The sequence below is a fragment of the Phascolarctos cinereus genome, unplaced genomic scaffold (genome assembly GCF_003287225.1).
Source record: "Phascolarctos cinereus isolate Bilbo 61053 unplaced genomic scaffold, phaCin_HiC Scaffold_5;HRSCAF=322, whole genome shotgun sequence".
In the NCBI taxonomy this organism is placed as follows: domain Eukaryota; kingdom Metazoa; phylum Chordata; class Mammalia; order Diprotodontia; family Phascolarctidae; genus Phascolarctos; species Phascolarctos cinereus.
Window position 1 is genome coordinate 252739716 of NW_027555958.1, and position 106278 is coordinate 252845993.

At 43.4% G+C, this 106278-nt stretch overlaps 6 protein-coding genes across 7 annotated transcripts; 5 read left to right on the plus strand and 1 right to left on the minus strand.

Annotated features, from left to right (window-relative positions):
- The first annotated feature begins 7320 nt into the window (after window positions 1-7320).
- On the plus strand, window positions 7321-9985 carry TMEM102 (transmembrane protein 102). The gene is given in 4 exon segments (XM_020966696.2): window positions 7321-7690; window positions 8096-8322; window positions 8429-9315; window positions 9317-9985. Coding segments are annotated over 3 exon segments (1521 nt in total). The 5' UTR covers window positions 7321-7690; window positions 8096-8108; the 3' UTR covers window positions 9737-9985.
- A 709-nt stretch (window positions 9986-10694) lies between these two features.
- FGF11 (fibroblast growth factor 11) lies at window positions 10695-20287 on the plus strand. Of its 2 annotated transcripts, none has more exons than XM_020966703.2 (5): window positions 10695-12551; window positions 14565-14675; window positions 15079-15182; window positions 17044-17242; window positions 17937-20287. In XM_020966703.2, the coding sequence occupies exons 1-5, from the start codon at window positions 12359-12361 to the stop codon at window positions 18026-18028; spliced, it is 699 nt and encodes a 232-aa protein (XP_020822362.1). In that variant the 5' UTR covers window positions 10695-12358; the 3' UTR covers window positions 18029-20287. The 2 variants fall into 2 exon arrangements, with proteins under 2 accessions (XP_020822362.1, XP_020822363.1); XM_020966704.2 differs by having other exon boundaries at window positions 17128-17242.
- A 99-nt stretch (window positions 20288-20386) lies between these two features.
- On the plus strand, window positions 20387-26326 carry CHRNB1 (cholinergic receptor nicotinic beta 1 subunit). The gene is made up of 11 exons (XM_020966697.2): window positions 20387-20624; window positions 20729-20868; window positions 21234-21278; window positions 22031-22140; window positions 22308-22416; window positions 22761-22908; window positions 23145-23354; window positions 23848-24071; window positions 24895-25070; window positions 25402-25552; window positions 25982-26326. The coding sequence occupies exons 1-11, from the start codon at window positions 20570-20572 to the stop codon at window positions 26120-26122; spliced, it is 1509 nt and encodes a 502-aa protein (XP_020822356.1). The 5' UTR covers window positions 20387-20569; the 3' UTR covers window positions 26123-26326.
- A 946-nt stretch (window positions 26327-27272) lies between these two features.
- ZBTB4 (zinc finger and BTB domain containing 4) lies at window positions 27273-46951 on the minus strand. The gene is given in 8 exon segments (XM_020966695.2): window positions 27273-30014; window positions 30017-30934; window positions 30936-31908; window positions 32412-32497; window positions 32500-32673; window positions 32675-33523; window positions 34496-34554; window positions 46821-46951. Coding segments are annotated over 6 exon segments (3048 nt in total). The 5' UTR covers window positions 33515-33523; window positions 34496-34554; window positions 46821-46951; the 3' UTR covers window positions 27273-29957.
- A 1071-nt stretch (window positions 46952-48022) lies between these two features.
- Window positions 48023-50256, plus strand: SLC35G6 (solute carrier family 35 member G6). Its single transcript, XM_020966599.2, has 2 exons — window positions 48023-48593; window positions 49220-50256. Exons 1-2 carry the CDS (start codon window positions 48591-48593, stop codon window positions 50249-50251), a joined length of 1035 nt encoding a protein of 344 aa, XP_020822258.1. The 5' UTR covers window positions 48023-48590; the 3' UTR covers window positions 50252-50256.
- A 1507-nt stretch (window positions 50257-51763) lies between these two features.
- POLR2A (RNA polymerase II subunit A) lies at window positions 51764-82324 on the plus strand. The gene is given in 32 exon segments (XM_020966503.2): window positions 51764-52253; window positions 65359-65491; window positions 65651-65787; window positions 65875-66048; window positions 66306-66587; window positions 66691-66852; window positions 67084-67304; window positions 67601-67733; window positions 68027-68151; window positions 68272-68482; window positions 68738-68947; window positions 69032-69200; window positions 69408-69502; window positions 69704-69907; window positions 70089-70311; window positions 70714-70897; window positions 71986-72157; window positions 72299-72404; window positions 72534-72739; window positions 76971-77195; window positions 77450-77696; window positions 78212-78312; window positions 78443-78547; window positions 78627-78809; window positions 79330-79533; window positions 79760-79946; window positions 80075-80188; window positions 80475-80624; window positions 80725-80853; window positions 80856-81020; window positions 81023-81187; window positions 81190-82324. Coding segments are annotated over 32 exon segments (5904 nt in total). The 5' UTR covers window positions 51764-52160; the 3' UTR covers window positions 81879-82324.
- The last annotated feature ends 23954 nt before the right edge of the window (window positions 82325-106278 follow it).

Consider the following 106278-nt stretch of genomic DNA (forward strand, 5'->3'; position numbering starts at 1 on the left):
GGACCTCAATTCTCCTCACCTGTAAAATGAAGGAGTTGAACTAAATAGGGCCTCAAATCCCTTCCACCTTTGACATTCTATGTTCTGTAGTTCTATAATTGCTTATTTGAATGAATGAGTCAGCCCAGAAGCCCTGGTAGGAGCTGCTGCTTTTGGAACTAACTGCCAAGAAACAGGAGGCCCTAGGAGCCTAAAACTAAGGGAGGCCTGACGTGGGCTCCCTTTATTCATCTCCCACCCTCATTGTGACCCTTCCCATTGTGACCTGGTGCTGCCCCATCTCCTGCCACAGGAACCTCAGTTCCCAGGGTATGAGGGCAGGGCTGGGGGCTGGGGTGCCCCAGGAGGCTCTGGGACCCCCAACATGGGCAAGCAAGTCCTGCAAGTGGGCCCATGTATATCAAGACCCAACCCCAGGAAGTGCCAGGACCTGGGGGAGTCGATCCTGTTACTTCTGGGGAGCGTGATCCTGCTGAATGTTGGAATGAATGCGGTGATGCTGGTCAGGGAGGGCACAAGCCCAGCGTCTCAACCCTGTAGATATAGCAGGGGCTGAGGGGAGGTAGGGGTCAGGGAGGGGGAAGACAAGGAAATTGGGTACTGAGGGAGGCAGGATACCTGGGGTCCCTTGAGGGGAGTAGGGGGTAGAGGTGTGGATAACAAAAATGGGAACTGGAAGGCATATAGCTATTTGAGCCTGGAGGTTCAGTCACCTGGATTTACTCTTGTTCAATCTATCCTCTATCCTCTTCCTCCCTAAACCCCCAGCTCTGGTGCCATTTGAAAGCCTCCCTCCGAATATTGTTCCATCACTTTTGGAAAAAATGTGAGTGTGGGGCCTAGGGAGGCACCCTGAATTTATTCCCCTTGTCCTCTATCCTTCCCCTCCTCCCCTTTCCTACAATGACCCAAATTCCCCTTTAAAACTAAGGCTTCTCCTTCCCCACCTCCAACTTCTCCCTTCTCCCCTCTCTCAGACCAGAAACAATGCCACTCAACATGCATCTGCTGTACCATGGACCCCAAGAGCCTAACTCCCCGGGGCTCTCCCCACACCCATCAGCATCAAACCTGCCTGATGGGTCCTTCTCACAGCCCGGAATGGGCCCCAGACACAGATGATGACAAGGTCTCACAGTGCCGAAGGCTGCCGCCCCAGTGTGGCCACTCTCGAGACCCAGTGATCTCCCATGGACCATGGAGGCAGGGGAAAGGATTGATGCCCAAAGCAGGAAAGTTTTCCCATTCTCAGTCTTCTGGAGCTAGTACCACCCCACTGCTTCACCATGAGACCTTTTTCTACCTTGGCCAAAAGCCTCAAAGCTCAAGGAACAGTGAGGATGCAGAGTCCCAATCTGCCAGAGATATTCAGAAGCCAAGCCAGGTTTTCCTCTCTCCCCTCCCTATTCTTCATCCCCAAGATGCCCATGTGGTATATGATGCCAGGAAGATGAAAGGCCCAAATTGCCAGGTGGGAGGATTTGTGGAAGCTTTGTCCCTTTCCACACGGAAAGGCTCCCTACAAGAGCTCAGTGAAAGGGGCCAAAATCTCATCTCCCAGACCCTGGAGAGGCCCTCCAATCTGCCCACTTTCCCTGTTGACCACTCTGTGGAGTATATAGAGTATAAGAAGCAGACAGTCAGCTTTCCTGAAGGAAGGAACCAGGGCACGCTCTCCTGCAAATCCAAGTCCCACACTGATAAAGGTCATTCTGAAAGGAAGATGCTACTTCCCCCAAATTCTGTCTGTTTACAGCCATCTGACTACCCCACTTGTCCCAGCAGTAGTTCTACCCCTTCCCAGTCACCCTGTCCTTCTGAAATCCCGTTACCTGACCAGATTGCATTGCACCAACAGCAGCCTTCAAAGGTTCTTATAGAACCTCTCGAAGTTTCAAAGGGTGAGATGGCTTGTGGTATACAGAAACTACCAGAGGTCTCCACTTTCACTCAGACCCATTACCCCCAAGGATGGAATCAAAATTGGGTGTACAAGTCTCTGGAAATGTCCACGCAGAATCGGCCATCCTTCCATCAGATGCCTCCAAGCAAGGGATCTGGTTTGGAGACAGGTCATGTGGTCTTTGATGCCAGGCAGCTCAGACTAAACAAGGAATATGCCAGAGACTATGCCCTCAGGACCTCCTGTGGCCCTAAAACCCTCTCTGACTGTCCCAGGGAAAGGCAGAGGGAAGACTTGGAATACTGGTCCATGACAAAGACTTGGGGGAAAGCTCGGCAATAAAGGGACAGGTATAAAAAGGAAAAAGAATTGCATGGTGGTATTCAGGGTCCAGTCCAGTCCCAAACCTGATTAGTCTCTATGGTCACAGGGAAGAGTCCAGACCAGATCTCCGAGGTAACTTACCCTTTCTTACCGCCATTATATTTAGATCCTCTTAGGCAGCCAAAAGGCCTCTAGAACCTCTAGAACTCTATGGGGGGGGGAGGTGGCAGAGAGATGGAAGACACAGGATTGACAGGATTTGCAGCTGGAAGAGACTTATTGATCAATTTGGTCCAACTTTCTGATTTTAATGAAGAAACTGCGGCTCAATGACTGCCCAAGGTCACCCATGTAAGTAAGTGGCAGAGCCAAGATTTCAAAGTGGTTCTTACTAATCTTAAATCCAGATCAATTGGGTTGGACTACAAAGCCACTGAGGTCCCTTCCAGCTCTCAAATTCTGTGATTGTATGAAATGCAATGCTCTTTCAACTGCATAGATTATCCTCCGAGAAGGCCCCGTGAATCTTGAGGTCTGAGGATTGCTCTACCATAACAATACAGCCCACAGACCACCATAAATCTGGATACTATCAGTCTTCAGTTCTAGCCCCCTCACTTGCCAAGACTTCCTCTCCTCTTTCCCAATTCTGGGCTTGGTAGCTTTGTCTGAGGCAGGATCCTTCAGCTGCCATCCACGTTTCCCTTAGGGGCTCCAGCTTAGCTGTGAGGCTGAGACAGGAGAAAGGTGCTTCCCCAGAAATGATACTGGGCCTTGTTCGAGGTCAGCTAGGTGGTTCAGTGGGTTGGGAGTCAGTAAGACCTAAGTGCAAATCTGGCCTCAGATATTTATTAGCTGTGTGGCCATGGGCAAGTCACTTGACCTCTGTCTCAGTTTCCTCAATTTGTAAAATGGGGATAATAACCTACCTCACAGGGCTGTTGGGAGAGTCAAATGAGCTACTGTTTGTAAAGCACTCAGCACAGTACCTGGCCCTTAGTAGGTACTTAATAAGTGATTGTTCCCTTCCCCCTTCCTCTAGAACAGCAGAGTGTGTACCTGGATACTTAGACCCACAACATAAGCCTTTTTAACTCTGACTGAAGTGCCTATTTAATCTTCAGCAGCAGCCTCTTCCCCCATAAAACATAGTGCAAAAATCCCCGGATCCTGGAATCAGAAGGACCTGAGTCAAAATCCAACCTCTTTGTTCAACTTTGGGCAAGTCACTTTCCCTACTTGTAAAAGGAGAGGTAGATTATGGTCTCCTTTGTCTTTTCTAATTATAAATCCTATGATCCATATTATAGAACCAAATCTGGCCTTAGCCGGAGGGTTCGCTCTAAGCTGGCAATGTCTGGCTCAGAATCTGGAGTCCCTGCAGTCTGAAAGGAGAGGCGAATCAAGTGCTGCTCCTTGTCAATCAGTCATTTATTAAGTACCAGGCACTCCGCTAAGTGCTAGGAATGCAAAGAAAGGCAAAACAGTCCTTACCATCCAGAAGCATGCATTCTAGTGGGGAGAAAACACAAAAATAACTAAGTACATACAAGATAGGTTTACAGAGGGGTTCTGAAAGCACCAACAGCTGGGGCACCCCCACCCCCACCACAGAAGTGAGGTGAGATTTGAGTGGTCTTGAAAATGACAGTGATTTTCCTTTGTTGGGATTCCCTTCATCTTGTCCTTGTTCTCCCATTTGCTGAGTCCTGCCATCATCCTCCTATTTCCTCAGTGCCTGGGAGCTTACCCCTTACAAGCCTTGCCTCTTAAATGTGATGCTAATTTGAACTGTTCATTTAGACTTCTGCTCATCTGTGGTGAACATCGATTCCCGCTTCAATAATATAGTGCCCGGTTCCCCCCCCCCCCCCCGCCCCATTAATGTCCTAGTCTTGGAGCCCTGAACTCTGGCTGACCTCATCCTCTCCTCTGGGCATATTATGGTCCTGACCTTTCCTATCTGGTCTAATACAGCCTCTAACCCAAGCCCTGGTTATTTTAACAAACACTTGCCTTTTTGTCAAAGCACTTGGAGTTTAAAGGGACCCATTTTGGGGGATTTCTAGTGTGGCAATTTTCTCTTATCAATACAGAAAGGCAACTTTCTGTAACTTAAACTCTTGGAAAATTGCTTGGGGCACTCAGAAGTTAAGAGACCATGACCACACAGTTCAAGAAGGACTTGAACCTGACTCTAGGTTTGGCCCTCTAGATCCACTAAGCTCGGCTGTTGCTATAATAAGGTTTAGAGATTCATTCAGATCCTTCATTTTACAGACAGGGAAACTAAGGCTCAGAGTAGTTAAGAGATTTGCCCAGGTTTGTAATGCAGAATATTATTTTACCATTTAGGTAGTAGGGCCCTTTAAGTCATGGAAAGCAGAAATTACTGCTTAATCTTGCCCCAGACCTCTTTCCTCCTAAATCTAAACAATAGTGAAATGTACTCTTGCATAGCTCAGCATAGCCGTACCTCCAACGCAAATGGATAAGAAAGCTTGCAATATAATTGCTTTAGATAATTATGTTTATACCAGAGACCAGGACACCTGGTCTGGTTTGTGTGATCTCTGATCCATAATAATGGGGTGCTCGGGTGCTTGTGCTTGTACTTGTGCCCCAACTTCTCTCAGAAACACTGTCTCTAACAACCACTCCCCAGCCCAAGGACACTGTGCCTAGCGGTTATTCATGCACGGCCTCAGCATGACCCTTATCTCTCTCCCTGGTACAGCTACACAGAGCTGGGCTGCTCAGGCCCCAGCCCTCAGATCATGTCTCTGGAAGCCTTCCAATTCCTTAGTAAGTTCCTGGGTTGTAAGAAAGCTTTCCCTTGTTGCAGAGCATTCTTTCATCAAGACAGAGAGAGAGGGGTGTCCTTAGCCAGCCCAAGGACTCTTCCTCTTGCCAGACTCCAAAGATCCATCCCCCTCCCTGTCCGGTATACTCCCTGTACTTTCCCATCCATAGCCCCCAAAGACACCTGCACCTTTGGATTACCTCATCGGTGTTCCTGGCATTTCTTTCCCATGCTCTTTTCCATATAAACCCTAGCTCGACCCCTGATCGGGGCTGCTTGATTTGGGTGTGCATACCCCTCGCAGCCGCGCACTAATAAATCCACATTTTAAATTACGTCTGCATCTTGCTCACTGATTTCTCGGTACAACAGGTTCACTTAGTCTTCCTAGATCTGACCATGATTATAATGGAGAAACCAGGGGCTCAGCTGTCAGTAACATCTTAAAAACTGTAAAAAATGGGAGAGGTGCAGGAATAGAGAAGGGCACATGTCCTGATGGAGAGATCTGACCTAGGTAGTTCTACACAACTAGATAGATTCAATGCTGGTTCAAGGACCAGACTCTGTCATTAATAGTTTCTATATCATTTTAGCAGCAAGTTCTCAGTGGAGTACTCCAGAGAACCATGCTTGGCCATGTTCTGTTTTATATTTTTTTCAGTGCCTTTGATACGTGCTTGTTCACCAGATTTGTAGAAGACATAGATCTGAGAGGGTTATACACTGAATGATAGTCAAGGCTCTTGATAGGCTTGAGCCTTGGGTTCAGTCTAATAATGATAAATATAAAGTCTTACATTTGAATTCAAACCCTAACCAACTTCATAAGAACAAGCAGTTTGTCAGAAAAAATTTGGACATAAGATTTAGTGAATTCTAAGATCCCTCATTATGGGATGTGCGGACCCTAGTGGATTGTAAGATATGAGTATGATAAATTAGCCCAAAACAATCCTGTAGTCTTTGGGTTCATTAAGACATAGCTTTCAGGAATAAAGAAAGGATAGCTCCTCTGTATTCTGCCCTGGTCAGGCCTTCAAATGGCCTATTGTGTTCAGTTCAGGTTGCCCTAGTTCAGGAAAGACACTGATGAGCTAGAGGGAATTAGGGGCAACTGGGTGGCACAGTGGATAGAACACAAGATTTGTGGATAAACATGATTTGAAATATCGCTGAAGACACTTACTAGCTGTGTGTGACCCAGGCCAAATCACTTAACCTCCTGTCTTCCTCAGTTTTCTCACCTGCATAATGAGGATACAAATAGCTACCTCTCAAATTGTTAAAATAACCTACCTCCCAGGATTGTTGTGAGGACAAAATGTAAAAGTGTAAAGTGCTTTGCAGAACTTAAAGCATTATGTGAATGATATTGTTGTAATAAGCTTATTATTATAATGGTCCAAAAGAGGGCGACCAAGAGGGTGAAGGATACTTTGAGCTCATGACCAGCCAAAGGAATTGGGGATGTTTCGACTTAGCAAGGACTTGACAGCTTTCTTCAAGTATTTTAAGATTATCATGTCGAAGACAGATTAGACTTGTTTTATTTGGCCCTAGAAGGCAGAATCAAGATCAGTGGACGGAAGTTTCAAAGGTACTTTTTAGGCTTGAAGTCAGAAAATAAAACTTTCCTAATTGTTAAATCATTTCAGATCTTTGTGACCCCTTTTTGTTTGTTTTCGATTTTGGTGAGGCAATCAGGGTTAAGTGACTTGCCCCAAATTTGAACTCAGGTCCTCCTGACTCCAAGACCAGAACTTTATCCACTGCTCCACAAGCTGCCCCTTGTGACCCCTTTTAGGCCTGTTTTGTTTTGTTTTGGCAGAGATACTAGAGTGGTTTGCCATTTCCTTCTCCAGCTCATTTTACAGATGAGGAAACTGAGGCAAACAGGTTTAAGTAACTTGCCCACGGTTACACAAGTGTCTGAGGTCGAATTTGAACTGGAGTCTTCCTGACACCAGCCTGGAATTCTATCCACTGCCATACTTAGCTGCCCCTCCTAATTAATTAGAGCAGTCTAAAAGTGAAATGGACTACCTGGACTACTTCCTCATAAGCAGAATCTTTAAGATTACCACTTGTCCAGTAGTTTTACAGTGAGAATTCCTTTGGAGGTTAGAGTGGGTCTTGATGGCTGCTGAAGTCCCTCGAATGTCTATAAAATTCAGTTTATCAGTCTGGTATGCTCCACCCCTACCCTGACCAGACAGTAGGGCGCAGCAGAGTACCAGCTAGCCTGTAAAGACAACTCCCAGACAAGGCTTGGATACACAGAAACTAAACTATATTTTCTTGCATGCCCCCTTTCCTCCCTACCAAGTGAATCCTGAACACCGTATTTACTGGAAAGGGCTGGAAGAGTGGGAGGGAGAGACGACGAGAGAGACTTCAATTTCCAGCCCGATTCAGAAGCCTCTCTGGAGCCTGGAGCTAGGGAAAAGGAACCAAGGCAAAGGGGTGGGGCCAGAACTTTCCGAGTTTAGAGTCTAGGCAGAGAGGGGTGTTTCCTCAGGTAAAAGGGGCGTGCCCTGGTGGAGAGAAGGAAGTTACCCGCAGGATTTTCTCCGAAGCTTTCTCCCGTTTTCTTTCCCCTCCCTGCGGTCGCCTGAGGTCCTTTGCCATCATCCCCCCACCACACCCCCAAATAGCAGGTAAGGGAAGGGAACACTAGGGGCTGATAAAGAGATGTTTCTGGCACCCAGAACTAGACAGTAGGGATAGGACTGGACTGCTATTGAGTCCAGGGCTGAACTTGGGCGGGGGGGGGGGAGGAAGGTAGGAGAGACAGCTCTTTTTTTTTTTAACCACCTGTCAGGTCTAACTGGTACTAATTGGTAGGGAGCTCGCATGTTTGGGGTGGGGGGGAGGATGTGGGAACACACCTTGAGGGAAGAGGTGGAAACTGAAGAATATTTGGGCATTTTCCATTTAAACAAACAAGACCTCCTTAGCCGCCCTAGAATACAGGGTAGCCTGGGGAAGGAATGGATGGTCCTAGCCCGAGTCAGAAGAATGAATTGAGCCCCATTTTCCCTTTCTCCCCGCCGTGTCCATAGCCTCAGCCCCGACATGGCTTCCGCAGTCTGGAGGGGTACCCCCTGGTGGGGTCCGCCACCCCCAGCCCCTGCCCGTCCCCTCACGGACCTCGACTTCTGCTCCGGAGCGCAGCTGCAGGAGCTGACTCAACTGATCCAAGAGCTGGGGGTTCAAGAGAGCTGGCACGGCGGGCCAAAGCCCGGGGCCGACCTCCTCCGGGCTAAGGACTTTGTCTTCTCTCTGCTCAGTAAGTGTGTCACCTTTGGTCCCTCCTGTCCTCTCTGCAGTGCCCCCATGCGAGTTCTCAACTGCCCCATAGAGAGTCTCGACTGACCCCCTCCCCTTATCCTCAGGTCTCATCCACCGACGGGACCCCCGTGTCCCTGGGCAAACCGAGCTTCTGCTCCTGCGCGGTGGAGTCCGCGAGGGCTCTCTAGATCTGGGGCCTGGACCCCTGGGTCCCTACGTCCGGGGGCCCCACTACGACGCCGGCTTCACGCTCCTGGTGCCCTTGCTCTGGCTGGACTGTGAGGGGGTAAGGCCCGACTTCGAGCTGGAGTCTGGCAGCGCATGGCTCCGCCTCCAAGAGCGAGTGGGCGGGGCCTCGGCCCTGGAGGCTTGGTGCGACTGCCTAGGGCCCTCCGCCCGGGCAGGGCCGGATGGGAAGGAGGCAGTAAAAGAGGCGTGCCCATTGGAGAAGCCTCCGTGTGACGTCACGGGGCCCGAGTCTGCGGAGACGTCCCGGCGCGAGCTGGTCGAGTCCGACCCCAAGTCGCCATCGCCCGCGGAAGAGCGGCGCGGCTTGAGGGATTCGGAAGAGCGAGGCTTATTGAAGGAACCGCACAGTGACGTCACAGAGCAACTGCCTGGACAGCCAGTCCCAGAGCCTGAGGGGCGGGGCCCTCAGGAAAACTGGCCCGTTTTGTGCCCCACCCAAGTGGCTGCCTGGTTTTTTTCCTCGCTATCTGCTGTAGCTGTCTCCTTGACCCCGGACCCCGGCGCCGTGCGCCTGGTCCATGCTGCCCGCCATGCCGGAGTCACTACCATCCTTCTATCCACCCCAGGCCCTCCCCCCCGCCTCCTGCTCTTTGACTTGGTGCCAGGGGTCTCCGTTGCCGGCTGGCCCGAGGGAACCCGGACCCACGCCTGGATGGGTCCCGTGGCCGCCGGGCCTACCGCCTGCTATCTCGTGCCGGGCTACCGAGCCAAAAAGGAGGATGGGCTGTGCTGGCGGATTTGCTTTTGCCCGCCAGGAGCTGGCGCTCAAGGCCCGCATCCCCCAACCTCTGCTCCAGGCCCACGCCGCCGCCCAGGCCTTACTACGCCCCCTGGTGGCCGGGGCCGGCTGCGCGGCTCCCTACCTCCTGCGGACCCTGCTCTACTGGGCCTGCGAGCGACTCCCAGCCCTCTATTTGGGGCGGCCCGAGAACGCCGGGGCTTGTTGCCTCGGGCTGCTGGACGAGTTAAGCCGCGGCCTCGAGGCTGGGGGTCTGCCTGACTACTTCCTGGAAGGGCGGGAGCTGGCGGCCGGGGAGGGGGCTACGGAGCTGGCCGGGGCTCTCGCCCGACTCCGGGGGGACCCTGTAGGGGCTCTCAGAACTGCAGTGGAGGAGGCCAAGACTGCGCGGAAGGGGGGCGGGGTCATAGGCGGGGGTCATTAAAATTTGTGCCTGGAAGGAGACAGAAGAATTTTAATTCTTTTTTTCCCCCCCAACCTCCTTTATTCCCGCCTCTCCCCAACCGGTGACATAACTCGTTCTGGGAGACCTAGCCCTCGAACTTTCTGATGCTGCTGGTTGTCTTGGTCCTGACCCTGAAAAAAAAAAATGTTTATCTTGTCCTCACCACCGCCACCCTCTCCCCAAAATGCACACATCTCTCATCAAGACCCTGACCCAGAGACTCCTCATTTCTTCCTTTTCTATTCTTGCCCCTCTCACAACCCCTCTTGGAATTCCTCCTGTGTGTGACCCTAGGTGGGAGCCAAGTAAAGGGGTGAAGGGGATATGCTGACACAGCATGAGAGGATGATAAGATGGAGCCTGGCCAATTTGGTCAGATTGGAAATATTAGAAAACAGCTACCTCCTCCTGGCAATGGATCCCTTCCCCATCTCTCTCTCTCTCTCTCTCTCTCTCTCTCTCTCTCTCTCTCTCTCTCTCTCTCTCTCTCTCTCTCTTCTCTCTTCTCTCTTCTCTCTTCTCTCTTCTCTCTCTCTCTCTCTCTCTCTCTCTCTCTCTCTCTCTCTCTCTCTCTCTCTCTCTCTCTCTCTCTCTCTCTCTCTCTCTCTCTCTCTCACACACACACACACACACACACACACCCACCCACCCCAGTACCTAAAAACCTCCTCTATCTTCAGCCACAGTTCAATTTCTTCTCCAGCACTCAGCTAGCCCCTCCCCCTTTTCTCATGCATTTTCTAGACTTTTGTCGCCCAGAGTTAAGCTGTGCACCTTGTTCCCCCTCCTGGGAGTCATGACTCGCCTACCACCACCGGCTTGTGTGTTCCCTCCCTATATCCCCAGCCACTTCCATTTCCAGGTTCTCTAACAGATCCAGGAGTCCCTTTCCACCGTCCTCTTTTTGATGCTGTCTCCGCCCCCTGCCCCGCCCTCGGATTGGGTTCTTGGGCTGAGGTGGGGGAGCAGGACGCGAGTTTGCGGCTGCTGCGACGGCTGCCGTTACTGCTTCTGCTGCCTGGGCTTGCTTTCCAGTCAGTCCTGCTGCTGAGGCCTGGAGCGCCGCCATCGGGGGACTGGGGACGCCCTGTGAACCCACCCCTATTTCCCTGGGCGGGGAGGGATAGAGAGCGCCAAGGTGGACCGCGCGGGGAACCCTCTGCTGACAGGGGGACAGTGAGGGAGGAGAATATGAGAGCCTGAGCCATCCATCACTGCCGGCAGCAGGATCAACAGGACAGGTTTGGGGGGTCTCAGGAAAGAAATTGGGGTGCAAGCAATCGCTAAGGAACGTTGGACGGGGACCCTGGGGAGCGCAGAAACGCATGGGGAAAGTACAGGAGGCAGGCTAATTTGGGGAGTACCAGGGAGAAAGTGGGGTGCAACACTTTGGAGTAGCTAGCTGGAGGTCAAATAGCTAGAAGACTGCACCGAGACTCCCCGATAACATTTTGTGGGATACCTAGAGTGAAGTTAAAGATTCATTGTTTTGGGGTGACAGGATGTAAGAAGGGATCTTCCATACCCACTGCACCTTGATAACCCCTAAGTTGCTGGAGCTAGAAGGGCATATATGGAAGCGCCAGGGAAGAAGTAGAGGTAAGGATAAGTTTAGAGGATACCTGGTCACTAGAAACTAGGGCCTCTAGGGATTTGAGGAGGTAGAGTGTTGACTTGCTGAAAAGAGGAGGCATAAGCCAAGTTTATGGTTGATTTGGAAAGAAGTTCAGGACCCTGGCAAATGGAACGTCCCAGGAGTTCTGGGATATAGGTTTTGAGAAGGATGGAAAGAGGTAGGAGATACATTCCAATCTGGGGACTAAAGGGTGGCAAAGAAGACCCCAATTCCCTTTAACCTTCTCACAGCTGCTGCACCAAGTGTTGCTGCGGTGGGTGATTTGGAGATGTAGCCCTGTTTCCTTCTCACCCTTTTAGATTTCTTGAGCTGACAGGGAGGAGTTGTGAGATTCATTTCTGTCATCTCCCACAGCCAGTTAGGGTCTACAAAGTCTGGTCAGCCGAGATTATATGGAGAGGTGCAGAAAAACGGGAGCCTTGGAGTTACATCGATTTAGGGCCAGGACAGTGAAGGAAAGGAGAGAAAATTTGGGGCTACGAGGAAGGGAAACCCAGAGAATTGGCGGCAAGAGCTGGGGATTCACAAAGCTTGAACCAAGTAAGAGTTGAAGGATTCCCATCAAGTTTAGGGGTGACAGGGGGAGAGGGCAGTTGAAGGGACCCTTTTGAAGTACTTAGGGGGGAGGGTTTAATTGGGATACTACTTCACGGTGAAGAATCCAGGAACACAAAGGAGAGTATCTGGGATAAATTTGGGGGTACCACCCTATTTGAGAGATTGGAGGGTGCCTTCCTGGATGAAGGGAAGGATTTAGCTTTCATCCTTGAACTATCTGCCAGTTTGCAGTGTTTTTCAATTGGGGGTGGGGGGCATTCTGGGAGCCAGATTGAGATTGAGGATTGTGTCCTATTGAGGTGCCTCCATACAACTTGGGTTGTATACCTCCGTTGTGAGAGTGGCGGAGTTAGGGGACGTCGTAGGGAAATTCGACTGTCCCCTAAAGGGAGGGAAGGTGGTTGGAGATGGCGGCGCTGGCCAGCAGCCTGATCAGGCAGAAGAGAGAGGTTCGAGACCCTGGGACGAGCCGACCGGTGTCAGCCCAACGGCGAGTGTGCCCGAGGGGTACTAAGTCCTTGTGTCAGAAGCAGATACTGATTCTGCTCTCCAAGGTCCGCCTGTGTGGGGGGCGACGGACACGGCCGGACAGGGCCCCCGGTGAGTGATAACAGTTGGGGTTCTGGGCTCCTGAGTAGGTTGAAGTGGGAGCTAGATTAAAGGAGAAATCTCAGGGATGGAAAAAAGAATACCTGGGTCCCCCAAGGAGAGTAGCGGGAGAGAAGAGCCAGAGAAGGCTGGACGAAAATACTTTAGAGGGCTGAGCTGAGGGTTGGATAAGATAGATGAAAACTCCTTAATGAGAGTTGGGCAATGGGGAGACTAGAAGTTCAGCTACTCTCCCTTTCTGCTGCTCCTCAGTTTCCTTTCTCCGTTCCCGCATAATCCTGAGCCTCTTTCTCTTCTAAAGCTAGGGGAAATGTCAGGGGTTTTAACGGAGTTTAACTAACACCCGCCCCTCTCAGGAACCCAAGCATCCTGTTTCCCCACCCACCCCCTCCCAGCATTGCCAGGCTACGTGCATTTCTTCCTGTCCTTTTGCTGCTCTGCTTCAAGCCCGAACTGAGACTACCGAGGATTCGGAATGCCTGGGTCACACAACCTAGTTTCTTCGATTCTGCGAAGTCCTTTTCTCTTTCCTCCCAGTTAAGCTGGTTACCCCATCCCCATTCCTCTGCTCTTCTGTTACCCCAATCTCTAGCTTGGGGGGTTTCTTGTTTAACCTCACCTGGCTCTGAGACAACCTTCCCTAACTCTCCCTAGGGTGTCCTTGCAGATCAGCTCCTCCCCCACCCCTACCTCCCTGCTTCCTCCCCCCGCACCCCACTCTGCTCTCCCTGCCCGATCCCAGAACTCTACTGTGTCCTCCCTCTTTCCCCTCCTTCACTCCCAGGGAACCGAACAAGGAATGTCCTCTGGATTCTCCTCCCCAATTTTTTTCACACCCCCCTCCAAGTCCTGCTTCCTCCAAGAACACAAAGCCCTGGCACCCGCTGGACTGGCTTCCCCTCCCCACAGGAACCCAGGCGTTCAGAAAAGATTCTGGGGGACTAGGGGAATGAAGAGGCGGGGGGGGGGAGAGAGTGGTAGGGGGGACGGGGACAGGAAAGACTGATTGGGACTGTACCACCCGCAGAAGGGCAGGAGGTAATACACGAAATTCCCCTTGGGGAATTATACTGTGAAAAGGGAGAGGAAGAGACGACCATCTCGAAAAAAGGGGCGCTGTCCCTGTCCTCCCTTCCCCACTTTTCCCAAATTGATTAGGAAGTGAGAGTCTCAATAACCCCTACCCCAAGTTCTCGTTGAATGATTCCTCTACCCACCCACTCTGTCTTTTTCTGTGGTACAGTCCAGAGCCCACCCTTTGGAAATGTCCCTTTGCCCTTCTGTTCCACACCCCTCTAGCCCTTACACACGTACACACAATTACACTCGGCCCTTCACTTACACTCATCTTTTGTATGCGCCACTACAATCCTCCCTCCCCAGCTTGGAAGTCCGGGGTCCCTAATGCTAATGAGGACTGGAGAAGAGGAATCGGCTGGAGCCCCCAGATTCCTGGTTTCTCAGGAAGACAGGCTTGTGGCAGTCTGATTAGTGGCACAGATGACCAGGCAGACGGCAGAGGCCCAAGCCAGGCTGGGCAGCATCAGGTGCTGAGTCAGCAAGCTTGATTCCAGCAGAGTCAGCTCCCTCCCCCCATAGCTTGAGTAGCCCCCTTCCCCCAACGTCCAACCTGAGATTACCCACCACAAAAACTATAGTGTTTCTGACTGCCTTTGTCACTGTCTTTTCCCCTTATCATAACTCCTTCCCTTCCCCCTCCAACTCAGCTATTGAGCAGGAACTAAACTATTTAAATAAATTTCAACAAATTAAACTGAGAGCTAATGGTGGGGGCAGGGACAGGGTGCAGACTTCCCCAGGAGACAGAAAGGCCAAAGCTAGAGGGTTTCAAGCAGTGAGTCAGTGAAAGAGCAGTAGATCTTAGTTCTCCCTAACTACTTTCCCCACTTCCCTCACCCCCTCCTATTTCTAGGATCAAACTTGGAAAGATAAATCTTCACCAAAGATTAATGTCAAGTTCTTCCTGTCTCTCTCTCCCCTTAGAGCCCCAGCTCAAAGGCATCATCACAAAGCTTTTCTGCCGTCAGGGTTTCTATCTCCAGGCCAATCCAGATGGGAGCATCAATGGCACACAAGAGGATACCAGCTCCTTCAGTGAGAGAAGGGAATTTTTGGGGTGTGGGGAGTTAGAGAGGAGAGAAGAAGTGGATATCAGATGCTTAGGGCTTCTTTTCTCTTACTGTACCCTTATGCCTAAGGCAACTGAAGGAATAGCTTATCTATTTCCTATCCACCCTGTTACTTTCCCATCCTATTTTAGTCTCTGTTTCTATCTGTCATTGACATCCAGGAGTGGGGATGGGCCAGAGTCAGAGTGGCTGTCCCTGGAGTGGAGCTGATGGTAGGGTGAACTGATGGTAGGCTCAGAGTTTTGTTGGGTTGTTTTGGGTTTTTTTTTTTTGAGGGGATGGGCATGAGGCATCTGAATTCTATATACTTAAGGATTAAGGCCAGGGGTTGGATCCCTTGCATCTCTAACTCTCACTCTACCCTCCAGCTCAGTTTAACTTGATCCCTGTGGGTCTCCGTGTGGTCACTATCCAGAGCACCAAGCTGGGGCACTATGTAGCCATGAATGCAGAGGGGCTACTCTACAGCTCGGTGAGACTCCTCTCCTCATTTTCCTCTGTCCTGGGACCCTCCTTCCTCCCACCCCACTCCCTGGCACTTTCCCTGTTGATCCCACATTTGACCCTCTTCTCAATCCTGTTACACACACTCTACAACAGAGTCATCAATCTCAAAATAATTTCCCTCTCTGAATTCCTTAAATTTTTTCTACAATTTCTCTCTCCTCAGTAACCTTTCAATACCCTCATCATATCCCCTCACTACACAAGAGACTATTGAGGGAGATTCCTTCCAAATCCCTTTATAGCCTCTGCAAGGGATACCCTCACAACCTCACAACCACATGCCTAGAACCCCTTATGGCTTCTCTCTTTTGAGTACCCCCCTATATCCCCAGATTTAATAATGACCAGGAGAGCCAGGCAGGGCATGTGGAAAGAAAGACCTGAGTTCTTCCATAGCTCTGCCAGTTATGCATTCTTTGACCAAATCATTTTCACACTCTGAGACTGAAGAGTGAGGAGGGAAGAGATTGAGGACTAGGGAAATTAATTGATTTGCCCAAGGATATCTGAGTCTGTTTACTTCCTGTCCCCTCCCTCTAGCTTAGAGCCCAAATCCACTGGAGTAAGGAGTTGTCAAACTTTTTGCTTCCACTTTATACTCTTAAAAAGTACTGAATAATCGAAAGTTTTTGTTTATGTGGGTTATGTCAATCAATATTTAACATATTAGAAATTAAAACATAAGTTTTAAAAAATATGTATTAGTTCAGTTAAAATAACAATACTAAACTCAGTACGTGTTATACCATGTCAGGGCAGCTAGGTGGTTCTTCGGATAGAGCACTGGGCCTGGCGTCAGGAGGACTGAATTAAAATCTGGCCTCAGATACTTACTAGCTGTGTCACCCTGGGCAAGTCACTTCACCCTGTTTGCTTCAGTTTTCTCATCTGTAAAATGAGCTGGAGAAAGAAATGGCAAACCACTTCAATATCTTTGCCAAGAAAACCCCAAATGGGGTCACAAAGAGTCAGATATGACTGAATAACAACAAAAACATGTTAACCAACATAAATAAGATATTTTATGAAAATAACTATTTTCCAAAATATAAAAATTTTAGTGAGAAAAGTGGCATTATTTTGCATGTTTTTGTGCTTTTTTTCCTTTTTGGTCTTGGCAGTGGAGTTAAGTGACTTGCCCAGGGTCACATAGCTAGTAAGTGTTATATGTCTGAGGCTGGATTTGAACTCATGTCCTCCTGACTCCGGGGCCAGTGCTCTATCCACTAGGCCATCTAGCTGCCCCCTACTTTGCATGTTTTTGCAAATTTCTTTAATGTCTGGCTTAATAGACCAGCTAGATTTTCACATATACTTCTGTATTCAATCTACTGTGATATGTTTTTTGGTTAAAGTATATAAAAACAGTATGATCTCACACAGATATGTAGTTGAAAAATCAGGGAGTATTTTAATAGGCAAATAATTTATTATTATTATTATTACAAAAATAGTTTGGACTTTGAGGTCCCTTTCCCCATTGGGGTACTCTCAAGGATCTACTGACCACACTTTGAGAACTGCTAGACTGGAAGAAAAGGAAGGGAGGGAGAGAGAGGGAGATGGGAGGCAGGTTGGAGAATTAGATACAGGAATACACAGAAATCCAGCCCCAAACCCATAGGCATCTGGGCTCCCAGAACTCATCTTTATTTCCTTCCCTCACCACTCAGAGGATTTTGGTCCCAAACTGTAGATTTTATGTATCATTTCGTAAGGAAGGGTGGGGCCCAAGACTGAGAAACATCAGCCTCCTGGCCATTAATATCAATTTCTCTTTCTTCCTCCCTGCCTTTGTTTTCTCTTTATGTGACCTCATCCTCAAGCCACACTTTACAGCAGAGTGTCGCTTTAAGGAGTGCGTCTTTGAGAATTATTATGTCCTTTACGCCTCTGCCCTCTACCGCCAGCGTCGTTCAGGCCGAGCCTGGTATTTGGGTTTGGACAAGGAGGGCCATGTCATGAAGGGAAATAGAGTCAAGAAGACGAAAGCAGCTGCCCATTTTGTGCCTAAGCTCCTCGAAGGTGTGAACATCCTCAGGGATGGGAGGGTCTGTCATGTCAAGTACATTTCCGTCACCACAGAAAGGATTCTATCTACCTTCAGATCCTATGAGGGTCATATATCAAATATCTCAAACTAGGTCATAACAAAGGGAAGTCTTATAACAGGGAGGAATGAGGAGTGGGGAGATTTCTGCCCTTAGTCGCTGTGTATGGCAACACTTCTGCTTTTGTTTGTTTCTTCCAGTGAAGACATTTTGTATTGTGACAGAAAAGTTGTATAGTGATAAGAGAGAGACAGACAGAGACAGAGACAGAGACAGAGACAGACCCTGTTGGAGCTGGAGGTTTTGGTCTTGAAATACTGAATGTTTGTAAAATAGGGTATGTGAGGTGAGGGGGGGAGGGGTTGAACTAGATTATCTCAGAATTCGAAATGCTCTGTCCAGGGCCCACCTGGAGGGAGGAGGGGAGGTAGTATTTCAGGTCAACAGTAGCAACACCGAAAGAAGGCAACCAAGCATTAACACAGTGACAGCTCCTTTATAGAACCATAAAATTATAGGTTTTAGAACTACAAGGGTCCTTAAAGATCATTTAGTCCATCATTTTGGCCAAGAAAGGCTATGGTCATATCTTCATATTGCTCCACTGCTTATTTCTGTGTTTCTTGATCCCTGACTGTTTCCCTTTCTCTGTTCCATCCTCCTCACAGTGGCCATGTACCGGGAGCCTTCCCTGCACAACGTACCTGAAACATCTCCTACGAATGACAAGCCTCCAGCCTCTTTGCCCCCTAAAACATAATCCTGTTGTCTGGGAGTGTCCTTCAAGTCTTTCATCAAGACAGCCATACAGATCCCAGACTGAGCCAGTCATTCTGGTCTCTCATCTTGTTCCATTCCTTCCTTGCCACTCCCCTGCCACAAGCCATAAATTCCTGACTTAGAATATTTCTTTTGACCTTCCTTGGGCAATTTAGGAGGACTACAAAAGTGGTAGCCATTACAACAATTACCCAAAAGATTAAGGGTGGTCTGTGACTCTTGGGCTATTGCTGCAAAACCTAAATCCTAGTAAGATCTGCTCTTTGGTAATTTTCTATATTAAAGGACCCTTACAGGGGATCTGGAAACATTGCTATATACCATTAAGGGGGCTGTCTAATCACTGTATTTTTTCCTTTTCTGCACAAGCTCTCAGAAAATTTCCTGAGAGACAAAGCTGTAGGTTCTAAATAAGGATAGACAAAGCCTGGTTTCTAGGTTCCTTTGCCATTCTTCTACCTAACCACAAAGCCATGGTCAACTAGAGAACAGCCCCTTCTCTTTTGCTTAAACCCCTCAGCCTTCTGACTGTTCTGTTCTGTTCTGTCCTGTCCTGTTCTGAAATCTGGATCCTACCCAGAGTCAATTTGGCATCAAAATCTTCTGTATTATAGTAGAGTCATATTGCTAACTTCTGTTCTGGGTCATTGAAGACTAATGTTGATCAAGATGGATTCTTGATCTAGATATGGAAAAAAACCACATCTAGAGCACAGCACAGACATTGTCTTGGTCTACACTGAGCCCAATTGTAGACTACCACTGTCCTAACCTCTGCCCTGGAAGGACCCGGGTTCTAGAATCTGTTATAATGGCTTGTGGTTCTACCTGTAGTTGAAATCATTCCCTCTCCCTGGATGGAGCTGGAGTCTGAATAACCACATGCTTTCGCTAGAAGATGTTCTAAACAATGGATCACACTTCTTCCATGAATGCTATTTGTGGTCCAGAGAGAGAATTACATTATATATGGACCAAAACCCACCTCCTATTTTGTCTGTAGAAAGTTTTCTAAAAAATCTTATTCTTCCATATAGAAAAAAAATCCATCTTCTTTTTAAATGGACTTTCTAAAGCTTAGAATTCAATCTCTCCCTAAACATGGGTACTTGCAGGGCAATAGGCGGGGGAGTCTAGGGGTAGGGGGAAGGAAAGAAAAATCATGTTTAATGAAATTTCAGGGTGAAGGCACTGAGACCCAGAGTACTGTGGGTGGAGGAGGGAGGAAAACATCTGCGGTTGGGGTGGGGAGGTGGGGGCTATGGGAATAATTCCTGAATTATATGGAAATATGAATACTTAGCTACCTCACCAGGGACTCCTTAAGGGTCCTCCATAAATAACATGAAGTCCTCAATATCTGGGATGGAAAGAGGATAATGAGACACTGCTAGAAGCTGTCAATAGGAGAACAAATAAGGAATCCTCTGAATCAGCAATAACATTCTCATATTGGTCAGGTAATGATGGGGAAAATCAGAGAACTTTGATTCTCCATCTCACTATCCCCAGATTTTTGACCAAAATATAATAACCCTGGGTTTCCTAAGAATTTTTCCAGGGGATCAAAATCTCTGGAAGGCCTTAACCTAGAAAGGCTTCAAGTATGCCCCAGAGACAGGCTTTCTGCCTATTGTCCAAAGATTTCTCTAGCTGAACTCAGAGAGGCTCATCACCAGGTTGCATTTAAGGTGATGAACTTTTTGGCTAAGGCAAATTTCGAAGCCTACTTGCTAAATTGCAGCGAGGTCTGTAATCCATGTTTGTGGAGATACTGATGAGATCACAAATCCTTGAATTACTGAAAAGAGAATGTAAGTCATAATTCAACTAGGGTGAAAGAAAGAAAGGGATACTTGGCAGATGGAATAAATAGGACTAAAATGAGATTAGAAACTGTGAGATTAGAATTGTGAGTTGAGGAGGAGTATGGGGGGGGATTGTACTGTGACTCAATGGGAACACTTAAGGTCACGGGAGAGAAAGATTCAGGAACCACTAGGAGGAATTAGAGAGAACTGGAAACTACTGGGAAAGAATTTAGAAGAACTGGGGTCAGGATGAGGGATTATCTTTCAGAACCTATTTCAGCTTCCTGAGATTGTCGCATGATTGGTAGAGCCCCAATCCCACCCCACTCCTTACCATCACAGACACCTGCTGCCTGTAAATCCTCCCTCTCCGGGGAACAAGAGTCCTTCCCCTGCTCATTTCCTCGATTAAAGGTGATTTGTACAAACTCTGTGTCTGTTCTGGAATTGGGAAGATTGAGTACCTGGAGTTTTGAGCGGGAGAGGGTAGCTGAGCAGGAGGTAAAATTATTTTAAATTTTTAGAGCAGTGGGCAAAGACAAGGCAGAAAAGGGGAAGGGACACTTGGGTTTTAGAACTAGGGTCCCAGCAGCTGCTGGCCGACGAACAGGTGCACATTCCTAAACGCCTAGTCATTTCCTCTGCCACTCGATCCCAGCTCACTTGTGCTGTGGAACCAGCCTAGGGAGAGCAGAGAGGCAGTGGCAAGCATGACCCCAGGAGTGTTGCTGCTGGGGACCCTAGGGGTCCTGTTCTCCATGGACGGTAGATAATGGGACATTTGGGGCGAGTTCCTTGGGTCACTGAGAGGGGAAATTGGCATGGGTGTGTGTGATATGACTGGGGGACCTTCATGGTGCAATTTTTAGGGGCAAGCAGCACGTTGGCCGAGGGTCAGCTCTTGGAAAAGCTTTTCTCGGGTTACGATAGCTCCGTGAGGCCCGCCCGAGACCCTGGGGACCGCGTGCCCGTCAGCATCGGCCTAACCCTAGCGCAGATCATCAGCCTGGTGAGTTAGAGGTGTCTGTCGGGCTAGGGTTGGAAGTGGGGAGTAAGGGCAGAAGGTATGGGGCCTAAGGAGTGACGGATTAGGATTCAGAGACAAAGCTCCCGAGCTCATGGGGGAGGGGCCCTCAGGAGGAGGGGCTTAAAGATAATTTCTAAGTATACGTAGAAGAGGCGGAGCCTGGAACTGGCGAGACCAGTGGGAAGGGGCGGGGCTAGTATGAAATGGGCGGGGCCGGCGAGGCATCTGGGGAGTGGCAAAGCTGAGTGGACCCGTGGAAAGTAAAAGAGGGAATTCTAAGAGGTGGAAGGTTCCCCTTTATTGGTTCTCTACTTTAGCCCCTTTAACTCCTGTTCCTTCCCTTACAGAACGAGAAGGACGAGGAGTTAATCACCAAAGTGTATGTGGACCTGGTACGGAGGAGACTGTATGGGAAGGTTTCGGGGGTGGGGATGGCAGGATAGGAGATCCTATCCCTTGTGCCTTCTTACCCTAGAGATGGGTCTCTTAACCTAGGGTCCACAAACTTGGAGGTTCGTGGAGAGATCTCAGGAGATCAATAAGAAAAAAAAAGTCACATCTTCATTTTCATTAACCTTTGACTGAAATTGAGCATCTCCTCCCACTACTAATGTAGGCAACAAACATTAATCTGTGAATGAGTCCGTAGGCTTTACCATACTACCAAAGGAGTACATAAGACCAAAAAAAAAGATTAAGAACTTCTGTGCTAGAAGGACCCAAGCATCCGACAGTTCCCTCCACCACCACCCCCGCCCCAGGCCATTCATTCAACAAACATTTAGTAAGAGTCTAGTAGGCACTGGACTTGGGGTCAGGAAACCTGCATCCAAATACTGGCTCTGACATTAGCTGTGTCACTACATACGTAGTGACATGCGTCACTTCATTCCTCTGGACCTGTTTTCTTTTCTTTAAAATGGGGACAATAATTGCACTCCCTAATTCGAAAAATTGTGAGGAACGGGCTTCACGAACCTTAAAGCTGGATATAAATGCGAGTTGTTAAAAATTGCTGTGTGCAGAGCACTATACCTGAAGTTAGAGGAGACACAAAGTGTAGGTCCCTGTCTTCAGGAACCTTACAGTCTGGGATAAATTGGTTGCCCAGCGCTCGCTAAACCATCACCTCCCGCGTCTCTAGGTATGGACGGATTACAGACTAAGCTGGAACCCGGCGGAACACGAGGGGATAGACTCATTAAGGATTGCATCGGATTCCGTGTGGCTCCCGGATGTAGTGCTCATGAACAAGTAGAGGATGGGAGTGGGGATGGGGGGGGTGGGGATAATGGTGGGGGTGCGACGCGGTCACTGGGAGGGAGGGGGGTGGGACAGGGACTCAGGTGGCAGGGTAGGTGGGAGGCTTTCAGGGCGAAGCCTGCAAAAATATGCTTGGTTGATTCGGCCCCACCCTTCAGCAATGATGGAAACTTCGACGTCGCTCTAAATATTCATGTGTTGGTGACCTCTGACGGCTCCGTGCACTGGCTGCCCCCTGCCATTTACCGCAGCAGCTGTAGTATCCAGGTCCCTGACTACTGGCCCCTTCTTCACAGGGATAAGCAATGATTCTGCAATAAATCCCCAGTCCCTTCCAGTCATTCTCCCCAGCCACCACTAGTCTCCTCCAACTAACTTCAAGTCATTCCCAAAGACCATCCCCAGTGATTTTCAGTCCTTCAGTAACTCCTCCTCCAAGCTCCCTGTCCCTCCCAATGACCTTCCCTAGTGCTTATTCCTCTCCTTCCAAGTGACCCTTCCCAGTGGCTCCTAATCCCAGAGACCCAACCACCTCTCTTAGTAACTCCTACTCCTCATCCTGACCAATAGCTGGGGAATATCGCTCTGATGCTTCTTCCCTCACCCTTCAGGTCACTTACTTCCCCTTTGACTGGCAGAATTGCACTATGGTCTTCAGTTCTTACAGTTATGACAGCTCTCAGGTCAGCCTGAGCCCAGGGCTTGATCCGGATGGACAAGAGAGGCGTGAAATCTACATCCATGAGGGAAACTTCATCGGTTTGTGCTTGACACAGATAATTATTGAGGGATTCAGTGGTACATACAGTGGGTACATATACCACATATGAATGTGCATAGCTCATATGAAAGAGCAGATATGATTTTTCCTACTTAAATGAAGCAGCTAGTACACATATGTTAATGGGAGATATCTAGCACACATGTTATGTAGTTGTCACACAGTAAACCCAAACTTCTTTCACTTCTACAACTTTGCCTACCACCTCCTCCAGAGAATGGCCAGTGGGAAATAATCCATAAATCCTCAAGACTGAATGACCCTTCAGGAGAGGGACAAGGAGGGAAGGAAGGAGAACGCCAGGATGTCACCTTCTATCTGATCATCCGACGGAAGCCACTCTTCTACCTAGTCAATGTCATAATTCCCTGTGTACTCATCACTCTCCTTGCCATTTTTGTCTTCTACCTACCCCCAGATGCTGGTAAGGAAAATCTTGGAGTTGGGTGAAAGAGATGAGGTAGAAGAGAGTATTTGTGGTCACCTTTTCAGCTACCACACTTCAGATTCTCCCTTTTCCCAAATTCAGCCTTTTTCAAGCCTGTTCAAGGATTCTCCTTCTATAATCCAAACAACTAAATCCAGCCCACAGCCAATTACTGAGTTTTCCCTCCCACTGGACCAGCTCTCCCTGCTTTGAATGTCCCAATGTCCCTCCACCACCCCACCATCATCATCATGGCTTCACAACAGGACTCCACAACTTTCATATTCCCTGTGAGACCAAGGTCTCTTACTTTCTTCCAGTAACTCCCTTCATTAGCATCCTCAGCTTAAAAAAAAGAAGGGAGAGCTGAAACTTTGAGTTCTTTTACATGGAAAACTGCCTTCTCCCCCTGGATTACCACATAACTTCCTTGGGATGGGGTGGCCTAATTCAATTTGTTCATTTCATCTCTCACTCACTCACAAACAAGGGGAGAAGATGACACTCTCAATCTTTGCCCTGCTGACCCTGACCGTGTTCCTACTGTTGCTGGCCAGTAAGGTTCCTGAGACATCCCTGGCTGTCCCCATCATTGTCAAGTACCTCATGTTCACCATGATTCTGGTCACCTTCTCAGTCATACTCAGTGTCGTTGTCCTCAACTTGCATCACCGGTCCCCTCACACCCACCAAATGCCCCGCTGGGTTCATCAGGTAAAAGGGACTATTCCTCAGAAACATAAATCTGCATGCTTGGGACTTATCCACTCCCCTTCTCAATTTTTGTGAAACTGTGCAAGAGTGTGGGAGGGAATAGATTTTAAGATGTGAGTCCAGCATCCAATTAATTTCAACAAATAATAATTTCTTATGTCTTCTGTTAGGCAACAGGGGGGCTAAAAGTTTTAAAATGACACAATCTCTGCTCCCAAGGAGTTTATATTCAAGACTCCATTTATTAAGCAACTCTGTGCCAGGCATTATGCTAGGTGCTGAGAATGCAAAAACAAAAATAAAACAACTCCTGTTTTTAAGTAGCTTACATTCTATACCCTGTTAGTATAATTAAGTGGATGGGGAGGGGTTAAATCATGTGGCATAAGAAATTTAAGGAGGAACAGCTGGATATGGTGAAAAAAGCATCGACCTGGGTTCAGATTTCACCTCTGCCACTAACTACCCATGTAACTATTATACAAACTCCATTTCCTCATCTGCCGAGTGAGGGGTTGGATTAAAAAAACCTTTGAGGCTCCTTCCAGCTCTAAATATAAGATCTGATGGTAAGAAAAGATGTGGAACTAGGCCTTAGAGGAGTAAATTCCGAAAGACAAGAGATGGGAAGAGGGAGCTCTTTCAGCCATGGTGATGGAGGTAGGATGAGATTGCAGAGCTGTTTGGCCAGAACATGGCCTCTCTGTGTGGTCAGGATCTTACTCCTATCCGCCCCTCCCCCCTCCATCCTCATCTTCAAAGTGCAGAAAATAGCTTGGAATGGGTGCACTGGAGCTGATTCTCAGCCTCTACCCCTCTCTAGATCTTCATCCACAAACTCCCGCGGTACTTGGGTCTGAAGAGGCCCAAGGTAGAGAGAACACTGAAGCCTGAACCTCCAGTCTTGGCACTCAGGGACTCCCCTGGCAGTGGCTGGGGTCGAGCCACCGATGAATATTTCATCCGGAAGCCGCCAGGGGATTTCTCTAAAACCAACAGGTGAGTCCTGACCCTACCCCGATTTTACAAAAGATGCGAAAAGTACAGAATTAGAGGCTGTCTTAAGAACCAACGCCACTGCCGCAGGGAATCATGGGTGTTGTAGTTTTTCGTGTAGGAGGGGGTTGGCAAAGAACCTGGACCCTTGTATTTCCTTCGAGCTTTTGGGAAGGTCCAAAGCTTCTCGGGGGATAGAGTGGAAGGTCTTTATAGGGAGCATGTGACCTGCCGGAATAGATGCCCAAAGAAGCGGGACAAGGAGGCAGAAGCAGGGAAACTTCAAGGGGAGCTGGGCTTTGGGCAGCTGCCCAAAATTAGCCACGCCCCACAGGTTTCAACCTGAGCTCTCCCCGCCGGACCTTCGTCGTTTTATCAACGGGGGTCCGAGCGGGAGTCGGAGGCTGCCCCCAGAACTGCGGGAAGCGGTGACCTCCATAAGCTACATCGCTCGTCAGTTGCAGGAGCAAGAGGACTACGAAGACGTACGTCTGAAAACGGGTGTTGGGAGGGTGGAAACTCCTTGGTCTTGGCTCCTTACAGTTTGATGGAGGGGACTTGGAGCAAGATGCTGCGCTTAGTTTTACTAGCTGTGTGATCCTTTAACTTCTCTGTTCCTCGGTGTCTTTATCCGTAAAAAGAGAGGTTTGGCTTCATTGGCTTCCAACGTCGCAGCGAGCTCTCAGTCAAAGATCCCAGCCCCTCTCCTAGCTTGGTCTCGCTCCCGGCTTCTGATTCGTACTGGGCTTGGGCCGAGGTCCCGCCCCTCCCGGGGGCTAGACTGTAATCGTAGGGGATGGGGGAAGAGATTGCTGCCTTTTGGATATCCGGGGTTGGTAATCAAGGTCCAGGAGGTTGGAGTCAAAGCTGATTTTTCTCGTTCCCCGCCTTCTCTCTCCTCCCGCCACCCCCAGCTGAAGGAGGATTGGCAATATGTGGCTATGGTGGTGGACCGACTCTTCTTGTGGACCTTCATCATTTTCACCAGCGTGGGGACACTCATTATCTTTCTGGATGCCTCCTACCACCTGCCGCCTTCCGACCCCTTCCCCTAAAGTGACGCCTGAGCCCAAAGAATGGCTGGTGTGGAATATCTTCCTTCTGCTGTTTCCTCTGTCTCCACCCAGACCCCCAATTTAAAACTCCTTACTGGGAAGTGCCCCAACTTACGTTTTCTCTAAATCCTGTATCCTCTCCAGCTTGCCCTCAGCCTCTCTGCAAACAGGATGTGCTTAATAAACGTTTGTTGTATGACAAAACTAATCTTTTCTTTTTAATTTTCTGAGATAGGTTGCTTTAAGAATGGGTGGTTAAGGGGGTACCTACTCGTTGGATGAGTTTTTGGGTAGCACACAAAACAATCTTATAACACCCAGCTACGCCTGAAAATCCATCATCATCGTCTTTTTGTTCTTGAAAGCTTTGCTAGGTTCGATTTCTCTATTCATATGGGCTCAGGTTAGGTGACCACTAGATTGTACAAAGCTAGTCATAAGAAATGGTAGAAGGGAGTCCTAAGACTTCTCAGTAGGGGAGAGGAGGACAAAATCAATGAGGGAGGCGCAAGGGAGACAATAAGGTGGATCCTCAGGCTAAGGAAGGTTGACCTGACCTATTTCTGTGGTCTTCAAAGGTGAGAGGATGATCCAAATACCAAGGTTAAACAACAGAGGGATAAGGGAAGCCCAGAGAATTGGAAGAGGGGTGGTTTTTTTGTTGGGGGGGAGGGTAGGCAGTGGTGTTAAGTGACTTGCCCAGGGTCACACTGCTAGTGAGTGTTATGTGTCTGATGCCAAATTTGAACTCAGGTCCTCCTGACTCCTGGTCTGGTGCTCTATCCACTGTGCCATCTAGCTGCCCTGAAGAGGGGTGTTTTTATCCTATTCCAGACCACTCTTCAGACTTAGCTAGGATTTTCTAGTTCCCAACAGTTCTAGAGACTAAAATGCTGAACAGTATTTTGTCAAGGGCCACTGGGAGTTGGCTGCAGTCATCTTAACCAATTCGCTCAAGGTCAAAGAGTGCAAGGACCTGCATGGGGATAGGCCCCATAAACTCTGAGGAAAGGAATGGTGTGGGAAGGCATCCTCACAGAGCAATCAGTTTTCAGTTCCCTGGGGCTTTCCCTGTGACCCTCTGGAACCACCTTAAGACCCAGTCCCCCTCACCCCTTCATAAGGAAATAAGTGCAGATGGCATCCCTAATGCAGAGCACAGTCCATTTGTCTCAGTTTATTGACCTAGAAGGTAGAGAGCTGGACACACACAGATGTGGAAAGATAAATATAATCAGTTTTTCTAAGTCTGTTTCCTTAAAAATATAAAGCTAAAAAGTTTGTATTATCTTAAATCTTTCCTTTCTCTTCGCAGCACTGATCCAGAAGCCTTTCCCCTCTTCACTATGATGGCTTCCCTCTCAGTGAGGGAGTGTGAAAGGACTTGGCACAACAGGGATCACAATCATTTTCAATCTAAAATTTCCAATATCTGGTATTTCCACAATTGCAAGATGCCCTATTCTAAAGAGAGCCCTTCCAATTTCCTGCAATCTTAATTTAGCCAAAGCTTCCAAATCCTGGAATCTGGATTCTCCCAAATATCAACATTGCCAAACCTTCAAATTCCTGGACTCTTAATTCTTCCAGAATCTCTATGTGTTTGGAATGTCAATCTAGTTTGAAATAAAAATTATCTGATCATTTCTCAAGAGTTCCTAACTCTCCTCTTCTTTCTCCCCTACTCTCTCTGGAGAAGGGTAAAGGTAAAGGTTAAGAGGGGAGGGAGGCCCTTAGTGCATCTACTCCCTGCCTCCAGGCATTCTTCAGTCTCTTTTGTGGTTCCGCTATACAGCTATATATACACACATATGTATATATACATATACATATATGTAATATATGTATATTTGTGTGTAGATATATATTTCTTTTTTTCTATTATGTATTTTCCCACAGTTTTTCTCTAAAGTGCCAGAAACAATATCTTTTTTGGGGAAAGGGGGGAATGTTTTCTTGTATTTTTAGTTTTTTCTTTAAACATTGGGACTTGGTACATTCAGTAGGAAACTCTTTACTTGGGTTTTGGCCAAGACCAAAAAAAGTGCAAAGAGAGAGGGAGGACAGAGAGAGAGGAATGATACTCCTTCAAGTATAGGGAGTGAGGCAGGCCTTCTCTCCCACCTCAATGCCCCTGATTGTTTTGCTTGTGGGGGAATAGCAGTTTGGAATCTGGGGGAATAATCCCTATACTCCAAATCCACCTGCCTCCAGGAGTCACTGCCTTGACTTCAGCAGCACAGTTCGCTGAGAGTTGTTATCTTGACCCCTGACCAGTTGTTGGTGGCTGGAACAAAGTCTGCCATTTTAAGCAGAAAGCAGCTTTTGCTCTTTTCAAATTATTTCCCACCCATCAAATTTACTCCCCTACCTGACTCTCTTTGTTTTGTATTTTCATTCAGACATGGGTAAGGGAAGTTGTCTTTCATTTAATCTTAGACAGCGGGAGGCCCAATTTGAGAGGTAAATAGAAATAGGGTTTTAGCTCCAATTCCCCAGCACAAGGCTGAGATCAGGAGCAGATTATTTTTCATGGGCTCAAGGGATTGGGAAATAGTACCCATTTTCCCTACTAGGAGGGAATGGGGTACCCCTTAATGGGGTATCACTAGTGCAAATTAGAGGCTTGGGGGCTACTTGGGAGTCCCTTGTTCCCCATCCGTTATGTAGGATTTTGGGGAATGGGGAATTGGGTAAGGTGCTCTTTTGGATGGAAAGGAACCTCCTGAATAAAGGAGTTAGGGATTACTCTAATACTCAACCTGGGGAATAAGACAGTTCCACTTGGATCCATACCAGAGTATTTGTGGATATGATATTTGGAGAAATGGGAGTTGTAGAAAGGGTGGGAGGGCATGTGCAAATTTTAGTACCTCCCATACCCAGACACTACTCCAATGATTTTCCTGGCTATTTAATCTGGTCTGGGTGAAACCATCACCAAAAAAAAAAAATGGAGGTGATTTTTATTATCCCCCACATCTGGCTGAGCAGAGAAAGAGCCTCCTATATGGCCCAACCAGCAACCATTTCTTTTCACTTGAAAGAGTCTAGGAATGACCAACATTGAATTTGGGGGACAGAAGAACATGACTATTGCTCTGGACAGGGAGAGAATATTCCCCAGCAGCACAGGAAGAACTGTTTCAGAAGGTCCCTGGGTGTGCAGGTGGTAGGTATTACAATGGTTCTGGCACTGGGCCATACTACCCTGTCAGCTGTACTGGGGGTGGGGGAAGGGGAGGGGAGAGAAGAGGTGCTATGGAATGTGCTGGGAAAAAGTTTTTTTTGGAGTGGTAGGAAGGAAACAGTAGAGGGAAAGTAGGTTACAAGGTGAGAGGTGGTATCCCCCTAGATCTAGAAACCACAAGTGGCATTTCTGAGGGGGAATATACACACACATACATATATATGTATATGAATATATATACACATATATGCATGTGTCTAAACCCACATGTATCTATGTTGCTCCGAGAGCTGGGGATCTGGGTAACTACGTTGATACAGCAAGATACCCTTCCCATAGGTACCACCCTGGGCTGATCACGGTGAAGCAGGAGAAAGGATTTGGGGAACAGGAAAAGAGATGGTGAGACCCACCAACTATCACTTCCCATGAAATGGGAAAATTGCTATAAACCCCAAATCAGCCTCAACCCCAGAGATCTCAGGAATTTTCTCCCCTGTATTCCTCTCATACTAGCAGTCATAGCTCAGAAGCTACTTGAGATCTCCAGGGGAGTTGGGGGACAGGCTAGGGACAGTGGGGCAGGAAAGGGTGGATAGAAAGCAAGGGTGGCTTCTGGTGGAAGGGGCTAACCAAGTAATGAGTTCACCCCACATCTCCCTTCTGGGCCCTTTCGATTCCTTCCCCACCCCCATCCCCCTTGTGGGGGGGACTGGTGAAGGCATCGACTGAGGGAGAGGGGGTGTAGGGGGTGCTGCCCGAGGGTTCACAGCATAGCTAAAGACCCCAGGCAAGAAGGGTAGGGCACCACCACCCTTCTCATCAGGCAGGACCATGTTGAGGGCAACTGGAAGTGCAGCCAGATTACTAAAGTTGTACGGGTAGGCAGCAAGGAGCTGAGGACCATACACCAGTGGGTAGGGCTCAGGGTAGAAAGTGACTTTGGCAGGGGCAGTCCCCTCCACAACCCCCCCAATCAATCCCTCAGCTCCAGCCTTCTCCACACCTGAAACCTCCTGCTTGTCTTCAACCAAGGCCAGGGGGAACTCTTGCATTGGAGGATAGTTCCCACCTCCCGCTGCTAGGGGTTCCTCCCCTCCTGAGATAACAGGATCCTGGAGAGAGGCAGCCTCGGGGCCTCCCCCACCTCCCACCCCTCCCCCACCAGCCTCACCACTGGATGATGACACCTGCATTTCCTGGGGGGCCTCTTCCTTTACCCCACTGTCACCTAAGCCCAGTCCTGACCCAGCCCCACTTCCTCCGAGGCTCTTGGAATAGGCAATAACAGGTGTGGGGGTACCCCCCGGCTGTTCCCCAGTGTGCCTCTGCCCATGGCGGCTCAGGGCAGCTGCTGTCTTACACACCTTTGAACAATGGGAACAGGCAAAGCGGGTCAAAGGCTTCCGGCCAGCCCGAGGTCCCTGGATCCCCCCACCGCCATGGGCTTCCTGGTGTTTGTGCAGCTTCCTCAGGGCTGAGAAAGCTTTGCCACAGTCTCCACATTGATGTTTCCACTCACTACTGGCCTGTCCAGAGGGGCTCTCAGTGGATCTGGACTCCTCCCAGGATCGTCTTTCAAACTTCCTTCTCCAGCGAGGGCGGCGGCACTTGGAGGTCCCCACCACCGGTGCTGGTCCCGCTACTCCCCCCACCAGTGCCAACCAATTTTCGTTTAGGTTTATAGGAATAGTACGGCCGCCAGAGTTGGTCCTCACTCCCTGCCTCAGTCTCCTCTTCCTCCTCTTCTTCCTCCTCCTCCTCTTCCTCATCTTCACTGTCCTCTCCTTCTTCAAGGCCACTGGCCTCTCCAGGGTGGAGGTCAGTCTCAGAAATTCTTCGAGTGACAATAGCCTCCTCACCTATTCGAACTGTGATCTGGCATAGTGGTGGGGGGGCCTGGGGTTGAGAAGAGTCTCCACCCCAGCTGAGCCCCCCAGAAGGGCCCATTCCCCCCCCACCAGCTGGCTTGGCTGTATATGTTAGAGTCTTTCCTGCCCGGAGATTCCTACCCTTGGTCTCTTCTGCAGTGGCCCCCATTGTGGTTGTGGCTGGTGTGGATGGTGTTGCTGTGACCACTGCTACTGCTGGCTGGGGGGGAGGGGGTGGGTATTCACGTTTCTTGGGAGGCCTTGGCGGAGCTGTGTAGGCAATCACTGAGGCAGCCTGAGCTCCAGTAGCGCCAGTCATACTACTTCCTGTGCTGCTGCCCCCATGTACAATAACTGAAGGGGCTGGGTGGGCAAAGGCAATGACAGAAGGTGGGGGGGCAGGGTTGGGGGGTGGAGGAGGAAGAGGTGGTGGTGGTGTTGTGGGGGAGGGGGGAGGGGTAGATGCAGATGGAGTGGGTTCTGGTGACAAAGGGGCAGGAGCAGGAGTGGAGGGCGCCCCTTGGCTATAAGTCTTATAGGGTCGCTTGGCAGACCGCATGGGGAGAAGGCGGTATAGCTTGAGGGTATTCAGCTTGGGTTTGTAGCCACCATTGGGGGTCTTCTCACTAGCCAAGAGGCCTGGGCTGATACCATGGAAGGCTCGCTGGTGAGTCTTCAAGTTGTAATAGGTGACAAATGTCTCCCAGCAGAAGATGCACTGGTACCTGGACAGAGGCAACAGGTCAACAGGAAACAAGTGTTACATGGGAAACAAGTCTAGGTCATTTAAGGCTGTTTCCCCAGGGGTCAGGATTTCAGATTCCTTCCTCATTTTTGTCTGAGCATGCTTCCAGCTATGTGGAACATTGTTTCATAGGGGTATCAGATTCTAAAGTTAGAAGGGACCCTGGAGACCCTTTATGTCCAACCCTTTCATTTTTTAAAATATATACCACACACACACACACACACACACACACACACACACACACCCACACCCACTAAGGCTTTGAAATCAAGTCTTCTAACTCCAAACAAGGCTCTCTTGGAAATACAGAATCTTAAAAAGACAGAACACCCCCTAAGATCTCAGAATTCCTGATGTATTGGAAGGGAATCTCAGGATTATGTAGGCCAAGCCTTTATCCTGGACGCAGAAGTACAGACCCAGCTTCAGATTCTCTTCCCCCCACCACACCCAACAAGGTCTGAGGTCCCAGGTACTCACCTCCGCTCCCCTGTGTGCCACACCTCATGCTTGGTCCGGTACTCAGCCAGGGCAAACACCTTTTCACAGTAGCGGCAGGGATATTTCCCCTCCGCCATGAGTGTACATTACTATGCCGCTTTAGACTCGAGAGTGTCACATAGGAGCGTTCACAAGCCCCACACACATATAGCACATGACCCCCCACCACCTTCACCACATGCTCTGGACCCCCTCGAAAGCTTGTGCTGGGGGAAGCAGATGAATTTTGGATCCCTTCTGGGATCTCTTCCTGGGAGCCCCCCAGCCCCTTGCCCAGCTGCTGTTCCCCGGGGCCCTGTCCCTCGCCTACACTGTGCCTCATGTGTCTGCAGTCGTTTAGCATGGATAAAACTTTTCCCACATCGAGGGCAGGGAAGAGACCGCCGGGAAAGGGAAGTCTGAGATGTAGGGACTTCACTTCCACTTCCCTGCCACTCCTTCGAAGGCCCAGTGGTAAAGCTATCGACCTTGGGTGGAACTGGGGGTGGTGGAACAGGAGGAACCCAAGCATCCCCACTTTCACTGAGACCCTGAAGACGTGAGATACCTAGACGCCGTCCCAAAGCCCCGATTTCTGCCATAGCTGCCCCGTCCCCACCACCTCCAGGCAGCGCCAGTCGGGCGCTGTAGATGAAATTGAGGACGTCAGAGAAGGCAGCTGCTGGGACTCCTGGCAACTCTAGAACCCGGGGTGGGTGTGAAGTGGTAGGGGAGGAGGATGGTGGAGGTGGAGAGGAGGAAGAGGAGGAAGAAGAGGAAAAGGAAGAGGAGGAAGAGGAGGAAGAAGAAGAGGAAGAGGAAGAGGAGGAAGAGGAGGAAGAGGAGGAGGAAGAAGCAGAAGAAGCAGAAGGGTTTGGGGCAGGGTCCCTCGTCACAGGCAGCAGTGGTGATGGGGCTTGGGCCAGCAAGGCCTCTCTGAAGAAGGGGCTGGAGGCAGCCAGGACGCTTCGATGAGCAGGGAATTTGGTGTCTCCAGCAATGAGGGTGACGTCACAGAAGAGGCCACGGAGACGCTGTTCATTGAGTTGGTGCAGCACAGCTGGGGCATGGGACGGGTCTGTCACCTCTGCAGGGGGGGGCATGGCGCCAGCCTGCAGAGGGAAGAGGGAAGGGCAAAGAAGATTCAATCTGGGGTTGAAGGAAGCTGTCCAGGAGGTTTGGGAACAATGGGTGAGAAGGATGAGTTAAACCAGAGGGGGATCAGGGATGGAGTCAGGGGTAAAAACAGGAAGGGGATTATAGGAAGCACCAAGGAAAACAGAAATCAATCGTCAGAAACTGGGGAGAACAAATGTCAAAAAGGGAGAAAGGTAAAGGGAGTCAAAATTAATGGAGAGAGAAATTGGGAAGGGTCAACTGTTATGCATCGAAGGACAAATAAGGAGGAAAAAAAGTTCCCTTGAAGCATCTGGTCAAAGGTGAAAAATCAAGTGCCCAACATTGGGGATTCTGAGAAACCAAAGTAGAAAGGCTGATGGTCAGATGAAAGTCAAAGGTCAAAATGCAGGAGAAATACAGATTTTAGGATTTGGAGCTGGAATGGGGCCTTAGACATCTAGTCCAACCTCCTTATCTTACAGAAAAGGCTCAGAGAGGTTAAATAGCTCGCCCATGATCACACAGGTAGCAAGTAGCAAAACCAGGATTTGAACTCAGGTCTTCTGACTACAAATCCAGTGTTCTTTAAATCAGACAACAACCTGATCTACTCAGAGGCCAGTTACTAGGAGGCTGGTCAGAAAGAGAGGGGTTAGAGAGGTTGAGTAGTTAAAGTAGTCAGAGTTTACAAGGTCACAAGGGATAAGAGTCTTGGACAATGACAATCAAAAGCCACGGAGGTCAGAGAGCAAGGGAAAATCAGAATACCTGAGAATCACATTTATTTCGGGGCAGGAAGAGGAAGCTTCAATGACCCCCATTTTGTATAACTCTAATTCCTAGACAAAATGTCCATTTGGCACACTATTCCTCACCTACCCCACTTCCCTATCCAAATTCTAGATCTTATACCAGGACTATCTGCCCACCTCCTTCTTTTCAAACTCCTCTATCACAGCCTTTACCTGAGGGAGAGGTCAACATGGAGTGAAGGGGGTAGTTCCTTCAGCCTGGTCTCAATTTTCTGTGGAGAAATAAAAGATAAGAAATCAGTGGAATCTTATGGAAGATGGCAGGGGAGCAGAGAAGGAAAGTATAGAAGCAGGAAGCTACAGAATGGGTGAGGGGTAGTGGGGGTCAAAGTAGCCAGGCTGGTTTGTCTGCACACTTTCATCTCTACAAAGATAGCCCCAGTCAGGTTATTTACATAGCATGGTTTTATTGGCTCCAAGAAATAAGACATTTTATTTGCAGAATCCCATTATTGGTCCAAAGAAGACAGTTAATTTGTATTCTGCAAAATTACTGGCCTAAAGATGTCTACTCAGTTAATTTGCATATTACCATCTCATTGCCCCATACTGATTCACCTACACAGCCCAAATTTGTTAATAAGCCTTTCAACAGCCTTACTGGATTGGTTATTTGATTTACATAGTGCTAATCAAGTATTAAAGAAAACTTGAGATTTGTATGTTGCCTTTCATATAATAGGTTTCTTTATACACTGAAGATAATTTGCATAATATTTTCCACAGGTCCCTTCCAGTTCTAGAATTCTAGGGTCCCAGGTTTCAGTTGGCTAGTGTTTATCAATACCTAGTTATGGGGAGATTTAAATTTGTGTCCACAAAGCTAGAGATTTGTTCCATCACAGAGACTTTAATAATAGGCAAACCAGGAAATTTCAGTTTGGGTCACTAGTCATTCTCTACTCTTCCCAAAGAAACAGTTCCAAGATTGATATCAGCCATCATCAAGAACTCTGACAGATCTCATACACATGCATGCACATATACTCTCTATTTCCTAGTGATTTAGGGGAAGAACATCAAAGTAGAAGTTAAGAGACTTTGGGCTCTAGACTTGGATCTGTCACTTATTATAATATTAGTATGTTAATACAGTGCTATAAGTTTTACAAAATATTTGCTAAAAACAACCCTGAGAGGTGGGTAGTACAAAACATATTCCTATGTTATGAATGACAATCCTGGGACCCAAAGTGGTGAAGTGACCTCCCCAAGTCCACACTTAAGGCTGAACCAAGGTCTTCTGACAGTAATTTCAGTTTTCTTTTTGATAACTAGCTATGTAACCTTGACTATACAAAATGAGAGAATACCTGCCTTTAATACATTAAGATTCTATGAAATGATATATGTCAAAGGACTCTGTGAAACTTATGGCACCATGTAAACTTGAAGTATAATGATCCCTTCTATATGCTACAGCACGTAGTATGAGAAGTGCTTTCATACAAATTATCTCATTTGATCCTCACAAGGATTTTGTAAGGTGGACTGTGCAAGGGTTACTATCTCCATTTTACAGATAATCAAAATGAGGCTCAGGATCAAATACCTACTAAGTGGCAAAACTCAGTGTTGTAAGTCAGTCCAGAGCGCTATTGCTCTCACTTATACACATCCTCTTTATAAAAATATCTTTTGGGAGCAGCTAGGTGGCCCACTGGATAGCGCACCGGCCCTGAAGTCAGGAGGATCTGAGTTCAAATCCAGCCTCAGACCAAACACTTGACACTTACTAGCTGTGTGACCCTGGGCAAGTCAATTGACCCCGGGCAAGTCAATTGACCCCAATTGCCTAAAAAAAATTTTTTAAAAGGTCAAAAAAAAATCTTTTGGGAGGTCTTTTAGACATCCTGAAATACAGTTTCCCACAGTCTTCTCTCATGTACATACCATCTTACATACTTAAACACTCCCTGAATATGGTGGCTTTCAGTTTCTTTGCACATCTGTTGAATTAAATATTAAAAATTAGAAACTCCTCACAAACTATATGAACACATCTTTATACACACACACACACACACACACACACACACACATATCACACAGGCTCTTCTCATGGACAGCCTAGCCTTTCCTGCAAAAAGATACAACTTTCCAGAGATATACCACTCTTTGATGGGAAGGGAGAGAGACAGAGATGCAATGAAAAAACAAAACAGCCATATACTAGTAGAGGAGCAGCTAGAGACAGAGGTACTTAGGTATGCCAATATTAGATTACAAGATCCTTGCAGGCAAAGATAATATTTTATATACCTTTATATCTCCCTTAGTGCCTAGGACAGTTTAGGCCTGAAGGCCACATGTGGCTCTCTAGGTCCTCAAGTGCAACCCTTTAACTGAATCCAAACTTCACAGAACAAATCCCCTTAATAAAGGGATTTGTTCTGCAAAACTTGGATTCAGTCAAAAGGCCACACCCAAGGACCTAGAAGGCCACATGTGGCCTCAAGGCCATAGGTTCCCCACCAGCTGTACACATTACTTGCTTCAAAACTATTCACTGAATAAATGTTATATTAAAGTGGCGATTTTGCAGTTACTAAGTGCTTTTCTATGTTACAAAATGTTCCTTCACTAACAACTCTGTGTTCATTATTATCCCCATTTTACAGATTAGGAAACTAATGGCCAGATAAGTTAAGTGACTTGGCCAAGGTCACAGATCTGGTACATGGTAGAACCATGACTAAAACCCAAGTCCCATTCTAAATCCAGTGTCTTTTCCATCCTCTCACTCACACACAAAAAGAATGTGTATGTGTGAGCTTATTCAAGTGTATCTTCGTCTATACTACTTCGGAAGTGGAGATATTACCCAAATGTCCACATTATTATGTATAGCCATCATCATTTCCACATATTTATAGAGAGCTTGTTAAATGGAAGGCCTTGTGGTAAATGGTAGGCACGGAATGTGTTGATGGGACAGGTATACCGCTCCTGTTTTGGGGCAAATTGAACCTAATTTTTTCCACCTGTAAAATACTTGCACAACCTATCAGGCAGAGTTGTCATGAAGAAAGCAATTTAGAAGTCTTAAATTCTTCAGTGGATCTGGACCTCATCAAGGTGGATACGTCCTCCAGTGGCATAGAATACAACTCATCTATGTCTTCTCATTCTGTTTGATTCTTGTCCATGTAGTACACATAAATCTACCACAAAAGACCTACCCAACATATTGGAAGTAACAAAGTCTTTCAGCCTTCTATAGTGTAGCATTAGGCTGCCTATTTATTATTCCTCAGTCATTACATGATTGTCCCACCTCTTTTTTTTCCCATCACACATTTCTTTAATACTTTTGCACCATTTCTTGTGCATAAGTCATTGTTGATAACATGCTGTAGCCTACTCATATCTATCACGCATCCCTTCATTGACCTTAGAGTCATTCAAATTTTGATTCTTCAGAGATTTCCCATTATATATAGTCACATATTATCACAGGAAAACATTGGTGTTAAAAGATGTGATTTTTGTGTTAATGAGAAATTTGGAAGTATTAAAAAATTGCAGCTTTCCAGCTTATTCACATCTTTCAGTGCCCCCATTAGAATGTGATCTCTCTAAAAGCAAAGGCTGTTTTTTGCTTTTCTTTGTATCCCTAGTACTCAGCACAGGGCCTGTGAAATAGTAGTTGCTTAATAAATACTAGTTTACTAGTGACTATTCAATAGTTGGACGTGTTGCACTGTTTCTCTGAGATATATGAACTGATGGACTAACTCAATGTAATTCAGTTACACATCATAGATATTTTTCATCCACTTGGCTTTTCCTATGTGGATTGTTAGGCAAAACTCTTGAATCTTTGAATCTCAATGGGAAACTAGTATTTTGGGACATGATGCAATCAGTACAATATCACTTGTAAACAGGAACATTTGGAGAACCTTACCATCTATATATAAGGAATCCACCTTCTTCTATATGAACTCTTCCCAGGACATCCTCCACAATTGGTAAACAACTCTGGAAAACTCACACGTTTTCCTACTTTTATCCTTTGATTGACTGTATGATCAATATAATCAAAGGAACATTAGTCTCTGTTTCAATTATCTTGTGATCTTGTATCATCTTAACATACATGAAAGACAATTTGTTGGAGTATCAAGGATGCAATTTGCTTTGCCATGTAAAATGTATTCTCATAATAAAAAAACAATAAATGCAATGGGATGTTGTATTCTGTCTTTCAATGTGATTATGAAAATGTGGTCTTAAACCTAAAGCTCTGCATATTTTTTGCTTTTAAAATGGTTTATTATTTTCATTTTTGCAGTAAATGAAAATTTTATAACTTTAATCTCTCCCTCTTACTATCTCTAACTGAACATTTAAAAAAAAAAACACTCCCAGAATAAAGAACCTAATAAAAACCTAAAGAACTTAACAAAAAGCTGCAGAGTTTGGCAAAACAAAGTCTCACATTAGCCATGTCTGAAAACATATGCTTCTTTCTACATTTAAATTCATTACCTTTCTGTCAAGTGAGTGTTCTGTTTTATCTTCATTCTTTCAGCCTCATGGTTTATCACTTCATTTATCAGAGTTCTAAATTCTTTCCAAGTTGTTTACTACAATGTTATCATCGTATAAATTGTTCACCTACTTTTGCTTACTTCATTCTGCATTAGTTCATGGAGTTTTTCTCACTTTTCTCTGAAATTGTCCATTTCATCCTTTCTTATGGCACAATAATATTCTATTACATTCATATTCAATTCAATACAATTGTTTAGGCATTCCCCAACAGAACAACACTCTTAATTTCCAACTTGAAAAGAGCTGCTATAAATATTTTTGGACATTTATTTTTCCTCTTTTATTTCTTTGTGGTAGTGGTATAGATAGTTCAAAGGATATCTACAGTTTAATAATTTGGGAGGCTTCCCAATTGTTAAAGCTCTATACAAATGTATTTGCCTTAGTCCTTGCTCTGCTGCTAACTTGCTATGTGACCTTGGGCAATTCACCTCCTCTCTCTGGGGCTCAACTTCTTCATTTGTAAAAAGAGAGAGAGAGAGAGAGAGAGAGAGAGAGAGAGAGAAATTAGACTAATGATCTGCAAATTCTCTTCCAGCTCTAAATCCATGATATTACAACTTTTGAGTTTCTTCAAGCTCATTTATCATATGGATCTGTGATTAATCATATCCTACTTGGGATTTCCCTGTCTATCTTCTGATATACATGCTTACTACCCTGTTTCTCGATCTTTCACGAGAGGAAATTGCGTGAGGAAGAGAAATTTTAACTGGTCTCTCATCAGCTCCAGGTAAAAAGCTAGGAGGGACAGGCATGGAGAGGGAGGGAAGTGGTAGCAGAATGAAATATATGGGATGATATTGGCTTAAAAGTGGCTTTGTATTATCTTTAGCTTTCAATATTTCAAGTTCTTCTAGACCTCTCCCTCTCTTTCCATCCCCACTTTTCCCAAGTAAGGTATATGAGAGAAGTAATTGTCACACAGGATAGATTAAAATAATTGTGCTTGTCATTTGGGGGAGGGGGGGCAGAGGGGAACCCAGTAAGAATAAAAACAATTGCATTCAAATGCTGAGTACCCATGTGACCTTGAGCTAAGTCATTATGTCTCTCTGGGCCTTAGTGTCCTCATCTATAAAATGAGAGTGATAGACTGGATGACGTCTAAGTGCCACGATATAGTACTTTACAAATAACTTTCTCCTTGCAATAGGCAGTTTAAGTATTATGCCCATTTTGTGAAGGAGAAAACAAGTTCTGAAAGGTTTTCACTTCTTGAATTCAATCTGATAAACATTAACCGCCTAATAGGCACTGTGCTAGGCACTGAGGACAAGAAGGAAACAGTACCTGCCTTGAAAAAGCTTATATACTCTTGGGCTCTTGTCCAAGATCATACAGATATTATATCCGAGGACTTAAAGCCAAGTCTTTTAGTGTTCTTTTCACTGTATGATGCCATTTTGCTAGTTTCACTAGAATTTAGCTGTGATCTTATAAGGCATAGAGTGAAGTGCTCTGAAGGGAAAACCAAAACTAGTAAATTTCAAAGGAGGCAGAGGTGAAAACCCTGGAAAGCTAGAAGAGTACTCATCATGGAGCCACAAGGGAAGAATTGGTGCAGAATCTTTGTGGGGCTCCAACTTTCAAGAACGGTCCAACTTGGGTTCTATTTACCCCTTTTCCTCATAATGGCAGTTGTTTGGTTCCTACTTATCTTCCTTATCATCAACAAATATCTATTGAGCACCAACTGTGCTCAGGGTACCACATAACATCCTGAAAATACAAATATGAGGACTGGGAGTAGTCAAAGTTTTGTGGAAGAGATGGTACTAAAACTAGATCTTGAAGTAACACTCAGACTAAGAAAAGATGAGGAGAGTGGACCATATAGCAAGTAGAGGCTCCAAAGCTCTTCCAAACTTGGCCCTGTTCTACTTTTCAAGCAAGCCTTATTACTCCCCTCCATGCACTCTACAATCCAGCTAAACCTGCTCTTTCTGTTTCTCACACTTGAGTCACCATTTCCCATCTCTATGCTTTTTCACTGGCTGTCCCCCATACCTGGAATGCATTCTTCCTCCACCTGTCTCAGAATCCCTAGCTTCCTTCAAAGTTCAGCTCAAACACCACCTCCTGAGTCCTTTCTTGATTTTCCCAGCTAAAATTTTCCCAGCAATTTGCCTCCCCACCAAATTACCTTTGTACCTCTGGTTTAAATAGTTACAGACACTTTGGATGTTATTACCATAGGGAATAGAATTTTGGTGGGGAGCTACACTTTAAGGGTCATTTAAGAGTTAACTGTCATGTCTGAAAGAGACTGTGTGAGTTACTAAGAGAAAACTATGAGAACATCTTTCCTGAGAGACTGAGTTAACTGATAGCTTTGAGGAATATTAAAGAAATATTTTGAGAGAATTTTGTTTAACTCATCCTGTAAAGATGACATCCTGAGAAGGGATTTTAACTTCCCTTCTGGGGGTGCTGCATAATGGGACTATGTTTCTAGTGTCAGTGGAGAAGTCAGCACTTGCAGCTGATGGCTAAAGGGGACTCTATCATATCTTCTGAGAGCAGATACATTGTTGAAAAATCTAAATATGTTTTTCCATTGTTTGTTGATCTCTTAATAAAACGTATAGGCAGTAGCACTAGTTTAAGCAAGCCTATGAGAGAGGGAAAAAGAGAGAAGGGGAAAGGAAAGGAAAAGAAGTTTATCCAGTTTATAAAGTGTGGTAGCGATTCAGATAGAATTAATGAGATTGTGTATTTCTATTAATTTATGAGCAAATATCAGAAAATACTCTTTGATTGTCTTAGAATCTTGGTAGAGAGTAAGGAAATGAGCCCGCAGTTAGTGAGGGGGTGATGACTGGTACAGTAGTTGACAATCCACCAGGCTACACAAGAATTGTTACACCTAAACCTTGTTACATATTTTATTTATATTGTATATATTTTGTTCATATTTATATGCATACATGTTTTATCTCCTCACAGAATGTATGTTCCCTAAAGGAAGGAAATGATTCATTTTGGTCTCTGTATACCCATAGCACTTCATGTGTTGATTTACTCATCTATAGCATGCTTTGTAGAAGATGTGGGACAATTTTAAAAATTAGTCCTTAAAGGACAGATAGTACTTAAACTGGGAGAGAGGGTGATGGTGGTAAAAAAGCAAAGGTTTTGAGGGAATCCTGACATTTTCTTCCTGGGACAGAGATGCCTGAATGGTCATAAGGACCATTGCTGGCAATGCAAGAATAGAGACACATCCAAACAAAGGCACATAACATTCACGTGCAGGTTAGTCAAACCTTAAAATTTATATAACACTTCAAACTTTACAAAACTTTTTCATATATTTTATCTCACTTCATCCTCAAAACAACCATTTGATAAGCAAGGTTTTATTATCCCTGTTTTACAAATGGGGAAATTGGAACACAGGGTAAGTGGCTTATCCATAGTTAAATAGCTATCTAGTAAGAGCTAGGTTTTCTGAGTCAGTCCAAGTCCTGTGCTTTTCCCCTTCTACACTACACTGATTCACAACACAGCCGTTCACACTCAAGATACTACTGTCCTACATAAATAGGCACACCAAGTACACATTCATACTCACAATACAGATTTGCCCCCAACATATTCTCTCCAACACTCATTCCATGATGTATGTACACCATTACCCACAGAGACAAGTTTGTCTACACCCAGAGACCACCATATATATATATATATATATATATACACATGCCTCTTATGAGCCATCATTCACACACGCACACTCTCTCTCTCTCTCTCTCTCTCTCTCTCTCTCTCTCTCTCTCTCTCTCTCTCTCTCTCTCTGTCATGTATATAAACCACTCCCACACTACATGTATACCTATATAAGGAAGACCAATCCAAAGACCTGAAATACAGACTATAATCAGTAAGTGAATTCCCCTTCCCATCCCCAAAGGCTCAAGATTCTGGTTGGTTATTATTCAGAAGAGACTAGATAGACACAAGGAGAGAGATAGTCACAGAGCTAAAGGGAAATAGACCAAAAACTTCAATTTTGTGTTTTCCACTTTGATGACAAACCACGTATGCACATGAACCCAGAGGCCTACAAATGCTAACATACACCCCACCCATCCCCCTCACCCTAACCCCAAACTTCCTGTCCAACTTTCTTTCTCCAAAGTCCCCTGCTCTTCACCAGCTAAGAGGCCTGAACAGACATAACACAATCCCAATAGTATGTACACAGGTAAGTTCAGGAGCACATTGTATACAAAGGTGATACTAGTCACATGAATAATATCTAGCTCTAGCTGTTTCACTGTTTTTCTTATACATACATCTACGTTTGGACAGCATTCTTTTTTTTTTTCCTTGGTTAGGCAATGGGTTAAGTGACTTGCCCAGGGTCACACAGCTAGTAAATTTTATGTGTCAGAGACTGGATTTGAACTCAAGTCCTCCTGAATCCAGGGCCACTGCTCTATCCATGGTGCCACCTAGCTGCCCCCTGGACAGCATTCTTTAAACACACACACACACACACACACACACACACACACACACACACCCACAAAAGTAAAGAATAACACAACAGAGAGATATACACAAAACTTAACACAAAAAGCACTTTCATCCCAGAAGCACACACCCAAACCAACCTAATCACTTTCCTTCTCCAACGAATATCCATCAACCAACAAGCACTTATTAAGATCCTATCACGATTTATTAAGGACTTATTAAGACATATCAGGAACTGTACATCAGCACAGGGGATATAAAGACAAAAATGAACTAGTCCCTACCCACAAGTTAGTTTTATAGGGGGAGACAACATGCACATATACAACATATACAAAATACAGAAAAAATACAAGGTGGGGGCAGCTAGGTGGTGAAGTGGATAGAGCACCAGCCCTGAAGTCAGGAGGCCCTGAGTTCAAATCTGGCCTCAGATCAAACACTTGACACTTACTAGCTGTGTGACCCTGGACAAGTCACTTAACCTCAATTGCCCCCCCCAAATACAAATTAATTTTTCTTTTTTTGTCAGGAAGATTTTAGTAGCCAGGGAAATCAGAGGGGCTTTAGGTAGAAGGTGCCAACTGAGCCGAATTTTGAAACAAATTAAGGATCTGAAAAGTCAGAAGTGAGGAAGGAGTGAATTACAGGCATATAAGGTGTAAGTGGCATCTCTATACAGAAAACTTCCAGATCTATATTTCTAGCCCTAATCTCTTTCCTCAGCTCTAATTTCACACCAATAACTTCCTGTGGACATTTCAAAACTGAATGTTCTGTGGACATCTCAAACTCAACACAGCTTCTCCAGGAGCTGCTTTTTATGAAAGACAGCATGGTATAGTGACACAGCACTAGACCTAAAGTCAGGAAGACTTGGGTTCAAATCTTACTTCAACTACTTATAATCTGTGTGATCCTGAGTAAGCTCTTGGCCTCAGTTCCTCATCTATAAAATGAGAGTGGTCGGCCTTGATGGCCTCAGAGTCCATCCTATGACTCTATATCCAAAATTGAACTCATGATCTTCCAGGCTCCCATTCAAAATCCACCCCTATTCTGAACTTCAATATTTTTTGTGAAAGACACCATGATCTTTCCAGTCACCCAGATGTGCAATCTCAGTGTCGTCCAACTTCTCACTCTCATTCACATATCCAAAGAGTTGCCAAAGAACGTTTCTATCACCACAATATCTTTTCCATTATAATCTTTTCTCTCCACTAGCAAAGCCCTCCACTAGTTCAGGCCCTTATTATCTGTGTCCTGAACTATAATAGCTTCTAACCAGGCTATCTGCTTTAAGACTCTCCTCTATTATATCCTACTTTTCCAGTCTTATTATTTCCTCCATGCATTCTACAGGATAGCTAAACTGGCCTTCTTGCTGTCTCACAGCCATAAGGTACTGCTTCCCTTCTTTGGGCCTATTTACTGACTATCCCCCATGTCCAAAACAACTTCCTCCTTACTTCCCCTACCTCTTGGAATCTCTGGTTTCCTTTAAGACTAATCTCAAATGCCATCTTCTGCTCAATAAGCCCCCTAGTTATCTTGTATATAAGTTTTGTATAAGATTACATAAACATACATGTTATCTCCTCTCTTAGAATGTTAAGTCCCTGAGGGCCGGGACTGTTTGGCTTTTTTCTTTGTATCTGGAGGCTAGCAAAGTGCCTGGCACATAGAGGTGCTTCTTAAATGCTTGTCGATTGAGCTGGTAAAATGTAATCAAGTCACTGGGGCAAGTCACCTCTCTAAGCTTCAGTCTCCTCATCTGTAAAATGGAAATAACACTTTTATATAGGGCTGTATCTCATTAGACAGTTGAGAGGCTCAAATGAGATACTGTATATTATCTCATTTGGCAAATCATAAAGTTCTGTGTACATGTCAACTATTATTTTCATCGCAGGCATGATATCCACTATATCACAAGGGGATATACACCATCGGAACACACAAATGGTACAAGCAATATATATACATACTTCCCAGGAGCATGGAATCACAACAGATCTTTCACCACACAGGAACAGTACACAGACACAACCCAACATTCCAAATTGGTTCATGTATTACCTTGCTCAAGTTGTTCAATTTCCTTTCTACAATATGTAGGATTCATATTTGTATATAAATAACACAGGTGACAATGAGCAACGAGGGGGATCCTATGGTGCCAGGCAAAGAGCTATGGTAGAATTAAAGGAAGTTGAGCTTGAATACTGGCTGTTTCATTTATTTCCTGACCTTGGCCAAGTTACTTCAATTAATCAATAAATATTTATTAAGCTCCTATTATATACCAGGGACTATACTAAGTACTACTTAACCTCTCTAAGCCTAGGTATCCTCATTTGTAAAATTAGAGGCTTGGACTAGATGACCTCGAAGGTCCTTTCCAATTCTAGATCCTTGATCTTACCTACATTTCAAGAGACAAATCACACAAGGCATCCTTGTATTAAGTCAAACACACTGATGTGAGACATACACATATACACATGGTAATATCATAGGAACACCACATAGTCTATCTGTATGACAAACTATGTTTGGTAATGTCGAATGTCACATACATAGACACACAGCAAAATAGCCACGCAGTACTCTACACCATTCCACCCTTCCCACTCGGGGTGGGGGGGTGGGAAAGAGGAGGAATAGCAAGACCCCCATCTCTCCCACCCCCTGGGCTATTCCTCTTCCCCACCCAACAAATCTTGGAGCCTAGAAGAAAACAACTCTCAATGCCACAGCACACACACACGTCAGCCACTTTACATACTGGCCACTCCAGCCGCACAGACCCCCACTTCTTACTCTAGCTAGCCTTCCATCCCCCTGCATCACAACTCCATTCGCAGGCTCATAACTCTGCATCCCCTCCCTCCCTCTCGGCTACTACGCCATCACCCTCCCAGCAGAGCAGAGCCCAGACCCGGCCCCGCCCCACCCCCACCCTATCCCCTTTGGAGGAGGGGGACGAAAGGGGGAGGAGAGAGACTAGGTTGCATAATTAACCCTTCCTCAGCCAAATCCCCCCCTTTAATGAGGGGGAGGGTCGGCAGCCCCCCACGACCTAAGCTCAAAGGCATCCCAGCAGCTCGTTCCCATGGAGAGGTTGCCCACCAGATGCCACTATCTCGGGGTCCGTGTTGGCGGTGCCCCGGAAGGGAGGTGGGTGCTCCCGGCGGGCTCGGACCAAGAGTTCTGCGCCGCCCTGGGCGGAGCCTGGAGGGGGTCCCGGGGTCTTCCCCGCCCGGACCCCCCTAATCTGGGGCCCACAATCCTCCAGCGCCCCGTGCCCTGGGGGTTAGGGGTGGGCCAGCCGTGTGCGTCCGCGTCCGGGGAACGAGGCCCGGGCCGGTCGGGGTGAGGTGAGGCGGGACGCGGGAAAGGGGCCCAGGCGTCCCTGGCTCCGGCCCACCTGACTATGATGGCGCCTCGTCCGCCAGGCCCAGTTCATCGCCTTGGCCGCTCCCGGCCACTCCGGCTAAGGCCACTTCTCGCTCCTGCTTCGGCTCCTGCTCTGACTTCGGTTCCGGCCCAACCCCCCACCCCCCCACCCCCCCAGTGCCCGGCCCGGCCCCGGCCCTGCCGCCGCTGCCGCCACCGCCGCCGCTGACATCATCGGTCCCCCCTCCCTCCTCCCGGGTCCCCCCTCCCCCCGGAAACACCCCCCAACACCCCCCCCAGACACACCGTCCCCCACCGCCGCCGCTGCTGCCTGGCCTTGAGAGAGAGGGTTTGGGGTGGGGGGGCGCGCAGCATACACAACCCACACACTCACCCCAGCGCGCTGGGTCAGCAACAACAAGCACAGGGACACAGTGCTACAACTGGGAGGAAAATGTAACATGTTACTCGTGGTGACAGACAGCTGTGCCCCTAACAACATTACACAGCAATACCCACAGTAACTGCTCTCTACCGGGCTAGGCCCGTGGGCAGAGGGTACATGTAAGGGGCAATACCTTGTGTGGATGCAAAACAAAGCGCCTGAATACAGCTCGGTATAGAAAGGGGGCCACATTACGACTTAAGGAAGGGGGTGGCAGTCAGAGGAAAGAACACATATAACACAAGGTTCGCATAATGCACCCACAGCAGGAATAGAAACACAGCCATACCAGGGAGAGACAAAACGCACAAAACAGGACAAAGATGCACAGGAGAGCTGTGCAGTCACAAAAACACAATGTAAAGGGACAGAGAAACCAGCTGTACCCTGGAAGTCTACATATCACTACTGAGGAACACTGGTATCAAGTTCCACAGAAAAAATGGACAGAAATACGTATACATGACCACATGAAGACCCTAAGAATGCCTCAGAGGCCACGGCAGTAGGACATAACAGGAATGGAAAATAACAACTCTCACATGGTGGTGGTGGGGGAGGGCGGGTTTGAGAGGGTTGGGCCAATACACTTTTATATTCTAATGTGAGCCAGACATCTAAAACCAGGACAGGTGAGACCTCCAACAACTTGCCATTCAGCCAAAGCACAAAATATACAAATATCCACACATATGGCCAATGTACTTGATGGTTGAGAAACTTAAAATACTGTAAACACAAATACCCAAGCAAAAAAAATATTTTATGTAAATGCAGAAATTATGGCCCAGAGATAAGAGGGTCAGAAGCTGAGAAACATAGAGGCTGAAGTATACTTGTAAAAAAAATTGTAGAATTAGAAAAAGACACATTATAGGGAAAAGAAGACCCAGTAGTACTCTTCAAAAGGCAGAGTGGTATGTAGTTAGTTACACATCCTTCTAGAAACATGGGAACAGCAGTAAATGACTTAGAGATAAGAAGTAGCACTCTGTGGATTGATGAAGACTCAAGGAGAGAGACAGCAAATAGAGATCTATAATATTTTAGACATTTAGAGGTCAGGAATGACAATATACTTAGAGATGAGAAGGCAGGCTCAGAGATTCAGACACAGAGATAGTCACAATTAGGAACAAACCTGATAAAACATAGAAAATATTAGGAAATAGAGTTAGAGACAGAGAGACAAAGATGCCTGGTCTCTCAGGGATGCCCCTCCCAACCCCCACTCCAAGGACATTCCAGGGGAGAACTTGATCCCTAGCCTGAGGTCACAATGGCCAATGGCTGGAGCTCTGAGAAGCCAGGAAGAGCATCAGAAGGCAGAGAGCAAACTATGGCGTCTAGAGAACCATGGTGAGTCTGAGGGCCCAGTAGGGTGCATGCTAACACCCAATCTCCACCTTTGGGGCTGCTTCCCCTGTTCCCCCAGTCCTAAGCTCCTCTACCACCCAAGACTCTGATATATTACTCCTATCCATGAATCAGATTGTACACACAGACACAAAATGTCCCTGGAACACACACGATATCACATACACATGTGACATCCAGGACCCTCCTATAACCAAGAAAGCACTTATCTAAGGAAGCAAAATGCACTAACACTTTTTGACTTCCCTTTTTACCTTCCTCATCCATGAGTTAATCAGAGTAATAAAGTGTCACAACATCCTCCAACATCTAGGTTCTTCCTACTCTGAGTCTCCCAGGGTACCAAACTCTCCTTTCCCCACCCTCCGAATCCCTAGCCCTTCCATAATACATTAGTAACAGGGTTATTGCCACAGACCTTGGAGAATGGTGGGGGGGGAGGTAAGAATTTGTCCACTAGGACCACCTATTGCCCTCCTTGGCTTCTCCATGTCCAAAAAGGTCTCTACCCTAACATTTCCACATACCCCAAGGGACCCACCTATCGCCTCTCTCCCACTATCCTTCCTGCTCTCTCCTGTCCCCCCTCCATTTCCCCTGTCCCACAGGTTGCCATGTCCCACTCCTCTTTGACCCTGGATGACTTCACCCAGCCATCGCCATCCCCTTCTCCATCAGGGGAGGCAAGGGAGGAGAGTCTACCCTGGCACCAACGATGCCGCCCCACAGATGCCACCAAGGGGCTGCTTGTGGCACTGCTGGGTGGAGGCCTTCCTGCAGGCTTTGTGGGGCCCTTCTCTCGAATGGCCTATCAAGCCTCTCATCTACCCTCCCTTGAGCTTCTCCTTTGCCGATGCCTTTTCCACCTTCCCATCGCCTTGCTCCTCAAACTACGAGGCTGTCCACTGCTGGGGCCTACAGGTAACCGACACAGAGCCTGGCTCCATGCCCTCCTGAACGTTCTCAGCATTGCTTGTGCCTACAGCGCTATCCTAGTTGTACCCGCTGGCAATGCAGCCACTGTCCGCAAAGGCTCCTCCACCGTCTGTTCTACACTCCTTGCTCTGTGTTTGGAGAGCCAACGACTCAGTAGCTATGACTGGTGTGGCCTGGTTGGCTGCACCCTGGGCTTACTTATCATTGTGGGCCCAGGGTTGGGCACTCTACAGGAGGGATCAGAAGGGGTCTACACAGCTCTTGGCTACATGTTGGCTGTCTTGGGTGGCCTGGCCCTTGCCCTGGGGCTATTGGTTTACAGATCCCTGGACTTCCCTTCCAGCCTACTGACTGTGGCATTCCTCTTTGGAATTGTAGGGGTGATGGGGGCCTTGCCAGGGCTCTTTCTGTTGCAGACACCTGTGTTACCCCACGACCCACTAAGTTGGAGCTGTATCTGGGCTGTTGGGGTCCTGGCCCTGGTTTCATTTGTATGTGCCAGTTATGCTGTCACCATGGTCCATCCAGCGCTGGTGTGTGCTGTGCTACATTCTGAGGTGGTGGTGGCACTAATGCTTCAGTACTATGTACTCTGTGAGACTGTGACCCCATTTGACATCATGGGGGCAGGAGTTGTATTGGGTAGCATTGCCATCATCACCGCTCAAAATCTCAGTTGTGATCGGGAAAGAGAGTGTTTGTAAATATGTGTGTGTTGGGGGGTAGGAAGTTGGGGCTTGGGAGACTTAGGACTCGGAAGTTAGTGGAGGGAGGAACTCAGGTGTATATAATATAAGGGAAGTTACTGGTGTAATCGGGAGACAAAGAACAAGACAATGTTGGGAATTTGATTGAGATTACTGAAAAACAAAGAATAGTTCTGGAGGACCTGAGGAAGAGAGGCTTAAAGGAATTTAAGAGACAAAGTAGACCTGGAACAGTAGGATTGGGGGACAAAGGGGATGAGTCTTACAAGGCAAAGGGGCTAAGCTTTAAAGAGCAAAAGAAATGGAAAAAAGAAGTTCAGGTTTCCAGGTGAGACAAGGGACCAAGGGCACACTTTCTGAATGGAACAAGGCAGGTGATCTTCAATGAGGCTGGAGAAGGGAGACATCCAATCAAAGGGAGAAGTTTTAGAACATGGTGAGGAATATGGGATAGGGGGTTGTAAAGATTGACCTGGCAAACTGGTACGTGGGAGAAACACGATGTTGACCTCAAACAAGGAAGAATCTAAATGTGACTGCCCTTGGTGTCATCTCTGCTTTGGGACTGAGGGGGGTGGGAGGGATCAGCAAATCCCTCTCGTAGGTCCTTCGCTGTCTCTTAAAAATAAAATTTCTTAGTGACAGAAGGGAGCCCCTCTGGGGAATCTCCATCCCTTTACTTGGGGATATCTCCATCCCTTTACTTGGGGATATCTCCAGAACCTCATGACAGACCCTCAGGGTTCTTCTACTGATCTGCTATTGGAAAAACCATTCGGTAGACTAGGCCTGAACTCCTTGCTGTGGAACAGGCCCCCGAGCCGCGGGCCTTTCCTGCTGTTGTAAGAGGCTGGGAGACCCGGACACCGCGCGCTCGTCTCCGGACGAAACCGAGGTAGCTACGGCTCGCTCGTCCTCCGAGGCCTCTACGCCAAAGCCGCCAACTTCCGGACTTGCAGAATTAACCCGGCCATCTAGCTCTGGCAAAACATCTACGAAGTCATTAAATATTCATAAGCGTGAGGTGGGCGGGGGGAAGAGGGGTGACACCACCTCCCCGGCCATTTTTATCTGGGCGGAGTTTGGGCCGGGCCACTCCTACTTTAGCACTCACGGAACAGACCAATTTAGGTCCTGACGGTGAGAGGGAGTAGGTGCCATTCAATGAAGAAGAAACTGCTCCAGAGTAGGAACAAAGCGGTATCCATTGGCCCTTTCTATTTAAAATCTTTAGAACTTAATATTCAGAGGAGGGAGAAACGAGGACGGGAGTGGAGATAACCACAATGGGACTACAATTGGTTCTCCTTCCCCCCACTTCACTTTACTATTATCCAGAAGGAAGACGAGTGGCCCGGAAGAGAGGCTTAACGTCCAAAGCACGCGCCTCCTACGTATTCGCGCTTACGGCCTCCTGGCGCAAAGGAGGGCGGGAAGGGAAGGGGCGGGGGAAGTGAGGGGGGGGCGAGTCTATAAAGGATGGTGCTCTGGGGCGCTCTCTTCAGAAGCGCCGAGAGCGCGGCTGGGACGGTTGGCGAGGAAGGGTTTCCCCGGAAGGCGAAGAGACAAACTGCTGTCGCTTCGGCCGTTAAGGAGCCCGGTTACTTATTTATTTATTAATATTTCCTTTTTCTGTCCCAAGGATTTTCCTTTGGCCCCTTAAAAGCATTTTTTTTGGGAGGGAGGTAAAAGCCCTGGAAACGGGAAGGAGAGAAGGTTCCTTTTGCTTTTTTTTCCGTACTTCCCCAGGTCCTTTTCGTCCTCCTTCCCTTGCCGGCTGGCATTTCCTCTCAACCCCGGGAGGTCTTACCCGGTGGCCGCCCCGGCGGGGACTGGGCGCCGAGGCAGAGGCAGCGCCGGGTTTTTGTAGGGAGGTTTGCGCCTGCGCGGCGGGCCTGCCTCAGCCATGCACGGTGGGGGACCTCCCTCTGGGGATAGCGCATGCCCACTGCGAACTATCAAGCGCGTGCAATTCGGAGTCCTCAGTCCAGATGAGCTGGTAAGCAACACCCCATACTCGGGACCTAGCCTCGGGTTGTGGCGGGGCATCTGTTGAAACATGTTATGTTGTATTGTATTGCCCTTTATCGGAATCCTCATACGTTGACTGCAAAGTACGAGAGTTGCCATGAAAGTAGTGCTAGGTCAGCCCTGGAGATATTCCATTAAAGATTTAATGAGCATTGACCAAGCTGAAGGGCAGCCTAGCCCTTCTAAAGTTGGTGGGATGGGATGCACTTGCAAAGTTAAGTGTTGAAATGGGATACACATCTTCGGAACTAAGGATCTGGGTTGCAGTGCATCTCATGTCGCATCTATTAGTATTACTGATTAGATTTTGGGGAAGGGGGGTGTCGTGTGATGTAGATTGTAAAATTGGAGATTGGGAAAATAATGGAGATTCGAATCCATATGGATATCAAAAAGTGGTCGCTGTTGTTAGGGGTGGAGTTTGTACTTGGATCAGTCTCAAATAGGGCAAGGAGACAGCATGAGAATAGACAAGTGTGTCTAAATATTATAAAGCTTATTTAAAGAATGTAAAAGTGATTTATACTAGCCCTGTTTAAGAGACTGGGATGGAGGCCCTCAGGTAATGGAGAATTTTTTTGTTTTTGAGATGCTTCAGAGTTTAAAAGGGAGGCATTCTGGGTTTATGTAAGGATTGGATAGGTGGCAAGGAATTATTAAAATACATGGGTAGCAGTATGCAGGTTGATACTGAAGAGAAGGATGAATGAAGTTTGGCAAGACATTATGGAAGGTTGCCAAAAAGTGAGCAGGGGGATTGCTGAGAGATTTGGTGTTGATTTGAGGTGGGGTGTGGACAGAAAGACTTTTAAGGGCCGGCCTTTGAGTTTAGTTCTATATCCCCTTCAAGCACTAATAAAGTCATTTTTCCCCAAGAATCCAGAATGCTCAGACTTCCAGGTCTTGGATAATTTCCCCAAAATGGGAATAATAATACCGATAATTTTTATCTCTAGACAAGCAGCTTAGACGGCTGGCTTTGGAGTCAGGAATCAGTCTATCAGTAGACATTCCTTGAACCCCAACTATGTGCTGGGCTCTGGGTATGCAAATACAGGAGAGTTCGGGGACAATGCTAGAATGTAACTCAGGAAGACCTACCTCACAAGCCCTGCCTCTTAGACTAACTGTATGATCACGGACAAGTCATTTATTTAACCTCAATATCTCAGGTAAATAAGATTTAAGTTGCAATGGAGTTGATCTTATGATTAGAGAGATACTACACGAAGAGTTCTCTACTTATTTACTTAAGGATTGTTGCAAGAATGAGATAATAATGAACCTGAAGCATTTTGTAAACCATAAAACACTATGTAATATCTGTTATTTCTAGTTTTTACTTGAAAAAATTGGCTATATAACTTTTATAACCGTCTAGGAGTCAGAAGGCAAAGGACAACTGTGATCCTTAGTCCTCTTCACTCAAGCATTTACTTAACACCTACTCTACTATTAAAGAAGCAATTACAAAGAATAAATCCCTGCTCTCAAGGAGCTTACATTCTCAAGGAGACAAGTACACATATAAATAGATGCCAAATAAATATAAAGATGATTTTTTTAAAGTAGGGAAGGGAAGGCATTAAGGGATCAGGAAAGGCTTCATGCTGGAAGTGTTTGTTTTGAAGAGTGAGGATTTTCAGAGGTGAATTAGAGGACAGATTACATACCAGGTATGGGAGATAGCCAATGCACAGCATGAAGGGGAGAGATGGTGACCCATGCAAGAAAAACAGAGAGAATGCCAGGTTGTTGAATTGAAGAGTGTGAGAAGAGAGAAGTAACCAGGAAGCTGGAAAAATAGGTAGGGGCCAAATTTGAAGGTTTTTGAAAAGCTAAACAGAGAAGTTCACATTTGATCCCTGAGGTAAATGGAGAACCACTGGATCCTATCAAGTATGAGGGAGTGGCATGGTCAGATCTGCCATTAAGGAAAGTCACTTTGGCAGTCAAATGGAGGATGAACTGGAGTGGTGAGAGTCTTGATAGGGAGAACATTACTGTTGCAATGATCTAGGCTTTGAAACTAAGGGGGTAGCTGTATACATACAGAGGTAAGATGAGAGGCATTTTGTGGAGGAAGGAACAAGATTTGGCAACTGATCAGATATTTGGAATGTGTGAGAGTAAGGAATTGAGTATGACACAGACTTGAGAAATTGTTGGTACTTCTGACAAAAATAGGAAGTTTTGGGGGAGAGAAAATAAATTATGTTGTGGATATAGTGGTACATCCAGTCAGCAATTGGTAACATGAGGTTGAAACTCAGGGAAGATGTAGATGGAGAATATGGATTTTAAACCCATAAGAGCTGTTGGGATCACCCATAGGCCCTGGGACCAAGCCTTGGAAACCACCTCTTCAGCCTCAAGTTGTTTGTGTTGTTGCTGAGGGGAGTGTACTAAGCTCTCAATTTAGAGTCAGCGTGAGTTCTGCAACTTACTCCCCTTTTCAACTGCTTCTGGTCTTAACGTCTCCATAATGATCTTTATTCCACTTCTATTGCTAAATTCTTAGTGATATCTTGTAGTCTACTCACCTCCATTCCCTTTTGAAGGGCTGCCCAACTTTTAATTCTTTGAAGCCCGTCCCGGTCATACAGTATCACCATCTTGTTTTTTAAAGGGTGGACATTGGGGCAGCCTAGGTGGCGAAGTCAGGAGGACCTGAGTTCAAATGCGGCTTCAGACACATAACACTCATTAGCTGTGTGACTCTGGGCAAGTCGCTTAACCCCAATTGCCTCACTAAATAAATAAGTAGGATAAAAAATATGATTTTAAATTTAAAAGGTGGACATTGGTTTCAGGGAGATGTTGGGGGTTATTAAAGGACTGTATTTTTCTCCAAAGGTTAATTTCATCCCTCTCCCCTGTTAATTTCTGGCCCAACTCATTAAACTGATATCATACTGTGTGTACTGACCTTCAACTCTTATCATTTGTTTTTGTTTTGCTTTTGTAGTTAGGTAGTCGGGGAAATTCAGAGCTTTGTTTTTTGTTGTTTTTTTTTTTTTTTTGTGAGACAGTTGTGGTTAAGTGACTTGCCCAGAATCACACAGCTAGTAAGTGTTATGTGTCTGAGGTCGAATTTGAACTCAGGTCCTCCTGACTCCAGGACTGGTGCTCTACCCACTGGGCCACCTAGCTGTTCCTTTTATCATTTGTTTTTTCCTATATGAACAGCTGGACTAAACTTTTTGAGTTATGTATCTCATTTAGGAAATTCTTCAGTGTTCTGCACAATGTCATCCGCAAACAGGAATGTCTGTATGACCTCACAATTTATAGAGACTCCCTCTTTCATTTGGACTTGAGTATATAGGTCAAGGGTAATTAATCTGTCACCTTTTGGTAACAACATCTCAGATCATTTTCTAAGCCTTTTAGTATCTGTTTTTTGCTTAAGCGTCAATCTCCAACCTAGTTCCTGTTCTGGGTATACACAGTCTTCTCGACTTAGTTTTTGTTAGTACCTTTCTGCTTCCTCATGCAAAAGTGCTGTGATGTTAAAAATCCAAATGTGGCGATTGCATTAAGTCTTGGACCCAAGTCCTTTGATGAGAAAAAAGTTTATTATAAAAATCTTTATATATCTTTCCTGTTTTAAAAAATCTGTTCTGTTTCCAGTTTTCATTCTTCATTGCCCTCAAGATGTTTTTGCTGACTTGGTTCTCTCCAAACTTTCTGTAAACTTTTTTCCTTCCACTGATTCTTGTAGTTTAGTGAAGTGATATTGCTTATAACCTTCCTCAATGGAATCTTACAAATGAATTTTTATTCTAAACCAGTGTTACTCTTATGTCTCTGCGTAGCAAGGAAATCAGATGTTTGATGTGTGAGGCAGTTTCTAGGCTCTTTTGTGCAAATTCATTTACATAGGTTAAACTTAGCAACATCTGTTCTCTTATTTCCCATTTTTCTTAGTCAGCAGCAAAATATGTCAGATTAGAATTGTCTTAACTTCGCCCATGTCTTGTTGTTTTTATTCTTGAACTTTAGAATTGATTTTAATCTTTACTCTAATAAATTGGTGGTCCAGTGAAGTGAGCGGAACCAGGAGAATGTCGTACACAGTGACAGCCACGTTGTGTGATGACTAACTTTAAGGGAGGTGGGGAGGGAAAGGGAGAAAAATTTAAAACTCAAAAGCTTATGGAAATGATGGTTGATAAATCAAAATAAATTAATAAAAAGTAAATAAATTGGTGGTCCAGCTATACAAAGATGGTGCATTTGGAAATGACTCCATATCAGTAACTAGTCATCCATCAAGATATGATTGGTTTCATTTTTTGTGATGTTATTTGGTGCTCATCTACTGCCCTCCAACTATTTTCTCAAAGATATCATTCATGATATATAGGTGTAAAGCTTCCTTCTGTGTAGTCTAGAAACCTTTGACCTCTTTCATTTCTTATTCCTTAACTATGTTTTTCCACATGTTTTTGGTGGTCCCACCTTTGAATGGAAGTCACTGAGTATTAAAGTATATAGTGACTTAATTTAGAGGTTCTAAGTGAGTTATTCAAAGAATTTCGCCACTTCCTTATTTCTAGAGTGTGGTCATCTTCAGTTATTTTCATGATGGTTTTTCTACAAATGTTCCTCACAAGGGCAATTCAAGATGACCAAAAGAATGTTTGGGGGCTGGGAGGAGACCATACAAATGAGTATTTTTATTCACAGCTGCTTCATTTCTAGTAATGAAAAGGTATAAACAGCATACAAATTCAGTGATTGTGGAATGGCTAAATAAACTGCAGCAGATCAAGGTAATGGGATACCATTGTGCTGTTAAAAAAAAAAAGCAGCCAATATGAAGAATATAAAAAAGTATGGGAAAGAGTTATAGAAAGTGATTTTTTTGTACCAGTGATAGCAGAATTATCAAACAATATTATCGACTGATTATATAAAACGAATAATGGCAATAAAACTTTCTAAGTACACAGAGAATACGTTCTTATTTTGTCAAAATTATATTTGTTTTCTAATCAAAATGTAAATAATTTGGATAAAATGGTTCTATTTGAGATTCATTTCTTTATTCAATTTATTTGCAGTTTGTTGAGTGTATTATATTTTATAGTTAAAAACTATACTTTTAGGTTTAATATGATTGTACATGTATAGCCTATATCAGATTGCTTGCTGTCTTGGGAAAGGGGCAGGGGAGGAAGTGAGGAAGAAAAAAATTTGCAACTCAAAATCTTATAGAAGTGAATGCTGAAAACTGTCTTTACATGTAATTGGGGAAAATAAATAAAATACTACTAAGTGGAAAAAATAATAAAATGTAATTGGGGAAAAAATACCTATACATTTAGGAATTGTGGGAAGGTAGCAGAGGAGCCAAGACCACAAGACACACACTTACCCCTCCCAGTAAAGCTTTTTAAAATGCACCAATTTAAAAAGGAATTAAAATTACTTGTAGACTCCTCCACCTAGCACGATGCGTTTAAGGATGGCAGAGATCAACCTGGGGTGACAGTGAGCTGTGAGGCAGGAACCCAGCATAGAAGAGGTTGGGGCAGACCCAGAAATCAGGGAGAATAGCACCAGACAGCCTAATACAGGGGGCCCTTGGAGACCTGGGACAAGAGGGAAGTCCTAAGCAGAGCCCAGCCTAGGAGCAGCCCTTGAGTCTCTTGGTAAGAACCTCGCAATAACAAGGAGGTGGCCCCAGAAGCCTAGCAGCAAGGGATGGGCCCTTAGGCACTACGGGGGTGGCCCAGAGCCTCATGGCAAGAGTCAGTTCTCAGCAAAAGAAAGAGGGAAATGGTCTCTGTTTGATCCCAAGGAGTAGGCAGCCATAAGTCTCACAGTAACAGGTGAAGAGTGTCTATGAAGACAGGTGTGGGGGTAGCCTGTGAGTTCTCACAGTAGCAGGAGAAAATTACATTAGTGGCAGTGCTGCCAGAAAACCTCTCCACAGTAGAGAAGTGGCATCCAAGGAGCCTAGGCCTGCACAGCAGGAGACGAGGCCAGACAGTTGCTACAGAAGGGACCTGGTGTTGGCCACCACATTCAGGAACAGCCATGGCTTGTCCATGGTGTTCGGTGGGGCAGAAGCAGATTCTCTCAACCTAGACACTGAGACTCTTTGAGATTAGTGCACCAAGTAAAATATGTCGCTGCTTTTAGGAAATACTTTGGACTACGAAATGTCCAGGGGTAAACCTTGAGGAGGAACAACCCCACAATTCCCGGTAGAGCGGGGGTGGGGACGGGGACACACCTGGCCATGAAGAAATGAAACAAAAGGGAGACATTGGAATACCTAGGAAAGTTGACACCTTAGCACAGGAAGTGGGAAAACTCACTTAGAACTTGAATGCATTAAAAATTAGAATAGCCCAAAACTACTCGGTAAGACCAACAAATAATAAAACAAACTGTTGAAGAAAATGTAAGAAATGTTATTTTTTTTAAACTGACCTGGAATTCAGGCCAAGGAGAGATAATTGACACCTTTAAAGAAATAGAACATTTGCAAATAGATACTGAGACTTGAGTAGATTATTTTTTTTTTCCCTGCTGGAGACACAGTGAGGTAAAGGATTGTCTCCTGGACAGATGTCTGTAATCAAGGTACATTCTGGGAGGATTGAAACAAACAAACAAAACATGGGGGGAAAAAAGAAACAGAACATTTCCAAACATTCCTGAGGAACAGGTTAGAACTGAGTAGATACACAGTAGCCAAGAGAGACCTAGAAAGGCATACTTTTTTTAATTGGAAGGGACTGTACAGGAATGAATCATTTATATACCATTGGGGGTTAAGAAACAAATGTACTCAAAATCAGAATATAGAAAGTCATAGAAAAAGAATATAACAGGAGTTTTGTTCTGTTTTGATTGTCTCAGGAAAAGGTAGAAATGGGAGGGACAAGAGATTATTACCTGGAGGAAAGGGAAAATATTATGATGTAGTAGAGGTGCATGAGATGAAGAGTATTGGACACAGTTATATATCTTCCCCCTAACTCCCCCACCACACGCAAAAGTTGGTATGGAAATACATTAAACTTAAAAAGGAAATAGGAGGGAACAGGTAAGGGGTATAGGGTGAGAGAGGGCAGATTTGTGAGGGAATGGTCGTAAGCAAAACAAACTCTAGTGTCATAGAGAAATGTCAAAGGGTGGAAGGTATCAAGGAAAGAAAGAAAAAAAGAAAAAAATAGGTTTAGGGTCAAGCCAAAAGAAAGAGAAGAGCTTCAACAGAGCAGAAAACACACATATCAGGCAAACTCTGTGTTGCTCCTCCCTTTTTTGTGAAGAAACAGTGGGAGCAAAGAAAGAGACAAGCGTAAGAGTACCGAATGGAGGAAACAGACAACTAACAATCATAACCATTTATGTGAATGGATTGAATTTATCTTGATAATGTGTTTACAAGAAACATACTTAAAACAAAAAGATTCATATATAGTTAAAATGAAGGGCCGAAGCGAAATCATTTCGTGCTTCAGTTGAACTAAAAAAATCAGGTAGTAATCATGATTTCTGATAAAGTTTGGTAAAAAAAGCTCTGTAGGGAAATTACTTTTTGCTTAAAAGCCCCATAGATAATGAATCTATATCAATACTTAATAACATAGCACCTAAGTATGTAAAAGAAAAGTTAATGGAATTGGAAAAACAAATAGGTTCCTTTCTGTTATAGTTTTACTATTTCTTCTGCAAAATACTTGACTAGAATGCTAGCAAGATTAGAAATAATAAGTCTCTGGTGATTATGAAGGGGAATTGAAAGGAATTTACTACTTGCTCTTCAGCTGTATATTGTGCCTTTTAAAAATTGATAATGTTTTGGGATATCATCAAAAATGCAGAAAAGTAAAAATCTTAAATAATTTATTGACCATAATTCAATAAAAGGTCCTTAAAGGAATAATTTAAAAGTAATTGAAAATTTAAAAACAGTCTAAAGAACTGGTGGGTCAAAAAAACGATTGATGAAAACAATATTTCGTGAAGAAAATGACAGTAGACATCATACCAAAACATAAGGAATACAGCTAAAAATTCTTAGGGCAAATCTTACATTTAAATATTTCATTCAGAATAGAGGGGAAATAAATCCATGATTTGGACACATAACTTAAAAAACCTGAACAACATACCAACCCCCCACCCCCACTAAGCAACAAAGTAGAAATTCTGCACATTAAAGAAGCAATAAAATTGATAGTCAAAAAAACCCACTGAATTGAGTTTTTTAAAGGAGCTTTTAGGAATGGGGAATGGAACCTAATGAAGTAGATTAAGTTAATCTGATTGTTTGAAAGAGGGAGGAAAAACAAATTGTAACATGACTGAAAAAGGACAATTCACAGCAATTGAAGAGGAAATGTAATTGTCACAAACTATTTTGCTCAATTACATGCTAACGAAACAGATAATTTAGGGAAAATGAATGCCTGCTTACAAAAAGAAAATACTCAGATTAACAAAATGAAGACTTGTTTAAAGAAAAAAGAAGGAATTGAACAAGCAACAATTCAAGTCCTAAAGGAAAAAAAATAACTGCAAGACTACATGGATTTATAAATGTATTCTGTCTGATATTACAAGAATTCCAATATTACGTAAACTCTTTGCTATAATAGAAGAGACCTTTCTAGTCTCTTTCTGTGTTATATAGTCTTTATACCTAAATCAATGAGAGACAAAACAAGTAATCCCTAACAATCCTAATGAGCATTAATACAAAAATTTTAAATAAGTATTAGCAGAATGGGCTAAAACAACTATATGAGCTTATACAATATGATCAGGTTGGATATATACCAGGAATTCCGAGTTGGTTCAACATAAGGAAAACAAATAATTTTAATAACAAATAATAAAGACTGCATGGTTATGTAAGTATACACTGAAAAGGCATTTAGCAAACTCCAACACCTATTTTTGTTTAAAAACACTAGGATCATAGGAATAAATCAAACTTTCATTATAGTAAATGATATCTAAAACTAAGGGCAAGCATTATATATAATGGGGAAAAGTTACAGGCCTTTTAAGATCACAAAGTAAAGGAAGTATGTCAGTTATCTAATAAGCAGTGTTAAATATAACAATAAGAAAAATTATCTCAAGGGAAGAAACATAAGCAAAGAGGAAGCAAAATGATCACTTTTTGCAAATGATACGATATTTGGCTTAGAATACTCTAAAAGAGACAACTAAATAAATTCAATAGAGTTGCCTGATAGAAAATCCACATAGATCATCAACATTCCAACGTATTACCAGCAAAAGCTCAGCAATAAAAGATAGAAAATTAACTATAATTGGGAGCTTATCTACCAAGACATAACCAGGAACTAACTATATGAATCCAACTGTAAAATTATTCAGAAATAATGATGGACTCACATAATTGAAAAGAGATTAATTGCTTATGCATAGGTCAAGCTAATGTAGTAAAAATGACACTACTGCCTAAATTCATTTGCTTGTTCAGTGCCATATCAAACTACTGAGGATTGTTTTATAGAGCTAAAAGAAATAGTGAAATTTATGTGGAGGAGCAAAAAGACAAGAATCTCAAGTGTAATAATGAAAAATTAGGAAGGAAGGGGGGTACCTAGCAGTACTACAAAGGAGTAATCATCAGAATGATTTGGTACTGGTTAAGAAATAAAGAGATAGATCAGTAGAACATATTAATTATCTAACATAATGGAAACATGAGCATAGTAGTATTATGTTTGATAAGCCCAAAGACCCCAGTTACTGTTTGACAAAAACTGCTAGGAAAACTGGAAAGAATTTAGCAGAAATTATCTATAGACTATATACCAAGATAAAACTTCAGATGAATTAATGATGAACACAAAAGTAACAAATGAGAGGTGCAAAGAAGAAATTATCTTTCAGACCTATAGGTAGAGGAAGAGTTAATGACCAGTAAGTGATAGAAAACATCACAGAAGATAAAGCAGATAATTTTGGTTATATAAAATTTAAGTTTTTGGACAAATTTAATGCAGTTAAAATTAAAAGGTAAGCAGATACCTGGGAAAAAATCATGGTGGCCTCTGATGATGGTGTCTTATCCAAGATACATAGTTGGCCCTCTAGCCCAAAAAAAGTGGATGTTTTCCCCAAAATGTATACACACTTTGTTAACTGCTTCATTTATTATTTATTTATTTGTTTATTTGATAAAAAAAAAATTTGAAAAGGCAAGAGGTCACAGTTACGGACTGGTAAAGTGTATAGCATTTTTGTGTACATCCCATTTAAAGAACAGATTGAAATTTAAAAGACTAAGAGCCATCCTCTAATAGCTAAATAACCAAAGGATATGAACAGACATTTTTCTTCTTCTTCTTTTTTTTTTTTAATAGATTTGGTTCTGCTCACATCATTCAGCAAAAGTCCATAAAGTCTTTCCAGGTTTTTCTGAAGTCTGCCTGTTCATCATTTCTTATAGCATAATAGTATTTCATTACATTCATATACAACAACTTGTTCAGCCATTCTTCAATTGATGGGCATCCCCTCAATTTGCAATTCTTTGCCACTACAGAAAGAGCTGCTATAAATATTTTTGTATGTGTGGGTCCTTTTCCCATTACTATGATCTCTTTGGGATACAGCCCTAGAAGTACTATTGCTGGGTCAAAGGGTATGCACATTTTATAGTCCTTTGGGCGTAGTTCCAAATTGCTCTCCAAAATGGTTGGATCAGTTCACACCTCCACCAACAATGCATTAGTGTTCCGATATTCCCACATCGTCTTCAGCATTTATCATTTTCCTGTTTTTTCATGTTGGCCAATCTGATAAGTGTGGTGTGTTACCTCACAGTTGTTTTGATTTGCATTTCTCTAATTGATAGTGATTTAGAGCATTTTTTCATGACTGTAGATGGCTTTAATTTCTTCATCTGAGGACTGCCAAACAGGCATTTTTCAAAGGAAGAAATAAATCTAAGCTATCAACAGTGATGGAAAAATACTCTAAATCACTAATAATTAAAGAAATTAAAATTCAAGCTACTTTAAAAGTAAAGCTACTCTGAAGTTTCACTATCACCCATGAGATGAGCAAAAATGACAGATATTGGAAGGGCTATTGATAAAAAAAAAAGCATATTAATGCATTGTTGGTGAGACTCTGAACTAGTGCAGATATTATGGTAAATTCAGTTAGGAATTATGCTCCCAAAGCTACTAAACTTTGACTCAGTTGTATCACTTATACCCCAAAAAGATCAAAGGCAAAGAACTATATGTATAAAAATATTTTTAGCAGATCTCTCCATAGTAACCAGAAACTGGAAACTAAGGAGGCACCCACCAGTTGGAGAAAGGCTAAACAAATTGTAGTATGTAAAGTAATGAGAAATAAGGAAAGGAACAGTTTAGAGTGAACTGGGAAGACTCCTGTAAACTGATGCAGAGAGAGTGAACAGAACTAGAACAATTGACAACATTATAAAAATAAACAACTTTGAAAGACTTTGCACTCTGATAAATGCAGTGATAATCCAAAAGTCCAGAGGACTGATGATGAAACACATTACTCTCTTCCTGCCAGAGAGGTGGTAGACTTGTAATGCAGAAAGAAACATATATTCTGTTTTGCTGGACTTTGCATTATTTCTTATGAGGGTTTAACTTTTTTCATTAAAAATTATTTAGTGGAGGGGTAGTGAGAGGTCTGTAAATGCTTGCATAAGTGTTAGAATTTTTAAAAGGAAACCTTCATCCTGTCCAAGACAGTATAAAAGGACTGCCAAAATCATGTTTGCAGAAGACAAACTTAGAACAAGAGACAGGGCCAGAATGTGCAGGACCCATTAGATTTGTGTTTCAGTGACGTAAAGGTCATTGAAGACCTGTGATAGCTGTTTTAGGCGAGTGAGGATCATGCATAGAAAATCTTTTTCGTGAAGTTGGGGGGTAAAAATGACACTTTAAGTTTTCCAAAGTATTTATTCTCTGCATATGTGTATTCTCCCCTGCTAGAATATAAATAAGCTTCAAGATTCTCTTTGTATACTCATCACTTAGCAAAGCTCCTCACATGTGGTTAATAAGATGCTTGTTGATTGATTATCTCATTTGATTCTCGCAACAGTCCTCTAAACTAAGTTTACAACAGGTATCGTTGTTTTACAGATAAGGAAACTGAGGCTTAGAGTAAGGTAAAAGTCATACAACTAGTAATTGTAAGAGGCAGAATTTTCATCTGAGTTTTTCTCCTATTTAAGTCCTGAGCTTTTTCTACCACATCTTGCTTCTTATTAAATGTTTGTATATTTGAATGCCCTTCTCAGTGAAAGGGAAGAAAGCGATGGGATAATAAAGAGGGTTGGGGTAGAAGAGTTCAGGAAAGTTTTTATTTAGTATTGGGGTGAGTTAAGCATATTTTAGGCAGATGGGGTGAAGCCATTGGGCAGAGAGAGAGAGATGATAGCTTCATGAGAGAAAAGTGGTGACTGTTGGAGTAGACAGGGTCAGAGGGAATAGGGTCATCTTTAGCCAAGCCCTGTGGATCTGAGTTAACACAGCATCAGACTCCAAGGGTTTTCTTATCCTTGAACTGTGGTAGCTGTTTGGGCCAAATGAATAGATTGGTATATTCTAGCCTTCTGATGTAAGTAAACAGTTAACTAAAAGAGCCTCTGACGTAGTTCATTGAAGGGCAGCAAGGTGGTGCAGTGGATAGAGCACCAGACCTGGAGTCAGGAGGACCTGAGTTCAAATCCCACCTCAGATACTTGACACTTACTAGATGTGTGACCCTGGGCAAGTCACTTAACCCTGATTGCCTCATGCCAAAAAAAAGAAAGAAAGAAATAAGGTAGTTCATTGAGACCTTCCTAGATACCCCCTTTCTCTCCTAAAGACAAAGGACTATGGCCTCTTTTTTTTTTTTAGTAAGTGCTTAATAAATGTTTTATTCATTCCTCTCAGGTCCCATTTGTTCTAAAGAACCGAATATAGAATTTTGTTCAGATACATCCACCCACCTCTGCTTCAGGAACTCCAGAAACCCAGACATCCTAATTAGTTATTATTTTTCTCTCTTCCTCCCCCCAGAAACGGATGTCTGTGACAGAAGGTGGCATCAAGTACCCTGAAACAACAGAGGGGGGACGCCCCAAGCTTGGGGGACTGATGGATCCCAGGCAAGGAGTGATTGAACGGACAGGACGCTGTCAGACATGTGCAGGCAGGTGCTGGGAAATCAGGAACTGGGTGTTTAAAGGAAAGGGGGCCTTGGTGGGTTGTGTGCATGTATGGGTTGTTGGGGGGAAATGAAGGCTGGGGGTCAGAGAGCCACTGAAAAGAGTGAAGTGAATTGAAAGGCTGAGTTTATGTGGCCCTACAGGGAACATGACAGAATGTCCTGGCCACTTTGGGCACATAGAGCTGGCTAAGCCTGTGTTCCATGTGGGTTTCTTGGTGAAGACAATGAAAGTTCTGCGCTGTGTCTGCTTCTTCTGTTCCAAGTTGCTTGTGGATTCAGTGAGTAGAGGAGTGGGCTCAAAGGCAGGGGTGGAGAGGGATGATGGCAGTGCAGTTTCTTTGACCACCCTGCTGTTTCACCCTCAGAACAATCCAAAAATCAAAGATATACTGGGTAAGTCAAAAGGACAACCAAAGAAACGACTCACCCATGTCTATGACCTCTGCAAAGGCAAGAATATCTGCGAGGGAGGTGAGGAAATGGACAACAAGTTTGGAGTAGAGCAGCCTGAAGGTGATGAGGATCTTACCAAAGAGAAGGTAACAGCTGCTTTCTGGGGACCCTGAGGGAAGAAAGGGCTTTGGGAGAAAAGAAAAGAGACAGGATCTAGCTAGCTACATGTGGAGGAAAAGAAGGATGGGGATGAGGAACATGGGAAGGACAAATCCACGAAGAAAGGGGAAAGGTAGTGAGGCAGGTGAATGACAAAGTGGGATAACTATAGGCCCAGAGGAAAAGCCAGGAAAAGGTAGTATTACTTGGTTCTGACCCATTTTACTGCTCCTTCCCCCTGCAGGGTCATGGTGGATGTGGGAGATACCAGCCTCGAATTCGGCGCACGGGATTAGAGCTGTATGCAGAGTGGAAACATGTCAATGAGGACTCCCAGGAAAAGAAAATCCTGCTAAGTCCTGAGCGTGTACATGAGATTTTCAAGCGCATCTCAGATGAAGAGTGTTTCGTGTTGGGCATGGAGCCACGCTACGCTCGGCCCGAGTGGATGATTGTTACCGTCCTCCCTGTTCCCCCTCTCTCTGTGCGGCCTGCTGTCGTTATGCAGGGCTCTGCCCGTAACCAGGTCAGAATGTTGCAGGGAAGGAGGAGTGGGGAGAAAAAGTGTGGGAGAGCCCATTGATGCCTGAGACCCCTTAAGCCTTAAGTTTGTAGCCTCTTCTCTACAGGATGATCTGACACACAAGTTGGCTGACATTGTGAAGATCAACAATCAGCTACGGCGGAATGAGCAGAATGGAGCAGCTGCTCACGTGATCGCTGAGGATGTGAAGTTGCTGCAGTTCCATGTGGCCACCATGGTGGACAATGAGCTGCCTGGCCTGCCCAGGGTGAGTAAAACATGTTGTCTTGGGAGGCTGTAGAAAAGGAGATTAGAAATGACTGGCTGGTAAGAACTGGTAAGAGCTATTAGAAGATGAAGTTGGAAGAGTGAGGACTCCTAGAGCTTGATCATGGGGGAGGGGGGTAGCCGCACAGAACAGAGATTTCTAGGAACTATGAGCTGAGAGATAATGAGGATTGCTGGATTTATTCTCCCCACTTTGATCTCTTCCCCTCAGGCAATGCAGAAGTCAGGTAGGCCCCTCAAGTCCCTGAAGCAGCGGTTGAAGGGCAAAGAAGGGCGAGTCCGTGGTAATCTGATGGGCAAGCGGGTGGACTTTTCAGCCCGCACAGTCATCACACCTGATCCTAACCTTTCCATCGACCAAGTAGGCGTGCCTCGTTCTATTGCTGCCAACATGACCTTTGCAGAAATCGTCACCCCCTTCAACATTGACAGGTGTGACCATAGGAGCCATGGAAGATTAGGATCATGGGTACTTTAAGAGAAACGCTTAAGAACATGTGAGGAAACTTGTCAGAGTGTCCAAAGTGACTAATTAGTTCTGTGTTTGTTTTTTTAGATGGAGCTGGGACTAGAGACAGAGGGGAAGGCATGTAGAATTAGGGAGGAGTTAGTGGTATTCTTTCCCCTTTCAGACAGTGGGGATACCTTAGGAAACTGAAACCTTATTTGGTAGAAAGGGAGAACAGAGAAGGCATTTATGTCTAAGCCATGTCCTCTCCTGTCCTTAGGCTTCAAGAGCTGGTACGGAGAGGAAACAGCCAGTACCCTGGAGCCAAGTATATCATCCGAGATAATGGGGACCGAATTGATCTGCGCTTCCACCCCAAACCTAGTGACCTCCACCTACAAACTGGCTACAAGGTACTTAGATGCCTCTGTCATTTTCCTCAACTTTTAACTGGGATACTTCAGAGAATATGGCTCTGTTTGCCGTAGTTCATAGTGTTAGAAGGTTATTGAGAAATTACTTTGTGTCCCATCACATAGAGCATATAAGGAGATATTAGCATTAGACAGTAGTTATGGGTAGTGAGTGATAGGGGTGAAGCAGACAGAATTGAAGAAAGTAGAACAGAGGGAAAAATATGAGTCTCTAGGGATTGCAGATAAGAATGATACTGCTTTATTGACACATTTCCCACCTTCTTCCTCAGGTAGAGCGTCATATGTGTGATGGGGACATTGTCATCTTCAACCGGCAGCCAACACTACACAAGATGTCTATGATGGGTCATAGGGTCCGCATCTTGCCTTGGTCCACATTCCGTCTGAATCTCAGGTTAGTTTAAGGATCAAACACTTGAATAAATTAGAGAAATTAGGACTGGTGAAAAGAATAGGGATTAGAGTACTTTGCTCAGGTCGTAATCCAATTATTGAATCCATGTGTTTTCCTCAGTGTGACAACACCCTACAATGCAGACTTTGATGGGGATGAGATGAACCTACACTTACCACAGTCTCTAGAGACTAGAGCAGAGATCCAGGAACTGGCCATGGTGCCCCGAATGATTGTTACACCTCAGAGCAACCGACCAGTCATGGGCATTGTGCAAGATACACTTACAGCAGTGCGAAAGTTCACCAAGAGAGATGTCTTCCTAGAGAGGGTGAGCTGACTTGGAAATATAAGGCCTAGAGTTACAAGATTTGAAGCAATCTTTGGCTCAAAACTACCTTCTCCTCTTTCTCCTCTTGCTTGGTTTTTTGTCAGTAGACACCGATTACTTCTGATTCCTGCCATTGATCAGGTTGCCTGTCTTCGGTAGAGTTGAAAGGCCCAGGAATTTGGGGCAAAGCTTGTGGGGTCTAGACGTGTGGATTGAGGCTTTGCATAGTGCTTGAATTTTCCTTTTCTCCCACAGGGTGAAGTGATGAACTTATTGATGTTCCTTTCAACATGGGATGGGAAGGTACCCCAACCAGCCATACTGAAACCCCGACCTTTGTGGACAGGAAAACAGATCTTCTCCCTTATAGTGCCTGGGCACATCAACTGTATCCGAACCCACAGCACTCACCCTGATGATGAAGACAGTGGCCCTTACAAGCACATTTCTCCTGGGGACACCAAGGTGGGTCCAAATGCCAGGATTCACAAAGGGTGTGGACTTGGAAATATAGGAGACCAAATGGTTAAGTAGCTGCTTTGTTTCTAGGTGGTGGTGGAGAATGGGGAACTGATCATGGGTATTCTGTGCAAAAAATCTCTGGGCACATCAGCTGGATCACTTGTGCACATCTCATACCTAGAGATGGGCCATGACACTACTCGTCTCTTTTACTCCAACATTCAGACAGTCATCAATAACTGGCTTCTCATAGAAGGTAAGGATGGGGGGGGCAGGAGGCCTCAGGCAATGTTTTTTTATCCAATGCTTTCTCTCCCGCTCCCACCTCTTTCTTCTCACCTTCTTCCTGAGTTCCATACTCACCCAGGGTCTTAAAAGGTTCTCCATACTGATTCCTCAAACTATATAGCTCATCTCTGCCCTCTGTGGGGAAACTGTCTCTGATATTACTCATAAACCTTAGGTCATACCATTGGCATTGGGGACTCCATCGCTGATGCCAAGACCTACCAGGATATTCAGAACACCATCAAGAAAGCCAAGCAAGATGTAATAGAGGTGAGAGAAGAGGTTGAAGGAAGTTGAAGGAAGGTTGAAGGAAGAAGTTTTCTCTGTGGAAATGACAGAGATGTTAGACATTAGAGTCAGAGGTTAAAGGAGAAAAATGAGGAGGGAAAAGCTATATGGTGAGGTGGGGGCTGGTTTTTTATGCCAGGGCACTTCTTCCCTCTCATCTGCCTTCTAAAAAAATTTCCTTAGGTGATCGAGAAGGCACATAACAACGAACTAGAACCAACACCGGGAAACACTCTTCGGCAGACATTTGAAAATCAGGTTAACCGAATCCTTAATGATGCAAGAGACAAGACTGGCTCTTCTGCCCAGAAGTCCCTGTCTGAATACAACAATTTCAAGTCCATGGTTGTGTCAGGAGCAAAGGGTTCTAAAATCAATATTTCCCAGGTAAGGAAACAGTGTTTTTTCTTCATAGATAATGGGACTATATTGATGTAAGGGAGAGAGAATGAATACAGGCAGTTGGAGTAAAAGGGAGAAACTTGGGGTTAAAGATGGAAGTGGAACATCCTTATCCTTAAAAGAAGGAAAGCAGACATAACCTCACTCTTTTTTCCCCAACCCTCAGGTTATTGCAGTAGTAGGACAGCAGAACGTAGAAGGCAAGCGGATTCCCTTTGGCTTCAAACACCGGACCCTTCCCCACTTCATCAAAGATGATTATGGTCCTGAGAGCCGAGGCTTTGTGGAGAACTCATACTTGGCTGGTCTCACACCCACTGAGTTCTTCTTCCATGCTATGGGTGGGCGTGAAGGGCTTATTGACACTGCTGTCAAGACAGCTGAAACTGGTGAGGCCTTCACCTAATCCAGAATTATAGTTCCCTCATGAAGAAATTCAGTTTTTTCACCCAGAGACTTTAGCTCCCAGCAGCGCATGAAAAGATTTTCAGAGGTTGCTTGAAGCTATTGCTGTACTGTGACTCTCTTATAACAACATAAAGCAGAAAATATGTCCATTTTGTTACTGTGGGGAGAGTTGAGAATGAGTATCCTAGGCAGCTTTATGCCAGAAGTATTTGGGGGACTTATTCTCATTATATATCTGCCTTCTAGAGATTTAGTCTTAATCTGCTGGAAAGATTTAATGAAACATTCTTACATCCTGAGACTGTTGACAGTTGAGTCCCTAAGCATGTAGGCTGGGATTTGTGGTTCTGCCTCAAACTTATGTAGAGTCGTATCTTCACTAGGCTATATCCAGAGACGTCTGATCAAATCAATGGAGTCTGTGATGGTAAAATATGATGCAACAGTGCGCAACTCCATTAATCAGGTGGTACAGCTACGTTATGGTGAAGATGGACTGGCTGGTGAAAGCGTTGAGTTCCAGAACCTGGCAACCCTGAAGCCTTCCAATAAGGCCTTTGAGAAAAAGTGAGTAAGAGAAGGTCTTAGCGGTGGCAGGGTCCTAATGTCTCTTGAGTGTTGAGAACGAAGTATGGAATGCTCTTTCTTGTAGGGGGCTTTTTATTTTCTTTTGAATTTAAACAAGCATGAACATGTTAATATCCAAAGACTAAGAGAAAAGAAGATTGTATAGAAATAACTTGTATTAACACCCGGTTTTTTCAAGGTATTTTAACAATATTAACAAAACTGCTCTGCTTGTTTATTTTTATGCATAATTTCTCACTTTTTTGAACTTTTTTCACATCACTGACATTGTTTTCTTGTGTCACTATCACTCCTATCCTTAGAGACATCATGGTGTAGTATAGCTACACCTCAAAGCCAGGAAGACCTGTATTCAGTCTTCTTTATAACTATGGGGCTGGGCCAAGTCACTTAATAGCTTCAATGACATCTCTTTAAGAAACTAAGTTGTAGAGAAGGTTCCATTCTGCATTGGTGGAGGGGATTTCCTCATCTGGGCAATCCCTTTATCAATAAAATACAGGTCTAGTCATCAACAATTCCACACACTCCTTTGTAATAAACAATAGTGAAAAAGAGGGAAAAAAGAACATATTGGGTTATATCTGAAGATGTGTCTCATTCCATGTCTCTAGTCTATCATTTCTTTGCTATGAGGTATGAAACATGCTACATCATCAGTCTTCTGAAGTTAAGATTGGCTACTTTATTGATCAGAGTTTTGAAATCTCAAGAGTTTGTTTTGTTTACAAAAGTGCTACTGTAAATACTTTTGTACCTGTCCATCCTTTCTCTCTGTCTTTAACCTCTTTGGGCATGATATGGCTCCTTATGGCATCCTAAGTTGTCATGCCTTGTACTTTACAGCTCACTCACTTGCTTACGGATAACCTTATTTTGTTATTCCGGTAGGAAATCATTCCAGTGCAGTAGGAAAATGTTGAGCGAATGAACCTTTATTCATAGAAGCAAAGTAATTTGCTCATTTACCCCATTGATAATGCTTTTCCCATCTCTCAGGATGGTTTGTCCTGTAACTTCTCAAATTCTAGGGTGCATCAATCTCTCTCTTTGATCCTGCCGCACAGGTTCCGTTTTGACTACACTAATGAGCGAGCACTGCGTCGTACTCTGCAAGAGGAATTAGTAAAGGATGTACTGAGTAATGCCCATATCCAGAATGAGCTAGAGCGTGAATTTGAGCGAATGCGTGAGGATAGGGAGGTGCTTCGAGTGATCTTCCCTACTGGAGACAGTAAGGTAAGATGTGGCTTCACGGCACACTTGGTGAGGGCAAAGGTTGAAATGGGGAAGTGTGGAATGAAGGAATCTAGTTTGGCGGTTAGTTACTAATCTCAGCTCCGCTCATTGGTGATCTTGCCACCATCCTTTTCTCCATAGGTGGTTCTTCCCTGTAACTTACTGCGTATGATCTGGAATGCCCAGAAAATCTTCCACATCAACCCCCGCCTCCCCTCCGACCTGCACCCCATCAAGGTTGTTGATGGTGAGTGGTGAGTCCAGACACCTGGACTCAGGAAAGAAATAGAGTATTGGAGTGGGGGTAAATAAGTTGGGCTGGAGGCTGGAAGACAGGTATCCCAATCCTGATTCTCTCCCTTGTTCCTTACGTCAGGTGTGAAGGAGTTGAGTAAGAAATTGGTGATTGTCAATGGAGAAGACCCTCTGAGCCGCCAGGCACAGGAAAACGCTACACTGCTCTTCAATATTCACCTGCGCTCTACTCTGTGCTCGAGACGCATGGCAGAGGAGTTCAGACTAAGTGGGGAAGCCTTCGACTGGTTACTAGGGGAGATTGAGTCCAAATTCAACCAGGCTATTGTGAGTACTGAACCTTGTTACATAGTCAGCCTCTTTGGGATCCCTAGGACAAACCTGTCCTTCAGCTACATTTTGAGGGTTTAAAAAAAAAATGAGAAAAAAATGAGATCATTTGTCTTTATTTCTTCCCAGTATATTCCTCTGTCCTCCCCCAATTTGAGGGAGGGTGTGTGTGTGTGTGTGTGTCTGTGTGTGTCTGTGTGTGTGTGTTTTGGTATATCTTTGACCTCCCAAGAATAAAAGGAAAGAAAAGCAATTCAGCAAAAGTAACCCAACATATCATCCAACTCCAACAGCATATGCATACTGGAATGCATTCCACACATGTAGTCTTCTCAGCTCTGCAAAGAAGGGAGGAAGGTATTCTCACAACACTTCTGATTAAGGCTTGGATGTTAACATTATACCACATTTCAATTTTTAAAAAATTTTTTTCCATTTCCACTATTTTCGTTGTGTATATGATGTTTTCCTGTTTATTTCATTTTCCATCAGTTCATATGATGTATACTTCTATTCCATATATATCATTTCAATAATATTGTGTTTTAGATTCATGTGTCACAATTTATTGAGTCATTTCCTCAGTCAGTGGACTTCTCTTTTGTTCCCCTTCTGCTACAGATGATTTCACCTTTCAAAAGTGATAGAAACCAGGGCAGCTACATGGCGCAGTAGATAGAGCACAGGCCCTGGATTCAAGAGGACCTGAGTTCAAATCTGGGCTCAGACACATAACACTTACTAGCTGTGTGACCCTGGGCAAGTCACTTAACCCCATTGCCTAGCCAAAAAAAACAAAACAAAACAAAAAATCAACAAAAGGTGATAGAACCAACAAAGAGAAATGCTATTCTAGATCTGATTCTCATCAACAGGGAGGGCCTGGTTACTGGAGTAGAAATGGAGGAAATGATTGCTCCCTTCTAGAATTTGTGATAGAGGAAAAGAAATTTGGGAATAGTTTGAGATGTACCTCTGGTTTGAGGAAAGCAGATTTCAGAGAGTCCAGAAGATGGATAGGAGCCCATAGACTAAAATTTTCCAGTGAATTCAGTCCAGGAGGGTTGGGATATGCTCAAGAACAAAATTCTGAAAACATAAAGGTAAACAGGAAGGAAAAATGGAGTTTGTCTGAAGAGACTTCTGTGGATGCAAAGGCGCAACTCAGTAACAAATGTAGATTTTTAAAAAAAAAGATGTGCAGAAGATGGAAGCCAGGGCAAGTAACACAGAATGAACATGAGCACGCTGGCCGTGAACACACAGTATCAGAACAGAGTATGTAAAGAGCAAGAGGAACTGAGCATTGGGGGAGAGAGTATGGCCTAGAAGGGCACAGTGCAATTTGCTTTGGTTAGAGTAGATGGGATAATAATGACCCACAACAAAAGTGGCGCCATTTTTATTTTGCTTGTTTCCTCTGCAAAGAAGAATCACCATTTACAGGGGAACTGATAGAACAAAAATAGCTAATATGTTGATAACCAAGATAAAAAAGGAAGGAGTACCTGACCCGTGAAGAACATCTTATGTACTGAAAGAACTGGCAGATAGAATTGCTGAAACACTGTCAGTAATATCTGAAAGAGCATGGAAAACTGAAGAGGTGTACAACAAGATTGGAAAAGGACAGGTGCTTCAATTTCCAAAAAAGGGGGGGAGGGGGATATAGTCTGTGAATTAGAGGCCAGGAAACCAGATTTCAATTACTGAGAAAATTCTAGAATAGATAATTAACAAGATGGTTAGTGAACATCTAGAAAAGGAAGCAGTGACTGCAAAGAGCCAGCATGGCTTCATCAAGAACAGGTCATACCAGCCTAAAATTTTATTTATTTTTTTGACAGGGTTTTTACTAAACTTAGGTGTATAAGGAGAATGTTGTAGATCAGGAGTCGGCAAACTGTAGCCCAAGGGCCAGATCTGACTTACCACCTGTTATTATATGGTCCATGATAACAGCTTTAATTTTAAAATGGAAAATCATTTAAAACCAGCTTAAGGGCTCTACAAAAAACAGGTAGTGGACCAGATTGGGCTATAGTTTTCTGGCCCATGCTGTAAATCAGTGGTGTTAAAAAAGGGCCACTAATCCGTCCATAAGGATCCCTGCAGGCCACATATTAACTTAGTTGTAAAGTGTAATGTTTTCTGTGTTTTACTGTATTTTTATTTTGTTAAATATTTCCCAGTTGCATCTTAATCTGGTTTAGGTCACATGTTTGGCACTTCTGCTATAGATACAGATAATTAGCAAAACTATTTGTGGAGAAGAAGAGAAGTGTCAACTAGATGATAGTACAATTGAATAGCTTCGGAATTGGTCAGCTCAGTGGTTTTTATTGATTCGTTGTTAACATGGCATAAGGTCTCCAATGGAGTACCCCAGGATCTGTGCTGCTTAATATTGTTATCGAAAAAGTATGCTTGTCATGTTTCTCAGATTTACAAATCATGCTAAGCTGGGAGGGATAGCTAACATACTAGATGACAGTCAGGCTCCAGAAAAGATAAGCTAAAGCATTGGGTTGAATATCATTTACATGGTATTCAGTAGGGATACATAAAAGGTTTTACAACTGGGTTTCAGACAGTTCACCTTCACAAGTGAAGGTATTTGTCTGGAAAAGATCTAAGAGTTTTAGTTGGCTGTGTAAGCTCAATGAAAGTCAGATGTGGGTGTGATGTGTTAGTGAGAAAAGTTAATATGATCTGGGGCTGCATTCGGAGAAAGCATACCTTTCAACAAAAAAGGTTGATAATCCCTTTGTATTCTGCCCTTTTTGGAACTCATCCTGAAGTATTGTATTCTGGACACCACAGTTGAAGAAGGACATTGAAAACCTGGGATGAAGAAAGACCTTGAGTCCATGTCATTTAATGGGTTAAAGGAACTGGGAATGTATGTCCTGGAGAAGAAGACTCAGGAAACATGATGGCTGTGTTCAAGTATTTGAAGGACTATCACATGGAAGAGGGGAGTAGACTTGTTCTTTTGGAGCGCAGAGGGCCAAAATGGGAGCGCCGGTGGAAGTTGCAACAGGCCAGATTTAGGCTTTAAGCTTCCTAACAGTTCAAACCCTCCAGAAGTGAGAAGTGGAGTGGGCTGCCTCAGAAGATAGTGGTTGCCTATCTTTAGATATTTTCAAGTAGAGGCTGGACAGCCACTTGCCAAATACATCATAATGGAGATTCCTTTCCTTTTCATTAGGCTAGATGACCACTAAAGTCCCTTCCTATTCTCAAAAGAGGTGATCATGTAGAATAGTATTGCTGTAAATATTGTGGTATAAATGAGCCTTTTTCTTCTATTGTTGACCACGTTGGAGTATATACCTATGAATGGGATCCGTGAGTCGAAGGGTATGGACATTTTAGTTATTGTCTTAGTCTAGTTCCAAATAGTTTTCCAAAGCAGTTGGACCGATTCTTAGCTCCACTAGCAATGTATTAGTGTGCCTGTCTTTCTACAACCTCTCCGACGTTGACTCTGAGGATCTCAAAGATGAAGATGATAGGAGTAGGGTCTTTAGACCAAAAGAGGGTCTTTTTACCAAAGAGAAAATTGAGACCCAGAGAAGTTGAATGATTTGCCCATGGTCACATAGGTAATACAAGTAGAGCTGGGATTCAAATTCAGGTCTCATGATTCAAAATCCAGTACACCATGTTCCCCTCTTTGAGAGCTCACTTTTTGCAGAGTACTATTTTAGATGGTGGGGGAAATACGGAATTGGGATGAGAAAACACTTTCTCTGCATTAGGGGAAACTCAGTAATGCCTTATATATGCATAATGCTTCACTGTTTACTGTTTGATCTTTATAACAAACTTTTGTGTTAGAGCCCCATTTTTATAGATGGGGAAACTGAGACAAGTAGTAAACTTTTTATGACTATCAGTGTTGTAAATTTGTGATTACGCACTCTCCCTAGAACAGTGCTTTGCATATGGGTGCTTAATAGTTAAATGAAGGAGTAGTGTAGCACACATGAACAAGCAACAGACATGTCAGGTGCTAAAAATGTGCTGTTAGTGCTTGGGGAACAATCCATGAAGGCTTTGATATGTTAAGCCCCTCGTTCTTTCTGGACTGTAGTTCCAGCTTCTTGAAGAATTTGGGGAAGGAGTGGAGAGCTACATCCTCTTCCCTCACTTCACAGTGAGACAAAGGAAGGATTAGTTTCCTGTTTTCATCCTGTTAACACTGATTTTTCCCGTCTGTCAGGCCCATCCTGGGGAGATGGTGGGAGCTCTAGCAGCCCAGTCCTTAGGAGAGCCAGCCACCCAGATGACCTTGAACACTTTTCACTATGCTGGTGTGTCTGCCAAGAATGTGACACTGGGTGTGCCTCGACTCAAGGAACTTATCAACATTTCTAAGAAGCCCAAGACACCCTCACTTACTGTGTTCTTGTTGGGTCAGTCTGCCCGTGATGCTGAGAGAGCCAAGGTAGGATTGGAAAACCAGGGATACCACTGACTGCAGCTCAGAGGGATGGCAAAATCCAACTGCTATAGAAGGCATTTGGAATTCTTCCCAAGGATGGTGGCCATTGTAGACTTTATCAAATTTGATGCTGGCTCCATCTGTGGGTTCTGTATAATATCATTTGGGGTATCTAGGTCTTTTCCCACATTGGTAGTAGAGAACTGGGTTCCATGACTCTGTTGTGGTAGTCATCCATGTGTCTACACTTTGTCCAGGATATCTTGTGCCGGCTGGAACACACAACTCTGAGGAAGGTGACAGCTAACACTGCCATCTACTACGACCCTAATCCTCAGAGCACAGTAGTAGCAGAGGATCAGGAGTGGGTCAATGTCTATTATGAGATGCCTGACTTTGATGTTGCCCGAATTTCACCCTGGCTGCTGCGAGTAGAGCTGGACCGTAAGCACATGACGGATCGAAAGCTGACTATGGAGCAGATTGCTGAGAAAATAAATGCAGGTGAGTATAGAAAGCAGGGGTCAGTTCAGCCTCATCACCTTCCTTAGTTAGAACTGGTGGCATCTGCGCTCATCCAAGTGGGAGACACCATCCTTATCCTTGAGATCCTGGAACCTTATTTTGCATTAACGACTAGTCTGAGACAGGGTGCTTATAATCCTCTTTCATTTTACAAGTCTGGCTTATGGAATAGAAATGTTAATTTTATTCCATTCCTCAGCTATCTCTTTTCCAAATAGTTTCTTCTACTCTTAGTTTCTTCCCCTTTATTTAAATTTTCTGCCCCACTCCAATTTTCCTTATAGTTAATTTCATTTGGTGTGGGGTTCTGGAAAGTAAAAGGAAAGACCTAGTTTTATACATGCCATATGAGAAAGAAGGGACAGGAAGAGGAGTGAAAAGAGAAAATAAGAAGCTCTAGAGACATAAAGAGATCTCTTACTAAGCAGAAAGGAGAGCAGATAAGAGAGGCAGATTGGGACTGAGAGGAGCCCTAAACAACTTTACATTGATAGGTTTTGGTGATGACTTAAACTGCATCTTCAATGATGACAACGCAGAGAAGCTGGTCCTCAGAATTCGAATCATGAACAGTGATGAGAACAAGATGCAAGAGGTAATAGAGACAGAGAAACTTGGATATCTTGGTCCTGAGTAGGGTGAGGGTTCTTTGAGAGGATTGAAGTTTAGGATAACAACAGAACAATTTGGACACGACTTAACTTTTTCCTTTATGCTCTCCATAGGAAGAGGAGGTGGTGGATAAGATGGATGATGACGTCTTTCTGCGTTGCATTGAGTCCAACATGCTGACGGATATGACATTGCAGGGCATCGAGCAAATCAGCAAGGTTGTACTCCAGGCATACAGCACTTGTTGTTATTTTTCCCTTGCCTATCACCTTCTAATCTCGCCCTCTCTTTCCCTAGGTGTATATGCACTTGCCTCAGACAGACAATAAGAAGAAGATCATCATCACAGAAGACGGAGAGTTCAAGGCATTGCAGGAGTGGATTCTAGAAACAGATGGAGTGAGTCTGATGCGAGTATTGAGTGAGAAGGACGTGGACCCTGTACGCACAACGTCGAATGATATCGTGGAGATCTTCACGGTGAGGACCTTCCCGTTGGGGTTGGCTTGAGCACTTGACTATGTTATGGAATTTTTAGGAAAGATACGATCATGGTTATCTGCATTAGAAAGTTATCCTGACGTCTAATCTTCCTTATTTCTCTTCCTCTTTTATTTGTATTACTTCCCCAGTGCCCCTGCTTCAGGGAAGCCTTTCATAACCTGATAGGAAAAAGCGAGCTAGAGGAGATAGGAAGCAGGTGTTGTCTGTCCTTCACTCCTGTAACTCTAGCTCAGTATTCCAGTTGCCATTTAATAATGTCTACGTAGGACTTTCTTTTTTAGTTTTGAGCCTCCTGTTATCACTTGGGCTGTCCTCATGTGGTCTGGGAGGAGTGCACGGCAGAGCCAGACAATTGAGCGGTCAACAAGCATTCATTAAATGGCCTACTATATGCCAGACACTCTACTAGATAATGGGGGCGTAAAGACACAAGTGACATGCTAGATGATGGGGGTGTAGAATTCTTAATCTTAACTGTCCATCTGTCTCCCAACAGGTGCTGGGCATTGAGGCTGTGAGGAAGGCATTAGAGCGAGAACTGTATCATGTGATCTCCTTCGATGGCTCCTATGTAAACTACCGCCACCTGGCCCTACTTTGTGACACCATGACCTGCCGGGGGCACTTGATGGCCATCACCAGGCACGGCGTCAACCGACAAGACACAGGACCCCTCATGAAGTGTTCTTTTGAAGAGACGGTAATGGCCATACTGCTGGGGAAAGGTGGCGGAACGGGTAGGCAGGGAGCCTTGCTGGCAGTGGGCACCACGATGAAGTAAGGAGGGAGAGCCTAGGAGAGGCAGAAATAAATTTTGCAGTCTCTTCATGTCTAGCGATAGATGATTGGACTTGGGGGCTATTAAGCTGCTTTGTGACAGTGCTGTCAGTCTTGTGCTCTGAACCTTCTCTTTGCCCCTCCATCAGGTGGATGTGCTGATGGAGGCTGCAGCCCATGGAGAGAGTGACCCCATGAAAGGTGTGTCTGAGAACATCATGCTTGGCCAGCTGGCCCCTGCTGGCACGGGCTGCTTTGACCTCTTACTGGATGCTGAGAAATGCAAGTATGGCATGGAGATCCCCACTAACATTCCTGGTCTGGGAGCAGCTGGACGTGAGTATTGGGGCACCCCATTGGAGGGTGTCCTAAGACACTTGTATTTGGGAGATTTGGATTTGGGTCTTCTGACCCAAATCCCAGAGGAGGACCTCAGAGCCTGACATTATTCTGTTTCTTGACAGCTACTGGCATGTTCTTTGGCTCAGCCCCCAGCCCCATGGGGGGCATGTCTCCTGCAATGACTCCCTGGAACCAGGGGGCCACCCCTGCTTATGGAGCCTGGTCCCCTAGTGTTGGTGAGTAACCCCTGCCCAGGGAAAGAATTGAATTAACCTCTCTAGGCTGTGCACATCCCAGTGGGACAGACCTCCAAATAAAATGTCATCTGTGTTGTTTCCCAGGAACCGATTTTGAATGGATTAGGGAGAGTGATGATAGTGGGGAAGGGCTGAGGAGCAGTAATTGTGAGAGGAAAGAGGCCTAGAAGCAGTGGTTGATGGATGATGAATGTGTGGAATTTACTTTCTGTTTGTCCCTAACCTCAGTTTTGTTTGGGGTGGGCGTCTTCCCTTCGGAATGCAGGGAGTGGGATGACTCCTGGAGCTGCTGGCTTCTCCCCTAGTGCTGCATCAGATGCTAGTGGCTTTAGCCCTGGCTATTCACCAGCCTGGTCCCCTACACCTGGCTCCCCAGGATCTCCAGGCCCTTCAAGCCCTTATATCCCTTCACCAGGTGAGTGTGCACATCAGAATCTCAGTTTATATCTTTACATGCCAATTCTGAGTCAGCGTCTTGTTTATATTCATCATCTGTCTTGTCTCCTTTCTCACAGGTGGAGCCATGTCTCCCAGCTATTCACCAACATCTCCAGCCTATGAGCCCCGGTCCCCAGGGGGTTATACCCCTCAGAGTCCTTCGTACTCTCCCACCTCTCCCTCCTACTCACCCACATCTCCCAGCTACTCCCAACCAGCCCCAACTATAGCCCCACCTCTCCCAGCTACTCCCCCACATCTCCCAGCTATTCTCCCACCTCTCCCAGCTACTCCCCCACCTCTCCCAGCTACTCCCCCACCTCTCCCAGCTACTCCCCCACCTCTCCCAGCTACTCTCCCACATCTCCCAGCTACTCCCCACCTCTCCCAGCTACTCCCCTACATCTCCCAGCTACTCCCCCACCTCTCCCAGCTACTCCCCCACATCACCCAGCTATTCGCCCACCTCTCCCAGCTATTCCCCCACCTCTCCCAGCTATTCCCCCACCTCTCCCAGCTATTCCCCTACCTCTCCCAGCTATTCCCTACCTCCCCTAACTACTCACCTACCAGCCCCAACTATACCCCAACATCACCCAGCTATAGTCCAACTTCCCCTAGCTACTCACCCACCAGCCCCAACTATACCCCTACAAGCCCCAACTACAGTCCTACCTCCCCCAGCTACTCTCCAACCTCTCCCAGCTACTCCCCAACCTCCCCTAGCTATTCTCCCTCGAGCCCACGTTATACACCACAGTCCCCAACCTATACTCCAAGCTCCCCTAGTTACAGCCCGAGCTCCCCCAGCTATAGCCCCACTTCACCTAAATATACCCCAACCAGTCCTTCCTATAGCCCTAGCTCACCAGAGTATACACCAACTTCCCCCAAGTACTCGCCTACCAGCCCCAAGTATTCGCCCACTAGCCCCAAGTACTCGCCCACCAGCCCTACTTACTCACCTACCACCCCAAAATACTCACCTACATCTCCTACCTACTCGCCAACCTCACCAGTCTATACTCCAACCTCCCCCAAGTACTCCCCTACCTCCCCCACCTATTCACCTACCTCTCCCAAGTATTCACCAACCAGCCCAACTTACTCACCCACCTCTCCTAAGGGTTCTACCTACTCTCCCACATCACCTGGCTACTCCCCAACCAGTCCCACCTACAGCCTCACCAGCCCAGCCATCAGCCCAGATGACAGTGATGAGGAAAACTGAGGGGGTGCTAGAGATATTGGAAGCTGGAGAGAGGGAGAGTTCAAGGCCAGGTTATCTCTGTTCTCTCCCTGCTACTTCCAAGATGATCCCCAATGACCTCCCAGTTCCTACCCTGATTTTTAATCTCATTCTAGATGGGTATTTTTTCATTTGTTTTTTTTCGATTGTGCTTTCTTGATATCATCTATTTGTTCCTTCCCCACCCCCAGTTCCCTAGAGGCTGAGGGTGGGAAGAGTGACCAAGGACATACCCCAGGCGTATCCCCGATAGGGTCCTAACTTAATCAGTTTGATTGAATCGGGGAAAGGAGAGAGAGGTTTTTAAGCCTGAAGAGGAGGGGTAATACTTGTCCATGGGATCATATGTTCTTAGGCAGCATGAAGCTGCCTCTTGTCTGTTTTATTTTATTGAAGTTTAAATAAAGTTTTACTAGTTTTGACCAAAAGTGTGCAGAAGCCTTTGGTGCTTTTTCTTCATCGATGACAGGGAAGAAGAGAGTGAGACTAGGGATATAATGGGAATTTTAAAAAATGAAGATAGCGTCTTCACTGCCCAAAAATGAATTGTACTCACCTTCCTCCCTGGGCTTGTACTGACATCTAGTGGCTAGGTAGTAAATTTCTGGAAGGGGTGGGAAGAATTTGGACTAGAAAAATATAAAAATTAACATTGAAATTTCACTGGACGTTGAATAATTTTTTTTTTATGAACTATAACAGACCTTAGAATTCATCTCATCCAAATCTCTCATTTTACAGATAAACAGACCCAGAGAAGACTAATGAGTTTTTCAAGGCCACGCAGTGAATTAGTGGTAGAACTGGAATTTGTTAGTGTTGTTCAGTTGTGTCTGACTCTTTGTGGCCCCATTTGGGGCCTTCTCTCGTTTGTTTTATAGATGAGGAAACAAGCAAATAGGGTAATTTGCCCAGAGTCACACACAAATAGTATATGCCTGAGGCTAGATTTGAACTCGTATCTTCCTAACTCTGAGTCTGTCTGTCCACTTGCACCACCTGCTTTCCCAGAACTGGGACTTTCGACTAAGTTTCTCAAATTTTAGTATCCCAGTATTTTTGATAGAAAGCCACTGAAGTCTGCTGCAAGTCCCCTAAACCTGTACCCAGGGTAGTCATTATGAACACGAAACACTATAGACAAAACAAAATACCTGTTATACTTTAAAAGATGACAAGTATAAATGACAATGATATAGGGGGCAGCTAGGTGACAGTAGATAGAATGCCAGGCCTGGAGTCAGGAAAACTTCAAATTTGGTCTCGGACGCTTACTAGTTGTATGACCTTGGGCAAGTCACTTCATCCTTTTTGCCTCCGTTTCCTCATCTGTAAAATGAGCTGGAGAAACCGCTTTTAGTATCTTTACCAAGAAAATTCCAGATGGGGTCGCAAAGAGACACGACTGACTGAACAACAAGAGCGTATATATATTTTCATGATTTTCTTATTTGATTATCGTGGTTGTAGGTTCTGGATTAATGGGAGTGCTTGGTCAGCTGTTGCTCTTCCACGGGCACCATCTGTATCTATTAGTCTTAGGCTAGTTTGTCTTGCCTATCACATTTCCCAAAGCTTCATTTGCCAACATCTCAGGAATGCAAACTGATGTTTAATATTAACCTAACACTGAGAAGCCAAAATTGGTGCTCAGGTTAAATAATGCATTTGAAAGTAAGATTTAAAGGATGTGGAAACTGGTGTCTAGAATGATTCTAGGTCTTCTCCATTGGCAAGAATAATAAACTCAGTATGCTGTCTCTCCCCACTCCAATCCATCTTCCACTCAAATTGATCTTCCTAAAGCATAAATGTGACTAGGTCACCCCATTTAGTAAATTCCAGTGGCTCTCTGTTAACAACCAGGATTAAATATAAAATCCTTTGTTTGGCTTTTAAAGCCTTCCTAACCTGACTCCTACCTTGTAAGTCATCTTACGTTTTACTCCCACATCAGTCAGTCAATAAACATTAAGCCAGGTACTGTGCTAAGTGCTGAGAATACAGATATGAAAAAGAAATGGTCCCTGCCCTGAGGAAGCTTACATTCTAGTAGAAGACAACACACGAAAGAAAGTCGAACGGGAAGGGGGGTGGGGCCGAGGTAGGGGGAGTACTCGATAGCACAGAGGGTCCTTTTGAGGTGTGGGTTCCAGGGCTAAAGTGATCTTGCAGGGTGAAGAAGTCCACTGGCAATGAAGGAGAAATGCAGAAGAGTGCTGCCAGTTGAGAAATGAAGAGATGGCTGGCCTGGTCCCCTCCAAACTCTACTCTTCTGTACTCTACGATCCAGTGGTGCCGGCCTTGCTGTTCCTCACCCATAATATCACCTATCTCCTTAACACGACTGCAATTTCCTTGTCTGTTCCCCGTGTTTGGAATGCTCCTACTCCTCACTTCTGCCTCCTGTTAGAGTCCCACCACTTGCAAAAAAGCCTCTCTTCCCCCACACCCCCTTAATCTTCCCTGTAAGATTAGCTCCAACTTGGCCTGTATGTTTTATAATGTTGGTACCTCTTTGTTGGCCTGTTGTCCCCCTCCCCATTAGACTGAGCTTCTTGAGGGCAAGACTGGGGTTTTTTTTACCTTTCCCTAGCTCTTAGCACAAATAGGGCATCTTATAAATGATTGTTTACTTGACATCACCATTCAGATGAATAACGACTTTTCAAAGACCATCTGCAAGGTTTTAGTTTTTAAATTGTTTTATATGAGTGACAGCATGGTGTAGTGTCTGTCTTTTATCCTCTGGTCTCAAAGCTAGTAAGGCCTGAGTTCAAGGTCTGTTTCTCACACTGTGACCCCGGGCATGTCACTTAATTTCTTAGTTCTGTAGATCACTCTTTAAGACTCTTAAGGTGTCAGTACCAACCTGCATTGGTAAAGGAAATTCCCTCACTTAGGAGTTCCTTATACCAGTGAAATTATAGACCCAGCCTCTATTCCTGTATGTGCTTAAGTGAGACACAAGTGGTGAGAGAATGGTGACCTGGGTAATTGATACTGGTCTTTACGGTCACTAGTACGTGATCACTTGTGCATCTCTCCCGGTTTGGTTCTAGTCTCAGCAGACTCTAGGCCCTGCCCTAGCAAGCTAACTTAAAGAGGAGAATTTGGGTTATTTTATTTATTTGTTTGTTTGTTTATTTGTGGTAAGGCAATGGGGTTAAGTGACTTGCCCAGGGTCACACAGCTAGTAAGTGTCAAGTGTCTGAGACCAGATTTGAACTCAGGTCCTCCTGACTCTGAGGCCAGAGCTCTATCCACTGTGCCACCTAACTGCCCCCATTTGGGTTACTTTGGTATAGTGGTGATGGTACCTAGAAACTGATTAGTGTACTGTACTCTGAAAAGGAAAAGTTTATTTTTTAAAAAATAGAAACAAGCAGAGAAAGCTTGCCAGTGGAAAAATTGAAAAGCATACCAAAGCTTATTTTTTTAATTTAAAAAAAATTTTATTAATTTATTTTGATTTGTCAACAATCACTTCCATGTGCTTTTGAGTTGAAAATTTTTCTCCCCCTTCCTCCCCCATACCCTCCCCAAGACGGTGCACAATCTGATATAGGCTTTACATTTACATTCCTATTAAACATATTTTCACATTAGTGAAGTTGTAAGTAAAAATTAAAACCAATAGGAGGAACCATCAGAAAGATGAAACAAAACTCAACAGAAGGTAAAAATAAGTGATAGCGATTCGATTTCCATAGTTCTTTCTTTGGATGTAGACAGCATTTTCCATCCCGAGGCCTCTGGAGATGTCTTAGATCCTTGTAATGCTGAGAAGGGTTCAGTTTAACAATGTTAGTCATTGCATAACATGGCTGTTATTGTGTACAAAGTCCTCTTGGTTCTGCTCACTTCACTCAGCATCAGATCATATAGGTCTTTCCAGGTTTTTCTGAAGTCAGCCTGTACATCATTTCTTATGGCACAATAGTATTCCATTATATATTCATATACCACAACTTGCTCAGCCATTCCCCAATTGATGGGCATCCTCTCAATTTCCAATTCTTTGCCACCACAAAAAGAGCTGCTATGAATATTTTTGTACATGTGGGTCCTTTTCCCATTTGTTTGATCTCTTTGGGATATAGCCCTACAAGTGCTATTACTGGATCAAAGGGTATGCACATTTTTGTAGCCGTGTGGGCATAGTTCCAGATTGTTCTCCAAAATGGTTGGATCATTTCACAACTCCACCAACAATGTATTAGTGTTCCAATTTTCCCACATCTTCTCCAACATTTATCATTTTCCGGTTTTGTCATGTTGGCCAATCTGATAGGTGTGATGTGGTACCTCAGAGTTGTTTTGATTTGCATTTCTCTAACCAATAGTGATTTAGAGCATTTTTTCATATGACTATAGATGGCTTTAATTTCTTCATCTGAGAACTGTCTGTTCATATCCTTTGGGGAATGGCTTGTGTTCTTATAAATTTATCTTAATTCTCTATATATTTTAGAAATGAGGCCTTTATCAGAGAGACTGGTTGTAAAAATTCCCAATTTTCTACCTTCCTTCTAATCTTAGTTGCATTGGCTTTGTTTGTGCAAAAACTTTTCAATTTAATGTAATCAAAATTATCCATTTTGCTTTTCGTAATGTTCTCTATCTCCTGTTTGGTCATGAATTCTTCTGTTCTCCATAGATCTGATAGGTAAACTATTCCTTGTTCTCCCAGTTTACTTATGTATCAGCCTTTATACCTAAGTCATGAACCCATTTTGACTCTATTTTGGTATATGGTGTGAGATTTGGGTCTATTTTTAGTTTCTGCCATACTCTTTTCCAGTTTTCCCAGCAGATTTTTTCAAAGAGTGGGTTCTTATCTCAGAAGCTGGGGTCTTTGGGTTTATCAAATAATAGATTACTATAGTCATTGACTACTGTGTCTTGCATATTTAACCTATTCCTCTGATCCACCTCCCTATTTCTTAGCCAGTACCAAGCAGTTTTGATGATTGCTGCTTTATAATACAATTTAAGATCTGGAATTGCTAGGCCACCTTCCCCTCAAAGCTGGGGGGAAATTCTTGAGCCGTTGTTACCACTAAGTCTAAATCTTCCGCTGATATCACATAGACCAGAGTTAGGAATCTTCTCAGCACAAGAGCCATAGACACTAGAGAAGATTCAGTTCAAGTGTGGGTAGATTGTGCTACCAAATCACCATAGCCCTGATCCACTCCTGAGACAGAAAATGAATAACTGCCAGAAAGCATCAAAGAGTCAGTTTTAAAATCTGAGTGAAGTTTGAAGATTGTCAATTCTGAGATCATGTGGTGAGAATGCCCGTGAAGACTTAAGAGATATTTCAGCAGAGGTCAGATATCGCACGAGGGATATACGAAGTAGATATCATTTGGCGAAAAGTGGAAAGGCCCTCTGACCTTTGTGTTTGATAGTCTACCTACTACTGTTGCTGGTAGAAAGAGGAGAGGTACAATTTGGAGAAATGGACAAAGTCAGAAAGTGACGAGTGGACAAAGGACTTCAAGATTAAAAAGAAGCCTGATAGCAATTGCTCAATAGAGCACAACTCTTTGTGACCCACTGCATATTTAGATCTGTGAACCACTTTACATTTGGCCTGTGAGTAGGTAAGCCTGTGTTATAAAACCCGAGCTAGTACATGGCTCAGGCCCACTATTAGCATCCTCAAACACAAAGCACTTTGTACTCTAGAGGCCCTCACAGCTGAAGTACCAGGCAGAAAAGGAGGCATTTCTGGGGTCAACCCTCTCCTACCTGTATAAACTGTTTACTTTCAATTTGAGGCAGAGTTTGTAGGGCACAGTATACGATTCCTTTATTTTTTTTCTTTTTAAAAAAATTTATTAACATCTTTCATTTTCACATCATTTTCTTTTTTTTTAATTCGCATCATTTTCTTAAAAAAAGTATTGATATCTTCTGTTTCTTACATCATCATAGTTATCTCAAGTTTCCCTCCTCCTCCCACTTCCAGACAGCCATCCCATATAACAGAATTTTTTTTTTAAATTTTTTACTTGTTTATTTACTTGTTGATTTTTGGCTAGGCAATGGAGTTAAGTGACTTGCCCAGGGTAGTAAGTGTTACACATCTGAGGCCGGTTTTGAACTCAGGTCTTCCCGAATTCAGTGCTGGTGCTCTATCCACTGCGCCACCTAGCTGCCCCCAGAATATTTTTTAAAGAAGGAAAAAAATAGCACAACTAATCAATATATAGAAAAAATATGAAAATATGTTCAACATTTGTGAACTTCCTACTTCCACAAAAAAGGGAGGTTGGGGTGTCCTCTCATATCTCTTCATTTACACGGTGCCTTCTTAATAGGCACCTTCTTAAATTAACTTTTTGAGGGGGCAGTTAGGTGGTGCAGTAGATAGAGCACTGGCCCTAGATACGGGAAGATCTGAGTTCAAATCCAGCCTCAGACACATAACACTAGCTGTACGACCCTGGGCAAGTCACTTAACCCTAATCGCCTAAAAATTAAAAAAAAATACAAAAAAAGTAACCTTTTGAGCTACTGCTTGACTCATATGGTCTCTATACAAATGGTAAATGGTCTTTTCTCCTCAAGGTTTGATTAATTAACTTCATCACTAATGGACTAACTCACTACTACCTGTATGATCCTATATAAACTCTCTCCATGACCTGGCTGCAGCCTACCTTTCCCACTTCATTACACATTTTTTTCCTTTCATGCACTCTAGGGTCCAAACTGGCCACTCACATAAACATACACACACACACACACACACAATCCTGTCTCTTTGTCTCTGCACAGGTTGTCTGTCATCCATGCCTGCAATTCCCTCCTCACCTGCATCTCATTTTTTCAAAGCTCTGTTCAAATAATACTTCCTACACGTAATCTTTTCTGATCCCACGCTATTGTTTGTTCCCCACCCCAAACCCTCTGCTTACCATATACACTTATGTATATGTATGTGTATGTATATATACACACACATATACCTCTCTATACACATATACATATATATGCATAGATATAGATAGATAGATAGATAGATAGATAGATAGATAGATAGATAGATAGATAGATTGTCGTTCAATCGTTTCAGTAGCATCTAACTCTTCATGACCCCATCTGGGATTTTCTTGGCAAAGACACTGGAGTGCTTTGCCATTTCCTTCTCCAGCTCATTTTGCAGAGGAGGAACTGAGGCAAACAGGGTTAAGTGAGTTGCCCATGTTCACACAGCTAGTCAATGTCTGAGGCTGGATTCGAACTCAGGAAGATGAGTCTTACACACACACACACACACACACACACACACACACACACATCCTTTGTATTTATTTACATATCTTTTAATGACTTACATTGTTTCCCCATACAATAAACTTCTTAAGGGCAAGGATTGTTTCATTTTTGTCTTTGTATACCTGGCACCTAATATAATATCTAGCAATTATTAGGCATTTAATAAATGTTTGTGGGTTAATTGATTGGTTCTTATAGAACATTCTCCGATTGACCCTTACTGATGGGTTGTACAGAGATGTTCAGATGTTCATTGGCTGGTTCCAATACAGCAGGTGCAACTTTGGGGAGCCTACTTTTGGCCATTAATAACTGAGCAGTCTGTACTGTGTGATGATAAAAAACTTTTTCTAACTGGCTTAGGAGACAGAAGGATTGGTGACTCAGTAGAAGCACAGCCAGCATTGAGTGCACTTATAAGAGGTTTGAGTGGACAATCCTCTCTCTCTCTCTCTCTCTCTCTCTCTCTCTCTCTCTCCCCTTTAAGCTTTTGAATGAGAAAAATGCAGGTCCAAGAAAAAAAAAAAGAAGTTATCTTTCAGATCTATGTATCACATAGGACAAAATGGACAAATTTGATTACATAAAATTAAAGAGTTTTGCAAAACAAATCTATGTAATAATTAGAAGGGAAACAGCCTACTGAGGGGGCAAAATCTTTGCAAAAACTTTCTCTGATAAAAGTCTCCTTTCCAAGCAGATAAACGTTGGGGATGTGGCCCTAATGTCAATCCTGTGTGAGTCCAAGTTCAATATTGGGACAACATGAGGCACTCACAATTCACTGAACATTTAATAAAGGCAAATTTCTTAGCCCTAACACATATACAACTAAAATACACAAAAGTATTTAGCTTCTAACAGCTAGGTGGTGCAGAAAATAAAATGCTGGGCCTGGAGTCAGAAAAATCTGAGTTCAAATATGGCCTCTGACACTTCCTAGCTATGTGACCCTGGGCAAGTCACTTAACCCTGTTTGCCTCAGTTTCCTCATCTGTAAAATGAGCTGGAAATGGAAATGTCAAACTACTCCAATATATCTCTGCCAAGAAAACCCCAAAAGAGTCGAACACAACTGAACAACAAAATTTAGCTTCTCTGTATACAGTTTCCTTCATCTCCATCTGGAAATGTATCTGGTCAATAGGTGTGGTCGTCAGGATATGGCATCTGGTCTGGTCTTCAGCTCTCACCAACTCTGAGAGGCCCTGACTACACCAGACTGGGCCCTTTTATGCCCTCAGGCCAGGAAGCTGCATAAGGGAAGTTGGGTCCATGGGGAAGCTAAGACCAAAGGATGTTACATAAGGAAAACACTGGTCCTATCATGATACACAATTGATTCATATTTATTAAGAATAAAAAGATGTTAAAAAAAAAGTTTTCAAAAAAAAAATCCAAGGCATCAATAAGCCTATGAAAAAGAAAAACCACTATAAATCACTAATACAGAAATGCAAATTAAAAACAACTGAGGTTCCACATCACACCTATCAAACTGGCAAAGATGACAAATAAGAAAATAGCTAATGTTGGAGGAACTGTGGAGAAACAAGCACTTTAATGTACAGTTGGTGAAGCTGTGAATTGGTCCAGTCATTCTGGAAAATAATTTGGAGTTATACTCAAAAGGATGCCAAACTATGTATAACTTTTGACCCAGCTATACCACTACTAGATCTATACCCCCAAAGAAATCAGAGAAAGAGGAAAAAGATTTATATGTATGAAAATATTCATAGCAGCTCTTTCCATGGTAGCCAAAAATAGAAACTCAGGATGTGTCCTCTTGGAGAATGGATAGACAAATTGTGGTATATGAACATAATGGAATGTTAATTGTGCTGCAAGAAGTGATGAAAATGGGCAGTTTCAGAGGAAACCAGAAAGACCTCTATAAACTAATATCTAGCAAAGAAAATTTCAGTACTAGAACAATGTAAGCAACATTATAAAGAAAAGCTATTTTGAAAGACTTTAGAACTCCGATTAACGAAAAAATAATCTTGAGTCTGAAAGAATAAAGATGAAATACACCACTCACCTTCTGATAGTGATGTAATAAACCTAAAATGCAAAAAGAAACATTTTCAGACATGGTTAGTATGGGAATTTGCTTTGCCAGACCATTCTGACGTGCATTATTGACTTTATTTTTGTTGTTGTTGTTTTTAATTTGCTGGAAGGAGGGGGAGTTGAGGGACAGATTAATTTTAAAATGTACATTTATTAAAAATAAAAATAATAAACTGTTAAAAAAAACTTTAGTCAAAGCCAATTGTTGTCAACTATTGACTTATATTGGTGGGAGCATAGCAGATGGGACTTTGGGGCCATAGTGTTAGAGCAAGGATTAGCAAACTGCAGCCTGTAAGTCAAATCAGGCTCACCACAGCCCACGAGTTTAAAAATGGTTTTTACATTTTACATGGTAAAAAAAAATCAAAAGAAGAATAACATTTCATGACACGTGGAAATTATATGAAATTCAAATTTCAGCGTCCATAAATAAAGTCTTGGGCAGCTAGGTGGCACAGCGGATCAGGAGGACCTGAGTTCAAAACCGGCCTCAGACCAAACACTTGACCTTACTAGCTGTGTGACCCTGGGCAAGTCACTTAACCCCAATTGCCTATAAATAAATAAATGAATGAATGAATGAATGAATAAATAAAGTAAATGAGTGAATGAATAAATGAGTAAGTAAATGAGTGAATGAATGAATAAATAAATAATTGAATAAATAAATAGATAGATAGATAAATGAGTGAATGAATGAATGAAAAAACAAACAAATAAATGAACAAGTGAGCAAATAAATAAATAAGTAAAGAAGCAAATCAATAAATAAATAGATAGATAGATAGATAAGTAAATAAATAAATTAAGTCTTATTGGAACACAGCCATATTTATTCATTTATGTATTGTCTATGGTTGCTTTCCCTGACAGAGATTGTATGTGACTCTTTCCTTGCTTCATACCACTGCTTGACAGGCTAAAAATTGCAGTGATACAATTATAATTGTCATCAAAGTTATAACTTAATGTTTCAAGTGCCATTGTTTTTATTACCAGTACATACCCATGGTGTCAAAACAAGGGAAAAAGAGGGAAAAAAAGTTTTATTTATTAATTTTTTAGCTCAGAGACTAGATTGAGACTTTTCTAAATGAGGACCACTATTATTGAACACTAACTGACTTTGGAAATTAGCCTTTGCTATAGATTTGATGGTGTTTCTTAATTCAATCTAAAATAACAAGGCAAAACAGTGCTTATATGCAAAACTTATCATACCTGTAGTAAAGTAAGCATGACAACTAACATTGTTTGAGTCACAAGTAATGTCAGGCTATTTTATATACTTTACATGCTGTCAATAGTTAAGACGACAAGATATAACTCCATTTCCACACAAATATGCCACATTCTATTTTCTGAGTGCAAACTACAGTTCCAGCAGTGTTTTTCAGACCTCAATGCAAGAGTAAAAGAAATTTCAAAATTTCAAGATCCATGTAACTGTGCAATCCCACCTAACTTTCATTGGAAGGGATTAATCTACCAAAAAAGAGATGGAGAACACTATGAAATGCAAAATGGATAATTTTGATTACATTAAGTTAAAAAGGGTTTGCATGAACAAAACATAACCAAGATTATAAAGAAAGCAGAAAGATGGGAAACAATTTTTACAGTAAGTGTCTCTGATAAAAGCCTCATTTCTCAAATGAATAGAGAACTGAATCAAATTTATGAGAATATAAGTTATTCCCCAATTGATAAATGGATATGAACAGGCAGTTTTCCAATGAAGAAAATAAAGTTATATATAGTCATATGAAAAAATGCTCTAAATGACTATTGATCAGAGAAATACAAAATAAAATAACTCTGAGGTACCACCTCACACCTGTCAGATTGGCTAATATGACAGAAAAGGAAAATGATAAATGTTGGAGAAGATGTGGGAAAATTGGGACACAAATGAATTGTTGGTGGAGTTGTGAACTGATCCAACCATTTTGGAGAACAATTTGAAACTATGCCCAAAGGACAATCAAATTGTGCATACCCTTTGATCCAGCAATACCACCCATGAGAAAACTAAGGCCCAGAGAGGTTTATTGACTTAGGATACGTGGAAAAGTCAGGAAGAGATCTTGGTTTAAATCCTGGTTCTGATACTGTTTACAAAACATATACAGAATAAATTAGGGAATTTTACACTCTCTGTGTGGACAATCAATAGTGAAGTGATGACATCTTATCTTCCTATGGGTTTAAGGAAGGCAGGCAAAAGGCTACTATGACTTCTCAATGAGAACATTAAAGAATATAGATATTTCTTAGTACCACATGGTACCTTTACAAAAAGAGACTATATGCTAAGGTACAAAGAAATTATAAGTAAACATTAAAATGAAGAAATATTAAATTAATCCTTTGCATATCATAATGCAATAAAATAATCATTAATAGGTGAACACAAGCAAAAGACACTGACCTAAATGGAAACCTAATAATATATGGGCCACTAGGGGGCCATTGATCATGAGCAGTCTGCTTTGCCTGGGGGCCACCAACACAGTTGCTCTTATAGCGCTTTGTGTCCTCACCAAGAATAATCACCAAATATGCACATTACATACACCACTTTTTTTTTTCAGGTTATACAAGTGTAGTTATGCAAAACACTTCCATAGTAGTCATGTTGTGAAAAACTAACTATATTTCCCTTAATCCTATCCTGCCCCCCATTTATTCTATTCTCTCTTTTGACCCTGTCCCTCCTCAGAAGTGTTTGCTTCTGATTGCCCCCTTTCCCAATTTGCCCTCCTCTCTATCATCCCCCTTCTCTCTTGTCCCCTTCCCCCACATTTTCCTGTAGGGGTAAGACAGATTTCCATACCCAACTGAGTGTGTATGTTATTCCCTCCTTAAGCCAAATCTTCGAGAATAAGATTCACTCATTCCCTCTCACCTTCCCCCATTTCCCCTCCACTATAAAAGCCTTTTCTTGTCCGTTTTATGAGATAATTTACCCCATTCTACCTCTCACTTTCTCCTTCTCCCAATATAATCCTCTCTCACCCCTTAATTTTATTCTCCAGATATCACCCCTTCATCTTCAACTCACCCTGTGCCCTCTATCTAGCCATCTATCTATCTATTTATCTATCTATCTGTCTATCTATCTACATACATATAATTTTTCCCTCCAATTACCCTAATACTGACAAAGGTCTCTTGAGTTACAAATATCATCTTTCCATGCAGGAATGTAAACAGTTCAACCTTAGTAAGTCTCTTATGATTTCTCTTTCCTGTTTACCTCTTTGTGTTTCTCCTGAGTCTTGTATTTGAAAATCAGATTTTCTATTCAGCTCTGGTCTTTTCATCAAGAATGCTCGAAAATCCTCTATTTCACTGAATGACAATTTTTTCCCCTGAAGGATTATACTCAGTTTTGCTGGATAGCTGATTCTTGGTTGTAATACTATTTCCTTTGCCTTCCAGAATATTATATTCCATGCTCTGCAGTCCATTAATGTAGAAGCTGCTAAATATTGTGCTATCCTGATTGTGTTTCCACAATACTTGAACTGTTTCTTTCTAGCTGCTTGCAATATTTTCTCCTTGACCTGGAAACTCTGGAATTTGGATACAATATTCCTAGTAGTTTTCCTTTGGGGATCTCTTTCAGGAGGTGATCAGTGGAGTCTTTTGATTTCTATTTTGCCCTCTGGTTCTAAAATATCAGGGCAGTTTTCCTTGATAATTTCTTAAAAGATGATGTCTAGACTCTTTTTTTGATCATGGCTTTCAGATAGCCCAATAATTTTTAAATTATCTCTCCTGGACCTATTTTCCAGGTCAGTTGTTTTTCCAATGAGATATTTCACATTGTTTTCTAATTTTTCATTCTTTTGGATTTGTTTTACAGTGTCTTGATTTCTCATAAAGTCACTAGTTCCCAATTGCTCTATTCTAATTTTTAAGGAAGTATTTTCTTCAGTAAGCTTTTGGACTACCTTTTCCATTTGGCCAATTTTGCTTTTTAAGACATTCTTCTCCTCATTGGCTTTTTGGACCTCTTTTGCCATTTGGGTTAGGCCACACCACTTTCACACCTTATTCTTATCCAAGCTGACTTCTACCCTGGAATTCACACATTGGAACCACCCTCTGCCCTTGCAGCCCCTCCTTCTGAACCTCCTCTCAGAACCTCCATTTAAGGTGGATATCATGGCAAACCAAGTCTCATTCATCCCTGGGCTGCATTCAGGGCTTCCTCAACCATGTTCCCTTAGCAACTTTTCCTTTTTAGATTCTTTATATATCATCTTACTCTATTAGAATGTAAGCCTCTTGAGGGCAGGGACCCTCTTTCTTTTCCTTTGAATTTTTATTCCTAGTGCCATTTGCCAAGAGCTCTGTCTTCTCCTTCCCTCCTCATTTTACATCACCCAGATGCCTTCTGCCACTATTTCCTCCTTCACTCCTGCTTTTCACAAAGAGGTGGCCCTTTTCCTTACCAAGTCAATCCTCTCTTCATGCATAATTGATCTCATTCCACCATGTCTTCTCCAGCAGATTTGCCCCTCTTTCATCCCTAATCTCACACTAATCTTCAAGCTCTCCATAGCTACTGCCTACTGCCTACTGCCTACAAATATTCCCATATCTCCTCCATCCTCAAAAAACCCTCCCTCCATCTGTCAGTCCCCATAAGCTATCATCTCATATCTCTCCTCCTTTTTGTAGTTAAACTCCTAGAGAGAATTATTTACAGTCTATGACTTCACTTGCTCTTCTTTCACACTCTTCTTAATTCTCTTCAATGTGTCTTCTGACTTCATCATTTAACCAAAACTGCTCTCTCTAAAGTTATTATTACATTGTCAGATTCAATGGCCTTTTCCCACTCCTCATTCTTCTTGACCTCTCTGTAGCCTTTGACACTGTTGATCACTCTCTTCTCCTTGATATTCTCTTCTCTCTAGGTTTTCAGGACACCACTTTCCCCTGATTCTCCTCCTACCAATCTGCACTCTCTTTCTCAGTCTCCTTTGCTGGACCTTCATCCAGGTCATACCCACTGAGTGTCCCTGAACCCTATTCTCTTCTCCCTCTAAATTATTTTACTTAGCTATTTCATCAGCTCCCATGGATACTCTATGCAGATGATTTTCAGATCTACTTATCCAGCCTTAACCTCTCTCCTATTCCCTCATCACCTCCCATCAGGTCAATTATCATTTCTATGCAGATGATTCCCAGAAGAACACTATTCCTGCATCATGAACTCCCTCTTGGGCACCTTAAACTGAGAATTCATTATCTTGTCCCCAAAACCTTCTCTTCCAAACTTCACAATTTCTGTCAATGACCCCCATTCTCCCAACTCATTCTCAGTTTCTAACTCACCCCACAAACCCAATCAGTTGGCAAATCTTTTTAATGCTGCCACCACAACTTCTCTTGTATATATCTCCTCTCTCTACTCAAACAGCCACAGTCCTATTTTGTCATCTCTGACAGTCTGATAACTGTGAGGTGGAACTTCAAAGTTGATTTAATTTGCATTTCTCTAATTATTAGTTATTTAGAGCATTTTTTCATATGCTGCTGATAGTTTAGATTTCTTCCTTTGAAAATTTCCTGTTCATGTCTTTTGGCCATTTGTCTACTGAGGAATAGCTCCTATTCTTAAAAATTTGAATCAATTCCTTATATATCTTGGAAATGAAATCTTTATCAGAGAAACTTGTTTCAAAGATTTTTCTTAGTTGCTTGTTTCCCTTCTAATTTTTATTACATTTGATTTGTTTATGCAAAAACTTTTAAATTTTAAATATAAAAGTTGTCCATTTCACTTTGTGTTATCTTCTCTATCACTTGTTTATCATGAATTCTTCCCCTATCCACAGATTAGAAAGGTAGTTTCTTCCTTGTTCCTCTAATTTGTTTATGATGTGACATTTTATATCTGGGTCATATATCTATTTGGAGTTGTTATACACAATAGACCAAGTAGCGTATGGTGTAAGCTGTCAATCTAAATGTAATTTCTGCTAGACTGCAGTCCAGTTTTCCTAGCAGCTTTTGTCAACTAGTTCTTCTGTCGGTAATTGAGATTTTTCTATTTATCAAACACTATGCTACTGTGTTGATTTACTTCATACATTGTACACTTAATTTATTCCACTGATCCACTTCTCTGTTTTTAAACCAGTACAAATCATTTTAGTGATTACTGCTTTGTAGTACAGTTTGAGATCTGATACTTCCTATTTTTTTCATAATTAACCTTGATATTCTTGACCTTTTATCTTCCATATGAATTTTGCTATTATTTTTTTCTAGCTCTATAAAGTCTTCTCTTAGGAATTTGATGCAGAACTGAATATGTTAATTTAGAAAGTATTGTCATTTTTATTATATTGGTTCAATATAATGTTCCTCCAGACATTTAATTTTTTTTTTTGCTAAGGCTATTTTTATATTTAGATTCATATAGCCCCTAGATTAATCTTGGAAGACACATTCTGAAGTATTTCATAGCTTCTACAGTTATTTTGAATGGAAGTTCTCTTCTGAGCTCTTCTTGCTAGGTTTTATCGGTTACTTACAGGAATGTTGATGATTTATGTGGATTTATGTTATATCCTGCAACTTTGCTGAAGTTAATTATTTCAATTAATTTTGGATGACTTTAGAGTTCTAAATATACAATCATATCATCAGCAAATCATGACCTTTTTCTATTCTTATTCTTTTGATTTATTTTTCTCATCTTATTTCTACAGCTTGTATTCCTCAGCACTCTCTTTAATAGAGATGGTGATAATGGGCTTTATCCCTGATTTTATTGGAAAGACCTTTAACTTTTCGCTAATATATAGAATATGTGCTCTTAAATTTAAATAAATACTATTTAGCATATTATGAAAAGATCCATTTTCCTATGATTCTAGAGTTTTTTAGTAGAAATGAGTATTGCATGTATAACCTATGTTAAATTGTTTGCCTTCTCAGTGAAGGAGGAAGGGGAAGAAGAGAGGGAAAAAGAGAATTTGGAACTCAAAATCTGAAAAAAGAATGTTAAAACTGTTTTTACATGTAATTGGGAAAAAATAAAATGTTAAATTTAAAAAATAGAAAAGAGTGTTGGATTTTGTTAAAAGCCTTTTCAGCATCTATTAATATAGTCATATGCTTTTTTAGTCTATATATTTGTGACATGATTTATGGTATCTATATTCTTCCTTATGTTGAATCAATCCTGAATTTCTAGTATAAACCAACCTGTAGTGTATATAATCTTTCTAATACATTGTTGTAGCATACTTGGTAGTATTTATACTTACAATATTTGCATCAATATCCATTAAGAATATTTGTTTATAGTTTTCTTTCTCTGCTTTGTCTCTCCTTGATTTATATATCAAGACCATGTTTCTTTCCTTTTTTTTTCTTTCTTTTTTCTTTTTTCTTTTTAGGTGAGGCAACTGGGGTTAAGTGACTTGCCTAGAGTCACACAGCTAGTTAAGTGTTATGTGTCTGAGGCCAGATTTGAACTCACGTCCTCCTGACTCTAGGGCTGGTGTTCTATCCACTGGGCCATCTAGCTGCCCTAAAGACCATATTTGTAATAGCATTCTTTTCTTATTATTTTTGTATTACACAATAATGTTACATTTGAAAATTAAGGTAGACTAAGAGATAAGATTTGGAGCTTGATCAATTTTTTAGTTAGGCTGTCAGCAACCAATAAATTGGGTCAATAAGCCTTTCTCAATGACCAAGGACCCTGAGTAAGGGCTGACATGGTTTTTTAAACCTAGATGTGTCTTCCTTCTGATTGGCCTGACAGTACACCATTTGGATGTCCCCTTCCAAAGATAAGACAATCCTGATTGGTAGACGTTTTAAGGAGGAGCTTCCTCCCCATTACTTCCTTATTGGGAGATGGTGTAACCCTCAGGTGATAGGATTAGTCTACATATTGGTGTAGATGTAATCTATAAAGGCTATGATTGAATCAAATTGAATTTGAATGAAGTAGATGGTGGGTGAGGTTACCAAAATGGACCATATCAAGGTGAAGATTGTTGTTGTTGTTGTCTTTTTAGGGGGTGCGGTTCAATCCTGTCCTGCAACTCTTCATGACTCCATTTGGGGTTTTCTTGGCAAAGACACTGGAGCAGTTTGCCATTTTCTTCTCTAGCTCATTTTACAGATGAGGAAACTGAAGCAAACAGGGTTAAGTAATTTAGCCAGGGTCACACAGCAAGTAAGTGTCTAAGGCCAGATTTGAACTCAGGAAGATAGGTGTTCCTGACTCCAGGCCTAGTGCTTTATCCACTGAGCCACTCCGTTGACTGTGGGGTGGAGATACAAGTTAAAATAATAGAACTGTGACTCAAAAAAGACTGGAGGTGAAGAGGTCTAGGGGTTTTTGGGGTGCTGGGGCCCCAAGATCGCAGTACTGGGCCCTGCCTAAAAGAATTCAACTCAAATCTTCAGCCAGAGGAAAAGTTTATTAGTGGTAAATCATATAGGCCGGGTGACGCCCATAAGGACAAGTGGGCATGAGAGGTTCTCAGCCTTTTGAGTGTGAGATTCTCAGCATCTGAATGAGGGCCAAGGTGGATCTTAAATACTGAAGTAACTTTGGGCGGCCAGAGAAGGGGGCTGGGTAAAGGGTGTAGGTAACAATTCTAATTGGGGAGGTCGGTGAGATTGAATAGACAATGGGAATAGATAATGGAGGAACAGGAAGGCAGAAGTTTGAAAGGCATCTGTACAAAATCAAAGTGGGGCTAGGACTTTCAAAAGGAGACAAAGGAAGGCCTTTCTGGGGCTTATAGACAAGAGGGAGCCAGATTCTATTCAGGGCAAGGGTTGAAGGTGCATCTGAATAAGATCTAAAGGTAAGCTAGGGCTTTCAAGGGAGATGAGGGTCTGGGGCCTGTGAGTCAGATTCCCTTTGGGGCAAAGGGCGAAGATCTTGGCTTGGGCCCCCGCCCTCATCAGAGGTTGCCTCAGTAAAGGATGGAGGTAATTACAAGGTAAAAGCTTGACCTTTAAGACAAATTTCTCCAGACTGTAGGTCAAGAATGAAGTTAGGAGGGTCCATCTTGTCTCCATTAAGATGCTCAGATTCTTATAATCTAGCTACTGCTCAGATTTTTACAATCTAGCCAATAGCTCACAGATGCTCAGATTCCTTAAGAGTCTGGCTAATATGTCGGATCTTTAATAAACCTTGTTTTGGGCTGAAAGAAGGCTTGGGTCGAATTCTTTCGGGCAGGAACCTTGTGTAGTGATCTTGGGGTTCCAGCACCCCTAACCTCTAGACTTCATCATATGGTTCCCTGAATCAGGAAAAACTGCCTAATACCAAGCTCTTCACCAGCCAGGACTAGAAGTAAGCCTCCCCTCTTCCCCTAATCCTTTTTTTTTTTTTTTTGCCCTGCAATTGGGTGGATTTCCAAGCAACTAGGAAGGCTTGGCTTGAAAGTGCTTTTCGGCCCTGACCTCTCAGGCCCTATTGGGTCAGACAGCTACGAGGTTGTCTCCAACTCAGCTTGATGCTCTCAGGCTCTTGGTCCTGTGATTCTGTTCGATCATGGACCTAGGCATACCTTCAGATTCTGTATTTGGAAACATGGGCCCAATCCTCTCAATTCACTCAGTGCTAGGCACTAGGGAAAACATAAGGTATTTCTTTGGGCTTTTGTTTTATTTGTTTGTTTCCCTAGGCTTATTCCCAAATCCTCCTTTAAGGCAAGTGGGACTTCCAGCCCCCACCCCCAACAAAGGGTCAATTCTCTTCAATTCCTGAAGATTCGCCTTTGGGCTGTCTTTTATGAAATTGGGAAAAACTTAGTTTCTCTAAAGAACTAAAAAAGACGAAGCTGGTGTTCTTTTGCAACACCATTTGGCCTCAGTATCACCTGGAAAATTATGAGGCATGGCCTGTTTTGGGGATGTTACAGCAAAATATGCTTTCAGAGTTAAAATGATATTGTAGCAGAGAAGGAAAATGGGTGGAGATTACTTACATAATGACTTTTGTTGAACTTTTTGGGGACCCCACTCTCAGAAAAGATTGTAGGATGCTCATTGCCCCTCTTATGCCCCCCCATGATAGAGCATCCCCCCCTTCCCATCTTCCATTAACAACACCTCCCCAGCTCCTATCTCCTCCACATTTTCCCCTGGCCACCCCTGTTTCCCATGCCCCCTCATCCTTCCCTTGGTTTACCTTCCCTTTTCCTCTAGCCTCATATCCTGCCTACCCTGCATTTCCTCTGAAGGCCCCTGCTCCGGAGGTGACCCCTACTCAGGTTTTGCACAAGGGCCTGGGCTGGGAACCTCCTCCCCAGCTGATTTTTCCTCTTGCCAGCCGGATGCCCTGGCTTCACAGTCCAGTCCAGTTCAGCTAGCATTCCCCAGTCCCTCACTCAAAAGTAGTGGGACTTCCTATCTCCCTTCCTCCCTAGCCCCAGTTCCCACAGTGCCTTCAGGGCTTTTTCCCCTAAGGGAAGTTCCTGCCTCACCCAAAGGGACAATTAGTGTACGTGCTCTGTTCTCCATTTCAGACCTCATTCGGGTCAAAGAGAAACTGGGGTGATACTCAGAAGATCCCACTAAGTTTACTGAAGGCTTTAGGGACTTGTCCTTACAATTTGAGCTTTCTTGGGGTGATTTGCATATTCTCTTCTCCATCTGTCGTACCACTGAAGAGAAGAGGAGAATCTGGAAACAGGCCCAAAAATTTGGGGATCGTTTTGGCCACTCCTAAATACCTCCCACAGTCTTTCTGTATATAGGGTCCATCTTGTCACCATTAAGGTGCTTAGATTCTTACAATCTAGCCAAATGCTCAGATTCTTATAATCTAGCCAATAGCTCACTGATGTTCAGACTCCTTAAGAGTCTGCCCAATATGACAGATTAATAAATAATCATTTTTATTTAATAATTTATTTAATAAATTAATAAACCTTGTCTTTGGCTGAAAGAAGGCTTGGATCGAATTCTTTTGGGTAGCACCTGTGTGTGTTGTGATTTTGGGGTTCCAGCACCCCTAAACCTCTAGACCTCATCAGAAGGGCCTGGTGTCCATGAGGTCACAAAAAGTTGGACATGAGTGAACCACTAAAGAAGGACACCAATATGGTCAGTTTTTGTAAAGATATATGCAGCTGAGAAATAGCAAATTTCTTCCTATTTCCATTCATTAATTACCAAAGATCTCTCATCTATTTTTTCTGAAGTTCTAATCAGGTATCTAACTTTTTTCTTATTTATCTTACTGTTAGGTTTGTTTAGGTGTGAAAAGAGTAAATTAAGGTTCCCATTATCATGGTCTATTTCTTTCTCCAATTCCATTAATTTTCCTTTAGTTATGTTCCTTATTTTATTTATTTATTGTTATTTATTTAATATTGAGATATTTATTTTTCCTCATTTCCTCATGTTATTAGTTATTGATGTTGATTCATTATCTGTGGTGCCTTTGAATACATTGCAATATCTATGCTCATCTTTTTAAAAATCTTATACATATTTACTATAGCCTTAGCAGGAATCATGATTGCTACCTCTGCATTTCTTTTTTAAATTTTATCTTTTTATCTGTATTTTTAATAGTATTTTATTTTTTCCCAATTACATGTAAAGACAATTTTTAACATTCATTTTTTTAAATTTGAGGTCCAAATTTTCTCCCTTCCTTCCTCATATCCATCCTCCCTAAGACAGTAAGCAATTTGATATAGGTTATATATGTACAATCATGTAAACTATATTTCCATATTAATCATGTGAGAGAAAAACAGACCAAAAGGAAAAAAACACACAAAAAGTGAAAAATAATATGCTTTTGTTGAGGTTTAGGGGTGCTGGGACCCCTGAATAGTGAGAGCAAGAGACTCAGGTCCTGCCGGAATGAATTCGATCCAAGTATTCTTTTAGTCAAAGACAAGTTTTATTAGAAATCTGTCATATTGGCTAGATTCTTAAGGAATGTGAACATTTGTATTGCTAATGCAAGTGAGCCAGATTGAATTTGAGCCATTGGACAGATTTTAAGAATCTGAGCACCCTTCTCCTTTTCCTTTGTTTTATTGTTTCATTCTTGTGGTTCCTCCCATTAGTTCCAATTGTTCTTTACATCATGACTAATGGGAAAATATGCTTAACATTAGTGTATGTGTAGAGCTTATATCAGATTGTAGGTGGTGGTGGTGGGAAGAGGTGGGAGGGGGAGAAAATTTAAAACTCAAAATCTTATGGAAATGAATGTTGAAAACTAAAAACAAATTAATTTTAAAAAAAAATGAGCAAAAAAAAAAAAAAGAATCTGAGTACCTTAATGGAGGCCAAGATGAATATTATATACAGAAAGACTCTGGAAGAGATCTAGGAGTAGCCAAGTAGTCTGGGGTGACTGGGAAGTAGAATGCTGGGGACCTGGACCATGTGGCCAAGAGAGACTGGGGCTAGAAAGGATTTAGGAGTGGAGGTCTAGGGTGGGGTCAGGTGCAGACAATGATATTAATTAATTAATTTAATAAAGTTAATAATTTAATTTAATAATTTAATAAAGTTAATTAACTGGAAAGGGGAGATGTCTCAAGAGAACTCCAGAGACTTGACCTTGTGGGTAAATTCAAGGAGAGTTCAAGGGGGAGGGTTTCCAGAGCCTGTACCCTGGTACTTTGATCTGCATTCAGCCTCCATCAGCTCTTTCTCTGGGTGTGGATAGCATTTCTTCATCATGAGTCCTTTGGAATTGTCTTGGATAATTGTATTGCTGAGAATAACTAAGTCTTTCACAGTTATCACCCTTACCTTATGGCTGTTACTGTGTACAATGTTCTGGTTCTGCTCACCTTACTTTGTGTAAGTTCATGTAAGTCTTTCCAGGTTTTTATCAGAAATGAGTCTGCTCATCATTTCTTGCAATATTTCATTACATTCATATAACACAACTTGTTTAGCCAGTTCCCCAAATGAGGGGCACTCCCTCAATTTCCAATTATTTGCCACCACAAAAAGTGCTGCTATAAATAGGTACAAATAGGTCTTTCCCCTCCCCCCTTTTTAAAATCTCTTTGGGATATAGACCTAGTAGTGGTACCCTTGCTTTTCTGAGTTCAGCTGAAGCATAATGGCTTTTGCTCGAGCCACTCCTCTCTGAATGTTTACATTCACAGTTATGGCTGTTAAGTGTACATTTCCCTTCATTTTTCCATTCTTTTTTTCTTTTTTTCATCTTTTTAATATCCTCTCCCTCTTTAGTTTTTTTAATTAAAATTTTTTTAATAACAAAAATCTATTTTCTCTCTCCTACCCCTCCATTGAAAAAATGAAAAACAAAGGCCGTGTAACAAATATGCATAGTCAAGCAAACTAAATTCCTGTATCACCATGTGCAAAAAATATAAAGCTCAATTTGTTTCTTCTTAACTTTTCTGTCAGGAGGCAGGTAGCATGCTTAAGCATTGGTCCTCTGAAATCATAGCTGGTCATTGTGTTGATCAGAGTTCTTAAGTCTTGGAAAGTTTTTCAAAGACTTAGGTATTTAAAATATTATTATAGAATTTTTTTCTAATACTGTTCATATCAATTTCTCTCAGCTCATAAAAGTCTTCCCAGTTTTCTCTGAATTTGTCTCCTTCATGATTTCTTCTAGTGTAATACTGTGGTAGAAGAGAGAATTTGCGTGGCATTTGTAATTTTATAAGTAAAATAGTTTCTTTTCTCTCTATTGTAGCAATTTTTTTGTCCTTACCCTGTCCCAATCCCAAATTTTTCATCTTTTTTATTCCTTTTCTTTTAATTTTCCCTTCACTTTCATCCAACCAGTATTCAAGAGGTTTTTCGCAAGACTATTCCATTACCTCTCTTGCCCTTTCTTAGATCCTTCTCTACCTCTCTTTTGTCTCTGACCTCTTCTATTTCTATTTTTAGTTTAATGCATTTCTATACTATGTGTGTACCCACCCATGTTTGTGTGTAATTGTATTCAATCTTCCTTTATCCATTTTAGAGAAAAGTGAGGTTCATGGTCTGTCCACTCCTCCAACCTATTCTTCATGGCTATATATTCTTTATCTTATGTATCTCTATTAGGCAATAGTAATTTGTCTTCTCTTCTTCCTACTGTCCTCTCCAGTGTAGTCCTTGTCTTTTCTATCTTTATCTTCTCCTAAGTCCATTAAAACAGAATAAAACCACTCAAACACAGTCTATCATTTTACCTTTTCTCTATGGTCTTTAACCTTCTGAAAAGTCCTTTTCCTTCTGAGAAGACATATGAACAATTCATCCTCTTTTTCCATTTATACAAATATGTATACTTTTCTATGATTCTCTTGGTGCCCGCATTTCTATTTTCAAATGTCTATTCAGTTCTAGTCTTTTCATCAGTGATGACTAGAAATTCTTTATTCCATTAAAGGTCCATATTTTGGTGTATGTGGAACCTTTCTTTTTGTCAATGATCCCTTTGGGATATGTACCTAACAATGATTGAAGGGTATAGAAAATTTTAGTTATTTTATTTGCATGATTCCAAATTGCTTTCCAGAAGGCTTATAATAATTCACAGCTCTGACAACAATACATTAGTGTACCTGTCTTTTCACAATGCCTCTAGCATTTACTATTGCTATTTTTTGTTATCTTTGCTGGGTGTAAGGTGAAAAAGTAGGGCTGTTTTGATTTTCTTTTATTATTAATAACTTAGAGCCTTCTTTTAAAAGGCTCTTATTAGTTTGTAATTCTTCTTTAAAGAACTGCTTGTGCATAGCCTTTGAGATTTTGTACTTTTTATTTTCTTTATCCTAAACGTAGACAAAAAAAGCAAATTTCCATATACACAGCAGAAAACAAAAAAAGGATTGAATATCAAACCATGCATTTTTTAAAAAAGGATACAATAAATTCCACATGATACTTTCAAAATAGTCCTGCTCCCTCAAATAGATGAAGAGAAAAGGAAAAAGACTCATGTACCAAAAAATTTAGAACATCTCCTTTTGTGGTGGCAAAGAACTAGAAA

Coding starts and splice junctions, on each gene's coding strand:
- CHRNB1 (XM_020966697.2), top strand. CDS start 20,570: ATGACCCCAGGAGTGTTGCTGCTGGGGACCCTAGGGGTCCTGTTCTCC. Junction 20,625..20,728: donor GGTCCTGTTCTCCATGGACG/GTAGATAATGGG, acceptor TGCAATTTTTAG/GGGCAAGCAGCACGTTGGCC. Junction 23,355..23,847: donor CTACCTACCCCCAGATGCTG/GTAAGGAAAATC, acceptor CTCACAAACAAG/GGGAGAAGATGACACTCTCA.
- FGF11 (XM_020966703.2), top strand. CDS start 12,359: ATGGCGGCGCTGGCCAGCAGCCTGATCAGGCAGAAGAGAGAGGTTCGA. Junction 14,676..15,078: donor AGAGGATACCAGCTCCTTCA/GTGAGAGAAGGG, acceptor TCTACCCTCCAG/CTCAGTTTAACTTGATCCCT. Junction 17,243..17,936: donor TGTGCCTAAGCTCCTCGAAG/GTGTGAACATCC, acceptor TCCTCCTCACAG/TGGCCATGTACCGGGAGCCT.